Source organism: Phocoena phocoena, chromosome 13 (genome assembly GCF_963924675.1).
Source record: "Phocoena phocoena chromosome 13, mPhoPho1.1, whole genome shotgun sequence".
Lineage (NCBI taxonomy): Eukaryota > Metazoa > Chordata > Mammalia > Artiodactyla > Phocoenidae > Phocoena > Phocoena phocoena.
In genome coordinates, this window is record NC_089231.1 from 43,451,226 (window position 1) to 43,595,404 (window position 144,179).

Below are 144,179 nucleotides of genomic sequence, written 5' to 3' on the forward strand. Positions count from 1 at the left end.
AACAGAGGCAAAAGAATAGGGACGGGACCTACACCAGTGGGAGGGAGCTGTGAAGGAGGAAAGGTTTCCACACACTAGGAAGCCCCTTCATGGGTGGAGACTGCGGGTGGCGGAGGGGGGGAGCTTCGGGGCCACAGAGGAGAGCACAGCAACAGGGGTGCGGATGGCAAAGCGGAGAGATTCCCGCACAGAGGATTGGTGCCGACTGGCACTCACCAGCCCGAGAGGCTTGTCTGCTCACCCACCGGGGCGGGAGTGGGCTGGGAGATGAGGCTCAGGCTTCTGTCGGATCCCAGAGAGAGGTCTGCGGTTGGCTTCATGAACACAGCCTGAAGGGGGCTACTGCGCCACAGCTAGCTGGGAGGGAGTCCGGGAAAAAGTCTGGACCTGCCAAAGAGGCAAGAGACTTTTTCTTGCCTCTTTGTTGCCTGGCGCACGAGGAGAGGGGATTAAGAGCACTGCTTAAAGGAGCTCCAGAGACGAGCGTGAGCCACGGCTAACAGTGCAGACCCCAGAGACGGGCATGGGATGCTAAGTTTGCTGCTGCCGCCACCAAGAACCCTGTGTGTCAGCACAGTTCACTATCCACACCTGCCCTCCCGGGAGCCTGTGCAGCCCGCCACTGCCAGGGTCCCGTGATCCAGGGACAACTTTCCTGGGAGAACACACAGCATGCCTCAGGCTGTTGCAACGTCACACTGGCTTCTGCCACCGCAGGCTCGTCCCGCACTCCGAATCCCTCGTTCCCCCCCGGCCTGAGTGAGCCACAGCCCCCGAATCAGTGGCTCCTTTAACCCCGTCCTGTCTGAGCAAAGAACAGATGCCCTCAGGTGAAATACACGCAGAGGCGAGGCCAAATCCAAAGTGGAACCCCAGTAGCCATGCGAACAAACGAAAGGGAAATCTCTCCCAGCAGCCTCAGGAGCAGCGGATTAAATCTCCACAATCAACTTGATGTATACTGCATCTGTGGAACACCTGAATAAACAACGAATCATCCCAAATTGAGGAGGTGGACTTTGGGAGAAACGATATATATTTTTTCCCTTGTTCTCTTTTTGTGAGTGTGTATGTGTACGCTTCTGTGTGATTCTATCTGTATAGCTTTGCTTTTACCATTTGTCCTAGAGTTCTGTCCATTTTTTGTTTTGTTTTCTATAGTTTTTAGTGCTTGTTATCATAGGTGGATTTGGTTTTTGGTTTAGATGCTCTCTTCTTTCCATTTTTTATTATTAAAAAAATTTTTTTAATAATTATTTTTTATTTTAATAATTTTACTTTATCATCTTCTTTTTTTTCCTCCCTTTTATTCTGATCTGTGTGGATGTCAGGGTCTTGGTGCTCCAGCCAGGTGTCAGGGCTGCGTCTCTGAGGTGGGAGAGCCAAGTTCAGGACATTGGTCCACAAGAGACCTCCCAGCTCCACGTAATATCAAAAGGCAAAGCTCCCAGAGATCTCCACCTGAACGCCAAGACCCAGCTCCACTCAACGACCAGCAGGCTACAGTGCTGGACACCCTATGCCAAACAACTAGCAAGACAGGAACACAACCCCACTCATTAGCAGAAAGGCTGCCTAAAATCATCGTAAGGCCACAGACACCCCAAAACACACCACCGGACGTGGACCTGCCCACCAGGAAAACAAGATCCAGTATCATCCACAAGAACACAGGCACTAGTTACCTCCACCAGTAAGCCCACACAACCCACTGAACAAAACTTAGCCACTGGGGGCAGACACCAAAAACAACAGGAACTATGAAACTGCAGCCTGCAAAAAGGAGACCACAAACACAATAAGATAAGCAAAGTGAGAAGACAGAGCCAATGAAGGAGCAAGGTAAAAACCCACCAGACTTAACAAATGAAGAGGAAATAGGCAGTCTACCTGAAAAAGAATTCAGAATAATGAGGGTAAAGGTGATCCAAAATCTTGTAAATAGAATGGAGAAAATACAAGAAACGTTTAACAAGGACATAGAAGAACTAAAGAGCAAACAAACAGTGATGAACAACACAATAAATGAAATAAAAAATTCTCTAGAAGGGATCAATAGCAAAATAACTGAGGCAGAAGAACGGATAAGTGAACTGGAAGATAGAATAGTGGAAATAACTACTGCAGAGCAGAATAAAGAAAAAAGAATGAAAAGAACTGAGGACAGTCTCAGAGACCTCTGGGACAACATTAAATGCACCAACATTCGAATAACAGGGGTCCCAGAAGAAGAAGAGAAAAAGAAAGGGACTAGAAAATATTTGAAGAGATTATAGTTGAAACTTCCCTAATATGGGAAAGGAAATAGTTAATCAAGTCCAGGAATCACAGAGAGTACCATACAGGATAAATCCAAGGAAAAACACGCCAAGACACATATTAAACAAACTATCAAAAATTAAAGACAAAGAAAAAATATTAAACGCAGCAAGGGAAAAACAACAAATAATACACAAGGGAATCCCCATAAGGTTAAGAGCTGATCTTCCAGCAGAAACCCTACAAGCCAGAAGGGAGTGGCAGGACATACTGAAAGTGATGAAGGAGAAAAACCTGCAACCAAGACTACTCTACCCAGCAAGGATCTCATTCAGATTCGATGGAGAAATTAAAAGCTTTACAGACAAGCAAAAGCTAAGAGAATTCAGCACCACCAAACCAGCTTTACAACAAATGCAAAAGGAACTTCTCTAGGCCGGAAACACAAGAGAAGGAAAGGACCTACAATAACAAACCCAAAACAATTAAGAAAATGGTAATAGGAACATACATATTGATAATTACCTTAAATGAAAATGGATTAAATGCTGCAACCAAAAGACACAGATTGGCTGAATGGATACAAAAACAAGACCCATATATATGCTGTCTACAAGAGGCCCACTTCAGACCTAGGGACACATACAGACTGAAAGTGAGGGAATGGAAAAAGATATTCCATGCAAATGGAAATGAAAAGAAAGCTGGAGTAGCAATTCTATCAGACAAAATAGACTTTAAAATAAAGACTATTACAAGAAACAAAGGACACTACATAATGATCAAGGGATCGATCAAAGAAGAAGATATAACAATTGTAAATATTTACGTACCCAACATAGAAGCACCTCAATACATAAGGCAAATGCTAACAGCCATAAAAGGGGAAATCGACAGTAACACAATCATAGTAGCAGATTTTAACGCCCCAGTTTCACCAATGGACAGATCATCAAAAATGAAAATAAATAAGGAAACACAAGCTTTAAATGATACATTAAACAAGATGGACTTAATTGATATTTATAGAACATTCCATCCAAAAACTACAGAATACATTTTCTTCTCAAGTGCTCATGGAACATTCCCCAGGATAGATCATATCATGGGTCACAAATCAAGCCTTGGTAAATTTAAGAAAACTGAAATCATATCAAGTATCTTTTCCTACCACAACGCTATAAGACTAGATATCAATTACAGGAAAAAAATCTGTAAAAAATACAAACACATGGAGGCTAAACAATACAGTACTTAATAACCAAGAGATCACTGAAGAAATCAAAGAGGAAATCAAAAAGTACCTAGAAACAAATGGCAATGAAAACACGACGACCCAAAACCTATGGGATGCAGCAAAAGCAGTTCTAAGAGGGAAGTTTATAGCAATACAATCCTACCTCAAGAAACAAGAAACATCTCAAATAAACAACCTAACCTTACACCTAAAGCAATTAGAGAAAGAAGAACAAAAAAACCCCAAAGTTAGCAGAAGGAAAGAAATCATTAAGATCAGATCAGAAATAAATGAAAAAGAAATGAAGGAAACAGTAGCAATGATCAATAAAACTGAAAGCTGGTTTTTTGAGAAGATAAAGAAAATTGATAAACCATTAGCCAGACTCATCAAGAAAAAAAGGGAGAAGACTCAAATCAATAGAATTAGAAATGAAAAAAGAAGAGTAACAACTGACACTGGAGAAATACCAAGGATCATGAGAGATTACTACAAGCAACTATATGCCAATAAAATAGACAACCTGGAAGAAACGGACAAATTCTTAGCAATGCACAACCTTCTGTGACTGAACCAGGAAGAAATAGAAAATATGAACAGACCAATCACAAGCACTGAAATTGAAACTGTGATTAGAAATCATCCAACAAACAAAAGCCCAGGACCAGATGGCTTCACAGGCAAATTCTATCAAACATTTAGAGGAGAGCTAACACCTATCCCTCTCAAACTCTTCCAAAATATAGCAGAGGGAGGAACACTCCCAAAACTCATTTCACGAGGCCACCATCACCCTGATACCAAAACCAGACAAAGATGTCACAAAAAAAGAAAACTACAAGCCAGTATCACTGATGAAAATAGATGCAAAGATGCTGAAGAGAATACTAGCAAACAGAATCCAACAGCACATTAAAAGGATCACACAGCATGATCATGTGGGGTTTATCCCAGAAATGCAAGGATTCAATATACACAAATCAATCAATGTGATACACCATATTAACAAACTGAAGGAGAAAAACCATATGATCATCTCAATAGATGCAGAGAAAGCTTTCGACAAAATTCAACACCCAGAAAGTAGGCATGGACGGAACTTACCTCAACATAATAAAGACCATATATAACAAACCAACAGCCAACATAGTCCTCAATGGTGAAAAACTGAAACCATTTCCACTAAGATCAGGAACAAGACATGGTTGCCCACTCTCACCACTCTTATTCAACATAGTTTTGGAAGTTATAGCCACAGCAATCAGTGAAGAAAAAGAAATAAAAGGAATCCAAATCGGAAAAGAAGAAATAAAGCTGTCACTGTTTGCAAATGACATGATACTATACATAGAGAATCCTAAAGATGCTACCAGAAAACTACTAGAGCTAACCAATGAATTTGGGAAAGTAGCAGGATACAAAATTAATGCACAGAAATCTCTTGCACTCCTATACAGTAATGATGAAAAATCTGAAAGTGAAATTAAGAAAACACTCTCATTTACCATTGCAACAAAAAGAATAAAATATCTAGGAATAAACCTACCTAAGGAGACAAAGGACCTGTATGCAGAAAATTATAAGACAGTGATGAAAGAAATTAAAGATGATACAAACAGATGGAGAGATATGCTATGTTCTTGGATGGGAAGAATCAACATTGTGAAAATGACTATACTACCCAATGCAATCTAAAGATGCAATGCAATCCCTATCAAACTACCACTGGCATTCTTCACAGAACTAGAACAAAAAATTCCACAATTTATATGGAAACACAAAACACCCTGAATAGCCAAAGCAGCCCTGAGAAAGAAAAACAGATCTGGAGGAATCAGGCTCCCTGACTTCAGACTGTACTACAAAGCTACAGTAATCAAGATAGTATGAGGGCTTCCCTGGTGGCGCAGTGGCAGAGAGTCCGCCTGCCGATGCAGGGGACGCGGGTTTGTGCCCCGGTCCGGGAGGATCCCACGTGCCGCGGAGCGGCTGGGCCTGTGAGCCATGGCCGCTGGGCCTGCGCGTCTGGAGCCTGTGCTCTGCAACGGGAGAGGCCACGGCGGTGAGAGGCCCGCGTACCGCAAAAAAAAAAAAAAAAAAAGATAGTATGGTACTGGCACAAAAACAGAAATATAGATCAATGGAACAGGAAGAAAGTGCAGAGATAAATGCACGCACATATGGCCACCTTATCTTTCATAAAGGAGGGAAGAATATACAATGGAGAAAAGACACCTTCTTCAATAAGTGGTGCTGGGAAAACTGCACAGCTACATGTAAAAGAATGAAATTAGAAAACTTCCTAACACCATACACAAAAATAAACTCAAAATGGATTAAAGACCTAAATGTAAGGCCAGACACTATAAAAGTCTTAGAGGGAAACACAGGCAGAACAATCTATGACATAATTCACAGCAAGAGCCTTTTTGACCCACCTCCTAGAGAAATGGAAATAAAAACAAAAATAAACAAATGGGACCTAATGAAACTTCAAAGCTTTTGCACAGCAAAGGAAACCATAAACAAGACCAAAAGACAACCCTCAGAATGGGAGAAAATATTTGCAAATTAAGCAATTGACAAAGGATTAATCTCCAAAATTTACAAGGAGCTCATGCAGCTCAATATCAAAAAAAACAAACAACCCAATCCAAAAATGGGCACAAGACCTAAATAAACATTTCTCCAAAGAAGATATACAGATTGCCAACAAACACATGAAAGAATGCTCAACATCATTAATCATTAGAGAAATGCAAATCAAAACTACAATGAGATATCATCTCACACCGGTCAGAATGGACATCATCAAAAATTCAACAAACAATAAATGCTGGAGAGGGTGTGGAGAAAAGGGAACCCTCTTGCACTGTTGGTGGGAATGTAAATTGATACAGCCACTATGGAGAACAGTATGGAGGCTCCTTAAAAAGCTAAAAATAGAACTACCATATGACCCAGCAATCCCACTACTGGGCATATACCCTGAGAAAACCATAATTCAAAAACAGTCATGTACCACAATGTTCACTGCAGCTGTATTTACAATAGCCAGGACATGGAAGCAACCTAAGTGTCCATCGACAGATGAATGGATAAAGAAGATGTGGCACATATATACAATGGAATATTACTCAGTCATAAAAAGAAACGAAATTGAGTTATTTGTAATGAGGTGGATGGACCTAGAGTGTGTCATAAAGTGAAGTCAGAAAGAGAAAAACAAATACTATATGCTAACACATACATGTGGAATCTGAAAAACAACAACAAAAAATGGTCATGAAGAACCTAGGGGCAAGATGGGAATAAAGATGACACCTACTAGAGAATGGACTTGAGGATACGGGGAGGGGGAAGGGTAAGCTGGCACAAAGTGCAAGCGTGGCATGGACATATGTACACTACCAAATGTAAAACAGATAGCTAGTGGGAAGCAGCCACATAGCACAGGGAGATCAGCTCGGTGCTTTGTGACCACCTAGAGGGGTGGGATAGGGAGGGTGGGAGGGAGGGAGAAGCAAGAAGGGAGAGATATGGGAACATATGTATATGTATAGCTGATTCACTTTGTTATACAGCAGAAACTAACACACCGTTGTAAAGCAATTATACTCCAATGAAGATGTTTAAAAAAACAACAGACAGAGGATCTGAATATATATTTTTTCAAAGAAGGCATCCAGACGGCCAAGGGACACATTAAAAGATGCTCAACATCACTATCAGGGAAATGAAAATAAAAAGACATATGAATTATCACCTCAAAACTGTTAGAATGGCTATGATCAAAAAGACAAGAAACAACAAGTGTTGGAGAGGATGTGGAGAAAAGGAAATACTTGTTCATTGTTGGTGGGAATTTTAAATTGGTGCAGCCAATCTGGAAGACAGTATGGAGGTTCCTCAAAAAAGTAAGTATAACACTGCCAGACTTCCCTGGTGGCACAATGGTTAAGAATCCACCTGCCAATGCAGGGGACATGGGTTCGAGCCCTGGTCCGGGAAGATTCCACATATCGTGGAGCAACTAAGCCCGTGCGCCACAACTTCTGAGCCTGTGCTTCTAGAGCCCGTGAGCCACAACTACTGAAGGCCACGTGTCTTGAGCCCATGCTCAGCAACAAGTGAAACCACCGCAATGAGAAGCCCATGCACCGCAATGAAGAGTAGCCCCCACTCGCTGCAACTGGAGAAAGCCCACACGCAGTAACGAAGACCCAATGCAGCCAAAAAGAAAGAGAGAGAGAGAGAGAGAGGGAGAGGGAGTGAGGGAGGGACGGAGGGAGGGGGAGAGAGAGAAAGAGAGGAAAGAAAGAAAGAAGGAAAGAAAAAAGAAAGGAAGGAAGGAAGGAAGGAAGGAAGGAAGGAAGGAAGAAAGAAAGACACTGTCATATGATCCAGCTATTCAACTTCTGGGTATTTATCTGAAGAATATGAAAACAAATTAAAAAGATACATGCAACCCTAGCTGCAAATTCTCTTTCTCACAATTATATTAGCAGTTTGTTTCACCATCATAATATTCATTTGTGTTATAGCTATTTAAATACATATTTTATTTTCCATAAGAGGTTGTAGTTCCTTGAATAAAGTGACATGACTTATTCAAAAAAAAAAAGATATATGCACCTCTATGTTCATTTCCGTAAATAATATTCAGCATTATTTACTATAGCCAAGATATCAAAACAACCCAAGTGTCCATCAATAAGTGAACAGATGAAGAAAATGTGTTACATACATGCAATGGAATACTGGCCATAAAAGACATGGCATCTAAGACATGGATGGACCTTGAGGGTATTTTGTTAAGTGAAAGTCAAATACCATGTGTTTTCACTTATATGTGGAATCTAAAAAACAAAACAAGCAAAACAAAAACTCATAGATACAGAGAACAGATTGGTGCTTAACAGAAGACAACGGGATTGGGGGGGAGGGCAAAATGGGTTAAAGGGGATCAACTGTATGGTGATGAATGGTAATTAGACTTATGGTGGTGATTACTTTTGTAGCGTATACAAATATCAATTTACAACGTTGTACACCTGAGATTTATATGGCGTTATATACCAATCTTACCTCAATAAATAAAAAAGTACCATACTTTTTGCAGAAGCTGATGAATAAATCCTAAAATCTACATGGAAATGCAAAAGACCTGTAACAACCAAAACAGTTTTGACAAAGAACAAAGTTGAAGGACTTTCTTATGGATTCCAATACTCACCATAAAGTTACAATTATCAAGACAAGTGTAGTATTGGCACAAGGACAGATATAGATGAATAGAACAGAATTCAGAGTCCTAAAATAAATCCTTTTACTATGGTCAACAGATTGTTATCAAAGGTGCCAATGCAATTCTTTGGGGAAAGGCAAGCCAGGTGCTGGATATCTACATGCAAGCACTGCACTTCATACCATACACAAATTAACCTTAAACAGATCATAGACTTAAATGGAAGAGAAAAAACGATAAAACGTAAAATGTAGAAAATACAACACCTTAGGTTAGGCAAAGATTTCTTAGATAAGACACCAAAAGCACAGTCCCATGAAAGGAAAAAAAAAAAAGATAAAATGGACCTCATCAAAATTCAAAACTTTTGTACTTTACACGACACCATTAAGAAAATGCAAAGAATGTGCTAAAACAAAACATATTCTGTACCAAAAGGATGGTATATGATCCCTGGGGAAGGGGAAATGGTTTCTGAATGTGAACACCTCCAACGGTCTGTGAGGTCAAAAATATTTTCATAAAAATACTAAGACATTTTTACTTACCCTTACCATGTTATTTGCAGTGTTGGTGTCTTCGCATGAATCAAGGCAGTGAGTGGCACCAAACATACCAGTATTTATATCATGCACTCCACTGCCAGGGGGGAGAAAACAGCTTTACCCGTTGATCAGTGAAATCTTTAATTGTATTAAAATTTAATCCTTAAGTACAAGTCTTTTTGATATTCTGTATAATGATATGGGAAATAACACACAAAGCACTTATAAGGTGCAACGGTTGTCTCAAGGAAATATACTTGTGCAACTCTAAGTTTTGAGCTCAATCAGCTGTTTGCTTTTTATTGCACTGCCATTTTTGCTTGAAAGAACAACTGATGAACCATGTTTATTCAGACTTACTTCAAGGAAACAACCAACTATTTGTTGCAATAATAAAATCTGAGGTCTTAAGCAAAAATTAGAATTTTGAGAAAGCTGTGATCTTCTCAATCAATGGTCATATTAACAAATATGATTGATATATTTTTTAAATGTGTCAACATTTGGAACATCTACATAACTCATGCTACCATTTTCCAAATGACCATTAAACAATGTTACAAAATCGTGCATGGGTAAAAGATCCATTCAAAGTGGAAGACAGACAAATGGGATTTTATTGTTACAGTGCACGAAAAGTCTGACATGGTTTCAGACTGCAGATTACCATTTGCCGAGTTTGGTGTATTATCAAAGAATATCCACAAATATCTTTTTTTTTTTTGAGGTTACTAATATTCCCTTTTCCAACGACACTATGTGAAACTAGATTGCCTTCATATCCTTTAACCAAAACAACCTATCACAACAGATTGAAGGCAGATGCAGTTCTAAGAACCCAGCTGTCAACCATTAAGCCAGATATTAAAGAGATCTGTAAGGATGCCAAACAGTGCCACTAACCTCGCTGAAACATTTATTTTCCACTAAAATTATTATTAATGTAATGAGTTTAATATTCTATCTGGAAACATAAAAAGTTGGTATAGAGTAATACTAAACAAACATTCATCAACTTTTCAAAAAGGTCAGAAAAACGATTTAAAACCTTAAAGGTCTGAAAGACTACCCAATAACCTAGGTAATCATATACAAGTTACTCAAGTGATTTACGAATATTACAAATATTGTAAGTTCTCTTCTAAACAGAAGGATGATCATCAGCTGATTATTCTTTGTAAGCATTATTTTAAAAGGTACTCTTTATTTAGAATTTCTCATTGTCTGTAGTATTTGTACTTCTTGGAGACAATGTCTCAGATGTTCCTACAAAACTTGAGGCTAGCGAAGACATAATAACCCTTTAGGTTCTAAATTCTAAAAGGAGGAGAAAAAAATTATTCCAGATTTTCCCAACAAAATTTTATACAGACTGAAGAGACCTGCCAGATGTAAACATAATTGGTACGTTTGTACTGAATACACAGTAATAGTAAAGGTAACAGGCTCTGTCCCCAGAACTTTGTGTATTAATGCTTAATCTTCACAATCCATAGATGAGAGGCTACATAATTTGTCCAAAACCATGTAAGTATTAAATGGCAGAATCATCAAAACCAGGCTACCTAGCCAAAGAAACTAGGCTTGGTTGTTTTAAATGCTTTTAGTATCCTAGGGAAGATGCATTTACCCCCTTCTTCTGTATCCACTGCAGGAGCCCTTTAAGCTTCCACTGGTAGCATTACACAATACTGCCAGAAAATATAGTCCTTACATACTTATTAAAATCTTGTTCCTAAGTACATGTAAGAGTATGAGATTAGATCACTCCCTAACACCATACACAAAAATAAGCTCAAAATGTATTAAAGACCCAAATATAAGGCCAGAAACTATCAAACTCTTAGATGAAAACATAGGCAGGACACTCTATGACATAAATCACAGCAAGATCCTTTTTGACCCACCTCCTAGAGAAATGGAAATAAAAACAAAAATAAACAAATGGGACCTAATGAAACTTCAAAGCTTTTGCACAGCAAAGGAAACCATAAACAAAACCAAAAGACAACCCTCAGAATGGGAGAAAATATTTGCAAATGAAGCAACTGACAAAGGATTAATCTCCAAAATTTATAAGCAGCTCATGCAGCTTAATAACAAAAAAACAAACAACCCAATCCAAAAATGGGCATTAGACCTAAACAGACATTTCTCCAAAGAAGATATACAGACTGTCAACAAACACATGAAAGAATGCTCAGGGGCTTCCCTGGTGGCGCAGTGGTTGGCAGTCCGCCTGCCGATGCAGGGGACACGGGTTCGTGCCCCGGTCCGGGAAGATCCCACATGCCGCGGAGCGGCTGGACCCGTGAGCCGTGGCCGCTGAGCCTGCACTCCGCGGCGGGAGGGGCCGCGACAGTGAGAGGCCCGCGTACTGCAAAAAAAAAAAAAAAAAAAAAAAAAAAAACAATGCTCAACATCATTAATCATTAGAGAAATGCAAATCAAAACTACAATGAGATATCATCTCACACCGGTCAGAATGGCCATCATCAAAAAATCTAGAAACAATAAATGCTGGAGAGGGTGTGGAGAAAAGGGAACCCTCTTGCACTGTTGATGGGAATGTAAATTGATACAGCCACTGTGGAGAACAGTATGGAGGTTCCTTAAAAAACTACAAATAGAACTACCATATGACCCAGCAATCCCACTACTGGGCATATACCCTGAGAAAACCATAATTCAAAGAGTCATGTACCAAAATGTTCATTGCAGATCTATTTACAATAGCCTGGAGATGGAAACAACCTAAGTGTCCATCATCGGATGAATGGATAAAGAAGATGTGGCACATATATACAATGGAATATTACTCAGCCATAAAAAGAAATGAAATTGAGCTATTTGTAATGAGGTGGATAGACCTAGAGTCTGTCATACAGAGTGAAGTAAGTCAGAAAGAGAAAGACAAATACCCTATGCTAACACATATATATGGAATTTAAGGAAAAAAATGTCATGAAGAACCTAGGGGTAAGACAGGAATAAAGACACAGACCTACTAGAGAATGGACTTGAGGATATGGGGAGGGGGAAGGGTAAGCTGTGACAAAGCGAGAGAGGCATGGACATATATACACTACCAAACGTAAAATAGATAGCTAGTGGGAAGCAGCCGCATAGCACAGGGAGATCAGCTTGGTGCTTTGTGACCGCCTGGAGGAGAGGGATAGGGAGGGTGGGAGGGAGGGAGACGCAAGAGGGAAGAGATATGGGAACATATGTATATATATAACTGATTCATTTTGTTGTAAAGCAGAAACTAACACACCATTGTAAAGCAATTATACTCCAATAAAGATGTTAAAAAATAAAATAAAATCTTGTTCCTACAAAATGCCCTGAAAACAGAACATCCTATATCTAGTTTATTAGAAAGGTCAGATTCTTACCTGGTTTCAGTGGAAAACCATTTGGTTACACTCTTCACCTGTTTTTCCTCAGTTATTACGAGGGGAAGACCAGTCAGTTTTCAGGTTTTATCTAGACATGGAACCACTAGGTGTCAACACGCATGGAGAAAGAACCATTTGCAATACACTTAACTTCCACATACAGATATTTAAAAGTAGCTTTAGAAGCTACTTTTTAGCTTTTCTGTTCTGGACAGAAAAGACAATTTACAAAACTGACCTAGATATTTCAAAACAATACTGAGCAAAAGTAGCCAGATATAATTTTTACTGAGTGCTTCCATTTGTAAGAGTATAAAAACAGACAATACAATCTGTGGTATTAGAAGTTGGTGGTGGGACTTCCCTGGTGGTCAGTGGTTAAGATTTTATGCTTCCAATGCAGGGGGCACAGGTTCAATCCCTGGTGGGGGAACTAAGATCCCACATGCTGTGCAGCATGGCCAGAAAAAAAAAAAAAAAAAAGTTGGTAGTAGTGGCAAGTAGGAACAAGGGGACTTACGGGATTCTAGCAACTTTTCTTGATCTGTGCTCTGATTATTGTTCACAATTTCAGTGTCATGTACCGTTATTTTGCCCATTTAGACAGACATGCCATTTCCTCCCTCACATCTTGTGTATTTTCTTCCTCTCCATAACCTCCTTAGAATGGCTATAATTCATTAATGTCTCTCCTCCGTATTCACTCCCCTGCCTGTTCATCTTACATTCTGCAATGGTATATCCTTCACCAATCTATTAAGAATTCTTATTACACAGGAAATTGCATGGTATAGTGTAATGCAAGTTTGTCAGTCAAGTACCTAATAAAATACACACATTTATCTTCCTCATTTCGGGGTGAGAGTGCAGTCACTCCCATTTCTCAGCCTCAGGATTGGACAATCGCTGTTGGGGTGATGCAGGCTGTAACACACATTTTCAGGTCTCTGTATCTTCTTTTAATCTCTTGATATAATTCATTTCCATTCCCCATCTTTTTTCAGAACTGTACTGCCTAATTAGAAAATTATATTCCATATTAAGTGGTAATGTGGAATGAGTACTTTATTCATATTTCTATTAGTTTTACAGTACATGTATTCTGGGCCACACCTTTTCTACAAACATCACAACCTCCATAGAGGGTTTATTCTTTGAGTAGCAGCCCTAAAGGGTTCCTATAAAGTTATGATTCACTGAAGATTGTAATTAATACTTGCTAAACATGCAACAAGTATGTGACATGGTATTTGGCAATATATTCTTAGAACCCTGATACCTTATTTAAGGGTAACTTTTCCATTTAAAAATGTCTGTTAACCAGTTAACTAGCTTTCTGTCTGGTTGCTAGCATGGTCTGAAAATCCTGCTGTGTGAACACTTGATAAAATAGCTTTATAAGTTGATTAACATTTGAAAATAAAGATAAAATAGGTTTGTAAAGTTAAACCCAAAATATAGTATCAGCATGTGGTATCTTTCTCCTATCCACTTTTTTAAGTGCAGAATAATGGGTCATCTCCTACATGTCTTCCAGGGTGAGTTATGAGAGTTAAATGTTATCATGTTTGCCTCTAGACAAAAATTTAATTAGACACACAAGTAGGAGAAAACCACGTTTAATTGAAAAATAAAGCAATACATCTCAAATAAGACTGTTTAACAACATAAACTGTAATTTGTTGAGGCCTGTAAGTGGTATTCTGAAATTTAGGTAGAGTATCAATACAGTTTCCTCCCTTATTCTGACTCAGCTATATGCACATTAAAAACAAGGACTGTCTCATGAATTTAAACTGTGTATCTGTAAAGCCAATCCCTATTCCTAATCCACTGACAAAAGGATGGGAGGTTTTAAACAAACATTTCCATACTGAGGAGCTCCCAGATAAAAGCAAATAAAGTCAATATTTTCCTTACGAAAAAAACTTATGTGAAAGACACACCAGACTATAAATGATATTTAACTAACCCACAAACTTCAAAACACAATTTCATCAAGATGATCTCTACAATTTTCCTTTACAGAAGTTCTCAAATCTCAGAATGGTTTAACTTGACATACTGGAAGTACTAAATTTTGAAAGAAAGTACTAAAGTTATTGCTTAAACTGGAAAAACCCATGGTCAAAAGTCTTTTTAAAAAAGAGTTTGTTAAACAGCTATTCTTACAATTACACTCATGTAACCGGAGAGAAATGTTCAAGCACATAGTAAACATCACTCTTTAGAATGACACAACCAAGGCATATGTTAACATGTATGGCTTTTTTGGTGATTGTTATTATTACCCATAAATTACTGTTTGACTGAAAAAGGTTTTTACAAAACTCCACTTCCAAAATTAACATTTTTATTAAATCAAGTTAAAAAAATGTTCACTGTAGAAAAGTCAACAAGGATTTTAACAAAATCAAAATATACCTTTTTATACAATATATGTATATATTAGCAGCAAACTACTTCTGAGACTTTCTTTTATGTTCTTTTGAGTTATTTATTTTAAAGAAAGCATCAACAATGTATTAGTATGGAATGTCAGCTAATCCACTCTTCATCTTTTATTCTGTGATTTGGGCCCTCTAGTACAAGTTATTTTATGATTCTCATTAATGAATACTAAGAACAAACCCAGTTTTTGACTAAAATGTAGGGAAACAGAGTGGCTGGTAGAATCCACCTCACTACTATAGTCCCACATTACCTTAAGATAACAAATGAGCACCATATAAACAGGTAATTGTGTAGGTGTGTAAACTCATTTTTAAGGTGTAATAGTAGCCAAGTAGATAACTTACCATTTGACTGTTACTTTAAAAATTTGGTGACATATAAAATTTTAATCAAATCAGATAAATACTTTGATCCCATATTGCTTGTGCATTTTAAAAATCTTAATAGAAATTCTGTATATAACCTGACAAACTGTATGCATATATGTGTATATACACATACAAAAGTATATGTATATATGCATATACATCTTTAGATTTGAACAAATTTCTAAACTGAGATGAAGTCAAACCTCTCATTTAAATATATATATAGAATGTAATATCACCAACTGAAAGTTTCTAATAAAAGTTTCATCTTAGCTAATCAGCAATTCTGCTATTGAAAATTCTGAGGCCAAAGAGCTGTAATTCAGCTTACTGTACTTTAGGCTTACAAATTAGTCAACCAAACAAACAAGATATGAAATTACCAACTGCCCACCAAAGAAATAAATTTTTCTCTTGATATTTCCTTCTAACAGCAAAAAGGAAATATCTATACAATGAGCTTTCACTTGTTAGAGTCAAAATTAGTAAAGAAATCTCACTAGTCTTCAAAAATACTAAACGTTATATAAATACAATTTTCTTATAATAGTTGAATTCCTCTGCTAGAATCTGTATTTAAAAAAGTTTCCTTTGGATTGTTTCATTTAGCACTTCAAGTCTCCATTCTGCAACTCAAATAACTGGCTCAGATTTGTTAGGTTTATATCAATCTCATCTTTCACAATATGGTACTCTGTTACCTGTGTACAATAATGTCAATGGGAGGAACTGCACCAAATTTCAAAAGCAAGGAAAAATTAAATATGTAATATAAAAAGATAAGTACAACAGGGATTCCCTTTTCACCATTACATTAATGAAATATAATCCTTTTAATGCTTTTAAAGATAATGTCCTAACTTTTAACTTATCAAGAGAATGAAGTTTTTAGATGGCCCACCTTTATTTTTCAATTAAAAACTAAATCAATAGACTGAATTACTTTTATTAATATGCACATCAAGTTATTGAAACGGTGACTTCGTGTAGTTTTCTCCTTAAAGATGGCACTTGCAGGTACAAAGATGCAGAGATGTCTACAGCCTTCAGATGTTTACCTGAAAAGATTCTTCAACAGCAGTTTGATATTGGGTTTCCTCATCTAGCTGAAGATTCTAAAAACAGTAACATTAACATGTCAATAGGAAAAACATACTCAATACTTAGTCCAATACATTACACATCTTGATACACATACATACTTGAAACAGTTTATGTTACACCATATACTTCTTTAAAATATAAGCACTAAATACCTAAACTTTTAATTTAAAAAATTCAGTTATAATTATTTAGGAATAATTGATAAATAACAGATGATCAGCAGACAATGAAATTTGTGAATTACAGTGTTTTATGATAAGTTATTAATTGAAAGTAGTATAGTTAAGGGTAACCCACAATCATAAATTTTCTGTCATCTCTAGAAGAGAATGCCAATGTTGGAAGGTATATTCATTTTAAAGAAAATAAGCACTTATTACATTAAGATAGTTGAATTAACATCATCTTAATCATAACATAAAGGTAAAAACTACAGTTCACTCAAACTGATTATACTACTACTCCTTAACTTGAAAAATTCTATTTCCTTTCAATTATGGTCCATGGATTTGCTTTAAAATAGGCCTCCATTCGACAATCTCAAATCATTAAAATTACATGTTCTTCTGTGGCAAGGGAAAACAGTCTGACAATTAGATCAAAAGCAGTTCACAAAATAAATTTTTGTTTTTCCAAACACATAGCTCTCCAGATGCAGTAACCTTTCTTACAGAGAATTTAAGAATAACCCATAATTACTTCATAAAACTACTAAAATTATCAGAGTACACTTGAATTTTACATATATTTGAAATATTATTACATACATATTTTTATACAGTATGACTAAAAAATGCAAATTACACAAAATAAAAAATATATATATCAAGAATGACATAATTTCAACACTGGAAGGCAGAAGAAATGGAAATTCTGTTCATGCCATTCTCAGAATTGCACGTCTGTGCTTATTACATAAACTGGAAAACAAGTATGAACCATTCTTTGTCAGGCTGAATCTTGAATGAGATAAGGTTTTAATTCATTGAAGATGAATACAATGCAATTTCACAATTAATAAAATGAAAGTCATCTAATTTTTTTTTGTAACTATCAAGACACATTTGGGAAGTAGAAATTAACCTCATGCTTTGCTCTGGGGATCCATTTTTATATAATATAACTTCCCTCATGCACTCTGTTAAAGCAGTGAACTAAGGCCAGAATCTGCCATTCAACCTGGCTTTACATAAATAAGCTCCCTCATTTTTAAAAAGAATGTGTCTCACGTGCAGATAAAAGAAATCTATTATGAGTTTAACAAGCTACTTACACTACATGAGAAATACATCCTCCATCTGTCATACCAATTTTACTTTTCTAGCAAGTATAATTTTCCTTAAATCTAGACAGTTTTCATATATATCATCATTTTGTTAATCTGGGGGTTTGCTCTTCCTCTATTAATTATCTCTCTAATATAGAAGGTGGACAGTAAATTCAACTTTCACCACTTCTACAAACCAAAATTCACCTATATTATCATAAAAACAACAGAACTTGCTCTATAACCATCCAGTATGATACATCTTGCCTCAAAACTCAAGTCTAGATTGAAGAAGTTAATTTAACTTCAATATTTAAATGGTATTTTCTTAATCTTGAAAAACTCACTTACCACAAATTCTCCATAATCAAACTGATGTCTTTGATTTAGATGACTAACGAAATTTCTAGTAATCTGGCTAGGATCTCCCCAAGGAAGAGACACACAAATAGGACATGTCTATAAGAAACACAGTATTTCAAATTAAAAAAAATGAAAATAACCAAACATCATTATTGAAAGTATTAAAACATGTTACAAAAAATTCTACATGAAAAGCATTTCTAAGGGCCAAATTTCATAACTAGATTATTTCTAGACCAAATTACCTTAGATAAATTACACTAATCCAACACAACACAATAAAAAGAGAGATCTAACCTATTCTATTACTTAAATCTGATTATTCTGTTTTAACAGAAACACCATATCCAGCCTTAACCAATTGTAATAATAATTACCAGTAACCAGTATGTAATCTCATTAGAGCCACACAATAACTGTGACATAATTATTATTATTAGTTTAATTTCATTTATAAGATGAAAGCAAAGGAAGCCTTAAATTGTATCCTTAAGGTTTCAAATGAAGTAAGTACATCTTAAAAAGTGAATGGATTACAGACTGAAATGAAACAAAACAGAACTTTAGTAACTGGACTATAGCCAAAGTTTGTGCTATGTTGAATATAAGCAGAAACAAAAATTCACTAATGCAATATAAAACAAATGAAATCTCTTATATTATGAGATTTTCCCCAAGAGATGTCTTTGGCACTCTATCTGTTTACTTAACAGTAACAGACCCTCTCCTAATGAGCAAAGTAGGGGGGGTATCTCCCTTAGAACTACCCGAGACTTTAAGGGCATACTGGGGCATACTCTTCCACAACTTTTTGTAAAACTGCTAAGATGTATCCACAATCCTTATTTTACCTTTTGATACATTTTCCTTCTAATTTCTGAAGAAAATATTTACATATCAAAATGGGAAGTAGCTCTTCCAGCTCAGTTTCTCCTGTTTGACATACAGTTGAAATTGAAACTCATGCTCCAAATGTGGCGTTGTAGAACCACTAACACAATGTTGGAATCCTGCACTCTGCTCTATTCTCCTTCACTCATCAAAAAAGGTCTCACCACTCTCATACACACCCTCAAAATGGCATTGGCATCAAAAAGACATGTATGCATCACATGGAGGCTAAACAATACACTACTTAATAACAAAGTGATCACTGAAGAAATCAAAGAGGAAATAAAAAAATACCTAGAAACAAATGACAATGGAGACATGACGACCCAAAACATATGGAAGGCAGCAAAAGCAGTTCTAAGAGGGAAGTTTATAGAAGACAAACATGAAACATCTCGAATAAACAACCTAACCTTGTACCTAAAGCAATTAGAGAAAGGAGAACAAAAAAACCCCCAAAGCTAGCAGAAGGAAAGAAATCATAAAAATCAGATCAGAAATAAATGAAAAAGAAATGAAGGAAACGATAGCAAAGATCAATAAAACTAAAAGCTGGTTCTTTGAGAAGATAAACAAAATTGATAAACCATTAGCCAGACTCATCAAGAAAAAAAGGGAGAAGACTCAAATCAACAGAATTAGAAATGAAAAAGGAGAAGTAACAACTGACACTGCAAAAATACAAAAGATCATGAGAGATTACTATGAGCAACTCTATGCCAATAAAATGGACAACCTGGAAGAAATGGACAAATTCTTAGAAATGCACAACCTGCCAAGACTGAATCAGGAAGAAATAGAAAATATGAACAGACCAATCACAAGCACTGAAATTGAAACTGTGATTAAAAATCTTCCAACAAACAAAAGCCCAGGACCAGATGGTTTCACAGGCGAATTCTATCAAACATTTAGAGAAGAGCTAACACCTATCCTACTCAAACTCTTCCAAAATATAGCAGAGGGAGGAACACTCTCAAACTCATTCTACGAGGCCACCATCACCTTGATACCAAAACCAGACAAGGATGTCACAAAGAAAGAAAACTACAGGCCAGTATCACTGATAAACATAGATGCAAAAATCCTCAACAAAATACAAGCAAACAGAATCCAACAGCACATTAAAAGGATCATATACCATGATCAAGTGGGGTTACCCCAGGAATGCAAGGATTCTTCAATATACGCAAATCAATCAACGTGATACACCATATTAACAAATTGAAGGAGAAAAACCATATGATCATCTCAGTCAATGCAGAGAAAGCTTTTGACAAAATTCAACACCCATTTATGATAAAAACCCTGCAGAAAGTAGGCATAGAGGGAACTTTCCTCAACATAATAAAGGCCATATATGACAAACCCACAGCCAACATCGTCCTCAATGGTGAAAAACTGAAACCATTTCCACTAAGATCAGGAACAAGACAAGGTTGCCCACTCTCACCACTCTTATTCAACATAGTTTTGGAAGTTTTAGCCACAGCAATCAGAGAAGAAAAGGAAATAAAAGGAATCCAAATCGGAAAAGAAGAAATAAAGCTGTCACTGTTTGCAGATGACATGATACTATACATAGAGAATCCTAAAGATGCTACCAGAAAACTACTAGAGCTAATCAATGAATTTGGTAAAGTAGCAGGATACAAAATTAATGCACAGAAATCTCTTGCATTCCTATACACTAATGATGAAAAATCTGAAAGTGAAATCAAGAAAACACTCCCATTTACCAGTGCAACAAAAAGAATAAAATATCTAGGAATAAATCTACCTAAGGAGACAAAAGATCTGTATGCAGAAAATTATAAGACAGTGATGAAAGAAATTAAAGATGATACAAATAGATGGAGAGATATACCATGTTCCTGGACTGGAAGAATCAACATTGTGAAAATGATTCTACTACCCAAAGCAATCTACAGATTCAATGCAATCCCTATCAAACTACCACTGGCATATTTCACAGAACTAGAACAAAAAATTCCACAATTTGTATGGAAACACAAAAGACCCCGAATAGCCAAAGCAATCTTGAGAACGAAAAACAGAGGTGGAGGAATCAGGCTCCCTGATTTCAGACTATACTACAAAGCTACAGTAATCAAGACAGTATGGTACTGGCACAAAAACAGAAAGATAGATCAATGGAACAGGACAGAAAGCCCAGAGATAAACCCACACACACATGGTCACCTTATCTTTGATAAAGGAGGCAGGAATGTACAGTGGAGAAAAGACAGCCTCTTCAATAAGTGGTGCTGGGAAAACTGGACAGGTACATGTAAAAGTATGAGATGAGATCACTCCCTAACACCATACTCAAAAATAAACTCAAAATGGATTAAAGACTTAAATTTAAGGCCAGAAACTATCAAACTCTTAGAGGAAAACATAGGCAGGACACTCTATGACATAAATCACAGCAAGATCCTTTTTGACCCACCTCCTAGAGAAATGGAAATAAAAACAAAAATAAACAAATGGGACCTAATGAAGCTTTTGCACAGCAAACAAAACCATAAACAAGACCAAAAGACAACCCTCAGAATGGGAGAAAATATTTGCAAATGAAGCAACTGACAAAGGATTAATCTCCAAAAATTATAAGCAGCTCATGCAGCTCAATAACAAAAAAACAACCCAATCCAAAAATGGGCAGAAGACCTAAATAGACATTTCTCCAAAGAAGATTTACAGACTGCCAACAAACACATGAAAGAATGCTCAACATCATTAATCATTAGAGAAATGCAAATCAAAACTACAATGAGATATCATCTCACACCGGTCAGAATGGCCATCATCAAAAAATCTAGAAACAATAAATGCTGGAAAGGGTGTGGAGAAAAGGGAACCCTCTTGCACTGCTGCTGGGAATGTGAATTGGTACAATCACTGTGGAGAAAAGTATGGAGGTTCCTTAAAAAACTACAAATAGAACTACCATATGACCCAGCAATCCCACTACTGGGCATATACCCTGAGAAAACCATAATTCAAAAAGAGTCATGTACCAAAATGTTCATTGCAGCTCTATTTACAATAGCCCGGAGATGGAAACAACCTAAGTGTCCATCATCGGATGAATGGATAAAGAAGATGTGGCACATATATACAATGGAATACTACTCAGCCATAAAAAGAAACGAAATTGAGCTATTTGTAATGAGGTGGATAGACCTAGAGTCTGTCATACAGAGTGAAGTAAGTCAGAAAGAGAAAGACAAATACCCTATGCTAACACATATATATGGAATTTAAGAAAAAAAAATGTCATGAAGAACCTAGGGGTAAAACAGGAATAAAGACACAGACCTACTAGAGAATGGACTTGAGGATATGGGGAGGGGGAAGGGTAAGCTGTGACAAAGCGAGAGAGAGGCATGGACATATATACACTACCAATCGTAAAATAGATAGCTAGTGGGAAGCAGCCACATAGCACAGGGAGATCAGCTCGGTGCTTTGTGACCGCCTGGAGGGGAGGGATAGGGAGGGTGGGAGGGAGGGAGACACAAGAGGAAAGAGATATGGGAAAATATGTATATGTATAACTGATTCAGTTTGTTATAAAGCAGAAGTTAACACACCACTGTAAAGCAATTATACTCCAATAAAGATGTAAAAAAAAAAAAGATATGTATGCATCAGAAAGAAAGTATGATTCTTTTCCTTTCTTGCTTTATGCACTCATATACTACATTCTGCAAGGATACAATTTACAATGCTACTGCTTGGTAATGAGTCCTCAGTTCACCTTTCCTTATTTCACTCTTTTCCAGGCTATTTTTGTACTTTACCCTCACAATTAAGCATACATCTTTTTATAAGTTAGTTACCGGGATTTTAAATATCTCATTTTGCTTCACAGTCATCAATCCTTTGTTGACAAAATATACCTTACTGACAATGCCCCGCAAAATTTAAAGTAACCACTTTCCCTTGTACAAATGAAGTGAAATAAATGGGACAGCATACCTTAAACAGAAGACTGTCTTAAACATACATACTTACCACAGGAACTATCTGAAATAGGTGATTACTATTACAGTGATCCAGTAAACGCTGTCTGGTAAAATTTGATTCTTGACACAAGGGACACTTAAAGGTGGGATGCCCAGAAGAACTATAAAACAATTTTAAATGCAGCATACTGAATTTGAAATCGTAACGTAAAAATGATGAGCTCCTATTTTTTGACCAATTATTATTTCTTTAAAAGTTATAATTATAGACTAATCAAAGATTGTCTCACTTTTAAAAAACTATGTTTTCAATAAATAATCTACAATAGATATTCCTAAACAATCTCAGTTTACAGTACACTTAGTGTCTAGGAAATTTTTTCATGGTGCCTCTACAAGAGGCCAAAACAAAACTAATAACAAACCTAGCTGTCTCATTTATTAAAGTAGTTAGATTCAAACAACTTAATTTAGTCATTCCTGTAACTAATAGATGTCACTGTATGTCCCCTGAAAATTCTAAATATCCCATGGTGTCCCAGTATGGAAACACCATATCTAGGAAATTAAAACTTTTAAAAGACTTACATCCATATGGTGTATCTTTAATTTATCCTAGTTCTAAGACTCTAACATACAAAATTCATAGGAAAAGAGAAAAACAAAAACATCAGCCATGAGAATGATCAACATTTCAAAATATTTTGAGGATCAGGTATCACTGGGTTTTAATATCTCAATTTCAGCAAGGGACAGTTCAGTATTGACAACTCTGCCTAAATTATGCATGGAAGAAATCTGACCACAGTGAAAGAGGAGAGCTACACGCTTCTAATTTAATGTGACCTGTAAAAGCAACTGCATCATTTATTTCTAAACTGCTAACTTATGCATTATGTCTGATGATTTAACTGAATTTAAATTTTTTTAATTTAAAAATCCATTATTACAAAGTGATAGGTATTATTTACTAAAATAATAGAAATTCAAAAGCTTACCTTGTATTCTCTTGATACGTTTCTGTGTTATCAGATGTGGATGTTTCACTCCTATTACTTAAGAGGCATGGGGAGGAGGGGGAGAAGTTAATACTTCGAGTAATAAAGCACAACACAGATTCATTAACTGCTAATGAAGACAATCAGTCTGAATTTGTTTGAAAAGCCTGAACTTCAAATAGTTCTGAACTATGACATAATTATGGCATTAATTACTTTTCAAATAAATTCTGATAAGAAGACTGCTTATGAGGTCCTTTAAAAATTAATTTAGGCATAGTTACAAAAGTATAGAGAATATAGTATTTTGCAGAATTGTCTTAAATCCATAGCATGAACATTTCCCCAGGTCCTTTAGACTTTCAAATTAAGAGACACCCCTACCTCTACCTGGACTAGTTAGTTTTTGAATGCTGGGGTAGAATCAAGAATTTGTGAACTTCTTGACTTGTAACTAGGATATAGTTTAAGGCTGTAGCATCCAAAATGATGCTACAACTCCTAAATGGAGTAGGTTAAGAAAAAATAGTTGAATGTTCATTATGTTTATATTTTCCAAAAAGGAACTAGGCTTTCCAACATTTAATATACAGAATAACTTGATGTCCTCACTGGGACCCCATGCCAGAGTCATGTGTCTTATGCAGTATCAGAGAAATCCTGAGAGAAAAGTGGGCATTCCATATGAGGATTGTCAGTCATGCATTACAGAATTTCATCAATGTAGTCAATTTTATAAAAACAAGGCCTTTCAATAGCAGAAACATTAAAATAAAAATGAGATAGGTAGTGGACAAAAAAACTGTTGTGAAACTTAGAAAACTGACTTTTCATTTTTCTTTTACAAAAGGACAAGCAATACTGTATCATCTACCTAACAGATGTTCTCCAATGACAGTCATTTCCCTTCTGTGAAAATACTGTTGTGTCTCCACACACATTCTCTGCAAGAAAGCTTCCCTGCCCAAATAGGAGACTATTAAACCACTATTTTGCATCTTTTTAGCAGTTATTAATCTGTCTCTGCAGATTCTAACAATGTGGAGACTAAAAACTGCTTTTCAAAATAAATTCAAACTAAGGAGAGTGCATGTGTTAAAGGGATGTTATGACTTTACCAAAAACAGTATGTCACCTATTTTTTTAAAATCTCATAACTATACATTTAAACTTGGTAACAGATTTTTCTGAACTGTTTTTAAATCTTCCAAATAAAGATAATCATTGGGTTTTGAACATGCCCTAATAAAATATAAAAACTTCCGATTCGTTTGTAAGAACAACTATAACATAATCAGAGACTATGGAAAATTTCAACAAAAGCCCTTTTAATATTTACCAAATGGGACTGAAAAATATAGGAGTCTCAACCTATGACATACTCTTCCATTTGGATCTGTATTGTGTGTTGTAGGTATCTTTTCAGCCATGATAGTCATCAAGACCAAGTATCAAAGTAAAGTGAATTTAATCGAAATCTTTAAATTACTGTCACTGTATTAAACCAAGATTACAAGAAATTTTAGAAATCATAGTCAACCATATTGTTTTCAATAAAAACAGTAATAAAACTTTAAGAATGAAAATATTTTATACCATTAAATAAAGCAAACTTATTTTTAAAGTAACTTTTTCATCTTTATCTCACTTAAATTTTGCATGTGTTATGCATAAAGTATCAGTACTATAAAACACATGCATAGTTTTAAAATAAACACACACATACTCAGAGTACATGCTCAATTTTTTTCACTGGTGGGGTATGCAATCACAAAACTCCTGATTTAAAGCATTTTAATATCAAAGTTAATGCCCTTTTTAAATGTTTTCTCCTTTCCACCTACTTTTACAATTCTCTATTTTCCATTATTATTGTTATCATCATTCTAGTCCTTCCTGATCATCCTGTATCATGCCCAGGGCTATTACTGGGAGCCTACTCATTTATTCTAGAAATGTATGAATGAGTTCAACAATAGAAAATCTATTACTGACAACCATACTATCAATTTAAAAAACATACGATCATTTATTTCATCTGATGTAGAAATCATTCACTAAAATTCAACCTCCAGAATGGAAACAAAAACAAAAAAACCTCTGATCACCCACAATGCTTGTAAAAGTACAAATCCCTAAACTCTAGATAGCAGAGTATCTGGGAATGAAGTCAGATGTATACATTTTTTTAACTGCATACAAGATTCTGATTTGAGTAAGAACCATTCAACGGAGAAATCTTAAATTCAGGATGATAGCATCATAGAACAGATAAAGAATATGTTAAAAAACTGTAGTGAACACCATCCATAATAATAAAATTTTAGATGCATTCCCACTAAAATCAAGGAAAAACAGGTGCCTTCTATTTAATACTGGATAGAGGCCCTAGTTGATGCAATAAATCAAGTACAAAATGAAGCAGTAAGAGACAAAATTGCATTGACAAACCAAATAATTTTCTACGTAATAAATCCAAAAGAATCTACAGGTAAATTATTTAGAACTATTAGAACTAATAAATCAGCAAAGCTGCTAAATCAAAGATTAACATAAAAATCCTTAATATTCCTACTCACTAGTAATAACCACTTAGATTATAAAACAGGAAAAAAGATCCATTTGTACAGCAACAAAAACTGTAAGGTTTTAGGGGCTTCCCTGGTGGCACAGTAGTTGAGAGTCTGCCTGCCGATGCTGGGGACACGGGTTCGTGCCCCGGTCCGGGAAGATCCCACATGCTGCGGAGCAGCTGGGCCCGTGAGCCATGGCCGCTGGGCCTGCACGTCCGGAGCCTGTGCTCCGCAACGGGAGAGGCCACAACAGTGTGAGGCCCACGTACCGAAAAAAAAAAAAACTGTAAGGTTTTACTAGGAAAAGATATACTAGAACATATTTATGTGTGCTCTAAATGGACTTCTTTTACTGCATTTTTTTTTTAAATGGAAGAGATAAACAGGTGGGAAACTGGGTGGGAAAAATGAGTATCATATGATGTCAATTCTCTCCAAATTAATCTATGATTTCAATAAATTCAACCTTTATAATGCTTCCGATCAAAATCTCTACAGGAATTTTTAGAAAACTCAAGTCTAATCCTAAAATTCATATGGAATAGCAAAGGACCAAGAATAACAGAAACAATTTTCTAGGTAAAACAAAAGGGAGAACTTTCCCTACATGATCTTAAGACCTATTGTTAAAGCCACAGTAATTAAGATAGCATGGTATTAGAGGAATAAACAAAGCAACAGAACAGAATAGAGATGTGTAGGACCAAAATGGCATTATAAATCAGTGGGGAAAGAATGGACTCCTCAATGAATGGTACTGGGACAAATGGTTATCACTTGGGGAAAATTTTTCCTACCTCATGTTATACATCCAAAATAAATGTGAAAAGCACAGCTTTAAAATGTTAAAGAAGAAAATATCTTCTATAACTTTATGATGTGGGAAAGGATTTCTCAAGCATGACACAAAAAGCAAAAAACATAAAGAAAATAAATATAATATATATAAAAGTATAAATATAATACTTATGTATGTCAAAAGACACAATAAGACTAGCCAAAGACTGATCAAAAATATTTGCAAGCCATAACAGACAAGTGCGACTGCATTAAACTAAAAAGCTTCTGCACAGCAAAGGAAACAACAGAGTGAAAGGCAACATATGTAATGGGAGAAAGTATCTCGAAACCACGTATCTGACAGAGGGTTAATCTCCAAAATACATAAGGAACTCCTACAACTCAACAGCAAAGAAACTAATGACCCAATTACAGAATGGGCTAAAAATACGAATAGATATTTCTCCAAAGATGACATACAAATGGCCAACACGTATATGAAAAGATTCTCAATGCCACTAATCATAAGGGAAATACAAATCAAAACCACAATGAAATATCACCTCATAGCTGTTATGATAGCTATTATCAAAAAGACAACAAGTGTTGGTGAGGATGTGGAGAAACTGGAACCTTTGTACACTGTTGGTGAGAATGCAAAATGGTGCAGCTGCTATGGAAAACAGTTACAGTGAAGTTCCTCAAAAAAATAAAAAGTAGAACTACCATATGATCCAGCAATCCCACTTCAGGGTATTTATCAAAAAGAACTGGAATCAGAATCTTGAAGAAACAGCACTCCCAAGTTCACTGCAGTGCTATTCACAATAGCCAAGATATAGAAACAATCTTGTGAATGGATAAAGAAAAAAAGATATGAATGGATAAAGAAAATGCGGCATATACATGCAACGGAATATTATTCAATTTTAAAAGAAAAGAAAGTCCTGCAACTGTGACAACATAAATAAACCTTGAGACCATTATGCTAAGTTAAACAAGCCAATCACAGGACAAATACTGCATGATTCCACTTATATGAGGTATCTAAAATACTCAAACTCAAAGAAGCCAAGAATAGAATGGTGGCTAACAGGAGCTACAGGACGGGGATATGAGAGTTTCTAATCAACATGTACAAATTTCAGTTATGCAAGGTAAGTTCTAGAGATCTGCTGTACAACACTGTGCCTATACTGTATATAACAATACTATACTGTACACTTAAAAATCTGTTAAGAGAGTAGACCTCATGTAAAATATTCTTATCATAATAAAAAAAGGGGTGAGAAAAAAAACCCAAAAAAACCTATGCACGACTATGCCATTTTATGCTAAATTAAATTGTGGTATTACCTAAGGCAGTTTTCAAAATACTAGAGTACCTCATTTCCAGTCTTTAAAATGTGAAGAAAAATCTCCAGTTCTATGCTTACACGTTTCAGAAAACAGCAAAAAAAAAATTTTTAATTCTTTGGAAAAAATGTAAATATATTTGTACTGCATGTAATAAAGAATTATTATCCAGAATATATCATGAATGCCTATAAATAAGGAAAAGGAAATTTTATCTCATACTTGTACCAGATTCCTTAATAGTTACTTAGCTACTGAAAATGTTCAACACCTTGGAGAGAAATCTGTTATAAACATAAAATTGTTTGCAAATTTCATTCTTTCAGTCTTTGTGAAGTGTGGTATTTGGACTAAACTGTTATAGGTTTACTGACATCCAGTTATTAATGTTTACAAAGAGTTAAGATTAGTTGGAAAAACCTGCAAACAGACCAAATAAATCCAAGGAAGGTAAAATAGAAATGTGTGCTGGCATCTAATGATTACATGCATCCTCCCTCTCTCCTTTCTAGTAGCTAAAGAAAACAGAAAGATACAGTCCTACATGTTAAAAACAGAATTTTATGTTATGAACTAGAAATGGCGTTAGTAAAATAACTAGCACTGCTACATAATTATAAGAAACTACCCCATACGAATGCAATAATTTTGTTAAACATTCACCAACATTTATTACTTTATGGTAAATAGTTTTACCCTGACTGATCTGGCTGAAACGTGTGTTGGTTTATTTTGGATGACTCGACTGGAAGTTATACTGCTTACACAGATGGAAAGGCAGATTATGTCTGTTTTATCCATCCCTGCATATTCAATAACATGTAGTGTGCCCAGTAGTTCAGAAGGTACAATAAATGTATGCTGAATTGATTAAATGATCTAAGGGTTTATTTTGAATATTTTTTAAACTATGTTAGTTTCTTCTTTTGAGGACCTATGGGCAAAGCACTTCAGTATAATCTCTTTTATTATCAGGAAAAGCTGTCTTTCTCATTAAGAACTATTTGGTTTACAATATCATAGACTTATTTTTTTATGAAACCTTTATTTTTTTATTTATTTTTTATACAGCAGTTCTTATTAGTCATCCATTTTATACACATCAGTGTACACGTGTCAATCCCAATCGCCCAATTCATCACACCCCCACCCCCACCCCCCTGCCGCTTTCAGCCCTTGGTGTCGATACATTTGTTCTCTATATCTGTGTCTCAATTTCTGTGATATCAGTGATGTCGGTCTGTAATTTTCTTTGTAGTATCTTTGTCTGGTTTTGGTATCAGGGTGATGGTGGTCTCATACAATGAGTTTGGGAGTGTTCCTTCCTCTGTAATTTTTTGGAAGAGCTTGAGAAGGATGCGTGTTAGCTCTTCTCTAAATGTTTGATAGAATTCACCTGTGAAGCCATCTGGTCCTGGCCTTTTGTTTGTTGGAAGATTTTTAATCACAGTTTCAATTTCGTTACTTGTGATTGGTCTGTTCATATTTTCTATTTCATCCTGGTTCAGTCTTGGAAGGTTATACCTCTCAAAGAATTTGTCCATTTCTTCCAGGTTGTCCATTTTATTGGCATAGAGTTGCTTGTAGTAGTCTCTTAGGATGCATTGCATTTCTGTCGTGTCTGTTGTAACTTCTCCTTTTTCATTTCTAATTTTATTGAGTCCTCTCCCTCTTTTTCTTGATGAGTCTGGCTAATGCTTATCAATTTTGTTTATCTTCTCAAAGAACCAGCTTTTAGCTTTATTGATCTTTGCTACTGTTTTGTTTCTATTTCATTCATTTCTGATCTGATCTTTATGGTTTCTTTCCTTCTGCTAACTTTGGGTTTTGGTTGTTCTTCTTTCTCTAGTTCCTTTAGGTGTAAGGTTAGATTATTTATTTGAGATTTTTCTTGTTTCTTGAGGTAGGCTTGTATAGCTATAAACTTCCCTCTTAGAACTGCATTTGCTGCATCCCATAGGTTTTGGATCGTCGTCTTTTCACTGTCATTTGTCTCTAGGTATTTTTTGATTTCCTCTTTCATTTCTTTAGTGATCTCTTGGTTATTTAGTAACGTATCGTTTAGCCTCCATGTGTTTGTGTTTTTTACGTTTTTTTCCCTGTAATTGATTTCTAATCTCATGGCGTTGTTGTCGGAAAAGATGTTTGATATGATTTCAATCTTCTTAAATTTACTGAGGCTTAAATTTACTGACCCAAGATGTGATCTATCCTGCAGAATGTTCCGTGAGCACTTGAGAAGTGTAATCTGCTATTTTTGGATGGAATGTCCTATAAATATCAATTAAATCTATCTGGTCGATTCCTTTAAAGCTTGTGTTTCCTTATTAATTTTCTCTTTGGATGATCTGTCCATTGGTGTAAGTGAGGTGTTAAAGTCCCCCACTATTATTGTCTTACTGTCGATTTCCTCTTTTAGAGCTGTTAGCAGTTCCCTTACGTATCGAGGTGCTCCTATGTTGGGTGCATATATAATTGTTATACCTTCTTCTTGGATTGATCCCTTGATCATTATGTAGTGTCCTTCCTTGTCTCTTGTAACATTCTTTATTTTAGTCTATTTTAGCTTATATGAGTATTGCTACTCCAGCTTTCTTTTGATTTCCCTTTGCATGGAATATCTTTTTCCATCCCCTCACTCTCAGTCTGTATGTGTCCCTAGGTCTGAAGTGGGTCTCTTGAAGACAGCATATACATGGGTCTTGTTTTTGTATCCATTCAGCAAGCCTGTGTCTTTTGGTTGGAGCATTTAATCCATTCACGTTTAAGGTAATTATTGATATGTATGTTCCTATTACCATTTTTCTTAATTGCTTTGGGTTCGTTTTTGTAGGTCCTTTTCTTCTCTTGTGTTTCCCACTTAGAGAAGTTCCTTTAGCATTTGTTGTAGAGCTGGTTTGGTTGTGCTGAATTCTCTTAGCTTTTGCTTGTCTGTAGAGCTTCTGATTTCTCCATCGAATCTGAATGAGATCCTTGCTGGGTAGAGTAATCTTGGTTGTAGGTTCTTCCCTTTCATTACTTTAAGTATATCATGCCACTCCCTTCTGGCTTGTACAGTTTTTGCTGAGAAATCAGCTGTCAACCTTATGGGAGTTCCCTTGTATGTTATTTGTCATTTTTCCCTTACTGCTTTCAATAATTTTTCTTTGCCTTTAATTTTTGCCAATTTGATTACTATGTGTCTTGGCGTGTTTCTCCTTGGGTTTATCCTGTATGGGACTCTCTGCGCGTCCTGGTCTTGGGTGGCTATTTCCTTTCCCATGTTAGGGAAGTTTTTGACTATAATCTCTTCAAATATTTTCTCAGGTCCTTTCTCTCTCTCTTCTCCTTCTGGGACCCCTATAATGTGAATGTTGTTGCGTATAATGTTGTCCCAGAGGTCTCAGGATGTCTTCATTTCTTTTCATTCTTTTTTCTTTATTCTGTTCTGCAGCAGTGAATTCCACCATTCTGTCCTCCAGGTCACTTATCTGTTCTTCTGCCTCAGTTATTCTGCTGTTGATTCCTTCTAGTGTATTTTTCATTTCAGTTATTGTACTGTTCATCTCTGTTTGTTCTTTAGTTCTTCTAGATCTTTGTTAAACATTTCTTTCATCTTCTCGATCTTTGCCTCCATTGTTTATCCGAGGTCCTGGATCATCTTCACTATCATTATTCTGAATTCTTTTTCTGGAAGGTTGCCTATCTCCACTTCATTTAGTTGTTTTTCTGGGGCTTTACCTTGTTCCTTCATCTGGTACATAGCCCTCTGCCTTTGCATCTTGTCTATCTTTCTGTGAATGTCTCCAATATCATAGACACTATTAATAACATAGTGGATGTTTTCCTCTTTGTACTACTTGGAAGCTATGAAGCACAGTGTACAGAGTATTACAATATGTTCGGCTAATAACTGAAATCCTATGTGCTGGGTATATTTTTTGCCCCTCTAGATCTTCTCTCCTCCATTTTTCACCATGCTCTTTGTGCTGAGAAACTAACCTGCATTAACAGGTTCCCTTCTCTGCTTCCCAAATGGGTTCAGCCCAGCAGGAGATTTGGAGGAAGAACAAGAGGAAGGTTAGGATACCTATTTTCCAGACTCCTTCCCAGCAAAACTGCCTTGACTGGTTGCATCTCTCTCCAACTGCCCTCTCCACATAGCTTTCTTTCTCCAATTCTGGTGTCTACTTTCTCCCCTCCCCTGCTTTCAGGAGACCCAGAGTACATGACTATTCCTTGTGACTTCCTATACCCTGCTTACATAGTGCACCCAATACTCTACTCCTTACAAATAGTCCCTTCACACACAAAAATAAAAAATTAAAGAATAGTCCTTCACTAAATTCCCCTCAAATTATCTAATTTGAGTATAATTATCTGTTTCCTCCCAGGACCCTGACTATACATTCTGGCTTCTTATATTTCCTACCATTTTTTAAAAAATCTTTTCCTTCCTTCAACAATTTCCTTACTAGAAATTCATATACAAACTGAATTTTTCCATTGCAACTAGAATTTTGCATAGGATATAAACATGAATAAGACTAGGAAGCCCATCTACTAGATAAAAAAAAAACAGACAAGTAAACAGGAAAAACTTCAGAGTATCTAACACTCGGTCTAAGTCTTCAAAGAGAAGAAAAAGTCCACTGGCTGGCAAAGTGTGGGTTAGAATGGTGGGGAAAGTATGGAGGTGAGGGAGTGATGGTGATGATGATGATAATTAAAAACTAACATTTAGGAAATTCCCTGGCGGTCCAGCGGTTAGGACTCTGTGCTTTCACTGCCGAGGGCATGGGTTCAGTCCCTGGTCAGGAAACTAAGATTCCGCAAGATGCGCTGCACAGCCGGAAAAAAAAAAAAAAAAAAAAACCAACAAAGCAAACAAAAAATCCCCAAACATTCACCAAGTAAGGTGCTATTCGATATGTTTTACTTCTATTAACCTACTTATTGACTCCCACCAATGAGGTGTTGAATAGTATCACCATTACCTTTTTAAACAGATGAGAAAACTGAGGTACAGTTTCTTGCCAAAGTCATACAATTAGTAAATGACAGAGCCTCTTACGCAGCAGTCTGGTTCCAAGCCTTCATGTTTAATGACTAAGTTATATTGCTTCTCAAGGATGGCCAGGATACAGTGGGAATAATTCAACATGGCTAAGGCATATTATGCAATATGGGTAGCCAAGAAAGACAAAGGCTAAACGGAAAGTTAAGTGCCAGATCAGAAAGGGCTTTAGAATAGGGATTTTGTCTTATTAAGCTAGTTGTTGAATTAGATCATGGAACCCCTTGAGAATCTTGACATTCTCTCTCCAGAAAAATGCACACATAGTACACACAAAAAATTGGCAGTTTAAGCAGTTCACAGAGCCCTGACTGGCCCATGGAACCCAGGAGAAGAAACACAGCTATGGGACCACAGGAAGTCACTGACAAGGTACAGAAGTGTAGGTACAAGGACAAGGAGAAAGAGGTCAGAGTTGCACTTCTGAAATATCACTTTGGCAATCGTATACAGGACAGATTAAAGGAGGACCACCAACTAAAAGAATACTACAACAGTTCAAGTGAGAGATGATGGGGACTTGAGCTATGGAAGTGACAACAGGGGCAGAAGAAAAGCACAGATGAGGAATACTGCTATTAGAAATCAATAGTACCTATGACCAATTAGATCTGGGGGGTAAGAGGGAAGAAGGCATGTCTCATGAGAAGAAAACTGAGTCATTTAACAAGCAGTGACTGTGCAAATCATATATACTAGGAACTTTGCTAAGAACTAGAGACACATTGTTGAACAAGACAAACACCATCCCTGCACTTAAGAATAATCTACTGGGTTAATAACAAATTGTTGAGTAATTTCAATACAGCAGAAGTACAGAAATAAAAAAACCAAAAAGGATGAACCGAAGGGGATTTTTTAAAAAATCACAAAATAAGAGTGACCAATTTCATCCAATGACACTGAGTCAAATAAAACGAGAACCTAAAAGAGCAGGAAATAGGAAAATTACTAAAGACCTTTACCTGAACAGTTTCAACTAAGGAGTTGAGAAGAAGCCTTACTACAGTATAAGTGCTTCTAAGAGTGGTTAAATTACTGAAAATTAGCAACATGTGAAATGAAATGCTACTAAAATAAAATCTTAAAGACTCTGCTTAACATATCGCCTCCTGGGAGCCTTTCTATAATGCTGCCAATACTGCCTTTCTTTACAGAATGGTGTGTGCTTGCTACTGAGCTTTTAAAAATTAAGCACTTCATTGTTTAGAGATACATGCGTGGGTGGTAATACTATAAAGAAAAGCAAAAGAATGAACAACCCAAAAAAGAGGATAGTGGTTACCTCTGGGAGTATGGGGTTCAAATTGGCATGGGCTCACAAGGAGATTCTAAGGTCTAGAGCTTCCCTAGTGGCACAGTGGTTGAGAATCCGCCTGACAATGCAGGGGACATGGGTTCGATCCCTGGTCTGGGAAGATTCCATAGGCCACAGAGCAACCAAGTCCATGCACCACAACTACTGAGCCTGTGCTCTAGAGCCTGTGAGCCACAACTACTGAGCCTGCGTGCCGCAACTACTGAAGCCCACGCGCCTAGAGCCCGTGCTCCACAACGAAAGAAGCCACCACAATGAGAAGCCTACGCACTGCAACAAACAGCAGCCCCCACTCACAGCAACTAGAGAAAGCCCGCGTGCAGCAATGAACACAGCCAAAAATAAATAAATTAAATAAACTTATTTAAAAAAAAATAAGGTCCTGAAAAATGTTATAATTTTTGACCCGGCTTAGGTATTTGTTTTGTCACTATTTTTTAAACCACACATGTGCATTCTGGCCATTCTTATTCATAAAATACATTTCATAAAAATGTTTAATGTATATAAACCTGAGACAATAAGATATAAATCAAGCCAAAACCTAGCTTTAAAAGAATTGAGACTAAAATAGAACTACAAATTTAATCGTACCAAATCTCACTTTTACATGACATTTTATCAAAATAAAAAATTCAAACAATTCTATTCTTAGAGAGTAAAAGGATTCTAGTTTGCAAATACATTACTGAAAGGGATTTTCTCTAGCTTTCAAGTAATTTCAGTTGCAAAAGAAAACATTCAATTCACAGATCTACTTTTTATTCAGACATGTAAAGTTTCTTAGAATGATTTTTACATAACATAAGCTTAAGTCTAGCATAAAGTCAATCTCCCAGATGTCATTTTACATGCATCAAACAAACTTATGAGGACAAAGGCAATTTACTTTAAAAACACAAACACCCACACATACACAAAAACACTTTATACAGTCTCTGCAAATTTTCCATTTTAACTATAAAAATAAAAACTTTAAGAATAAATATTGCTTACCTGTTCCCTACTGAATCTTGAGAGATCTGAAAGTTTGGAATGACAGAAGAAACACCATATTCATCTTGGTACTTCTTACAAGATTTGTAATGATGTCTCATGCGATAGAATTTAATCTGTAAATTATTGATTAAATGTAATGTGACTTTCAAAAGAACAAATATAACGTGATTCCATTTATATGAGGTAGAACAGAATTCAGAGATAAAGTAGAATACAGGTTAGTAGAGGGGTCGGGGTGGGGGTGGGGGAACGGCAAGTTACAATTTAACAGGTACAGAGCTTCTGTTTGGGATGATGAAAAAATTCTGGAAATAGATAGTGGTGATTGCTATACAATGTTATGAATGTACTTAATACCACTGTATTGTACACTTAAAAATGGTACGTTTTCTACCTTACCATTCTTGATACTGCACTCTAATTGTTCATTTGATGCCTCATACAGATTGTGTGTATGTATATACATATCATGTTTTCTTACCAAATGGACATTTATTGTATAAAAAAAGTTTACCACAATCTTTCACTTATAAAAAAAAATAAAATAAAACTAAAAAAACGGTACGGGGCTTCCCTGGTGGCGCAGTGGTTGAGAGTCCGCCTGCTGATGCAGAGGACACGGGTTCGTGCCCCGGTCCGGGAAGATCCCACATGCTGCGGAGCGGCTGGGCCCGTGAGCCATGGCCGCTGAGCCTGCGTGTCCGGAGCCTGTGCTCCGCAACGGGAGAGGCCACAACAGTGAGAGGCCCGTGTACCGCAAAAAAAAAAAAAAAAAAAGGGTACATTTTACATTATATATTTTACCATAATAAAACATTTAAAAAATGTTTAATGTAATGTGACTTTTAATATAAAAAGGAACTCATAAGACTTGAGATATTGCCAACAAGAAGGAAAAAAACAAGGCAGAAATAGATAACAAAATATTCCATTTAAACAAGAGGTCTTTGTTTTTTTTTTAAGTAAATGATTTAATTCTTAAGTAGGAGCTGAAAATAAGCAGTAAGTTTCTCTCCATTAGATTCAGAGACAATGGAGATGAGTCCAACTGTCTGTAAACTCACCATAAAAATTAACAAATAATTTTACACCTGAAAAAAAATACCACTAATAGACAAAAAATAATATTAAAAGTATTAAGAGGTTGCCTCATAGCACTGGACATCTTTTTATTTCTTTAACTACTGCAACCTGGCAGAGTTAGAAAGTGCTTTAAAAAACTAAGTTCCCAAGTTAACACTTGGAACATTTTTCAGTTTCTCTCTGAGTAGAGCCAGAAATCTCTCAAGTGTATTTTCCAGCTTCACTTCATTGCCCTGTCAGTTAACACCTCCCTCAAAGACATGGAAAAGCAGATTTGTCTTGTGTGAATGCATGAAACAGCAACTGGTTTTTTTGCTCACTGACTTTATTAGCTGTTTGAAAAAGTGGTTGTGATAAATCCATAATAAACGAATATACTAAAAGCCTAACCACCTCTCACCATTTCAATCCCTCTCCAAACGGTAGAAAAAAATCCAGACTGGAGAATTAATGCCAGTTATTCGCCAATACCTGATGTTTTACACCTGTTCCTTAAAAGGCAAAGTCTTCTGCCAAGTATTTTGTGATTTCTTAGATAAACACATAAACATCCAAGTACAGTGGGCAGCTAGAGAGTTCCCCCTTGACTACATAAATCCATTTGGCCCATTTCTACCTGCAAAATTGCAATAATGATACTACCACCAGAAAAACTATTCAAGGGCTGAATCTGTACCAGAATGAGGCTTCAATGAGTTAAATGCCAGTCTGTTCATTCAGTTCATTTAGCAGGTAATCAACGAGTGTTTATTTTGAAAAAATAAAATTACTAAAAATTACGGCTAAAAATTACGGCAAATTCAGAGACCGTATCTATCTTTCGGTCTCCGTTCTCAGTAAGTTTATAATCTAGTAAGATCTACACCCACAGCTTTTCTGGCCTTTTCTACCCAATTCTCAACCTAAATAATTTCTCTTCAAAACAGTACCCACCAAGACAAGTCAAACAGAAATTTCAGAGTAGAAACTTGACTTTCAAAGAACTATGTCACATTTACTCTACCTGTTTTGCACAGCATCTGCAGCTACCAGAAAACCTCCTCATGATATTTTCAAGGTCTAAGGCCCGTTCAGGACATGCTCTTTCTCTTCTAGTCACATTTCCACGACACAGGGGACAATGTATTCCGCTTTCTCTCATTGCAGTCAGGAAACATTTTCTACAGAAACTAAACCAAACATTTGTGACAGGTTAACTACAGAAAAAAGTACTCTTTCCATTTCGATAATTAAACACAGCAGTTATGGGTATGTAATCATGCTAGGCTATTTGTATGTACATAAATCTAGAATTTTTTAAAACTGTATATGAATTTCTCAGTGTAAGACTAATGTCTGGACTAGATGGGAATACTAAAGAAACTACTTTTAACATAATACAGGAAAAATAAATATTATATAACATTATCAGGGGAAGCATGGTACAAAGGAAAACTGCATCTTATCCTGTGTTGTTTAGCAGCTGTGTGATTTTCAGGCAACACACTTAACCACAATGGATCTCCATTTCCTCCCCTTACAAAATGAGAGAATGGGCCACACATCAGCTTTGTCTCAAACTGATGTACTTCAAGATGTTGTTCTACAAGATATGAATAGGTCTCCTACAGAAACCGATTTCGGAAATTCAAGGATTATTCAAAGTTATTAAGGTTTCTCTGCTAAGGAAACCAAGTGTTGCCCAAACTTCTGTGGTCAGGATATATGAAAATTCCCACAACAGTGTGCAATGGAACATAATTTGAGAAATACTTAAGAATCCTGGGCTTCCCTGGTGGCGCAGTGGTTGAGAGTCCGCCTGCCGATGCAGGGGACACGGGTTCGTGCCCCGGTCCGGGAAGATGCCGCGGAGCAGCTGGGCCCATAAGCCATGGCTGCTGAGCCTGAGCATCCGGAGCCTGTGCTCCGCAACGGGAGAGGCCACAACAGTGAGAGGCCCGCGTACCGCAAAAAAAAAAAAAAAAAAAAAAAAAATCACAGCCATCTGTACCTGGGCTCTAGAATAATTATACATTTAATTCAACCCCCTATAAATACAAATATACTAATCTTCCACATCTATACTAACAAAAAAGTTGCAAGGTTATAGTGTGATAACAGATCACACTGAGTTTACTAACCATGCGCTGAGCAAGTCACTCTTCTTTAAAATCAGTTTCCTCACACATACAGTAAGCATCTACATTTGATAGGGTTGTTCACAGGATTAAGATAGGTAATGTAATAAAATGCTCAAGACAGTTATTGAGTCAGCAAAGTGCTTGATAAATAGTAGCTAATATCACTAAGGTAGCATTAGAAGTGATCACCAATACCTTAAAACATGGAAAATATTCATCATAACCAGGAGTCAAAGAAATGCAAAGTAAACAAGACAAAAATACATTTTTCAGTTGTCAAAACACTAGTTTAAAAAAAATAATAATATCCAGTGTTAAAGGAGACATAAAGAAATGAGTGCTCCACATTTCTTTTTTTTTTTTTAATTAATTTATTTATTTTGGGCAATGCTGGGTCTTCATTTCTGTGCGAGGGCCTTCTCCAGTTGTGGCAAGCGGGGGCCACTCTTCATTGCGGTGCGTGGGCCTCTCACTATAGCAGCCTCTCTTGTTGTGGAGCACAGGCTCCAGATGTGCAGGCTCAGTAGTTGTGGTCCACAGGCCCCGCCACTCTGTGGCATGTGGGCTCCTCCCAGACCAGGGCTCGAACCCGCGTTCCCTGCATTAGCAGGCAGACTCTCAACCACTGCACCACCAGGGAAGCCCCGTGCTCTACATTTCTGAATAGCAATTTGTCAATACTTAACAAAATCCTTAGTGAGGGTGTCCCAAAACTCTGAATGCCATTTTGAGCTTTAATAACTTCACAAGTATAAATACCACAAAGTTACAAAGACCATCATTTTTAAGTTTAATTGTTTAAATTAAAAACTGAAATTCTGTTTATATGTTTTGTAAATTTTGTGTAATACATTTTTAATTTAAATTCTTTGTTTCACTCAGTGTTTGCATTCTTTAATCAGGGGGACTGTAAAAAGGAAAAAAAGAAGAAAGGAGAGTCAGACAACAAAACCCACAAGACTAACTGGAACAATAGTCTAGATCATGATACGGTCTACATTCAGGCAGGAGTAGGAAGGAGGGACAGAGGGTCTCTATTTTAGAGACATAGTTCTCAATGTCTATGACTGTGTATGAAGGGGGCATCCTAGGTTAAAAAATAAAATATAATTTTTTGACAATTACTTGTGAGAGAATGAGAAAGAAAAGCATTGCTAATTTAGAAGACTGAGTAAAAGGTGACTGTATTAACCAAACTGAAAAATACTAGAAGAGTTGGTTTGACAGAAAAACGCAAGTTTAAAGTACCTACAGGGCTTCCCTTCTGGCGCAGTGGTTAAGAATCTGCCTGCCAATGCAGGGGACACAGGTTCAAGCCCTGGTCTGGGAGGATCCCACATGCCGAGGAGCAGCTAGGCACATGTGCCACAACTACTGAAGCCTGTGCGCCTGGAGCCTGTGCTCCGCAACGGGAGAAGCCTGCGCACCACAACAAGGACTGGCCCCCGCTCGCCACAACTAGGGAAAGCCCAAGCGCAGCAACAATGACCCAACACAGCCATCAATCAATCAATCAATCAATCAATAAATGTATTTAAAAAATAAAGTACCTACAAAAAGCTCAATGCGTGTTATCCAGCAAACAAGTGGAAAAATGGATCTGAAAATTGGGGGGAAGAATATGGAGAGCAGATAAGGTAAGAAGAACACTAAAGAAACAATCTAGAGAGATATAAACATTAAAGGAAGGTTCAAAGAAACAGAAGAACCAAGAGTAAATAATGTTATAGAAGCCAAATCTAATAAACTACCAAAGAGAAAACAGTAATTAAAGAGATAAAGGTAAAACTATCACCAAACTATTAAGCTAAACCTTCCTCTTTAAATAAAAATTGAAACTGTCAACAAAGTTCACACCAACAAAATTCATTACACAGAGATAACCATGCATAAAATTGATGGAGCTTGAGTGAACGAAATGAAGCAGGTTAGTAACTATTAGCAGGTAAATTAGTCAATATGCTGGCTAATTTAACAATTACAAGTAAAATATAAACACAGAATATTAAAAGATTTTTTGAAACCTGGGTGTACAAACATAAGCTGTATTTACGGGGAGTGGATAAAATAAACCAAAATTTCAAAGCCCACTTATTCAATACCTAAAATAGTATATGATAACACTACATACCCACCAGAATGACCAAAATGAAAAAGGTGGAAAATACCAAGTGTTGAGGAGGATGTGAAACCAACCTAAACTTGCATTCAATGCTATAAAAGTGTAAACTGATACAACCATTTTGAAAATTAATACAACCATCTGGCAGTAGCTAATATAGCCCAGTAATTCCACTCCAAAGTATATACCCAACTGACTTGCATATCTCATCAGAAGAAATTTCCTAGAAAGTTCATTGCCACACTATTTGTAATAGCTGAAAGCTGAAAACCATACAAATGTCCATCAACAGAAAAATGCATAAACAATGACAGCATATCCACAAAATTAAAACTATAGTATACCGTAATAAGAATGAATTTGGATATATAATGTTAAGCTTTGGAAGCCAAACGCAAAAGACTACAAGCTGCATGATTCTTTTTTTTTTTTACATCTTTATTGGAGTATAATTGCCCTACAATGGTGTATGATTCTATTTTTATAAAGATCAAAGAGCAGGTAAAACTATATTGTTAAAAGTCAAAATAGTGGTGTCCTGGAAGAAGTAGGATACACTCCTTGGAGAATTGAGGGGTTTCTGAAATGCTGGTAATGGAGTTCTGGAGTTCTATTGCTTGGTATGGGTGTTGAACACATAGGTGTGCTCAGTTTGAAAAAAATTCACTGAGCTGACTTTTATGATGGGGCACTTTTCTGTTAGGAATACTACACTTAATTTTTTTCAATTAGGAGTAAAAACAAGGGTAAATATGTTTAAACTGTTATAAAAATAGCTAAATTAATCTTCTAACTGGGCTTAAAAACAAACCAGAAAAAAAAAACCGCTAGGAAATTTCCAGAGCTAAAAAAATACGTCTGCAAAATAAGAGACAACCAAATGACCAGTACAATGAACTTCTGAAAGATTTTCATCCGGATCACTAGAAAATTTTAAATAATTATTTTTTCAACTTCTAATAGAGAGAGGGAATAAAAAACAGATCATGTACTAAGGAAAGAGAATCAGATTAGCTTCAAACTCATCAGCAATAACAAACAGATGACAAAACAATAGAATGATGTGTTCAAAGTTCTGAGGGAAAGTGACTTATAACCTAGAATTTCATCTTCTGGCTACTAAACTATTTGCTTTTTGAACCCTAGGCATTTCTGATAATGCAATAAATACAATACTGAGAAACGACACATTCTGCAAAACTGCACACTAAAACTTACAGGGCTTGTAGGGGAAAAATGGTTGGGGTAGACTAACTACCCGTAGAACACTGTCACCAGAGAACTAACAAAAACCCAAACAGGGCTTCCCTGGTGGCGCAGTGGTTGAGAGTACGCCTGCTGATGCAGGGGACACGGGTTCGTGCCCCGGTCCGGGAAGATCCCACATGCCACAGAGCAGCTAGACCCGTGATGGCCGCTGAGCCTGCGCGTCCTGAGCCTGTGGTCCGCAGCGGGAGAGGCCACGACAGTGAGAGGCCCGCTTACCACAAAAAACAAAAAACAAAAAACCAAACAATCCTAATAAAAATACTAACACATTTTAAAAGACATTTAAGTTCTTAATAAACATTTTACTCTAAAGCTTAAAAAAAAGAGGTGAGGGGTTAGAAAGGAGTGATTAAAGCTGATAAATTCCAGAGAGATCTCATGGCCAAACCGAACCAAGAAAAAAATGTAGGTTGTGCGTTTCGTACAGTAGTGTACAATTCTGTGGCTTGTTATATTCAACTGAGTTTTAGTGTACTTCTCTTCAGCTAATGTAACCATTTGCTAATGGCTCAAAACATCAATGTGCAGGGGAAAAAAATACATATAAACCAATCCGTTCTGAAATAATCTTGTATAACAACAGAATGTTATCACTGTTGAGTCTGTTATCACTTGTTTCTAACCTTGTTTGTGGTCTTTTGATATGGAAAATTTTTAATTTTTAATATAGTCTAAATTCATCACCTTTTCCTAAAATTACGGTTTGTGCTCATAGTCTTAAGCCTTCCCCTTCTCAAGATCAGGTATATTTCCCTACATTGCCTTCTAAGAAGTTTAAGTTTTGCTTATCACATTTAAGTTTTTAATTCACCTAAAAATACCTCTATGTACAGTAAACAATAGAGATTTCATATGCAAAGCCATTATCCAAATACCATTCTACTGAATAAGCCATCTTTTCCCCATTGATTTGCCATGTCACATCTATCAGAGTTCTAATACATGTATGGAACTATTTCTGGGCTCTCTAGTATATGTCCTACTGATCATTTATCTACTGCTGAATTAATACCATACCATTTTAATTACTATAACTTCATAATACTACGTCACGGTATCTAGCAGGGTTGGTTCTATCTCTACGTTCTACTTTTTCCAAATTTTCTCAGTTATTCATGGTCATTAACACATCATTATGACTTTTTAATCAGTTTTTCAAGTTCTACCAAAACAATGATGTTGAGACTTTATTGGAATTGCATTAGCTTTTTTAGAATCATCTGAGGGAGAACTGGCATCTTAATTTTATTGAATGGTTCTACCCATAAACATGTCATGTCTCTCCACCTATTCAGATTTCTTATGCTTTTCAGTAGTTTTTCAACTTTCCCTACAGAAGTCTTGACATTTTTACTAGATTATAATAAATAGTCTAATTATTTATAAACTATTTATAGTTTTTGTTGCATTATAAATAGGATTCTTTCTATTACTTTTTTATCTGATTACTGTTGGTATAAAAAAATGTTACTGACTTTTGTCTGTTGTTCTTATATCCAGAAACCTCTCTGTGCATTCTTATTAGTTCTAATCATTTGTTAGTTGTTTCTCTTAGGTTTTAGATGTAGTTTTATCATCTACAAATTATGACAATTTTATCTCTTTTTCCATCTTTGTATACCTTATTTCTTCTTTTCTCACTGAATTGCCTAAAGCCTGAAATACAATGTTAAATGGTAGGGAGGATATAAATACCCTTGTCTAGTTCTTGACTAGAAAAGCACATAGGGTCTACTATTCAGTACATTTACTATAGATTTTAGAGAAGCTACCCTTAATTAGAATAAAAGTAAGTTCCATCCTATTCCTAATTTGCTATGACATTTTATAATGAAAGGCTGAACTCTATTAAATGCTTTTAGCATCTATTGAAATGATCATGTGCTTTCAACATCCAAATTCTCTTCCTATTTTAAAGGTGTTCTTCATTATGTGATTTTCAGTGAAAATCAGTTCCTCCTGAAAGGACAAAAAACTGTGGGTCTGTCAATTCCTCCCAACAATTCTGTCAGTTTTCATCTAAAGTTATGTTGGTAGCTGCAAAAAAGTTCATGATTATTCCTTTTATCCACATGAAATGACTTTCTTTTTTGTAATGCTATCTGAATTAAATGGTCTGATATTAATATTTCTATACCAGCTTTCTTTTAGCTGACATAGAAATATAAGGACTCAGAAAAGCTCTCTGAAAGACTCAGTTCTGCTGTAAAGTGTCACACACATTCCTAGAAGTCACTGCACTATGCAAAATCATCCAATAAAAACCACAGAGCTCATGGGAAAAACAGGGTTGGGGCACAACACTCAAATGTACACATCCCAAAGAATACTCTATATAGATTACAGACGCATTCACGTTTAAAAGTTTTAACTTAGCCTGAAAAAAATACACACTACTCATTACAATAATTGTTAAAAATATTTTAGCTTTATTTATGTTTTATATTCCCTAAGGGAAATACTTTAAGCAAATATGAATACAATTTATATATATACTATGCTACCATCTCTGTTAAAAAAAAAAAAAGGCAGAGGGGGCTTCCCTGGTGGCGCAGTGGATGAGAGTCCGCCTGCCAATGCAGGGGACACAGGTTCGTGCCCCGGTCCAGGAAGATCCCACATGCCACAGAGCAGCTAGGCCCGTGAGCCATGGCCGCTGAGCCTGCGCGTCCGGAGCCTGTGCTCCGCAACAGGAGAGGCCACAGCAGTGAGAGGCCCACGTACCGTTAAAAAAAAAAAAAAAAAAATTAACTCAAAACAGATCAGACTATAGTAAACTGGGTAATGGCCATCCAAAGACACATTCACTTCCTAATTCCCAGAACAAGTTAATATCACCTCATATTGTAACAGATCTGATTATTGTTAAAGATTTGGGGATGAGGAAATTAGCTGGAATTATCCAGGTGGGTCCTAAATGTCACCACAAGTGTCTTTATAAGAGAGGCAAAGGGAGATCTGACAAAAACACACAGGAGAAGCCATATTGAGATGGAGGCAAAGACTGGAGTGATGTGCCCCCAGCTCCTCGAGGCCCTGCCAATACCTTGATTTTGGTCCACTGAAATTGATTTCAAACTTCTAGCCTCTAGAACTGTGAAAAGATTAATTTATGTTGTTTTAAGCCACCAAGTTTGTGGTAATTTGTTACAGTGGCCCTAGGAAACCAATATGCAGAGTTAAATGTGAAACATTAAACTATAAGCTTTGAGAAAAAAATAGAAAATATTCACAATACAGAGCTACACAGAGTTCTTAGACTTAATGTTAAAAACACATTCCATAAAAGGAAAAACTGACAAAGTGGACCTCATAAAAATTTTTAAATGTTTGCTGGGCAAAAAAGATTGTTAAGTAGATAAAAAGACAATCCAAAGACTGGAAAAAAGAGCTTCCTTGGTGGCGAAGTGGTTGGGAGTCCGCCTGCCGATGCAGGGCACACGGGTTCGTGCCCCGGTCCGGGAAGATCCCACATGCCGCAGAGCGGCTGGGCCTGCACGTCCAGAGCCTGTGCTCCGCAACGGGAGAGGCCAGAACAGTGAGAGGCCCGCATACCGCAAAAAATCAAAACAAAACAAAACAAAGACCCGAAAAAAATATTTGTAAATCATATACCTAACAAAGGAGTAGTATCTAGAATGCATAAAGAAGTCTCAAAGCTCAAAAGTTAGAAAGCAAATGATCCAATTAAAACATAGGCAAAAGACACTGAAGAGACATGATTTTAACCTAAGATATACAGGTAGTAGACATGCACATGAAAAGATGTTCAACATCATTAGCCATTAGTAAAATACAAATTAAAATCATGAGGTATCACTACACAGATTGAAATGGCTTAAAATTTAAAACAATGACAGGGACTTCCCTGGTGGCACAGTGGTTAAGAATGTGCCTGCCAGTGCAGGGGACATGGGTTCGAGCCCTGGTCTGGGAAGATCCCACATGCTGTGGATCAACTAGTGCCACAGCTACTGAGCCTGTGCTCTAGAGCCCGTGGGCCACAACTACTGAGCCCACACATCACAATTACTGAAGCACATGAGCCTAGAGCCCATGCTCCGCAACAAGAGAAGCCACCGCAATGAGAACCCCATGTGCCCCAACGAACAGTAGCCCCCGCTCGCCGCAACTAGAGAAAGCCCACGCACAGCAATGAAAACCCAACGCAGCCAAAAATAAATAAATAAATTTATTTAAAAAATAATAAAAAATAAAACAATGACAACATGAAACACTGGCGAGGATGCAAAGAAAACGGATCACTCATACACTGCTGGTGGGAATATAAAATGGTATAGATACTGTGGAAAATAGCTTGGCATTTTCTTAAAAGACAAAACATGCAACCACCATATGACCCAATAATTGCATTCATTGCATTCTTGGGCATTTATCCTAGAGGAATGAAGGCTTATGTTCACACAAAAACCTGTACATGAGTATTTATAGCAGCTCTATCTGTAATAGTCAAAAACTGGCTATTCCAGATTTCCTTCAGTGAATGAATGTTTAACCAAAATGTGGTACATCCATACCACGTATGGATGCATATTCACCAATAAAAGGAACTAATGAAAACACACAACAACCTGAATCTCCAGAGAATTATGCTGAGTGAAAAAAGAAATTCCAAAAAGTTACATATTGTTTGATGCCATTTATATAACATTACTTAACATTCTTTTTTTGCTAACAGCTCTATTGAGATTTAAGTCACATACCATACCCCATACCCCATTCACCCATTTAAAGTGGGTTTTTTACTGTTATTTACAGAATTGTGCAATATTTAAGATTCTTGAAATGTCAAAATTATGGAAATAGGTAACATGGGACTTCCTCGGCGGTCCAGTGGTAACAAATTTGCCTTCCAATGCAGGGGACACAGGTTTGATCCCTGGTCGGGGAACTAAGATCCCACTTGTTGTGGGGCAACTAAGCCCATGCAACACAACTACTGAGCCCACGCACCTCAACCAGAGAGCCCTCATGCCGCAAACTACAAAGCCCACACCCCACAAGTAGAGAGAGAAAACCCACACGCCTCAATGGGCGATCCTGCATGCCGCAACGAAGATCCTATGTGTTGCAGCAAAGACCCAACGCAACCAAAAATAAAAAATAAAAAGTAAATAAAATTAAAATTAAAAAAAAAACGAATATAGAACATGTGAACATTAGTGCTTGCCAAGGGTTAAGGAGGCACAGGGTGGGATCAAGAGGAAAGTGGGTGTGGCTATAAATGAGCTATGTGAAGGATCTTTGTGGTGATGGACACTTTTTTTACCTTTACTCTATTAAGAAGGAAGATATCCTGGTTTTATTTACAAAACATTACCATTAGGAGAAATTGGGCCAGGGTACACAATTTCTGTATTATTTTACAACTACATGTGAATCTACAGTGGTCTCAAAATAAACAGTTTAACTTATCCGTATATTATAATGCATATTCACTTAATAAATACGTATTAAATACTTACTACATAACAGAACTAGGGACATATCAGGGGACAAAAGTGATGAAAATCCCTACCCTGATGGGACTTACAGCATTGTGTGCATGCAGGTACTTGTGGCAAGTTTGTGTATATATACTACTATATCCAAAAACATTTTAACAAGTCATATTATACTGTGCTAAAAATAGTAAAAGTAATTAATGAAAGTGAAGAATCCCAAAGAATCACATTATTTTAAGAATTCAAATATACTAAAAAGATTTTTAAAAGAATGGAAAAGGAATGCCCTCTAAGAAATACTGATGTCAACTAAATAAGACAGGCAAATTAATAAAGATTCAAAAGCACACATCATGTATCTTAGTAGATTCCAGGTAAGTCCAAAAATGGACAATTTTTTAAAAAGATTCAAGAAACAGAAAAAATGGAATAGCATTATAACTTTAGATAAAGAGAATCAAGTATCTCAAATCTGAATGTATAAGAAAATGTAATAATATACCAAAAACAAAGCAACTGACAGGAAAATAATGTAAAATAAGTAATAAATTACAATAGATTATTATTAAATCATAGTCACAGAAATGATCACAAATGTACCTACACACTCTGAACAGTAAAATTATAAATTAGTATATAAAAATTTAATATGGAAAAATGCACATAGCCATATGTTGCTAGCAACTAAAGAAACAAATTTTAAAACGACTTCTAGACACCATTATGAACTGCATCAAACTAACAAAATATTGCTTAAAAAAAAAAATGCTCAGGGGCTTCCCTGGTGGCGCTAGTGGTTGAGAACCTGCCTGCCAATGCAGGGAACACGGGTTCGAGCCCTGGTCTGGGAGGATCCCACATGCCGCGGAGCAACTGGGCCCGTGAGCCACAACTACTGAGCCTGCGCGTCTGGAGCCTGTGCTCCGCAACAAGAGAGGCCGAGACAGTGAAAGGCCCGCGCACCACGATGAAGAGTGGACCCCGCTCGCCGCAACTAGAGAAAGCCCTCGCACAGAAACGACGACCCAACACTGCCAAAAATAAATAAATTAATTAAAAAAAAAAAAAAAAAAAAAATGCTCAACGTAGCGAATATCCTGCTCGGGCTGCGCTCTGGGCCACGGCGCAAGCACCGGAAGATGGGGCCGCCCGCCCATCCGCCCAGTGCCCCGGGTCCCCGCCCGCCGGCCACCCTGGCGTCCCCCGCGAGGCCCCAGAGTTGAGGGCCAAGCGGCCGCGGACGGCAGCGTAGAAGGCGAGAGGTAGAGATGATCTTCAAAATGAAGTCTCTTGAAAATGTTCAGTTCTCTGCAGGAACTACAAAAATGGAAGGAAAGAACATTTTCAAAACGAAATTGTTGCCACCGCAATGAAGAGTAGCCCCCTCTCGCCGCAACTAGAGAAAGCCCGGGCACAGCAGCGAGCCCGTGCCCAGCAACGAAGACCCAACGCAGCCAAAATAAATAAAATAAATTTTTTTAAAAAGAATTTCTTTCTAAAAAAAAAAACGGAATTGTTGTGAAAGTGTGTTTACAACGAACTGATACTATTGACAGGTTTTTTTTTTTCTTTTTAGCTAATAAAACACTTTAACAAGATTGTATTTATGGTCAAAGGAAACTGGACTAACCATGCGGCCGAAGACTTTTCCTGCCATGACCTACTCTGGGAACAGCCCGCAGCGGCTGCAGGAGATCTGTGAGGGGCTTGAAGCAGCCGCCCAAGACCCCCGCCCCAGGGCCGCCAGCAGGGCCGAGCAGTGACGCCCCGCTGGACGCCAAGGCCCTGGGGGGCCAGGCAGCAGCAGCAGCAGCAGACGAGGACAGACACGAAGTTCGCCTTACCAGAAAGCCCTGAGAGAAATCAGACACTCCTTGCTGCCCTTTGCTAATGAATTGGGCCCTTCAGCCGCCGCAGAAGTAAACCAACAAATGCTGCAGTAACTGGTGGACGTGGGCTGTGACCAGATGGGTGGACGCTCCCAGGAGGCTGCCCATCTGGGGTGCAAAGGAGACCAGCAGAGGTCCCTGCAGAGGGGTTTCTAGGCTACAAACCCAAGGCCCTTTCTGTGTCCCATTGCACTGTTTTCCACCTCCTCTCCAAAACCATCTTGTTAGCTGCTTTCCTTTTCAGGCAAGATCCAGAGATTTCTCAGCTCTCCTGAAATTGTGTCACATGCACTTTCTGTCCTGTCCCTGTGATGATGGGAAGGCTTTCCCACGTAGCGTTTTCCTTGGGGTTTATTTGGCTTATTCTGAGCTGTCATGGGGAAGAGACTGGCTTCCTTTGACCTGTGTTTGGTTTGTGCATTTTTTAACTCAGCTAAGGGTAAGGTTGGTTAACATGAGTTGGCTCTTTGCCTCTTTTTTCTCCTGTTTTAAAAGATAGCCATCTATGCTGTTAGAGGAGACGTAACTACATTAAGGGAATGAGAAAGACTAGAAAATAAAAAGCTTGAGAAATTAAAAAAAAAATGCTGGCAAAGATGATGGAATACAGATATACTTTAATAGTCTTAATGGCACTGCGTAAATTAGCCCAATTTTGTGGAAAGCAACATGACACCTATACAAACAGCAGTAACTATTTATTGAGCACTTAGGCAGGGCTCCAGAAACTTTACATAATCTTGAATTCTTAAGAATAAATAAATGTTTTAAAAGTTCCTTTATTTTACAAACAAGGAAACTAAGACTTTCAAAATAAATAAACCTATATGAGACTGAAGGCAAGATGCTACTTCATTGAAAACAAGGCCCTGCACGTTCCTTCTACCTCAGGGTCTTTGCCCAGAATGTTCCCTCACCCCAAAATACTCTATACACAAACACAGCCCTCCACAAATTAACACCTACACATCACAAATCTCAGCAACAATTTCACTTCCTCAAGAAAGGTCTTTATTACGTACCCATCCACCCACCAACCCACCTAGATCTGGTCCCCTTCTTATACTCTCTAAACCTATGAGTTTGTAACCGCACATGTATCTGAGTGTTTATTTCAATTAAAATGTGTCTCACCAATGCCAGTTCTGAAGGCAGGGATCATATCTAACCGTATACCACCGTAGGTATAACACAGAGCTGGGCACCTAGTAGGAATTCATTAATATTTGTTAAAGCAATGAATGCTAATTTACCTTAATTTAATCCAAAATTTTACTTAACCCAAGATATAATCCACAGTCCTCAAATCAAAACCATAAGCACTTTCCATGTACAAAACACTTCAACAGAACTATAATCATCCTTGTGTGACACAGCTGACAAATTCCCTTGTATTTACCCTCTGACCCAGCAATTCCACTTGAGAAAATTTATCTTACAGGAAAAACTCTCATATGTGAAATGGTATTCATACAAGTTTAATCAATGTGCCATTATTTGTAACAGCAAAAGATTGCAAACAACCTAAGTGTCCATAGATAAGAGATTGGATAAATAAATAAATAATTTAATAATTAAAAAAATAATCAAACATGGGGCTTCCCTGGTGGCGCAGTGGTTGAGAGTCCGCCTGCCGATGCAGGGGACAAAGGTTCGTGCCCCGGGTCCGGGAGGATCCCACATGCCGTGGAGCGGCTGGGCCCGTGAGCCATGGCCGCTGAGCCTGCGCGTCCGGAGCCTGTGCTCCACAACGGGAGAGGCCACAACAGTGAGAGACCCGCGTACCGCAAAAAAAAAAAAAAGTCAAACAATGGAACACTAGAACACTAAATATGTTCCATGGGGTCAGGAATTTTTGTCTGGCTTGTTGAACCCTAGAATCTACATTAGTATTGTTGGCACATAATGGACACTCAGTGTTGGCTTACTGAATGAATGAAAACTCTACAATCTCCCCCCCCCCACCAAAAAAAAAGAGTAAGAAGGCCCTTTACGTACTGATATAGAATGACCTCCAATGCAGTGACATGAAAATAGCAAGGTACAAAAGAATGCATACAGTATGCTGTTCTCTGGAAGAATAGATAAGGTAACAGTGATTGTGAGAGACAATCATATTATTTCCTTTTGTACCTTTAAAGCTGTGAATTACAATATTCTCCATTCACAATAATACCTTCGATATTAAATATCTGGACCAAAAAACTTGAAACAGCCTCCTTTCTGTTTACAATAATAATCTAGCTTTTTGTGTTAGATGCTATAGTTATTAAACTAAACATAATTTTATATTTTTATGGGTTTTGAAAACTATAAAACACACATATTATCATTCACAAACATTATCTCATTTGGCCCTTGCAACAACCCTGTGAAACAGGTTGTTTCTACCCCTGTTTTATGGAGAAGAAAACAGGCTGAAAGGAGTTAAATGACTTGACCAAGTGATACAGCTAGTAAGCTGTGGTCTCCCAACACAAACCCACCATTCATACATTTATTCAATACCAAATACATACAGTAGGCTCAGATAAGTACAAGTAGACCTGGGTTGCTGCCTTTTAAGAGCTTACAGTCTAGAAGGAGTGTGCTTTCCAATGCAGGGGATGTGGGTTCGATCTCCCTGATCGGGGAACTAAGATCCCACATGCCACAGGGCAACTAAGCCTGTGCGCTGCAACTACTAAGCCCATGCCACAACTAGAGAGAAGCCCGCGTGTCGCAATGTAGAGCCCGTGTGCTGCAACGAAAGATCCCATGTGCCGCAGCTAAGACCCGATGCAGCCAAAAATAAATAGATAAATATTTTTAAAACTTGTTAAAAAGAGCTTCCAGTCTAACTGGCATCAGTTAGACTGGCATCAGTTAGAATGGCATCAGTCAAATCGTCTGATCCCAAAAATATTATGATTATGAACTGTGATAAGAAATAAAAAGAGGGATTTCCCTAGTGGCGCAGAGGTTAAGAATCCGCCTGCCAATGCAGGGGACATGGGTTCGAGCCCTGGTCCAGGAAGATCCCACATGCCTCAGAGCAACTAAGCCCGTGAGCCACAACTACTGAGCCTGCACTCTAGAGCCCACGAGCCACAACTACTGAGCCTGTGTGCCACAACGACTGAAGCCCACATGCCTAGAGTCTGTGCTTCACAACAAGAAAAGCCACCGCAATGAGAAGCCCGCGCACCGCAAGGAAGAGTAGCCCCCACTCACCACAACTCCCACGCGCAGCAACGAAGACCCAACACAGCCAAAAATAAATAAATAAATTTATTTTTAAAAAAAGATGGCCTAGAGCAGCAATTATTATATCAGCAAGAAACCATATAAGCCTGGCTTTCAGATTTATAACAAGTACGTAGGAAAGAAGATATTTTGAAAATATGTATTTAGAGCATGACTGTCCAAACAGGATACCAATAAAGGTGTTCAAATTGTAAGAATATTAAGTGAAAATTCAGGGACTGGATAATCCAAAGCAGGTCAATAAAGAATCATACAAATCTGTGCTTAATGAGAAGTGGAGGCTGATTTATATTAGCTCATTTTAAAAGATGCTTCCTGGGACTTCCCTGGTGGTCCAGTGGATAAGACCCTGGGCTCCCAATGCAGGGAGCACAGGTTCCATCCCTGGTTGGGGAACTAAGATCCCGAACACTACCTGGAGTGGCCAAAAAACAAAATAAAAATAAAATAGGCCCCGAAGCAAACAGATTAGATTTCCATTTTTAAGAATCTGGCAAGGCATCAACTTGTTATTATATGTAATTTTCATTGTGATAGAGCTTACTTCTAACTGTACAGAGTTATTTCTTTAACCATTCAAAACAGAGAAGGGAGGTTTGGTTCAAAGAGTCTTTGAAGATTACAAAGGGAAAAAAAAACAAGAGATAAATACCTTACCACTATGCCAGTCTGTACCTTCTGAAACATACCTGCTCAACTTTCATATTCTTAATTCATCTTTACATGTTTTTCAAAACATCTGACCACTCTAAGGCATCTGACACTGCTGACTACCTTTCCTTAAAATTCTTCTCGGTTTCCTGTCACACTCTATCTTGGTTTTCTTCCTATTCTTGTCCATTCCTTCTCAGGCTGTTCTTTTCTCCACTCTACATTTAAATATATATTCTCCAGCACTTTGTTCTATCTAGATCTCTGTTATCTTTCAATTTATACTCCTCCTCCAGGGGCTACATCCATACTCACAGCTTTAGTTCCATGTATTCCAGATCTACGTACATACACTTAACTACTGGACATACAATCATCAAATCTTACACAATCTCCTTAAAATGTCAGGAATCTCTTCTCTCCATTCCCTCTATCATTACCTTGGTTCAGGTTCTAATTGTTTCTCTCTGACAGCAATGAATGACCTCTTCACTAGTCTCACCAGTACCAAGCTAGACAAGGCTAGTAATTAGTAAGCATTCTAAAATTTAAATGTGATCATGCTGCTCCCCTGCCAGAATTATTCAGCAGGTCCCTATGGCTTTCAGGAAGAAGTTCAAATTGGCTTTCACAGTAAATTCCTGCCAATGTCACTAAGCTCTATCTCTACCACACTCAATCTTTTGGCCAAACTTTGTAATCGGGATACAGTTTGTATCTGTAACCCCTCCTCACCTCTGCATATGCTGTAAACCTAATCAGGGTATTCCCCAACAATCGCTGAATACCAATTCTGACCTAAAGTATAACTTCATCCAGGAAATCTCTCCTAAACTCATAGGCTAATTTAGATACCTGCTCTCAAGGCTCACATAAATTCTCCTCCTCAGTTTCTTCCATACCAATCACATTCATGTATAGGTCTTCTCCATTAGACTATTACCATTCTCCAGAGAAAGAGCACTTTGTTTTGTTTTGGCCTCACGACCTGTGCGACCTTAGTTCCCCGACCAGGGATCGGACCAGGGATCAGACCAGGGATCGAACCAGTGCGGAGTCTTAACCACTGGACAGCCAGGGAAGTCCCACAGAAAGAGCACTTTGTATTCCCTGTACCTGACACACAGAAGGCATCTGACAATTGCTGTTTGAAGGAATGAATGAGGATTAAATGAGAATTTCTATTTTGGTAAAGTTATTCTAGTGATAATGAACTTGCTCCTTTTACTAGAATGGGCAAATCCTTCACTGCAGTTGAAATGGCACAGGGGCTGAAAGCTCTTATCACCTCATCTCTCACTATTCATGAACAAAAAATTAATTTTGTAGCTAAATATAAATTTGTTTAAAGGCACAGGTTTGTCCTCTGTGAAAAGGGAAAAGCAAATGACATTCTAAACTAGGTTATTTAAAACAGAATTCTATTTCCCCACCAAACTCCTCCCAATCAATACCCTGTTCCACCATTACCACCCTTTCCAAAGAAAACTTTTTCTTCCTCCACCTTAATTAACTGTTTAGCCAGAACCTTAGAGCAACTGTGTGTTCATTTGAGAGGGGACAATGCTGGTAAAGGAGGGGATGAAGGAGGGTGAGTAGTAAGTGTCCAGTTCTCTTAAGAAAACTTACTCCATGTTTTCTTTTCACATCCCAGCCCAGGGAGGTGATTTAAGAAAAGCCCTCAATAATCATCTTCACTCTCTTTTCCACAGCCTTGAGGTCAAGCCAAAACTACAGTTTGATTTAATAAAATGTCTCACAAGGGAAGTGAACTAGAGCGAACTGCATGGAATTTTGAGGGGGACTAGAGATTACAATGAGTTCTATGAGGTCAATCACCCAACAGGTAATTGAAATGATTCTGTCCAGAAAAGACCTACTGCCTCACTGTGCCCTCCCTTCCCTCCCTTTCTTCCACCCACTGCCAGCCCAAGCACAGAAAAGGCATCAAGTCATAATAAACACTAACAGATTAAAGACTAAAAGTATACACTGCTCCCTAAACATCTCAAGATATTTTTCTAACAATCTGCATTTGTTGCACCAAATGATAAAGGAATAAGATTGTCATTCATCTCCCGCAAGCGGCAAAAATATAACTGGCGTAACTGCTAGGTGAAAAGTCACATACTCTTGGGCTCACACAACCACTACCATTAGGAATAAGGTAGACAACAGTGCAGGGAAGACTGGGGATCGGAGTGAAAAGAGTGGGTCTCAAGAAACTGTAAGGAAGTTTGTGATTAAGAGCCCCAAATCCGAGCTTCCCTGATGGCGCAGTGGATTAGAGTCCGCCTACTGATGCAGGGGACACGGGTTCGTGCCCCGGTCCAGGAGGATCCCACATGCCGCGGAGCGTCTGGGCCCATGAGCCATGGCCGCTGAGCCTGCGCATCCGGAGCCTGTGCTCCGCAACGGGAGAGGCCACGGCAGTGAGAGGCGTACCGCAAAAAAAAAAAAAAGAACCCCAAATTCAACAATCCATTCTTTACAAAATTATAGAACACCCCCCCAAAAAAAAGGTCGAAGGAGAAATCGATTTAGAAACTTGTTCGACTCTTTTCAGCTATTTGTAAGCACACAGAACTTTCAAGCCTGGGTGTACTTTTTCAAATAGAGATTTCCAAGACTCACCTGCCAGAAATTCTTTATAAGTTTGTAATGGAGCCTGGGAATTGGCATGTTTACTTAAAAAGCTCCCCAGGGACTCTGATCAACAGCTAGGTGTGTCAGAAATGCTATACACCTTTACCAGAAGGGCTCCTTCTAACCCTTACGGACACCCTACGAGTCTATATTAATTATCGAAGTTCTTCCTAACAGCTCCAGGCCACCTCACCGAATCCCTCTGTGTTCTCCATCACCCCTAGGATTACTGCCTTAATTTCAGTTCATTCCTCACAACAGCGGTCTATCTTTCTCATCTCCACCCTTGTAGTAATCAAGTAATAAGCAGAAGAGTAAAACAAAGGGAAACTATCACTTCAATACCCGGAAATCCTGTCAGTTCTAACATATGAGGGAAGCAAACCCATTCTAGGCATTCCAACCTGCACTCAATTTTGAACGCATCGAAACACTTTCAAAGGTGGTCTGTGAAGCGGGTCTGAAAGGTTAAGTTAGAAGAGAGCTCCTCGATCTGTAAAGGATGGGCCAAGATTCTGAAAGGAAAAGGGAGACCTGAAAGCGGGGCGGGTCGGGGAGCCGGGCGAGCGGGCCGTGTGGGCACCTCCGGCCGGTTCTGACACTCGACACCCCAGCCTTCACTCAGGTTGCTAGGAAACAAAAAGGCTCCACGTTCCCGGCAATTCCTCCCGGGCCTGCAGGAGAAGACAGGGCCCTCGGGGCCCGAGGACGCCACGGGGACAGGCCTTGGCACTGCCCCGGGCACTGCCCCGGGGGCGCGGCAACGAGGCAGCTCCGGGGCCCGGGAGCTCCGGCTGAGGGGCCAGGCGCAGGGAGCGGGCCGGGAGTTAGGGGGGAGGGCGGGCTGGCCTCCGACCGGCCGCGAACGGGCCCTCGGCGCCGAGCGGCGCCCGGGGAGGCCGTGGCGGGCTCGGCTCCCGTCAGGCCGCAGCCCAGGGTCCGGGGCGGGGTGAGGGGCCTAAACGACCACCCGGCTCCGCGCGGGGGAGGGGGCGTCTACTCACACGTGCTGACAAGCCGCGGTCCGTACGGGCGTTTTGAGCACCTCCTGACAGACGGGGCAGTAGAAATCATCTTCGGTGTAGGACGTGGCCGCGGAGAGCTCCTCGGCCATGGCGGGAGATGGGGGATCGAGGATATGGCGGCGGCAGCGGCCCAGGTGGCGGCGTCTGCCCGGGTCCCGACTCCCTGCGTGAACCAGGAGGGGGCGGGGAATCGCGTCAGGAAGCGGCTCGCGCCAGGAAGGAGGCGGGGCCCTGGAGGGGCGGGGCCCGGCGGAGCCTGGCAGGGCCGGGCCGGGCCGGGCCGGGCCGGGCCGGGCGGGGCGGGGCGGGGCGGGACGGGACGGGGCGGGGCGGGGCGGGACAGAACGCCGAGACGTTACGGCCGTACGCGCCGGGCGAGGGTAAATCCCTGGGCTGCTGCTCTTGCCGGGGCAGGATGGGGAGGCGGCGCTGGGCGGGAGGCAGCGGCCGAAAGAGCGACCCCGCCCGAGGCCACTCCCTTACCTGGCTTCGCAAGGCAGACGCGACTCAGCCCTCTTCTGCGCCGCCGGCGTCATTTTCCCCGGCCTTTCGGCTCCTTTTCCCCACCCCCTCCTCGAGCCCCCCGCCCGCGCAGCCGGCTTTCGGCCGCAACCTACGGTTTCCCGCGGCTCCCCGCCCCGCCCCTACACTCCGCTTGCGTAGACGCTCACTTAGGTGAGCCAGCTTCACGGGCTAGCGTTGGTAGAGAAGCCGGGAGCCGTCCTCGGGCTTCTTGTCCAGCCGCTGCCGTCTTCGCCGCCGAGGCCGGGAGCGGAGTGGCCGGCGGAGTGTGCTGGGCTCACCGACCTTGAACAGGGCCGGGACCGAGGCTCATGGTGCACGTGGATCCCACAGCCCCCTCCAACTGCTGTCTCGTGGCATCGCGCTGCCTGCAGCCTGCCCCGCAGGTCACCGAACATAAGGCGGCGAGCGCGGGGCCGATGAGGGGGTGGAGGGCGGCCTCCATGGCAAACGGCCTGTGATGTATGCAGCAGCTTGTCACGTCAACAGCTGGGTGTTCACTGTACCCCCGGCTTCCCTACAGCAGGGCTCCCCTTTCGAGCCACTCCTATCAGATACATTGGGGTTTTCAGGAATTTTTCCTCAAAAAATAGCATTACATGATATTAAGTATTTGATCCTTATTGTTGCCCTTGTCAGAATGTTTGATTCATGTCAAGGTGTGTTATGTAATAATCCGTTATGGGATTTTAATCTTTCGGAGAGGAAAAATTAAAGCCCCCTTGAAAGGGTTTCAGCTTTAGACCTTCACACAGTGTGAGTGACAAGTTACAGTCGCAGATGCGGTTTTTCACCAACACCTTTGTTTTGTTGACAGCTCTGAAGAAGAATGAGGTGGAAGCGTGAACCTAGGCATTTCACCGTTATTCAATAATTTAAATGCTTTTTTGTTTGTTTGTTTTGGTTTGGTTTTGGCCATGGTGCATGTGGGAATCTTAGTTCCGGACCAGGGATTGAACCTGTGCCCCCTGCAGTGGAAGTGTGGAGTCTTAATCACTGGACTGCCAGGGAAGTCCCAAATGTTTCTTTTTTTTTTTTTTAATGGGCCCTTAATTCCGAGATATATCCACACAACTGATAGATCTATAAGGTGAGTTCACAACCACATGAATGGAGCTAAAGAAATCTAGAACATTATAAAGCATCCTCAATTTGCTTCAGAAAAGAAAAAGGTTTCATTACCATGCTTTGTTAAAGCTTTCCGCTATGAACAAAATGAATCATAAATAGAAGCCATTGAAAGGCCTAGTTAATTCAATTCTGTCGTTTATTTTCTACGGTGTCCTTGGCACTGTGTTAGATGTTATGCAGGTGTCATGAGCTTTGCTCTCAATTCATTTATACTCTTGGATATCTATCAAAATGAAAAGACAAAAAATGGTATTTGCCAAAGTATTAAATTTTTCATTAACAGTGACTATAATGAGGCTAGGAAGAAGAACGATTGGATTTGTATGGACTTAGAGAAAACCTCATGGAGGAAATGGGTCTTAATGTTCATCTTTAAATGACAGTTCCTAGAGTAATACTCACTGAATTATTTGTCCAATGAACAGCGGATTCCCTCCACCACCAAAGTACCTTTTGTATTTTTTTTTTCTTCCTTTCCTCCATAACAAGGTAGAGCAAGAAGGCTAATTTTAACTTCAGATTTCTTGGGAGGAGGAGGAGTACTTGATGTGGGGGCGGGTACTTAATCGCAGTAGTCCAGGTGCTTTTCAAATTCTCTTATAAAATGATTCTTGGATTCCAAATTTCACATTTTCAATAATATATTCCCAATCATATTTTACTTATTTTGACCACCTTAGGAAGTGGTATTTTCTGCTTACTAGAATGTTTCCCTTTACTCATTAAGAATCCTTAACCAGAACATTAATTTTGTGACTTATAATTTTACTTGCTTCATTCTTTCTCTGATGGCAGCCTTACTCATGCCCTAATCCAAACATGTTTGTATTACTTCTCATATACTCTGAGACTCAAATAAGCAGTTGACATACATGTAAGCATATAGTTGGCCATATGTGGAAATACATCAAAAATGTGGGTATAAGGAAAATGTAGTAACCCACTGAGAGTTAAGCTTAGAAAAATAAACCATAAATGCCAAAAGACACAATCTTCTGTCTTGGCAGCATTTCATACAAAAAACTACTTGATATTTTTATGGCAGCATCACAGATTTACTCCAATTACGTTCAGCTGTGTAAATAAAACCTCCTCAGTTTGGGGGCATAGGGGGAAAACCCTAAATGTTAGACCAGCTTTATAAACTTTGTTGAAATAATTTAAACATTTCCTTTAAGTTTAGGTTAAAACACTCAATCTGTTAATAGTCCATTTCCCTCGGTTGGCTCCCCTCAAAATGGCATCTGGAATAAGAGGAAGGACAAAGGGTAGCTGACATGAGTTTGAGACACAACTGGGGAATCTTGGTCCTGCAGGTCTCCTTTGAATTCTTGCTGGACTTTTCTGCAGAGAAGATAATTTTGGCTGCTCTCTAAAATGCAATGAGTCCTGGGCATTGTGCTGCTGGTACCTGCTGGTCAGGGCTACTCTGGCCTGTCTCGCCCGGTTCAAGGCCTTGTCCCCAGCGCTCATCTCTCCTCTCAACCTAACACACCTTTCTTCAACTTTTTGTTCCAACCATAATCCTGTTGATGAAAATTAATCAGTCGATCTAAGAAAGAAATGGAAAATTTTATTCGAGCCAAATTTGAGCATTATGACCTGGGAAGAGTATCTCAAAAAGCTTTGAGAACTGTTCTGCCTATTAGAAGTCAAGGCACAGTTTTATAAGTTTTTTGAGACAGAGGACAGTACATCAAATGACATTATTGACAGTTTACATAATCCAGATCTAAGTGTCATGTCATCATGGTGGGTCACGTGACCCCTTACAAGCTCAAGGAGTAACGTTATCTTTTAAAGAGTTGTCTTGTTGATGCTAAGGAGAACATCACTCTTTATGGTTCAACAGGTATTCCTGCTGATGGGGGAGGTTTGGTCGATGCATAATGCAGATACATGATGCACAGTGGTAGGAGAGAGGAAGCCAAAGGTCAGAGAAGAATTTTTTATGCTTACATTTTTGTCTTGCCATAAAATATGAATTTTATTTCACAATCCCTTGGACTGGAAAGAATGGACCTTTCCCCTTGCTGTTTATGGCTGATTGGGTTGATTGGGTGCTGCTCCCATATGTAAAACTCTTCAGTCAAGTCTACTAAGCCAGGTAATTAACATACTAAAGGGGGAGATAAGTGAATTTAGAAAATTAATTACTTTCTTTACAAAGCCTGGATTTGTCTTGTTATAAAACCTTCAAAGTTTTGCTGGTAAAAGTGACTGCCTTTGAAGAAGTGAACGGGGAAGCTGGGAGATGGAATAGAAGAGAGGCTTATCTTTCACTGTCTACCCTTCTGTATCTTTTTAAATTAGTACCATGTGCGGTGCTGACCTTCAGCTGCTTGGCAGCCGTGCAGGTGCAGCTCTTCTAGTCCTTTTCAGCCTGGCCCCTGATTGGTCAATAGTCTGTTCTGAATGGCCAGTGCCCATCTGGTTCCAGTTGTTAAATATTTTCTTTTTCTTTTAATTTTTTTTTTAAATTTTATTTATTTATTTATTTATGGCTGTCTTTACTTTGATTTTGGCTGTCTTTGTTGCTGTGCGCGGGCTTTCTCTAGTTGCGGCGAACGGGGCCTTCTCACTGCAGTGGCTTCTCTTGTGGAGCACGGGCTCTAGACGCACAGGATTTAGTAGTTGTGGTACACGGACTACAGTAGTTGTGGCTTGCAGGCCCTAGAGTGCAGACTCAATAGTTGTGGCTAGTGGGCTCAGTAGTTGTGGCGCACAGGCTTAGTTGCTCTGCGGCATGTGGGATCTTCCTGGACCAGGGCTCAAACCTGTGTCCCCTGCACTGGCAGGCAGATTCTTAACCCCTGTGCCACCAGGGAAGTCCAAATATTTTCAATATTACTCCTGATCATGTACATAAATAACCTATTCACTGAAGGCATATAATTTAATTGTTTAAGCTTGTTTTGGAAATGTTCTTATTTTCCAAAAAAAAAAAGCAAAGTTCTTTACATTCCTGTTAAATTAATACTAATTTCTTCTTTTCCCCTCTTCACCCCAGCACGTGCGCACACACACACACACACAGGCAGATGGATGCCTCAGGCTAAGTAAGAAGGAGTTCAAGTGAATAAAAATGTGAAAGGGAAACCATAATAGGCACCATGTTCCTATCAACAAGCATTTTTTTTTTTGGCCTCACTGCACAGCTTGCAGGATCTTAGTTCCCCAACCAGGGATTGAACCCACACCCTCAGCAGTGAAAGCACAGAGTCCCAACCACTGGACCACCAGGGAATTCCCAACAAGCATTCATAAATCCTACTTCCATCCCCCACTCTAACAAATCATGATTTTTGTTTAGGTAGCTTCTATTTTTCTCCCAGCTCTATCTTTTAGGAGGTAACCCTTATTCTCAGCTCAAGGGGGAAACCCATGATTGAGATGAGCCAATCTGGATGGGTTATTTCTTCTTACACATTTAGGCCTGGGCCTGTGACTCAATTATGATCAAGGAGGTGTGACAGGAATTCTTCTGAGGGGCTTCAGCAAGTGCTTTCCTTTGCTGATCAAAAAACAAATAGGAATAAACAATTCCATGCTACTTCTGGATGTTTTTCTGTCTATCTACGCTGCCTGAAACTCTGCAACCATCATGAAACCATGAAAAGAACAAGCCAGAGGATAAGCCAAAGGACTGAAGATGTCAGAGCTGAAAGATTGAAGAACGGAGGTCCTTGATGTAATTGACCATTAATCTCATCAGCCCTGAAACCGCCCTACAGTGAAGTCTTCACCACTGGACTGCCGGGGAATTCCCTACCCTACCTCCTGTTAAACCTTTCTAATAGTTTAAGCCATTCTCAGTTGGCTCTTTTGTTATTTGTAGCTCAGAGTATCTGACCTAGGTATTTGCTTAATGACTACCAGATCTGTTCCCCCTGCACTGCCCCCCTCAGTCCTCTATTCTGCTCTGTATTGCTGGAGTTAACCCTTGCAAACTGTATCCCATTTTCCCTTACCAACTGACTTCTTGCTATATTCAGCCAGTGGGAGGCATTGAAGAGAAACTGGAAGGGAGAAGTCAAGGTATTTCTCCCTCTGTGATATTGTGATTTATAATAAGAAATATATATTTGGTCTTTGTTCCTGTTTTGGGCACAGAGCTCTCCTAAAAACCTTTTGAATTTCCTAATTGATAAGAACAGTAAAGGTATCTTTTTTAATTTTTTTTTTTTTTTTTTTTTTTTTTGCTGTACGCGGGCGGGCCTCTCACTGTTGTGGCCTCTCCCGTTGCGGGGCACAGGCTCCGGATGCGCAGGCTCAGCAGCCATGGCTCACGGACCCAGCCACTCTGCGGCATGTGGAATCTTCCCGGACCGGGGCACGAACCAGTGTCCCCCGCATCGGCAGGCGGACTCTCAATCACTGCGCCACCAGGGAAGCCCAAGGTATCTTTTTTTATGTTACTAAGGTGACTTTGGGAAAGCCCCAGAGGTTGGAGGTTGGTCTCCAGAGGAACCAACCAAGTGCTTAAAGGGTTGGAACTTTTAGTACCATACCCAGACCTCCAGGGAGAGAGGGGCTGGAGTTTGAGTTCCCTCACCAATGGTTAATGATTTACTCAATGATGCCTCTGTAATGAAGCCTACGTAACAACCCCAAAGGACAGGGTTTAGAGAGCTTCTGACTTGGTGAACACATGGAAACTGAGGAAAGTGGCCTGGTTAGAGAGCATGGAAGCTCTGCATCCTTTCCCCCATCCTTAGCCCTACACATCGCTTCATCTGGTTGTTCCTGAGTTGTACATATCCTTTTATAATAAACCAGTAATCTAGTGAGTAAACTGCTTTCCTGAGTTCTGTAAGCCACTCTAGCAAATTAATCAAACCCAAGTAAGGAGTAGTGGGAACCTCTGATTTATAGCTAATGGGTCAGAAGCACAGGTGACAACCTGGACTTTTGATTTGGTGTCTGAAGTGGGCAGGGGGATGGGCAGTCTTGTAGGACTGAGCCCTTAACCTGTGGGATCTGGCACTATATTCAGGTAGGTATCAGAATTGAGTTGAATTGTAGGACTCTCAGCTGATATCTGAGACTTGTTTAGCATATGGGAAACACCCCCCTACACACACGCATTGCAATTGGGTGACAGAATTTAACACTCTCTTTGCTTCTGGCAGTGGCCTCATTTCTTCCATGTTTCTGAAACTGTGGACCTCAGATTGGGACTTGAACCCACCATCTTTTCATCGAGATCACACACGTGGTCTCAGGTCTTAATGAAGCTCAGGTTCTTTTTTGTTTAAATTTATTTATTTATTTAGGCTGCTCTGGGTCTTAGTTGCAGCATGGGGACTTCTTAGTCATGGCATGCAGGCTTCTTGGTTGCGGCATGCATACAGGATCTAGTTCCCCGACCAGGGATGAATCTGGACCCCCGGCATCGGGAGTGAGGAGTCTTAACCACTGGACGGCTAGGGAAGTCCGAAGCTCAGGTTCTTGATGTCTCATCACAGAAAGAATCCAGTGACAGACAAAGTGATAGGTAAGAAGAGGATGTATTTAGAGAGAAACACGCTCCACAGACAGAGTGTAGGCCATCTCAGAAGGCGAGAGGCACAGAAATATGGCATGGTTAGTTTTTATGGGCTGGATAATTTCATAGGCTAATGAGGGGGAGGATTATTCCAACTATTTTGGGGAAGGGGTGGAGATTTCCAGGAATTGGGCCACCCCCCACTTTTTGATCTTTGATGGTTGGCCTCAGAACTGTCATGGTGCTGGTCTCTCTCTCTCTCTCTCTCTCTCTCTCTCTCTCTCTCTTAGCTTATGCTAATGTATTACAATGAGCATATAATGAGGCTCAAAGTCCAATGGAATTCAAATCTTCTGCCATCTTGGATCTAGTTAGTTCTAACCAGTTTTTGTCATGTCCTATGGCTATATCCTTCTTTTAAAGGTTGTCCCCTGCCTCCTTCCCTCCTGTTTCAGTTCCAGCTTCTGGGAGACCACCCTTCCTTCTATGATCCTGGTTCCTGCTGGACAGTCCCTGCCTTTTCTCAGTGGCTTCTGTGTTTGCCTTGCTATCACACTTGGTCTTTCAGCAATTCTGACATCTTTGTAATTAATTTTCTGTATTAAACATTTTCTTTTGAACTACTTATTGAGAGCTTTGTTTCCTGACTGGACCCTGACCCATTTCCTAACTGAATCAACACTTTAGAAGGACAAGGGGAAGGTAAAGGAGAAAAAAACACTGCAAAAGTGGTTCTACTTCCCAGAACAGAAGGGACTGAGTTACTTTCCATTGCAAGTTTAAATTCCCTCCTCACAGCTCTGCAAATTAGCACAAATGGAAACTCAAAAGTGAGATCTAATTAAACATAGAAAATAAAGGAATTCACCTTTTTAGTCTACCCTGGTTTGGGACAGTTAAATTTCAACTCCTTCATAAATGTCATTATAAATATGCATTTTCATGCTATTTACCTTACATTTAATTCCATATCAGCAGCATTTTTATGTACTATTATACAGCTGTCGTTTTAAATAATATTCCTATTAGTAACCCCATTGGGCCTATGTATCCTGTGAAGTAAAACCTCCATGTTACAAATCGATTAACATAGAGGTGTGTATAGTCCCAACTTGAGACTGTCACAGTTTCAAGAATATGGAATTGAGATCCCTATATTCTAGTCAGTCTCCATTAAGTGCATTAATGTTGCCTGAAAACTGGGTTCGCCTCTTGGTGGATATCTAGCCAATAGACACAACCAAGCCAAAGGTTGGGAGAAGGAAGGACTTATTACTTGCAACAAGTAAGGAGAACACCAGGGATCTCTCCTAAAGCACTGTCTACCTGAACAGCAAAATTGGGGAAGTTTTAAGCTAAGGGTACATGCATATTCGTGAAGGGGCTTGAGCAGAGGAGAATTCAGCATAGAATTGGGGCAAAGGTTGACAGAGTCCAAGATTTAGTTGATTGAAGTCAAGAGGGTCAACATCACATTTCTTCCATCCTGCACCTGGTCAGGGCGGGGCAGGGTGGGGGTGCTTAGTTCCTGCAGCACTGAAAGATATATTATTATGTATATCCCTTGAGGAGGAACTAGGACTCTGTTTTATCACTGTGCTTTTCTCTCTTCCTGAATTCCTTTGTTCCCTTATGATCATTAATACTGAGACCTGTTCAAGGGCAAGCTTTGTGGCCAGGCTCAGATCACAAAATGTCTGAGACCAAAATGGCTTCTCTTATGTCAAGAAAGCAGTTCCTGGTTCTCTTTCTCCGGAGACGCCCTTATTTATCTGCTTACATTAACTTGGAAGGTATGTTAACAGGAGCTGTGGGGCAGCCACCTCCTTCCTTCCCCAGGCGTAGAAAGCCAATCTGTAGAGAGCAAACCAGCAGTGAAAAACATATTCTGAATGCAGCTAAAGTTGTTTCACTGGATAGACTATGTTGTCCTCAGAGGCAGAGCTATAGATTAGACCAGAAATGGCAAGAGATTTCAACAAATCAACTCACATTCCAAATTTTCTTTGACGATGTTTGGGAGAAAGTTATAGAAGAAAAAGATTCCTCTCCCCGTCCTTTGTCCTCCTACCCACCTCCTCCCTTCCTCCTCTTCCCTTTTTCTTTTTCCTTTTTTGCTTTCATTTACTTCACACATTTATTGACATCTTCTGTGCATTGTTCGGTTCTGGGCTCACAGCCAGGACAAAGGCAACTATTACAAGATTAGTTCTAGTATAACAGTGGAGGCAAAAGCTTCACACCAGTTTTTAAAAGCAAACAAAGCCTAATTTTTAGGGAACTAGAAGAACAGTTCAGAACATAACCACTCTTCTTTCTGTTCTTAAAGTTAATTATTCCAGCCATTTCCCCCTCAATACATATGCATTTGTACTTCCTCAAAAGGAGACAATGTAAAGCCCCTTCCAGCTGTGCTTCTAGAGGCAATGTCACAAGACTACTATATTTTCCAGTGCAATATCTCTTACTTCTTCCTTTAGTTGAGTCTTAATCTGGTCCAGTTTTGTTTGTTTGCTTTTGTTTGTTTGTTTTGGCCGTGCCCCACGGCTTGTGGGATTTTAGTTCCTCCACCAGGGATTGAACTCGTGCGCTTGGCAGTGAAAGCTCAGAGTCCCAACCACTGGATGGCCACGGAATTCCCCTGGTCCAGTTTTAATATCTCATCATCCTGCAGTGTTGTTTTTTTTAAAATTAATATTTTGCCACATTTGCTTTCTCACTCTCTGCATACGGTAATGAATTTTTAAAAATATTTATTTATTTAGGTTGTGCCAAGTTTTAGTTGAGGCATGCACGTGGGATCTAGTTCCCCAACCAGGGATCGAACCTGGGTCCCCTGCATTGGGAGTTTGGAGTCTTACCCACTGGACCACCAGGGAAGTCCCATCCTGCAGTCTTAGGCTAAATCATAAATGTAATCCCTATCAACCACCTCTCATGTGCCACAATGCAAAACAAATACAACTACAATAAGAATTTCCATTTAGAACGTGGAGAAAGGAGAAGGAACCATAGAATATGTACCGTCTGCTGTTGGACAGAGTTAATGAAGCAAAGCAGAGAACAACTGAGTCTCATGGTTGACTTGAGAGTGGTGAGAATCCCGTTGTCAATGAATCTGGCTCTCTGATATTACCTGCTGGGATAATTACTGTTGCCAGGGGAACACCTAAAAGGACATTAGCATAGACTAGCCTGTCTAAGGAGAAGGAAGGCGTCTATCTCATTTGCAATTCATTTTTTTGTTAAAGGTATTGGGGTACCAAAATGAGACTCTTCTTGAGACTCTAAGGAATTAGGACATTCTGCCTTATTGATTTTATTTTTATTTATTTTTAAAAATCAGCTTTATTGAAGTATTATTTATGTATGATAAAATGTACCTACTTTGATGAATTTTGGTAAATGCTGCCCTGTTGATTTTAATGAATCACAGGCCTGTCACAGGTTGGGTTTCTGCTGGTGCTACATTTCTGATAAAACTGCAGTCATCTGTTTATCAGTTTCATTTTAGGGGAACTTCCTCACAGTAAACACCAAAAAATATGTCAGGTCATGGGGCTGCTAAATTGAAGACAAGACTGGGCGACCCTCAGATTTTCTATTTGTTAGCAGCAACTTTGGGGATAACACATATCCAGGGCACTCTGTTTGACAAACTTTGTCTTAGGACAGTGTAGATGGAGAAACTGGCTGGGCTGGCAGAGAACTCTTGCTCTCTGTCTTCTAGAATATCACTCTACCCCCCAGACTGAATTCCAGTCCAATATGCTTTGCCATGGCATTGCCATCCTGTTTGCCAGGAGGGGAGCCAGTGTGTGGCACTGTGGTACAGCTCAGCAAGGCAGGGTACCCCAAATCCTCCATTCATTCCTCCCCCGTGGCCAGGATCTCACCCTTTCTCAGTCAACGCTGTAATCTTATGCACAGAAAGGGAAGTGAATCAGGGAACTCGAGCTCTTCACTTTGGTCCAGCAGATGATTACTTTCTTGAGTTGGACCTCAGCATTCTCACTTTCCAATTCTTCTTTTTCTCTACCTGCATCCAGGAAAGTCTCAATGAGAGCATGCAAATTTCTTGTTGTACTTTATTGAAGGTACTCAGGAAAATGTAACAGTATCTGATTTTCAGTCTGGGTCCAATCAGGAAAGAGATTTGAACCAACAATTATTTGAACAGAGAAAGTTTAATATGAAGAATTTTTAACTCTACTAGGGGATTAACATGAGAAGTAAAGGGGGAGGGGATAAATTGGGAGATCGGGATTGACATATACACACTACTATAGGTAAAATAGAAAACTAATAAGGACCTACTGTATAGCACAGGGAACTCTACTCAATACTCTGTAATGGTCTATATGGGAAAAGAAGCTAAAAAAGAGTGAACATATGTATATGTATAACTGATTCTCTTTACTGTACCCCTGAAACTAACACCACATGCTAAATCAAATATACTCCAACAAAAATTAAAGTAAAAACAGAGAACTCTAAAGAATATACAGTTGAGTGCTCGCTTCAGCAGCACATGTACTAAAATCAGAACAATACAGAGAAGATTAGCATGGCCCCTGTGCAAGGATGACACTCGAATTCATGATGCATTCCGCATTTAAAAGAAAAAAATAATAATACAGGGTTGAGATAGAGTACCCAAAGAAGGACTCTACCTCCACCCCCAGACCTTTTTCCAGACCTTGCTGGAGAAGGGCCCAGCTGTGGCTCGCAGGATGGCAGAGAAGTCACTGTGGTGCCATGCTGTTGGAACTTGCTGGAAGTCTGTCCTCTAGTTTGCTTCAGGCAAACTCTTCCCTCCTGGCGGTCCCCAAAGGCGAAATTATTTAAGCTCAGGATATTTAGTGTGAAAAACAACAACAGTGTTGTCAAACCCAAATTCCTGTGCCTGGTGCACAGTGAGACCAAACAAGCAAAAACATCAGAGTTTGGAGCAGAGAAAGGTTTGTTGCAGAGCCAAGCAAGGAGACGGACAGCTCGAGCTCAAAAAGCCCAAACTCCCTTATGGTTTTCAGGGAAGAGTTTTTATTGGCAAAATTTGGGGGGAGGGCTGCAGGGTGTATGACTTTCTTCTGATTGGTTGGTGGTAAGGTAACAGGGTGGCGTTCCAGGAATCCCAATTATCAACCTTCTGGCTCCAGTCATTCTGGTGTCCACATGCTTGTGCCCAGCCTGAAGTTACCATCCTCCACACTGAATGGGGGCCTTAGTTTCTGTAGAAGAGCTCAGAGATATATACCAGACTGCTATGCATATCCCCCCCTAGGAGGAACCAGAACTCTGCCCCATCGCTGCACTATTCTTTCTGACTGCTTTTCCTTTGTTTCTGCATTCCCTCATTTCCCTGATTAGTAACAGTTTGAATCTGCCCTTTGGAACTCAAAGCAGGTCTAAGAGGCTGAAGTCTTTTTCCTACAAACAAGAAATGGGGAGACACAGAAAGGCTATTGTACCTGGGAGGGTCCCACAGGATCCTGCTCGGTTTCAACAGTACCCATAACAAAAACAAGAACTGCCGTCTCATCTTAAGAGTTCCATCAATATTCCTATAAAGAAGTGATGCTAACTCAGACTGGCAACTCAAATCAGTAAATATCTAAGAGAATGTACAACTGCAAATGGGGGAAAAAACAAACAAAGCTGTGTGCTCTAAGATTCATCAGAAGTCTGGAGAGAGACCTGGGGGTGGGGAAACAAAAGCAACAGGGAGAAGCATTGTTCAGTCTCTATACTTACATACTTTATTTTTGAAACCTCAAGGGCTTCACCAGTGACATGATACTTCTTTCCTAAATTTCACCAACAATTGTAATTTCCCAAACTGGGAGACATGGAACTATATATTTGGCATATAAATTGGTATTTGGTTTACCCACATACCAATTTTGTTTGTTTGTTTGTTTACTGTGGTTAAAGAAAAGAAGCATAAAATTTTCCATTTTGGGCTTCCCTGGTGGCGCAGTGGGTAAGAATCCGCCTGCCAATGCAGGAGACATGGGTTTGAGACCTGCTCCAGGAAGATCCCACGTGCCATGGAGCAACTAAGCCCGTGCACCACAGCTACCGAGCCCGTGTGCTACAACTACTGAAACCCACGTGCCTAGAGCCCATGCTCCACAACAAGAGAAGCCACCACAATGAGAAGACTGCAGTGCAACGAAGAGTAGCCCCCACTTGCCGCAACTAGAGAAAGCCCGCGTGCAGCAACGAAGACCCTATGCAGCCAAAAATAAATAAATAAAATAATTTTTAAAAAAATTTTCCATTTTAACCATTTTTTAACTGTACGATTCAGTAGTGTTAACTATATGTACCTTGTTATGCTGTGCAACAGGTCTCTAGAACTTTTTCATCTTGCAAAACTGAAACTCTATATCCATTGAATAATTCCTCTTTTCACCCTCCCTCTGCCCCCTGGCAACAACCATTCTATTTTCTTTAGGAAAAAAAATTTCGTTACAAATTTTTGGCCGTGCCACGTGGCTTGCAGTTTCTTAATTCCCCAACCAGGGATTGAACCCGTGCCCCCTGCAACGGAAGTGCAGAGTCTTAACCACTGAACCGCTAGGGAATCCCCCTAAGGTAGTTTTAAAATCAAAAAGCCTTGAGACTGAAAGTTCTGGAGAGCACGCTCTTGAAATACTGTCAAAGCATAGTATGGTTTTATATATAAGACTTTGACCTTCTTGCATGTATTAAGGATGTGTCAAGGGGACAAGGTGAAATACATTTAGAGGCATATCAAAATATAGTAGATATAAGAACTAAACATTTCCTTCATTTTATCTGATTACCTGGGTTTTATTTAGTTGTCTACAGTAACTCTGCAGCAAATTACTACACTGTATAATCTGGAGCAAGTTAAACTCAGCAACTGTAAAATATAATGTACAGTTGTCCTTCAGAATTAGTGCAATACCTCTAATATCACCGAATGAACGTGAAATAATACTGCTTGTCCTGTAGGAGCTATGTTACTGGACTGCTCACTGCTTTAAAACTCTGTCTAGGAGAGAAGCTGCCTAGTAGTTTGGCTCACTTGACAAGTCTATCTCTAAAAAGAAGAGCTGCATCTGGCTTGAAGACTTTATTTGTTAAGAACATCTTGCCTATGTTTCTCAAACTACAATTTATTCACTAATTTATTCATATTTATTGAGTGCCCATAGATGCACTGTGCTAAGTTCTGGGGAAATAGTAACGAGCAAATTCAGACATAAAGTTGCTCTTTTTACTATAATTTTGCTCCCCATATAGACTTTATTAGTGAGGAAAGGATATACTGAGGAGCTAACATGAGTGTTCTGATCCACTTGTCAACCACTCATTTTTCCGTTCAACAAACATATTGTTATGGTCTGATTTTCTGTCCCGCTCAAATGCATATGTTGAAACCCTAATCCCCAATGTAATGGTATTTGTAGACAGGACATTTTGGAGGTAATGAGGGTTAGATGAGGTCATGAAGGTGGTGCTCTCATGACGGGATTGGTGCCTTTATAAGAAGAGACACTAGAATGCTTGATCTCTTGCTCACTCTCTCTGCCATGTGAGGACACAGTGAGAATGTGACTGTCTGTAAGCCAGGAAGAGAGCTGTCACCAGAAACTGAACCCTGAAGGTCCTTGATGGCAGACTTTCCAGCCTCCAGAACTGTGAGAAAATAAATTTCTGTCTAAGCCACCCAGTGTATGGTGTTATGTTATGACAGCCCTAGCAAACTAAGACACATGTACTGAGTTTCTAGTAAGGTCCTGTAAATGTAACCCTCGCCCTTAAGGAATGCCCAATCTCATGAGTATCAGTCATATAAACAAAGAAATATAATGTGGTATCTATAGCAATGGAGGTGTGGTCCAGAGATAGTGTGGTCTAGTGATATAAAGGATGGTGTGATTGACTCTGCTTGGATAGCTCAAAGAAGTCTTCTCAGAGAAATTATGAAATTTATTATAAGGAGCGGTAAGATGCCACTACCAAATTGCTTTGTAATGTGTAAATTCTACCACTAACACCATCCCAGTGTGCCAGTTCCTCCACATCTTCTTTGCATGGGGGACCATCAGTTGAGAAATTTGCTAATAGACTGATTCAAAAAATATTTACTGAGAGCTTACACTATGTCAGACATTGTGTTAAGATAGAAAAATAATACATCACTATAGAGTTCAAATTAATAGCTTTAATTACTGTATTTGCATGTTTTATATGTGTGTTTTACTAGCTATTTCTCTCTATTCTTATTTATATTTATATTATTGAATACTTATTGTTATGGGCTGAATGTTTGTGTCCCCAGAAATTCATGCTGAAGCCCTGACCCCTTATGTGATGGTATTTGGAGGTGGATCTTTGAGGGTAATTAGGTTTAGATGGGGTCCTGAGCAGATTAGTACTGTTATAAGAAGAGGAAGAGACCAGAGCTCACCGTCTCTGCCATGAGGATTCAGCAAGAAGGTGGCCATCAACAAGTCAGAAAGAGGGCCCTCACCCATAACAAAATCTGCTGACACCTAGATTTTGGACTTCCCAGCCTCCAGAACTGTGAGAAATAAATGTCTATTGTTTAAGCCACCCAGTCTATGGTATTTTTTTTGTTTCTTTTCTTTTTTGGCCACATCCTGCGGCTTGTGGGATCTTAGTTCCCTGAGCAGGGATTGAACCACACTCTCAGCAGTGAAAGCTTGGGAGTCCTAGCCACTGGACCACCAGGGAACTCCCATATGGTATTTTTTTTTTAATTGAAGTATAGTTGATTTACAATGTTGTTAGTTTCTGGTGTACAGCAAACTGATTCAGCTATATATATATATATATATATATATATACTTTTCCATTATGGCTTATAGGATATTGAATGTATTTCCCTGTGCTATACAGTAGGACCTTGTTGTTTCTCTATTTTATATATAATAGTTTGTATCTGCTAATCCCGAACTCCAAATTTATCCCTCCTCCACCCGCTTTCCCCTTTGGCAACTTTAAGTTTGTTTTCTATGTCTGTGAATCTATTTCTGTTTTGTAAATAAGTTCATTTGTGTCATATTTTAGATTCCACATATAAGTGATATCATATGGTACTTGTCTTTCTCTGTCTGACTTCACTTAGCATGATAATCTCTAGGTCCATCCATGTTGCTGCAAATGGCATTATTTCAATCTTTTTTTATCAGCCTATGGTATTTTTTTATAGTCTGCTAAGCTGACTATAAAAAAATATTGAGGTATTCTTACTAACGAATTAATTTACACTTCTTGGTTTCATGAAGACTTTGAGCTAGATTACCAGGGTTTTAATATATTTTATCACTCTTGTGAACTCCATGTGATAAAAACATTATGTTTTTATATCATCATAACTATAATAATAGATTAGCAGAAATATTTACTAAGTACTTACCATGTGCCACTGTTTTTGATTTTGTCTTAAGATGCACATTAAGATGTTGGGTAGATTAGTGGTGTATACCTGCACTCAAAGAATTTACATTCTAGAGAGGGGAGACACTCAATAAAAATGAAAATAAACATGTAAGCTAATTTCAAATTCTAATAGCAGTTAAGAAGAAACTATAATAGGATAATAGACAAAAGGGGGAAATGACTTTGGCTAGAATTATGAGAAAAATCCTTTATGAGAAGATGACATTTGATCTGGGAGTTAAAGATTAGAAGGCAGCCATGTCAAACTCTGGGAAAGGGCTTTTCAAACAGAAGGAATAGAAAGTGCCAAGGTGCAGGAACCACTAATTTTGGTGTGCTTAACCTAAAGACGAGTGTGGCTGAAATGTAGGGATTAAAGAAGAGAGTAGAGATGAAATTGGAGAGATAGGCAGAGGCCAGATCATGAGGAACTTTGGAAGGGAATGGAAAGGCATTTAGATTTTATTCAAGTAACAATGGGAAGCCCTTGGTGCATTTTAAGCAGTGGGAAGGGGGTGGGAGCATGATCAGATTTATGCTTTTGAAGATCTCTCTGACTGCTCTATGGATAATGGTCCATACTGCCATAAGTGGAGGGAGGCCAACCGGACGTTTACTACAGGGATCCAGGAAACAGATGATGATGGTTTAGATTAAAATGTAATCGTGGAGATAGTGAGAAATTAATAGATCTGAATGTATTTTGATGACTTGCTGATGAATCCATCAGAATTTCAGACATTCTAATTCTGTACATCTGGGGAGGGCTGAGAAAAATGCAGTTATACCAAGTAACCCAAGTGATTCTGATGAAGGTACACAAGTATACTGAGAAAATACAGTGGTAAAGACTGAGAATGCACTTGGTGTTTCTTTTAATAAATAAGAAAAATGATTCAAAAAAGAAATTATTGTCTTATGTTTGAGAAATGGACAGGTTTTTCATTTGGTAAACAGATCCCCAATTGTGAATAAAATTGATGAAAAAATTACCATGGCAAAAAAGAATATTATTTCCTGTTTTTAAAAACCCAGTCTCATTTTGACTTTCACCCCTCCTTTTCAAAGCTGTTTTTAAGATTTTCCCCCTATGGACCTCTGCTTCTCTGTCAGCTCTTCATATCCCAATATCCAGTTCTCTTCTACCTGAAATTGCACTTCTCCAATGCCTTGAAATTACATGTGGCCATTACTTTCCTTGGCCAATGAAATGTGAGTGGAAATGACCTCTGTAACCTATTCTCCAGTCCGTTGTGGTGAGGGGTGGCTGGAGTGGCACATGGTCATATACAAATGCTATGAGATCAAAGTAAGGCAGAATTCTGAGGTTGGAGAACAGCTGCCTGGAGAAGAGCCAAGATCCACAGTAGACGTTGGGTGAGTGCTGAGATTTGGGCGTTGTTTGTAATCGAAGCATGACCTAATCTATCTTGACGAATCTCTGTTTCACCTTCACTGGGCCCTTTTTTTTTTTTTTTTTTTTGGCGGTACCACATGGCATACAGGATCTTAGTTCCCTGACCAGGGATCGAACCCATGCCCCCTGCAATGGAAGCATGGAGTCTTAACCACTGGACAACCAGGGAAGTCCCCACTGGGCCTTTTATTTTTATTTATTTATTTAAACATTTAATTAATTTATTTTATTTTTTGGCTGTGCTGTGTTAGTTGCAGCAGCACATGGGATCTTCATAGAGGCATGCAGGATCTTTCATTGTGGCGTGCGGTCTCTTCATTGCCTCACGCGGGCTTCTCTCTAATTGTGGCATGCGGGTTTTCTCTCTCTAGTTGTGGCATGCGCGTCTTCTCTCTCTAGTTGCAGCGCTGGGCTCCAGAGTGCATGGGCTCTATAGTTGCAGCACGTGTGCTCTCTCGCTGAGGCTTACGAGCTCAGTAGTTTTGGGCTAAGCACGGGCTTAGATGCCCCACAGCATGGGGGATCTTGGTTTCCTGAAGAGGGAAGGAACGGATGTCCCCTGCATTGGAAGGCAGATTCTTCACCACTGGACCACCAGGTAAGTTCCATGGGCCTTTTAAATGGCTGCTTTGGGGCAATGATTAGCCCTAATCAAGACCCGTGTACGGTCTTCTCTGAAGCCTGAAGGATTAAAATACTAGATGAGGGCTTCCCTGTTGGCGCAGTGGTTGAGAGTCTGCCTGCCGATGCAGGGGACACGGGTTCGTGCCCCGGTCCGGGAAGATCCCACATGCCGCGGAGCAGCTAGGCCCGTGAGCCATGGCCGCTGAGCCTGCGCGCCCGGAGCCTGTGCTCCGCAACGGGAGAGGCCACGGCAGTGAGAGGCCCGCGTACCGCAAAAAAAAAAAGTTAAAATAAAATGCCAGATGATTTTTCTAGACATAAGATAAAAGCTTAAATATTTCTTAGCCCCAAGGATTTCAGACATAGGTGTCCCTCTGTTATATATTTACCTTATTTATTTTTATTTATTTGTTTGCGCAAGGTCCTAGTTGTGGCTCGCCATCTCCTTAGTTGCAGCACTAGGGCTCCTTAATTGTGGCATGCGTGTGAGATCTAGTTCCCTGACCAGGGATCAAACTTGGGTCCCCTGCATTGGGCGTATGGAGTCGTAGCCACTGTGCCACCGGGGAAGTCCCATTTTACCGTATTTACTTCAATAACTCTAACCTAAGTGATGAAAGTAAGTCTTCCCAAACCATTCTGGGTTCCCGGTATCTTTTAGGATGTCACTCAGCAACCAGTCATCAGAGGTCATGCTATTAAGACCTGTGTTCTGGCCTGTTCCTCTTGTGAAAAAATCCAAAAAAACTTTCCTATGTTTTAGTATATTCTGAACTGGGGTACAGATGACAGCTATAGCCACCCCAAACTTAGTATGTATTTAGCAGGGATAAGAGATACAAAATTCATCTTCATCTTGCCTTTAAATTTCAATGCAGTCCCTTGGAAGCAGAGCCAATAATAACTCCATGATGCTCAGCTTTACCTTGACTCAAACCGGGGTTTCTAAACCTCATCACTATTGACAGGAAGAGTAATTCTTTGCTGTGAGGGGCTGTCCTGTGCATTGTAGAATGTTGAGTAGCATTCCTGGCTTTGATCCACATCCTGGGCAATAGCACATCACAGTTATGACAACCCCAAATGTCTTGACATTGTCAAGTGTCCCCTAGGAGGCAAAATTGCTCCCTTTTGAGAACTACTGGCCTAAGTGAAAGTATATTTTCATGATAGATATTGCTGAATGATGACAATTTAAACAACATATGAGGTTTAAAAGCATAAAAGGGTATTAGATGTAAAAAATTATCAAGAACCATGTTTAAGAACAGACACAGTAGATATTTTAATGAAAGCAATGGTCCTGCCATTCTTTATTTCTCACAATAACACCTATTTACAGAAGAAAAGGAATTGTACATTTTAATTTCTGATCATTATACAGATTTATTTTTTGCAGTTGAATAATAAAAGGATGAATCTCTTAGTGACTTTTTAAAATAATTTCAATGTTACTTGAAGGTACTAATTACATGTTAAACGTGTTCAGTAACTGTTGTAAGCTCGCTTGAAAACAAAGGACACTTAGCACCCAGTAAAAGTAATAAAGTAACATCATTAGAGCCAGGATCTTTTAGATCTGACCTGGAACTATCTTCACTGTAGATTCCCAATCCAATTTCTAAATATACGTTTTAGAAACTTGGGTGAAAAAAATATGTAAAAGGAGGGCTTCCCTGGTGGTGCAGTGGTTGAGGGGTTCGTGCCCCGGTTCGGGAAGATCCCACATGCTGTGGAGCGGCTGGGCCCGTGAGCCATGGCCGCTGAGCCTGCGCATCCAGAGCCTGTGCTCTGCAACAGGAGAGGCCACAACAGTGAGAGGCCCGCGTACCGCAAAAAAAAAAAAAAAGGAAAAGGAAAATCTCCATAGGTTTTTGTAGGATTAGAAGAATTTAGCTTTTAAAGAATAATATGTGAATCAGTTTTTCCCTCATAAGGCCTTAAAAAATTGGCACCTTGAGGTGCTATTAAAAAAAGGAGTGAAATTTTTTGCTTAGTCAACAGCTTCAAATATTGGTTTTTGTTTTTTAAGACAATGAATTATAAATTCCTTTTAATAAAAGGTTAAAGGCACAGTGAAACAATGAATAATAGTTGCACTTCACTATTTTAGAACTCAAAATAATTCAAAAGGCAAAATAATTCAGGTGGCCAGCACCTGGTTTGTCCCGTAGGGGGCAAAATTATTATCATAAGAGATATCCAGGGACAGGATGTAGAATTGCTGCACTGAGGTTTAACAGTGGCAGGTGACTTAAAGCTTTACTCAAAATACAGTTTTGAAGTTTTTTTCAAGTTTTACAGATTTAAAGATGCCTTTTGTATTGCTTGGAATTAACAAAAATTTATTTTCTGGATAGTGAGTACTAATACTCAGAAATATATTCTTTTATTCTTCTGGGACTATATTTTCAATCTAATGATTACCTCTTAAAAGTTCCTCTCCTTTTGCCCTTGTTGTCCAATAGGTTTTGCTTTACTGGTTCAGCCATCCAAACTATAGGAAGAGAGGTGGTGAAACTAAAAATCTGTTGTTACTTGTTAGCAGCTGTGAAAAGCAAGCTTGAAACTAGTATCTAAAAGGGAGGAAATATGGCCTTCTAGGTTTCACCCAGCTTTACGTTTTTCTAATTACCTTGCGGTGGATGGCAGAATGGTAAGCAAGGCTTTCAAGAAGTAATGGATAATTTACTATAGAAAATTTTGGGGAACATGACTATGACTACATTTACGTGTAAGGAACAAAGATGTTTATAGACGATTACAGTTAAGAAGCTAAACACAACCAAGTAACACTTTATCCTCAGGAGTTGAAATCACGCATCTTCATAGCTTCTTTGCTTGCCTTCAAGATGGAAATATTACTCTATGTCCTGGATTTGTCATTAGAGAACCAAATATGAAAAATAGAGCCATCAAATAAGGAGTGGTAGCAAGCACTAAACATACAGGTACTTGAAGAACTAAGCTAAATGGGGGATAGAAGAGAGTATTGTATGTTACCAATAGGTTCTCAAAAAACGTTTTTTTGGTCTTCCCTGGTGGTGCAGTGGTTGAGAGTCCGCCTGCCAATGCAGGGGATGCGGGTTCATTCCCCGGTCTGGGAAGATCCCACGTGCCACGGAGCGGCTGGGCCCATGAGCCATGGCCGCTGAGCCTGCACATCCGGAACCTGTGCTCTGCAATGGGAGAGGCCACAACAGTGAGAGGCCCGCGTACCGCAAAAAAAAAAAACCCCAAAAAACCCCGTTTTTTTTTGGTTCTGGCCACGCCGTGCGGCTTGCAGGATCTTAGTTCTCCCCGTTCAGGGGTCAGACCTGGGCCTTGGGCAGTGAGAACACAGAGTCCTAACCACTGGACCGCCAGGGAATTCCTTGAAAATGTTGATATAGTACAACTTTAAAAAATAGGAGATTAGGGAGAACAAATGAAAAACATTTTTAATTGCACCAGCTATCATGCGGGTGATGGTTTATTAGTATTATTATTCTGAGACTGTTGCATGCATAAAGTAGATGAAGGAAACGAATAATTGTGGGATATTCCTGTGTCCTTGAAGACCAGGATTCTCAGTAGAGAAAAACAAAAGACACAAATGTAATAGAAAAGATTAGGCAAAAACCCTGTAGTACTTAATTTGATTTGCAAGTATCAAGATAAAAACTCATGAATAAGCGTTTTATCTTTAAAAAAAGGATATTTCCTAGCTCTCTCCTAGAAACAAAGACCAATAGAGCCGCAATGAACTTAACAGTCACAATTACAGTTCTGAAGCACTATTTCTCACTGAAAGTAACCAGGCTCATTAAGAGAAATGGCTGATACCAGGTCTGGGGCAGGAAACATCCAAGTTGAGCCTGGAATAGCCTGTCATACGAGACTACAAGGAAGCCAGTAAAGACTGCTAGAGTAGTGTCAAAAGGACTCAGAGTCAACTTGATAAGGCTCCCAATGACCAAAGATAGGACAATTGGGGCTTTAATAAGGCAATATGCGAAATGGATTAAAGCCTATCAAATGTGTTTGACTCCAAGAGTTCACAACACTTAAAAAAAGTGATCTACAGAGGATGATAGAAAACAAGTTTGTTATCTTGAAATTTGGTAAATAAAGGGGAAAATTCAAGTTTATTTTCCCTTTCCTATATGAACTTGACCACTGGTTAACCAAATAGTAGATATGGGGAAACACCTATTTATAAAAATGTTCCAACTAATAAATGAAAAAGAAATGATAGAATATTCTCCAACCCACAACAAATCAATGGATCTAGGCATTGAGTATCAATTTCAGCTGACATCACAAAAGAGGGAACCAGACATTCTGTGCCCTCTGTTGAAAGAATACACCATGATCTACGGTCTGGCCAAAAGGTTGAACCTGAGTCTGCTCAGATCTCTGGATCCATGTGTCAATATCCAGAGGATAGAAGAACATGCTGAATTGTGCCATGAGTATGCAATTAACAAAATATAGACAGTGGGAAATTTATAAAACCAGGTTCTTCTGTAGGTAAATTTTAAGGAAAAGAAAGAAGGAGGAACCCAGAAAGATTAAAAGCTAGTGTGTAGAGACACACTTGGGGGATAAACTAAGAAAGAAATGCAAGGAAGTGAGTACTATTAAAATCAATGTAGTGTCTACTTTTGTGGGGTTGAGGAAGAGGTTTGTTAACTGTGACAGGACACACAGAAGACATCGATCGAAGGTGACTGGCAGAGTTCTAAATGAATGTTTCCTTATGAGAATGTAATAAGCTATATATTTTCTGTTTGGTTTTCAGTATTTCTGTTTATTTTATAATTTTCCTAAAAGATAAAATTAAAAAAAAATCAAAGCCCTTAGGATTTTCCACTAAAAATTATGGACGTGAATACTTCTACTGTAAATATCAGCTGATGGTTCTTAAGAAGTTGCCTGTATTATAGAAATACTTCTAAATAATAAGCTACAAATATTTGAAAAATATAAAATTAAATTCTTATGTGTGCATAGTTATAAAAAGTCAAAGCATTAAGTATACATTCCTAACATGAAATTTATTTTATTACAGTATTATGTTATACAATTTGGTTAAATGGATGTTGTCAACTGCCAAAATTTTCCTTTCCTACTCCATACAAGGTTATTCCTTTTATTCTAGTAGCGGTTAGAACGTGAACTCTAGAAGAGATTTCACACTTCCTTGAATGACCACCCTTTGTTTCACTCTCCATAGAACAAAGATTAGTTATTTGACCAGCCATGAGGGAAGTTATCAATATGTAGCATTACACACAACGTCATCCGATTTGCAAATATAGATCCTTCACCCACATACTCAGCCTTATGTTCTCTTCCATATATTAATGGCTGATGGAGACTTTTTTTGCTGTTAAGTGTCTGAGAAACTCAAGAATGTAAAACAGACCTAAACCACCAAAATGAAAGCAGTTTTAAAATGCAGTATAACAATAAACATGGACAAACATATAACTGTGTTGTATACTTTTTTGCCCATCAAACATTGACAGTTTCCCTCCAATTCTTCAAGCAGCATCTTGAAAAAAATGGTACAATTGTACGATCTCCTTCCCTTTTCTTTTAATACAATTATGTGGTGTTCGAGTGACTCACATATTCCAGAAGTGACCGGTCTAAAACCCTTTGAATAAGAGCTTCCTCAATTATATTAAAATCCTACAATAAAGACAAATAATTAGAAAAATAATTAGAAACATTACAGTCAGAGATGACAGTTTTCAGAAATTGGAGGATGAGAGTTAAGACAATGCCTCATTTTGCAAAGTGAAGCCCTGAATTTAGTCCAAGTTTCCACAAAAACTCATAGAACCCAGGACTTTTGCTTTGGGGCTTGTGCATTTTCTATTTCATTTTTACTGCCTATCAATTAACTAGCTACAGTCATAGTAAAATAGTTTTGATCTGGAATTTAAAGCTTTTATCTGATCTAACTAGTAGTTTTTAGTCAACAGTACGAATCCTGTCAGAGTGCTATGCTCCACATAAACATGTAATAGTTAAGACATTCCCATAGATAAGACATGTAATAGTTAAGACACGTAAAGTTAAGACATTCCCATAGGACTCATCAATCCCAGCAGTACTACTGAATATCTTAGTTTTGAAAAAAAAAAGGTTGAAAACAAAACGCTCTTTCTCCTTGCTTCCCTATGGTCAAAATGGAATTCAAAACTTTAGGTCAGCACATTCTATAAATAGAGCAAAAAGTATTAAGAGCCCCATCCTCTACAATCCATCTCCTCTTCGCCAATAAACTAAAAAAATAAAATAAAATCTTTATTGGAAGTCCACTCTAAAACATAAAAGCAAATAAATGAAATCCAAAGGAAAGCTATAAAGCACAGCAGAGCACAAGATTTGGACTCAATGCCAGGTTGTTCTGAGGCAATTTATTAACCTTTGAGCATCAGATATTTCATAGCTAAGTAAGGATAATGATATAGTACTCACTTCACAGAAGTTGCTGCAAAGAACAAAATGAGATAATTTGCATAAAATGCCTAGCATAGTACTTGGTAGTTTAGGAAACAAAAAATCAAAACAAAGAACACTGTTTCAACCTCACTTCCACATCCAAGAATATGGTTTTGAGTGGGTGTAAAGTATTCTCATCAAAGTGGCTTCTTCCTGACCAGCCCTGGGTCATACTTTGAATGATCTTGAGAAGAATGGACTGAACATGAACAGCCAAGACAGGCATGGAATCAACCTGGCTTTTAGAACGTCTTATGGAGCTAAGATAAAGAGGAACCCCTACGTGTTATGAAAAATGAGAACACATGGCTCTGTTGAGGGCTTGTGTTACTTGGTGGCCAGAAAAGACATTATTTGAGAGATGGAGGAAAGAATATGAAGCCTCTGTAGTGTGGTTTGTTTGATTCTTCAAGTGGTCCTGATATTCCCATTTACCCTCTCCCCATCTCCAGTTTGCCTGACATCCGTGCCCTAACTGCAATCACTCTACACGCATTATCTCATTTAATTCCCACAACAGCTTCTGGAAGCAGTATGTACTTTGCTCTCCTCACTTAACAAATGAACAAACAGAGGCTCCAATGTTAAATGCCTTGCCTAAGGTCACACAGCTGTGACAGGGCTGTTACTGAAACCCAGGTTAGAACCCAGGTTCCCTGGATAATCTGGATAATCATAGTGGGCAGATCAGAATGCATGGAGAAAAATTTCCAATGACAATCTTCAACAATTATTAAATTCCATCTTGAAACTGCATGAAAATAGTCAAAATCATGTGAAAATTATATGCAAATTCAAATTTAACCCTTAACATTTCATGTATTTAGATAACGTAACAATAAAATGTACTATTTCAGAACATGGCTATGAGTGATTTTCCCGCTCATGATAGGCAATACCCCTTTGCTGAAAGGGACTCAGGGGACAAAGCATTACTCTCACATGACAATGCATAGAAAAAAGGCTATGTTAACCTTTTGCTTGTTATTACCATTTCTGATAACAGAAACTACGGTCGTAAGTATTAGAACTATTCATACTATACCACATTTTTCTTTCATCTTAAAAAAATCCTTAATATAATGAGATTGGCCATGAGTTGTTAGTTATTGATGGGTAGCTGATGGGTATACAGGGGTTCATTATATTATCCTACTTCTGTATATGTTTAAAATTTTTTCATAATAAATTTTTTTAACGTTTAAAAAAGTTCAATAAACACGAGAGTTGTGGTTTTTTGTTTTTTTTTTTCTTCGGTACGCGGGCCTCTCACTGTTGTGGCCTCTCCCGTTGCGGAGCACAGGCTCCGGACGCGCAGGCTCAGAGGCCATGGCTCACGGGCCCAGCCGCTACGCGGCATGTGGGATCTTCCCGGACCGGGGCACGAACCCATGTCCCCTGCATCGGCAGGCGGACTCTCAACCACTGCGCCACCAGGGAAGCCCGAGAGTTGTGTTTTATAGAATTTAAATTAAAAATAGAGCCCGTGTGTCTCGCTACACTGATAATGTCATGTCTGTTACTAGCCATTCAGTATTTTATAAAATGAACGCAAATTCTCTGAGCCATTTCCTTACCGATATGATTTCCTCTCAGCTATATAAGTTTTTAACTTCATAAAAATTATAACTATTAACATATATTGGGAGGCACTAGAGTAGAAATTAAAATAATGTGAAAGTGAAATCTAGGTCTTTACACAATGGCTAATTACTTACATCACAAAGAAAATGATTTTGTCTAAGGCAGGTAACTACTATTAACAGTTTATAAAACAGCATGTTTTTATGATTTCCTACTTAATGCTAATACTTAACATTTTAGCTACACATACATTTTCTCCTCTACAATCTTACTCACTTGGATTAAGAAAGGTAAGCTAAACACAGCATAAAAACATAATGTAAAAGTAAGAAAATATACTTACTATGAAATCATCATAAAACAAAGTGTGACTGACTTGCAAATGTCTTATTAAGCTGCCATTGAAGCTGCCTGGATTCTCATTAGGTACTAAACGGCAAAGTGGACAGAACTGGAAATAAACAAGATCAAGAGTTCAAGAAAGAATTTTAAATAATCATTATTGTCAGAATTAAAAAATTAAATAACCATTCAACAAAATGAATTTTAATTTTATGAATCTATTGGCCATACCTTGGTATTGTTTTAGAACTGTATAAGTATTAAAGCAACATAAAGAAATAAAATTGCACTTATTTCTTCATATGCATTTCTTGTACATAAAAGTATATGTTTATCACTTTAAAAAAATTAATTAATTTATTTTTGGCTGCATTGGGTCTTTGTTGCTGTGCGCGGGGCTTTCTCTAGTTATGGCGAGCGGGGGCTACTCTTTGTTGCAATGCGTGGGCTTCTCATTGCTGCAATGCGTGGGCTTCTCATTGCGGTGGCTTCTCTTGTTGCAGAGCATGGGCTCTAGGCACATGGGCTTCAGTAGTTGTGGCTCGCGGGCTCTAGAGCGTAGGCTCAGTAGTTGTGGCGCACGGGCTTAGTTGCTATGCAGCATGTGGGATCTTCCCGGACCAGGGCTCGAACACGTGTCCCCTGCATTGGCAGTCAGATTCTTAACCACTGTACCACCAGGGAAGTCCCTATCACTTTATCATTTAAACAATATTACAGTCAGTAGGTGTGCCATAATTTAATTAGTTACCTGCCTCTTGGAATACTGACGTTTTCTTGGTATGTGGATATTCTATTATTAAAAATTATAGTATCTATATTGTTTACTTTTGGGGGGATTATTTTCTTAGGATACATGACAATAAATGGAGATTAGAAGGTCAAAGTTATGAACTTCACAGTTCATAATATATATTACTCTATAGTTTTATACTGCCACCAGCAATATAGATTATAATACACCAGCATCAAATACTAATACCAGCATCAGGTGTTAGTATTTATATATATTTTCCTAATTTAATAGCCATTAATGGCTCTCTAATAAAACTTTTTCATTTTGAAATATTTATAAGCTCACAAGAAATTGCAAAAATAACACAGAGAGGTATCATGCCACAATCACCCAGCTTCCCCTAATGGTAACTTCTTATATAACTGTGGTACATTACCAAAACCAGGAAATTGGCAATTAACTAGACAACATCTGACTTAGATTTCACCATTTTTTGCATGAACTCATTTTTTTGGGTGTGTATGTACAGTTCTATGAAATTTTATCACACATATAGAAATGCATGTAACTACTGACACCATCAAGATACAGAACTGCTCTCTCACTACAAAGAACTCCCTTGTGCTGCTCCTTAACTTCCTCTTCTCTCCCAAACCCTGGCAACCACCGATCTCTTCTCCAGAACTTTTGAGACTGGCTTTTTTTCACTAAGCATAATGGCCTTGGGATTCATCCAAATTGTTGAGTGCATCAATATAGTTCCTTCCTTTTTACTGCTGAGTAGTATTCCATGGTATGGATGTACTACAGTTACCCATTTACCTTTGAAGGACATTTGTTGTTTTGGGCTGCTACAAATAGAGCTGCAATGAACATGTGCGCATAGATGTTTTGCGTAAACATATTTTCATTTTTCTAGGATTAATTTCTAGGAGTGTGAGTGCTAGGTTAGTGTTACAGTTAACTTTGTAAAAAACTGCCAAACTATTTTGTTTGTAAATGGCTGGACCATTTTACATTCCCACAAGCAATGAGTGAATTATCTAGTTTTTCCTCATTCTCATCAGCATTAGTTACTGTCAACATTTTTCTATTTTAGTTGTTTTCATAGGCATGTAGTGGTATCTCATCATGGTTTTAATTTGTAATTCTCAAATGGCTAATATAAATGACTCTTTCTTTTAATATATGCCACTTTATTACGTCTTAACATAGGTTTTTTTTTAAAATTGTATTTCTTCGTGTATTCATTTTGAAAAATGAGATGCAGAATCATTACTGAGTTCCAAGTATATGTTAGGCAATAAATGAGGTGGTATTCTCATTTGATTCTCACAGAAACCCAGTGAATTATCATCTTTATTTTGTTGATGAACCCAATTTCAGAGAGGAAAAAAATTAGCTTAAATCTACACCACTTCAAGTATCAGAGCTGGAATCTAGGCCTCTACTAGACAATCCAATCTACTAGACAATCTTTTCATATTATAACAGTGTCTAATTTATCAGCTTGGATGATGTTTTTCTCTAAATTTAAATGAGATCTTTACATAATTCTTTTCTGTCTTATAATTTTATTGCAGGGGTGGGGGGAGTCCCAGTTTCAATATGCTCAACTTCTATAAATAAGGCCATTTAAAAATTATGCTCTACTCAATTAATCTTAATGTCTTATTTTAAATAAAATTACATCATCTAAATTATTATTGCTTTATAATAATTAATGATTTCCTTACGTTCTAGCTATATCTTGGTTAATTGACAACATGGCTATCCCAAAATAGCACTCAATCTACCCTGAGACCCCTACATAGTGAGAACAGAGCTGAGACCAAGAAATATTTTAATAGAAACAACCTAAGTGTCCATCAACAGATGAATGGATAAAGAAGATATGGTACACACACACACACACACACACACACACACACACACACACACACAGTGGAATACTATTCAGCCATAAAAAGGAAATCTTGTCATTTGCAGCAACATGGATGGACTTGGAGGGTATTATGCTAAGGGAAATAAGTCAGTCAGAGAAAGGCAAATTCTGTGTGATACCACTTATATGTGGAATCTAAAAAAATTACAACAAACTAGTGAATACAACAAAAAGAAGCAGACTCACAGATATAGAGAACAAACTAGTGATGACCAGTAGGGGAAGGGGAGGAGTAACATAGAGGTAGAGGATTAAGAGGTAGGGGATTAAGGGGTACAAACTATTATATATAAAATAAGCTACAAGGATATATTTTACAACATATATCCCACATATTGGGATTATGGCCAATATTTTATAATAATTATAAATGGAGTATAACCTTTAAAAATTGTGAATCACTATATTGTATACCTACACCTGTAACTTATATAATATTGTACATCATCTGTACTTCAATTGAAAAAAAAAAGGATGTTGGCCTCACCTCGGCATGGACTTTATATGACAGTGAATGCAATGGGTAAATACAGCCACCATATTAGAAGCTACCACTCACCTCAATTCTTTGAAGCATCTATTACAATGGACACCCAGCTCTATCTGTGGTTTCGATTAACTCCTACAGCAACTCAGCCAATTACAGGACACTTTCTATACAATGGTAAATACCATTTGGGGAAGAAATTAAAGATAACGGAATCCAATGCCAAAAGAGACATGCACTGAAAATAATTATAGACAAATATGCAACCAAACTTAAGGTACCAGATGGCACATCTAATTTAATACGAGTTTGGAAGCCTATCTAATGAAGATTTTCTCCTTTTAACACGTTTATGCATATACGCTCCCACTGCCCAGTCCAGCCACAGATATTCTGAATACCCACGGAAATAAACTGCTGTGGGAGTGAGGGCTCAGGCTCTTGTCACTACAGCTTTTAATTCCAAACCAACTGAAGTCCTGTCCCTTCCCATAAGGAATGAACCTCAGGATCAAGGCAGAAAGTAAGGCTACCTTTGAACCTGTGTGAATGGAAATATGATTTTTAAAATATCCTATTTTTCATATCACTACATCCTACTATGTTCTAGGTTCTCTGCCAAGAGCTGGGCATGCAGTGCTGAACAAAGAAATTAAGTTCTATGGCTTCATGAACCTAATAATTTGGAGGGAGAGACAGACACAAATACACAATTAACGAATTGTGATAAGTGAGAAAAAAGAGGGGAGAAAAGCAAGAGCTGAAATTAATTTGGGTGTCAGACAAGTGAAATTTAAGTTGAGTTCTAAAGGATAAATAAGAACCAACCAGTGGGGACTTCCTTAGCAGTCCAGTGGTAAAGACTCCACGCTTCCACTGCAGGGGGTGCAGGTTCAATCCCTGGTTGGGGAGCTAAGATCCCACATGCCGGGCAGAGCGGGGGTGGGGGCGGGGGTGGGGGCAGGAAGCACACACAAAAAAGAACCAACCAGTGAAAGAAAACACTGGGAAGAGAGAAGAGCCAGAAAGTGTGGTTATTGCTGAAACGTCTTCCCTTTATAAGATAAAATATTAAATTTCTCTCGAGTGGTCTCATAATTCAATCTGAAGCATGCTGTGTGTGTCATTTGCCTTTTTTGAGTCCAATATTCCATAGATATAATTTTTCAAAAAGAAAAAAACATGGCAGAATACAATTACTGTGTGACAAAAAGGAGCTGTTCTGAAGGTTGCACTTGAGAACAGTCAAAATTCCTTGAGGTTCATAACTTACTTACCCCTGTTTGCTTCAGCAACTCAGAAAGAAAAGATTAGTTGCTTGTGGTTTGATCTCTGAATTATCTAATTCTACCTGGAAGGCAGAATCATTTGCCCAAATCTCTAACTGCCCTGAGACTTCTTACATCTGGTAAGACAGATGATGTCACTGATCTTATCTGAAGGCAAACCCAGCAATTCAGTCCTTAAGAACAATAATTCCTTGTTAACTTCCACACCAATCCAGAAGCAGCCTTGGACTCAGCCCTCCTCATCCAAGGGTTCCACCAGGTGTTTTCACCTACGTGCCCCCAGAGGATCCCTAAGCACATGACCCCAGCCCTGCCACAGTATCTGCATCCAGCCTTTTTCTAACCACAGGGTTTTTCCAGACTTCTAGTGGCACTAGATGCTTCAGAGTGCATGTGTCTTAAGCTTCTACACTTAAGCACAAAACACTAACACAGGAAACCTGAAGGTTTTCTGTTCCAGAGACCACTTTTACACAGCCCTGGTGTATTACAGAACCATGGCTTTTCTGAGCAATCTGTTCCTTCCTTGATAGCATCCTGGTCTTGTGGTAAAATTTACTTCACCTCCTCCACCTCTCCCAGGTTGGGTTCCCCAACTGTGAGAGTACATGGCTTCCTCTGAGAAATCTGCTCTAGCCTTGATTTGATATAGCTGCAAAAATGGTAGTAACCCGGCATCACCACCTGACTCATTTGCTACTACCCTGTGAAAAAGGCATCATCATTATCATCATCTCCATTTTACAAATGATGAAACAGAGGCAAAGAGGTTAATGGGATTTTCTGCGATTTGCACCAAAGCTTATCTCCTCCAAAGCCCAGGCTTTCCTCCCCCCGCTCCAGGGCACTGCTGTTCAATAGAAATGTAACAGAAGCCACACACATAATTTTGTTGTTTGAGTAGCCACATTACAAAAACTAAAAGGAAACAGGTGGGATTAATTTTAATAATATGTTGTATATAACTCCAGATATACAAATTATTATTATTATTTTTAATAGAACTTTATTGAAGTATAATCGCTTCACAATACCGTGTTAGTTTCTGTTGCACAACAAAGTGAATCAGCCATATGCATACACGTGTCCCCATATCCCCTCCCTCTTGAGCCTCCCTCCACCCCCGCATCCCACCCCTCTAGGTCATGGCAAAGCACCAAGCCGATCTCCTTGTGCTATGCTGCTGCTTCCCACCAGCCAACTATTTTACATTCAGTAGTGTATATACGTCCATGCTACTCTCACTTTGCCCCAGCGAAGCCTAGGCATTTTAACTACTAAATTCCACGATTCCTGGTTTATCTCTGTCCTATGTCGGCTTTCTTCAGTGACCTCTATGACCTCTAAATCACAGAAGACCCAGTTTCCATGGGCCACCTTCAATCTGATGGCCAAACTGAGCGGCATGTGGACTGGACTTCTGCGGAGCAGGTACACAGTACCAATGGATGGACAAATATGGGGCCCGCCCTGGAGGGATGCTGTAATGCGGCCCATGGTCCAGTGTGCCTAGTGTTCCTCCAGCCAGAGCAGCACCCCGGGCACTACTGGTCAGGGCTCAGACTGTGTCGATAGTATCTCCTTCATAGGGTTGCTAGGAGAAGGCAAAAAGGCACCCAGAACTCAGTAAATGGTAGTCACTATTATGCCATCCTAATGCTTTCTTCAAGCTTCCTCTAGGACGGTTCCCCAGGGACCTATCATAAAACACCTCCTTAGCCCAGTTCCTCCCACAGAGCAACTTGAGCAGGAAAAGCCCATGACAACCTCCTCTGCTGCCCCAACACATATCAAGCTCTTAGCTAGCCATTCCAAGAACCAAACCTCTGGGCGGTTAGGATAAATAACAAATTCCTTTGACTGTGCTGGGGGAGGACTTTTGTCTTGAACTTGCTAGTAGAGGACAGTGTCTGTGCCCTGGAGCTAGACTACTGGGTTCAAACTGTAGCTCTGCTTATTTACCAGCTATGAGACTTAGCTCGTAAGACTTAACCTCTCTGAGCCTCAGTTTATCATTTGTAAAATGGGGATAAGAATCATATCTGTCTCATAGGATTGTCATAAGGGCTATCTAGCTATCTCTCCATCAATCACCTATCTAATATACTTACATTTCAACTTCATCCACTTTCCGAAAGGATTTTATGGAAAAAAAACAAACAAACCTTAAAACAAATTAAAAAAACCCCAAACTCATATATATGAAAAACACACATACACATATATACACATGTACACATATACAACATAAAACTAAAATAAAATTCAAAAAACTCTTTAAGGTATCATTTTACATCTCTTAAGCCTGGATAAGTTAAAAATAAGTGTACGCATAATTTATCCCTTATAAGTACAACACTCAAAAGTCCATACATTTGTGTTCATACCATCATTTTATAATTTCTTTCCATATAAGAATAGTCTCTACTCTGATTTTGTTTATCATATTTTGTCCTTTTTCTCTGAGTTAGAAATATGCTACAGGATATTACTGTGTAAAAAACTCTCTTATTGGGTAATTCAAGACACTCTCCTAAATCAAAAAAAATTTTTTTAAATAAATAAATAAATGTACACAATCTTGGCCAGGTTAAGGTGAAAGCGGTTTACTCATAAATTGCTGACACAAGTATAAATTGACTCAAACTATTTAGAACACATTGCAAGAGTTAATAAAAACTTGCACTCTTGGTCCTAGAAATATCAATCTAAGGAATTTCCTCTTAGGAAAAAAGTACTTTAGAAGGAAAAGTTTAAATGTACAAGAATGTGAATTCAAATCATAAAAATTGTCACCAATCCAAATGTTCTAAAATAGTAAAATGGCTAAGTAAATGATGACGTATCCATCATCACCCTGCCTTACCTCTCAACTATACAAAAATGAAAATTCTAAGGGGAACTCCCTGGCGGTTCAGTGGTTAGGACTCCACGTTTTCTAATGTGTATCAAATTTAGACACCGCAGAAATGTATAGTAACACAAATCCTCACCACAGGTCTCCTTTCTGATCTGTGATGAGTAATGCAATGATCCAGCAAGCTGTCTTCATCCAATTCCTTCTGACAAAATGGACATACACACCTGGAAATTACATAGAATACAAACATTACTGAAATTGTTGATAATTAGACAGTAGTCACTTAACTAGAGGTAAAAAAATAGAATGTAAGTGGATCTAGTTTCTAGTCCTCATTCTTTCTGAGTTGATGTTCTTTTTCCAATCCTGATAATAATCTTGGTGCCTAAATTTTTTCTCATGAGAAATGTAAATGTGTAACCTCACGGGGCAGGACAGAGAATCAGTTATAGTGCACTTGAAGCACTTTATTCTCTTTGGAAGAGAAGTACAATCTGAGCACCCCATTAACTGAGAAACAGAGGAACAAACCACCCAGCTGTGCCTAGGTTACTTCTTCTGTCCCTTTTACTTCCTCCCTTTCCTAAATCAGGTAACATCTGAATGGGGTGTTACTTTGTTCTCCTACTAGCATATCTAACACTGGCATATATAACTAAAGGTGTCAACTCACAGTATTAGCATCCAGTGAAAAATGGAAAACGGCCTGCAACTACCTTGTTACATCCTTATGCACACCTAGGAGTATCTGTCCCTCACATCTGTGCTGTCCAACGGACTAGTCATTCGGTATGTGTCTACTGGGTTAGTCCAAACTGAGATATGCTGGAAGTATAAAACACACACTCAATTTTGAGGGCTTTATATATACATTAAAAAATTTAAATATCTCAATAATTTATACATTGATTACATGTTCAAAGGATAAGACTTTGGCTATATTCAGTTAAATAAAATATATTACAAATTAATTTCACTTGTTTCTCTTTACTTTTCTGAGTATGGCTATTACAGAATTTAAAATTACATATGTGCTCTGCATTATGTTTCCATTGTACAGTGCTGCCTTAAATTCTTAGGGACAATAGGGAGGCTTGGAATTTTTTGCTCACTTTCCATTGTAGATATGTTCCCCAAGAGTTGTATTCTGGACAAGCTCCCTGCATAAGAATTTTTAAAATTTGAATTATGTAGTAAGTTCTTCCATAAAGCAAAGATTTCTATCTTAAATGCAAATATTAATCTATCCTGTAATACTGATTAATCAACAACCCTTCTCATTTTCTGTTATTTCAATTCTTTATTATTTCATTCTAACTAGCGAGAGAAATTAGTATTTAAATTAGGTTTTGTATATTTTTAAATTTTCATAAAGCCTATCAACCTTACAATCAAACCATACAGAATTCATACTCTGCCTAGAGCTAAAATACTCACAATTTAACAGAATGGTATAATCCTATAATAAAAAGTACATTTGCAAAGTAATCTCTAGTAAAACGACAGGAATGGGGTGATCATTTAGACTTTTGGGTTAGGAAATTTAAGTTACATTTTGAGTAGTATATTTTCTTTTTTAAAACATTTTTATCTAAGTACAGTTGATTTACAATGTTGTGTTAGTTTCAGGTGCACAGCACCGTGATTCGGTTATATATATCTCATACATATATATTCTTTTTCAGATTCTTTTCCCTTATAGGTTATTACAAAATATTGGGTATCTATCCCTAGGCTATACATGCATTTTCTTAAAATAAGCAGAACTAACATTTATCTTCAGGAGAAAAGAAGAAATTTTCCTGAATACCTCTTTGATTGGCTGCGTTCATAAGAAGATTTAATGGTTTCAAAACCATCATCCCTATGCAGGAGAACACAAATCATTTCTTTATTTCTTTAGCAGAGGCAGATGCCAAACTTTTTAATTCTTCTGCCCATCAGGAGAGTAATAACCCAGATTTCTTTCTTTCTTTTTTTTTTTAAGAAAAATAATTAATGATCAATATCCTCCATTACACCTACTAGCCACCTCCATCCTTCCTCCAGCCCCATATAAGATTACCCAGAAAACAGGTATAGGATTCAGAATGCCTGCCCCACGCCTGTTCTTTCTTGTTAGAATACATACTGAGATGTCACTTTGTCCCTTCTAAAGAGAAACCAGCAAAATGAGAGAGAATGAGCTGGGGGAACTGAGAGGAGGTGATGGAAAAGTAAAGACAACAACCTCTAAACCATCATCTACTTCAGGACTCTATTAGTCACAAAATAAAGCCTAGCAGAAACTGAACAGTTCTGTTTTCTATTTTTGTATCTTCCTCCATAAAAACTTGTCTGAGGAAGTTTCCACAATCTCTCCAGTGTTCAGTTGGTTCTCCCCATACAAAGTTTTTAAAGCAGAGAGAACAAAATTCTTTTGTAATTATTCCCATTAACAAATGATTACCAATAACAGGTATTATGGTTAGAAGCCAAAACATAACTACATACATATTTTCAGGACAAAAATGTTACGCTTTCTGGCTCATTAAGTTCTTTATAAGCATATCAAATTTAGCATTAAACTAAATTGTACTGAAACAAACCTTGTTGCTGTCTCTCCAAGTTCTTGTAGTGGTCCATACTTATCTATGTACTTCTGACATGTTCTTATGTGTGCCCTCATTTCACTGAGGCAAACCTATATAGAAGCAGATTAAAATAAGCTCACTGTTGAAAAGGGGCTCATTTCAGTCAATGAAGTCTTTTGTGACCCAGCTGTATTGCTTTCCTTATTTCAAATAAAGTCATAGAGTGGGGTCAGTTGATTAAAAGGATGCAGTTATGATAATAGTACAACCAATTTAAGGCATTATCAAGAATAACACTATTTTAAATAGTTATTTTTTTGGCCGTGTCACATGGCACGTGGGATCTTTGTTCCCCGACCAGGGATTGAACCCCCAGTCCCTGCATTGGGAGCGCGGAGTCTTAACCACTGGACTGGCAGGGAAGTCCCAAGGAAAACACTATTTTAAAATTTTCTTACAACTAGAAGACCCAAAAGCTGAGTTCTTGAATTTGGTCATTCTACAAAGTATAAGTTTTTAAAATGCAAAGATGTATATTAAATCAAATTTACTGTTTTTGGATACTATTACCTAAATCGGTGATGGAAAGAGGGAAGTAAGGAAGAAAAAGGGGAGGGGAAAAAGAGCAAAAGGAAGGAAAGTAAAAAGAGAGAAAGAAAGAAAAACAAAGAGAGGTAAAAAGAATAAATAGATGGATTTTAGAGATGTCCAGAGTAAGTAAAAAGAAACCCTGTGCTTCAGGGAAAGATAAAAATACCATGGCTTTATAATACATCCAGTAGTATTACATGAATTCACAATATACAGTATACTTAATGGCCCCATTAAGAGCAAAGATAAAGGACAGCTACTGCAGTCCATTTTTATCAAGGCAGAATAAAGAGCCCTTGTCCTTCCAGATATACATTCAGATTTCCTAACCATGAGGGATGTGTTGCTAAATAACACATACTCTATTAAATGTGTCATTAGAAACTCTGATAAGATCTTGTGCTAAAGGAAGCTCTGTACAGCTGTAAGGTGGCCGACCCACCCTGCTTCATTTTGCCCAAGCTACGGAAGTTAAACCTCAGACATGAAATCTACCATGTCAAGAAAACAGTTATAACTGTCACAAAAGACAAAAATAAAAGCAAATGGGGGGCTTCCCTGGTGGCACAGTGGTTAAGAATCCACCTGCCAATTCAGGGGACACGGTTTCAATCCCGGGTCCGGGAAGATCCCACATGCCGCGGAGCAACCAAGCCCATATGCCACAACTACTGAGCCTGCACTCTACAGCCCGCGAGCCACAACAAAGAGTAGCCTCCGCTTGCCGCAACTAGAGAAAGCCCGCACACAGCAATGAAGACCCAATGCAGCCACAAATAAATAAATTAAAAAAAAAAAAAAAGCAAATGGAAAAGTAAGAACAAATCCTTGCTTTATAACTATCCATCTAAAAAGATGTAAAAGCTAGGACCGATCTAGGCATCTGTCTTAAAACAGACTGTTTGGGACTTCCCTGGTGGTGCAGTGGTTAAGAATCCACCTGTCAATGCAGGGGACACGGGTCTGGGAAGATCCCGCGTGCCATGGAGCATCTAAGCCCATGCACCACAACTGCTGAGCTTGCACCCTAGAGCCCATGTGCCACAACTACTGAAGCCCGCGTGCCTACAGCCCTTGTCCCACAACAAGAGAAACCACCGCAATGAGAAGCCCATGCACCGCAACGAAGAGTAGACCTCGTTCGCTGCAACTAGAGAAAGCCCGCGCGCAGCAATGAAGACCCAACACAGCCAAAAATAAATAAATAAAATAATTTTTTAAAAAAACAACAGACTGTTTTACAACTTTTAACATCCAACTTTGCACATCAGTGCTCTCTCATTTCCTTATGACTTTTGTTAAAAGTTTCTTTCTTGGGCTTCCCTGGTGGTGCAGTGGTTGAGAGTCCGCCTGCCGATGCAGGGGACACGGGTTCGTGCCCCGATCCGGGAAGGTCCCACATGCCGCGGAGCGGCTGGGCCCATGAGCCATGGCCCCTGAGCCATGGCCGCTGAGCCTGTGTGTCCGGAGCCTGTGCTCCGCGATGGGAGAGGCCCCAATAGTGAGAGGCCCGTGTACGCAAAAAAAAAAAAAAAAAGTTTCTTTCTTCTTCTTTATATTCCTTGATCAACAAAGAGACACATTCCTCATATAAATTAGCAATCTGGGGACTATGTCCTTGACAGATGAATTGATAAATGCATAGAGCGTCTTACCCCAGACACAAAACTGTGAAAGCCACTGTCAGAGGTGGCAGAAGGAGCAGAAGCCACTGAGCTTGCGCTAAAGGTACTTATCATCTAATGGAGGAAAAACAAACAAACAAAAGATGTGAAGACAAGCAGAGAGGAAACCGTTTGATACTGGGGACTAGAATACTAAAGCCAGGCTCATGGGAGGGAGGTAAGGAGGACTGTGAACAGTAAGAAGAGTTGAAAATGGCTATAGAAGGAATGGCAGTATTCCTGACAAGAGGAAGAGACAGATACAAGAAATACCTCAAAGGAAAGATCAAAATACTTGTGAATAATCAGAAATGCAGGGGGGTGAAAAAGGAAGGGGATCTCCACCCAGGATAACTGAGAGAATACTCTTGTTTCTGACAGGTACCAAAGATGGGATAAAGAACTGGAAGACAAAATAATATGCTGAGTTTGATTTTGTGCATGTTGAATTTTAAATGATGGCAAAATATCAAAGTAAAAGTAATCAGGAAAATAGAATAGAAAAGCTATTGATTTTGAGCATTCACTATGTTCCACAGTGCTAAAAGCCACTTACATTTTGTTGTTTACCTTTACAACCACTCTGTGACACGAGCATTACCTTTTCCCTCAATTTAAAAGAGTCAAACAAAAACTTAGATTAATAACTTGCCCCAAATCACAAAGAGTAAGGGAGAGAATTAGTGTTTAATCCCAGGATGTCTGACTCCAAAGACCATGCATGGATTCCAGAATCAGGCAGCCACGAATAGATTTTTGAGTCTTACAAAAATATTCAAAAATGCATTGAGCATTTATTATGTGCCGGTCACTCTTCAAAGTGCTGGGTTTACAGCTGTCAATAAAACAGTCATGGTCCTTACCCTCATGGAATCTTGTGGAGATAATGGATAATGGACATTAAATTTCAAAATTCACAAAAGCATAATTACAAATGTTGATAAGTGCTATGAAGAGAAAGCACAGACTGCTAAGAGAAAGTGTAACAGGCTATAGTTTAGATGAACAATCAAGGAAGGTTCTCTAGAGAAGTTTAGATCTTCAGTACACGATTTCTCTTTTGATCTCTAGACTGGTAATACCTAAATATCCTTCTGTTAGCAGTTCAAATTTAATGTATCTAAGACTTAACTTTGTGGATTCTTCTCTAAATCTGCTCACCATATTAGCACCTTCACCTACTCGTCTCAGAAACTTGGGGAGCATTTTGATACCTCACTGTCACTCACCTCCACATCCAGTTAATTATCAATTTCCTTCAATCCCTCTCCAGAATACACCTTGAAACAACTTCTTATTCCATACCTAATGCTATTATCCTAACCCAGCTTCCTTAACACCTATCCTAAAATCCACTGAATTGGCTTCACCAGTCCTGCTTTTGCCCCCTCCAAACCATTTTCCACTCACATGCTAGAGTGACATCTTAAAAATATAAACCTGATCAAAAGCTTATACTTTTTCTATGACTCACTATTGCGTTTAAGATAAAATCTAGAATCTTTGTCATAGCTTCTAAGACCTCACATGATCTAACCAGGCTAGCATAATAACAACGGAGGAGAACTGCAACAAGGAGGAAGTGGTCAACAGAGATAAATACTGCAAAGCCCAGAACAGTAGAGGTGGAATTATGCCACCGGAATTGAAAATAAAGCTATTCATTGGGTGGGCTGCAACAGCATAGCAGGAATGGAGGCCACATAATAGGGGGTCATGGGAGTAATGGGAAGAGAGGAAATGGAGGTGGTCAATGAAAGCCTTGGTTTGAAAAATCAGGTGATGGTGGGCATCAGGTGACTGCTGTCCAGCAGCCCATACATAGGGAACCAGAGGAAAGGAAGAGGAGAGGCTGAGACAATAAACTTTGGAAAGTCGGGGCAGGATGAGGTCAAAGGCGTAGGTGAAATGACTGGCTGCACAACAATTTTCTGAGTTCTACGCCGGTAACTATGAGCAAAGGCAGGGTCACATACCAGGGTGTCACACTCAGTGCACTTCTGGAACTCGGATTTCATTTTCTTGGCTACATCAGTTGCTGGAACTCCTTCAGAAGGAAGATATGCCCGGCAGTAAGGACAGGTCCACTTATTGTTCTTGAGACTGGTAGCAATGCAAGAACGGCAGAATCTACAGGACACAAACCAAGAACACATCACTTTCCTTAACAGTATAAAGGAGCCACCACTAGGTGTTCATTTATGGAAACCGTATTTTAATGACACCTTGTACACAAAGAGCTGTTCTGCCAGACGAAAGCTCCGTCTGCATCCTACAGTTGCTGGGGAGTCTCTTACCTTCCCTGCAAGACCTCCCTGGGGCCACACGTTCTCACCACGTGTGCCACACGCATTTAAACAGAAGGTGACAGACAAAGTGGTGAAACAGCCTTCTTACAAACAGAATGAAAACTATAACTCAAATATTGCTAGCCATAAAAAAGAATGAAATAATGCCATTTCAGCAACATGGATGGACCTAGAGATTGTCATACCAAGTGAAGTAAGTCAGAGAAAGACAACTATCACATGGTATCCCTTATATGTAGAATCTAAAAAAATGATACAATTATTTACAAAACAGAAACAGACTCACAGACAGAGAAAATAAACTTAACGATTACCAAAGGGGAAAGGGGGAGGGAGGGACAAATTAGGAGTCTGGGATTAGCAGATACATACTACTATATGTAAAATACATAAACAACCAGGGCCAACTGTATAACACAGGGAAATATTCAAAATCTTAATAACCTATAATGGAAAAGAATCTGAAAAAGAATATATCTATATCTATGTGTGTGTATAAATGAATCACTTTCCTGGACACCTGAAACTAACAAAACACTGTATATCAACTATACTTCAAAAAACCCCCCTATAATTCAAAGGATATCTAACGTGTTCTTTCTTTTCTTTAATCCTTTCTTTTCTTTAATCCTATTTTACCTTAAAATCTGTGGGGCTGGGGGGAATAGGTCTTTGCTCTGTGAGATTCTGTGTGTTAGACAAGAAAATAGCAGCAAGTTGAGGAGGTAAAACTACGAAACACGTTAAAGTCTTCATAAAATAATTTTAAACTCAGCCTCAGATGCAGGAAATTATCTAATCAAAACTACCACTTTAGGAATGTCCTCCACGTCAAGAAATATATTCTCTGTTTACTTAAAGATGATCATGATAAAATCTTAACACAGTCAACAGAATTCACAGAAAATCTTGACCTATTTATGGGAGCTGCTGAAGGCTACATGTGCACAGAAGTAAAAGTGAGCATTTCAATAGGTTATACACATCAGCATGAGCTGACAGCTCTTAACTCAGCATGTAATATATATTTGTGAATATTTATACATGGCAAAAGTTAGGCTGTTTAAGTAAACTATACATACTGAAAAGTTCATATATCAAAGGTATACATACAGCTGAATGAAGTTTCACAAACAAAATTCCTAGTATATTAGCCATTACTGATTCTTTTTTTTTTTAAATTTATTTACTTTCATTTTTAGCGGCATTGGGTCTTCGTTGCTGCGCACGGACTTTTCTCTAGCTGCGGCGAGCAGGGGCTACTCTTCGTTGGGGTGCGCGAGCTTCTCATTGGGTGGCTTCTCTTGTTGCAGAGCACGGGCTCTAAGCACGCGGGCTTCAGTAGTTGTGGCACGCGGGCTCAGTAGTTGTGGCACACGGGCTTAGTTGCTCCACGGCATGAGGGATCTTCCCGGATCAGGGCTTGAACCCGTGTCCCCTGCATTGGCAGGTGGATTCTTAGCCACTGCGTCACCAGGGAAGCCCAGACATTACTGATTCTTAAAAGTATTCTCTTCTGCCTCTGTTATAAAATTCTTATATGCACACAGAGGATGCTTACGTCTGCACTGTTCTTGAGGCATCTGCTTGCTGTTGATGCCTGCCCAGCACCCATTTCCCCTTTTTCTTGCCATAGCATCCTGATTTTGCTCTGCAGAACTACACCTCTTATATGAGATACAATTTGGTGGGACCTCAATCCAGGTGAAGGCAGAGCGCCTAATGTCGGCCACACTAAGTAAACCCTCTCTCTGGGAGATGAATACTAAACAGAGTGACATAAAGACTGATTCAGCAACAACTTGATAGGACTATCCTGCTCTTTATTTAGAACCCTAGACCTGCCTAGGTTCCTACCTTTTTCCTCCTGAGTGTTTTTGTTATTAATGTCGCTTGGTAACTTTATATTTTGATATAATTTCAAATTTGATACACTGCTTTTTTTAATTTACAAAATTTTAAAACACTTCCACATACCTTAATTCATTTAACCTTAATAAACCCCTAAGAAAGATCATTATTTCCTTTATAGATGAGGAAACTGAGGTACGGAGAGGTTAAGTTACATCAGCAAGGTCACAGCTACAGAAAGTGCCTGGACTTTGTTGACCTTAAGCTGAGGTTTCCTGACTCAGAATTCAGTGACCTATCTTTCTACAACCGCAGCTACCCCAGTTGGAAAGAGCAATACTTTCAGAATCAAAAGACCTAAGTCCCCTGCTGTATTTTTTTTTTTACATCTTTATTGGAGTATAATTGCTTTACAATGGTGTGTTAGTTTCTGCTTTATAACAAAGTGAATCAGTTATACATATACATATGTTCCCATATCTCTTCCCTCTTGCGTCTCCCTCCCTCCCACCCTCCCTATCCCACCCCTCCAGGCGATCCCAAAGCACCGAGCTGATCTCCCTGTGCTGTGCTGCTTCCCACTAGCTATCTACCTTAAGTTTGGTAGTGTATATATGTCCATGCCACTCTCTCACTTTGTCACAGCTCACCCTTCCCCCTCCCCATATCCTCAAGTCCATTCTCTAGTCGGTCTGTGTCTTTATTCCTGTCTTATCCCTAGGTTCTTCCCCTGCTGTATTTTACTTCTATCTGCCTCAGGTGATTAATTGTAAGTTCTAAGGCACATTTGTCCTTGCATTTCTTTTAGTTCCTAAGAATTGGTTCTCAAAGTGTAAGCTTTGAAGGGTATTTATTACAAATGGTCCAAATGCTCAACTCATAATTAACATTTCTAATACAACACCTGTGGTTCTGACAGGCATTCTTTGTTTACATAATTTAGGAGCAAGCAGATAACACTGTGTTTCTTGTCAACTAAAAGTCTTCCCCCCTTTCTCACAGTTTGAGTTTTATGCTAATACAAACTGAAGATGAATATTGGTGCAAAGGGACTTCCCTGGTGGCACAGTGGTTAAGAATCTGCCTGCCAGTGCAGGGGACATGCAAGACACACAAACAAAACATACCGGTGCCAAGCCCCGTGGTAGGCACTAACACACATCAGCTCATTTTACCTCATTTTGCTCTCACAGGAATCCTAAATGCTGCTCTTTCTCCTCACCCTGACTGATAGCAAACTGAAGTTCAGAGGGGTGTAAAAACTTGCCCAAGTCACAGAGACAGAAGATAGTAGTATTTTTATCATCCAACTGTTTTGGGAGAGGCTCAAAATTTGTAGTCTTTTTTTAAAAAAAAAAAACCATTTATTTATTTATTTTGGGGCTGTGTTGGGTCTTTGTTGCGGTGCTCGGGCTTCTCATTGTGGTGGCTTCTTTTGCTCTGGAGCATGGGCTCTAGGAACGCGGGCTTCAGTAGTTGTGACTTGCGGGCTCAGTAGTTGTGGCTCGCGGGCTCTAGAGCACAGGCTCAGTAGTTGTGGCACACAGGCTTAGTTGCTCTGCGTCATGTGGGATCCTCCCAGATCAGGGCTCGAACCTGTGTCCCCTGCATTGGCAGGCGGATTCTTAACCACTGCATCACCAGTGAAGTCCCTGTAGTCTTCTTAAAGACACTTTAATTCCTCCCAGTGACAAGCAGAGGCAGCAAAGTTTTGAGATCACTGATGGAGCTGTATAAGCCAGTGGGCTTTACCTAGGGTATATTTCTGTTGTTATTGATTGATTGTTTGATTGCGGTACGCGGGTCTCTCACTGTTGTGGCCTCTCCCGTTGCGGAGCACAGGCTCCGGACGCGCAGGCTCAGAGGCCATGGCTCACGGGCCCAGCCGCTCCGCGGCATGTGGGATCTTCCCGGACCGGGGCACGAACCCGTGTCCCCTGCATCGGCAGGCGGACTCTCAACCACTGCGCCACCAGGGAAGCCCCTCTGCTGTTATTTTATGTATGCTTCATACATGCTTTTGTAACTGTGATTGATAACCACAACAATGGAAATTCCTAGTAGATATTCATGAAAAGTAGCACACTTGAGGCATTAAATAATTTTTTTATTGGCGTACAGTTGCATTACACTGTTGTGTTAGTTTCTGCTGTGCAGTAAAGTGCATCAGTCACACGTATACACATATCCCCTCTTCCTTGGACTCCTTCCCATTGAGGTCACCACCGAGCATTGAGTAGAGTTCCCTGTGCTATACAGTCTGTTCTCATTAGTTACCTATTTTATATGTAGTAGTGAATATATGTCAGTCCCAATCTCCCAATCCATCCCACCCCACCCTTCCCCCCTTGGTATCCATACGTTTGTTCTCTACGTCTGTGTCTCTATTTCGGCTTTGCAAACAAGTTCATCTATAACGTTTTTCTAGATTCCACGTATACGGCTTAATATACGATATTTGTTTTTCTCTTTCTGACTTACTTCACTCTGTATGACAGTCTCTAGGTCCATCCAAGTCTCTGCAAATGGCACAATCTTGTTCTTTTTTATGGCTGAGTAATAATCCATTGTATATATGTACCACATCTTCTTTATCCATTCCTCTGTTGATGGACATTTCGGTTGCTTCCATGTCGTGGCTATTGTAAACAGTGCTACAATGAACACTGGGGTACATGTATCTTTTTGAATTATGGTTTTCTCTGGGTATATGCCCAGTAGTGGGATTGCTGGGTCATATGGTAGTTCTATTTTTAGTTTTTTAAGGAACCTCCATACTGTTCCCCATAGTGGCTATATCAATTTATTGAGGCATTTTAAAAATCAAGTCCCTCCCTATAACCCCCCCCCAAACTAAGTCTGTACAGTGGTGTTATCTGTGGCATGAAACTCTCAAATAAGCATTATATAGATGTCATTGCATTATGTGAGAATATTAGTTGCAAATCCGGTAGATTAGTCAATTAACTGTACTTTTAATAGAAGTGATTATGAACTGGAGAAAACACATCAAGATCAAGGTGTTTTGGAACAGATTGAACTTACTGATTATGAGTATATAAAAACCACAGCTTTTAGAAGTGTTACCATGGAAAGGTACTGGATGCTGCTGCACCTCAAGTCTCACTTTCTGGGGTGCAGAAGCAAGACTGCAGAACTGCTTAGTTCAAAATATCGGAGGGGAACATTCTCTCCTTAAAAGTACAGTTATCAAATTCAAGTCATGAGAGCTGAAGCATCTACCATCCTTACCCTAGCACCTTGGGTAGACAAGGTAGACACAGAGACAAGATAACTCTAAACTAAAACCTCTTAGAAAGCAAAGTGTAGAAGTGTATATAGAGTGTGAGCTTCTTACAGGTTTGTAGATGTGTAAAAACATCTAGGGTAAAGAAAATAAGAACATTTACCTACCTGCTGGAGAAATGGGAACGGGAAAGAAAGGGGTATATGGTAGAAGAAGGGTATTTTCACTGTCGAATTTTAAGTGTGAATCATATAACCTTATTACCTACACAATAAACAATTCTTTTAAAAAGTTAATTACCTACAACCACTTCTGGTAGTGTCTGATAAAACAAAATTACAGGCACCCCTTGACCCTGCAGTACCAAGCCCATGTTTTACTTGAGAAGTTAAAGAATATGTCCATTTGTATTCAGAAGGAATGTTTTCACAGTAGACCCAACCTGGAAATAACCCAGATATTTATCAACAAGAAGATGAATAAACAACCCATGGCACATTCCTACAATGGAATACTACACAGCAATAAAAAAGAACAAATTACTGATACACGCCATAACATGGATGACTCTCAGAGACATACTAAGAAGCCAGACACATGAACTTATCTACAAAACAGAAACAGACTCACAGACATAGAGAACAGACTTGTGGTTGCCAAGGGGGATGGGATGTGGGGAAGGGATGGATTGGGAGTTTGGGATTAGCAGATGCAAACTATTATATACAGAACGGATAAGCAACAAGGTCCTACTGTATAGCACATGGAACTGTATTCAATATCCTGTAATAAACTATAATGGAAAAGAATATGAAAAAGAATATATATAAATATATGTAACTGAATCACTTTGCTGTACACCAGAAACTAACACAACATTGTAAATCAACTATACTTCAATAAGATCAATTTTAAAAAAAGAAGCCAGACACAAGAAAGTACATCTTGTGTAATTCCACTTATTTGAAATTTTTGAATAGGCAAAACTGATCTATGATAGGGCAAAAAATAACACAACAGTGATTGCCTATGGGGGTACACGGACAGGGATGGCTGGGAAGGGGCATAAGGGAACCATATGGGGGGTAATGAGACTATTCTATATCTTGTTAGGGGTTTGGGCTAAACATTGGTCAAAGCTCTGCAAATGCTATACCTAGGATGTATGCATTTCACTCTATGTGTAATTTACCTTTAGCAAATCCCATAAACAAATTGTGAACTCTGGTTAATATTATGCATGCTGATATGAGAAGGGGTAGAGTGTGCTGATGTTTGTAACCTACTCTAAAATGCATCAAAAAAATAAGATGGATTGATGGATGGATAGGTATGTGATAAAGTGTGAGGTAAAAGCAAATATGGTAAAATTAACAATTGTAGAAATAGGTATGGAAATATGGTTGTTCACTGTACAATTCTTTCAACTTAGCTGTATATTTGACATTTTTCATAATAAAATGTTAGGGAAAATTAACCACCTTACTATGACTTAAATTTTCTCTACTTTTCAGAAAAATTTAGTTGGAAAACCGGGAAGGGAAATGCTTGGAGGATGAGAGACCTGAAATATTTAATAGAATGTGATTTGAAGAGAAAAACATTTTTAAAAATGATATTTTTCAGGGGCTTCCCTGGTGGCGCAGTGGTTGAGAGTCCGCCTGCCGATGCAGGGGACACGGGTTCGTGCCCCGGTCCGGGAGGATCCCACATGCCGCGGAGCGGCTGGGCCCGTGAGCCATGGCCGCTGAGCCTGCGCGTCCGGAGCCTGTGCTCCGCAACGGGAGAGGCCACAACAGTGAGAGGCCCGGGTACCGTAAAAAAAAAAAAAAAAAAAAAAAAATGATATTTTTCAGAGCATCCAAATTCAGTGTGAGGAAAAGATTACTTTGCATTTATGACTTTTAAAATAAATTTAAAGAGCACAGAACAATTTGAAAGATGATATAAGGCTGAAGGGAGAGAAAACAAAACTGTAAAAAAATGAATTCATGTGGCTTTTAGCAAGAACAGTTATTGCATGGTTATAATGAAGATTTATAAAACATGCACAAGTCTCCCCACACCCAACCATACAAGCATGCATTCACTAAGGAAATTTTCACTAATAGCTTATGATTGCCAATGTTTGATATGCCAAAGATGAAACCATGGCAGTGCCCAAGGTCCCTGCTCTCAAGAGTTTTAGAAGGAGGAGAGAGGAAATGAGAAGGTAAACGAAAAGACTGGCAAATGACAAATGCTCTGAGAAGAATAAAACAGTTGACAACAAAAATTGAGTGGGTGGGGCAGAGGGAGCAGTGGTCCCTCTGGGTGGTCCCTCAGATGACATTTGAAGGCATCAGTCTTGGGAAGATCTGGGAATGGTTTTCCCAGCTGAAAACAGGGACCATTTTGCTGAGGTACCAGCGTGGTTGAAATGCAGGGGGCCCAGGGGAGCGTAATTGGCAATATGTGGGACAGTAAGGTAGGTAGGAGACCAACCACAAAGCCAGAGCTAAGCGTGATGGGAAGGCACTGAAGGGTCTTAAGTGGGAGAGTGATACGACTTGATTTACATTATATAGATCACTGGCTCCTGGGTGAAGAATGGATTACAGAGTTATGAGAGTCACGGCTCAGAGTCCAGTGTTAATTCCATTGTAAGCGTTGGTTCAAGAGAGGATGGTGGCTTAGCCCAGCAAAGGAGCAGTAGACAGTGTAAGTGGACAGACAGATTTAGGATTGATTTGGGAAGCAGAGGCAAAAGGGCTTACAATATACCAAATGACAACAAATATATGCCCCATTATGCCAAGTGAAAGAAGTCAAATACAAGACTATTTACTGTATGACTCCAAAGCTCAGTGACAGAAAGCTGATGGGGTTGCCTGGGGCCCAGGAGTTTGAGGAGTGGATTGATTGTAAAGGATTCGAGGGAACTTCTTAGGGTAATGGAACTAACTGTTCTAGATCTTGTTTGTGGTGGTGGTTATATGATTGTATACAATTATGTACTGTATCACCTCAATAAAGCTGAAAAACGCAACCCAACTTAACAAAAAATGCCCCAGTGACGACAGGTCAGTAACAACAACACTGCATGAGAATCACAGAAATACACACAGCACAGAACCATTCAGAATCCTGTAGGGGTCCCTCCCACACAGCCCCAGGTACAGAGTAGCTACTCAGTAAATGGTCAGTAGATTTAAATAACTAAATCAGTTATGAGGAATGGGCCAAAGGGGAATTTTCTGGGCAGGGCCCAATGTTCCCATTAATAAATAAGTGTTGTGTCCTTCTGGAAGAACCCAAGGGGTAAAAATGAACACAAACCCCAGAGATAAGGAATTCCTATTTGTCTGTCCCCCTCTCCCCCTCCATAAGGTGGCTGAGAATGACGAATCACAACAGACATGATCAGAATTAGGAGAATGTAGGGAAAAGATAGAAGTCAACTGCATGTTTTTTAAAGACCGATTTAATGTTTTCAAAAATTCTGAATGAGTTGTCATTGCCTTTTTTTTTGGGCCGTGCCTTGTGGCATGAGGGATCTTAGTTCCCTGACCAGGGATAGAACCCGTGCCCCCTGCAGTGGAAGCACAAGTGGTCCTAGCTTTAAAATCAGATTTCACACACAAATTCAAATTTCTGGCTTCTTTTGAAAAGCTAAGTCTCCTGCAACTCTGCACTCATTTCCCACGTGGCCACATGGGTCGGTGCCCCTTCCTGTAGATACCCATCCTCCTTGCTCACTCACACCCCTTGCCTCCCCCCTGCTGAGTTTGCAGCTCCTGATGACATCAATCAGGAACCAGATAATGACTCTAAGAACTTTAAAACCAGCTGGGAACTTAATTATCCCACCCCCATTGTTTATTTTATTAACCCCTTTCTGTTTCTCTAATTAAGTGGTTAGCAATAAAACTCATATAAGGAAAGGGCGGCAAGGTATTGGAGGAAAATGGGGAAAGGGTTGCTGAGGACACTGGGTAAAGTTATGCACTCAATCTTAAGGGGGAAAACTGCACCCTAAGTATAGGAGAATTAAAGAGGAAAGGGCTGTATTAGGGACTCCATGGGGCCTACGGCTAGACAGGCAAAATAAGTAGCCAGAGGTGGTCCCTAAATGTGGTTCTGGAAGAAGCCCTTGGCAATGTCAGTGGTTGGTCTGACATTTTCGTTATGTTCTCAACACTGGGCTGCCTCACTGCGGGCAGGCCAATATGAAGCTGAATGAAAATCTTGGGCTCCCTTGGGGAGCTGGAACATATAAATAGAACAAGGGGAATTGCAATTGTTATTCAAAGGGAGGATGAGAGTATCGGGCTAAAATACTCCAATATAGGACAATACACACATACACACACAACCAGTCTCCCTCTTCGGTGATCCAATGATGGATTGATCAGCCTGGACAGTCCCAAGCGCAGCTATTCTTAGAGCACAGGCCTTTAGCCACTGTCCCTCAAGATTTCCTTGGAGGTGTTCATGTATTCAATTAGGTCATGCTCAAAGTCCATCCTGGGAATCATTCGGCCTCCAAAAATTGACTCTGCATATCTCTACACTCCTTTACATGTTGATTTTTATATTTAGCCCCCTAAGGAAAATTTTATTTCCTTTAATCTACAGCCTTAGAGGGGTGCCTCAAACACTGTCCTCAACTTGCAGTATCTTACTGTCAATCAAATAGGGTTATCTGAGGCTGTACTTCTCAAATCTTAAAATGCATATAAATCACACGGGCATCTTGTGAAAATGCGGATTGCGATTCAGCAGATTTGAGTTGGGGGCTGAGACTCTGCAATGCTGCTGGTCCTAGGACCAGTAGTCAGGTGCTAAAGAGAATCCTGGTGTAAAACTCAGCCTGCTACATTATTTAAGTTCTGTTTGTTGGAGAATATGTAATTTAATAGATCACTAATATTTGATGTGCCTACGAAAACACTAATGTTGCTAAGTAACACAGAGCAGTCCAACCACCAGATGAGGCAAATTTCAGGCCAGCTTATTACATCTTTCTAAAATTCTCGGTAATACAGGCACAGATGAGTAACCCTATAAAAGGGAGTTCAAAAACTATCATGGGACTCCTAGCTATGACTCAAACTCCATAGCACCAGCTGGCTGGCACTATGAAATGGTTGTCCAAAAGTTGTGCTCACCAAAGTATCCAAATTTTGTCTTTTTTAAATAAATCTATTTTTTATTTATTTTTGGCTGCGTTGGGTCTTCGTTGCTGCACGTGGGCTTTCTCTAGTTGTGGCGAGCAGGGGCTGCTCTTTGTTTTGGTGCGCGGGTTTCTCACTGCAGTGGCTTCTCTTGTTGTGGAGCATGGGCTCCAGGCACGCGGGCTTCAGTAGTTGTGGCTTGTGGGCTCTAGAGCGCAGGCTCAGTAGTTGTGGTGCACGGGCTTAGTTGCTGCACGGCATGTGGGATCTTCCCAGACCAGGGCTTGAACCCGTCCGTGTCCCCTGCATTGGCAGGCAGATTCTTAACCACTGCGCCACCAGGGAAGCCCCAAATTTTGTCTTCTTCTTATTATTTTTAAATTAATTAATTAATTTAGTTTTGGCTGCATCGGGTCTTAGTTGAGGCACGAATCTTTCATTGCAGTGCACAGGATCTTGGTTGCAGCACTTGGGCTTCCCTCCAGTAGTGGCACCTGGGCTCCAGAGCACGTGGCTTCTGTAGTTGCGGTGTGCAGGCTCAGTAGTTGCGGCACGCATGTGGGATCTTAGTTCCCTGACCAGGGATCAAACCCGTGTCCCGTGCATTGGAAGGTGGATTCTTAACCACTGGACCACCAGAGGAGTCCCGCAAATTTTGTCTTAGAGTCATTCATTAATTCAAAATAACACCTACTAAGCACCGGACCTTAAAGGAGTGGCAATGTGGAAAGTAGTATTCCTTTATTAGAGCAACGGCTCTCAAGAGTTTTGGGTCTTGATGGTACAAAAGACTCCAATCATCCTATTTTAAGTGATGCTTATCCAAGTACATTAGAAGGAGGAAGCATTCTATATACATTTGTTTTAGCATCAGGGGCCTGGATGATTTCATCTTAAAATCAAATCACAGGTCAACAGGCACAGGAAAGGATGCTCAAGATTGCTAATCATGAGGGAAATGCAAATCAAAATCACAAGATATCACCTCACACCTGTCAGAATGGCTATCATCAAAAAGAACACAAATAAATGTTGGAGAGGATGTGGAGAAAAGGGAACCCTCGTACACTGTTGGTGAGAATGTAGATTGGTGCAGCCACCGTAAGAAAATGGTATGAAAGTTTCTCAAAAAACTAAAAATAGAACTACCCTATGACTCAGCAATTCCACTCCTGGGTATATATCTGAAAAAGAATGAAAACACTAATTTGAAAAGATACACACACCCCAACATTCATAACAGCATTATTTACAATAGCTAAGATATGGAAGCAACCTAAGTGTCCAGCAACAGATGAATGGATGAAAAAAAGGAATGGACTACTACTGAGCCATAGAAAAGGAACGAAATTTTGCCGTTTGCAGCAACATGGATGGACCTGGAGAGCATTATGCTAAGTGAAATAAGTCAGACAGAAAAAGACAGATACTGTATGATATCACATGTGGAATCTAAAAAATACAACAAACTAGAGAATATAACAAAAAAGAAACAGACTCACAGAGAACAAACTAGTGGTTGTCAGTGGGGAGAGGGAAGGGGGAGGGGCACTTTAGAGGTAGGGGATTAAGAGGTACAAACTATTAGGTATAAAATAAGCTACAAGGATATATTGTACAAAATGGGGAATATAGCCAATATTTTATAACTAAATGGAGTATAACCTTTAATAATTATGAATTACTATATTATACACCTGTAACATATAATATTGTACAGCAACTATATTTCAAAAAAAAATCAAATCACAGTTCAAATATTATGTCAACGTAAGTTGCAATCGGATGGGAACCTTCCATGAACTCCCACTACTTCAATTCAACTAATTGCATCTGTGCCCATTTAATATTCTACATCCTCTTAAATGGATGAACTGTCCATTCTCCTGCCTAAGGCCAAGCCCCCCACTGTAAATCCTAGCCCCGCAATTCTCTCTTCTCTCCTGTGCATCAAAATTTCCCTCACTATTGGTTCATTTCCATCAGCATACAAAAGATTCCATTCTTCTTTTAAAAAATTCTCTTGATCCCACTTCTTTTTCCAGCTATTGCCCAATTTCTCTCTTCCCTTTGCCTCTAAACTTCATGAAAGGGCTTTCTCTACTCTCCATCTCTATCACATACTCGACCTTTAAAGCAGCACTGGATTCAGTGGGTCGCTCTTCCCTGGAAAATACTTCTTGCACTCAGTCAGCCTCCAGGACACCTGGGGGTTTCCTTCCTCTCCTTTGGCTGCTGCTTTTCTGGCTTCCATGTCCCAGCTTCTTCTTCTTCTTTTTAAAATAATTAATTTATTTATTTGGTTGCAGGTCTTAGTTGTGGCAGGCGGGCTCCTTAGTTGCGGCCAGCAAACTCTTAGTTGCAGCCTGCGAACTCTTAGTTGCGGCATGCATGTGGGATCTAGTTCCCTGACCAGGGATCGAACCCGGGCCCCCTGCACTGGGAGTGCGGAGTCAACCACTGCGCCACCGGGGAAGTCCCCATGTCCCAGCTTCTAAATATCGGTGGGCACCGCTGCTCAGTCCTTGCACCTCTATTCTTTTCTAACTATACTTAACTCCTTGATGAGCTCATCCAGTCCCATGGATTTATATTGAGTATATGTTTATGATTCCCAAGTTTATTACCTACAGCCCAGCTCCTCCTCTGAACTCCAAGCTCACATATCCAATTGTCCACTCAACAGCTCCACTCGGTTGTCTGAAACTTGGCTTGTCAGTAACTGAACTCTTGACTTAAACGTGATCTTCATCCCGTCCTCTTAGTCTCTCCCATCTCAGAGCGGTTCCAGCCTTCGCTAAGGCCAAGCACTTTGCAGCCACCCTTGATTCTTCACTTTCTTCCACACTCCGCATCAAATCCATTGTGCTACCGGCACCTTCAAAGATATCTCTATAGTCCTACTATTCTCACCACCTCCACGGTCCCCATGCTGGTCCCATCCTTTCCCACCTGGATCACTACGGTGGCCTCTGAACTCAATCTCCTCAGCTTGCTCCTCCCTCTACAGACTATTCTCAGCAGCCCGACAGATGCTTTAAAATCAGCTCAAGCCATGAATCTGCTCAAAATCCTCACTCAGAGGAAAAGGCAAACTTCTTAATGTCCCCACACCAGTCAAACTAGCTTCCTCACCTCTGGACCAACACTGTACAAAATCAGGCCCTGTTTATTAAGAGTCCATGCTTAATTAAGAATAGAAATTGAGAGAAGTAATATTTAGAAAATTGTATAGGAATCTGACAGAGTAATATTATGCTGTTGAATCTAATAACAGTTTTTCAAATGACGGCTTGTATTTTATATATCTTTTTTTTTTTCTTTTTTTAATTGGCCACACTTCATGGCTTGTGGGATCTTAGTTCCCCAGCCAGGGACGGAACCCAGGCCGCGGCACTAAAAGCACCGAGTCCTAACCACTGGACTGCCAGTGAACTCCCTATCTTTGGTATTTTTAAATTTCATTTTTCCACAACACATTTTTTATTTTATAAAATTATTGGTCTGTGATGGGCTGGAAATTAAAACAAAACACTTCAGAGGTTCTTTACAACAGATAATTTAAGATGCACTTCTCTAAATATCCTAATATTGCAACTCCCATATACTTCCTATCTCACTTCTTTTTTTTTTTTTTTTTTTTTGCGGTACGCGGGCCTCTCACTGTTGTGGCCTCTCCCGTTGCGGAGCACAGGCTCCGGACGCGCAGGCTCAGCGGCCATGGCTCACGGGCCCAGCCGCTCTACAGCACGTGGGATCTTCCCGGACTGGGGCACGAACCCATGTCCCCTGCATCGGCAGGCAGACTCTCAACCACTGCGCCACCAGGGAAGCCCCCCTATCTCACTTCTTTGTCTTATTTTTTAAATCCTTAACACTATATAACTAACTACATACTTAACACCTGTATCTTGTTTATTGTCCATCTTCCTCATAAGAATGCAAACTCCAAAAGGATAAGCCTTTGTGTCTGTATGCTCAGCACAGAGCAGGCCATGTTGGCTGGATCAAAAAACGAATGCACTCCATGCAATAGTAGGTCTAACCAAACAACCCACAGCAAACTAAAATGATAATGATGAAGCTAAATGAACAATGATTTTAATTTTAAGAAAACCGTGGATTCCTGCTGTCTGCTTGAGCAACATGTAGGTGTGTGCATGGCTGCCTCATAGTCAGGCTTCTTAAGAGAATTCTGAAGTGTCTTCTAGTAAAGCCTGATAATGATCTAATTTTTGGTTTTGATAACCAGATTTTAATAACCCTTAAAAGCCTGTTGAAAAGATGTGATGGTTAGTCCTATGTATCAACTTAGCCAGCCTACAGTACTCAGTTTAATTCAACACTTAAGCAAATGTTGCTGTGAAGGTATTTTGTAGATGTGGTTAACATCTATAATCAGTTGACTTCAAGTAGAGCAATTATCCTCAATAATGTAAATCAATTCCTTAATATCAATCTCTCTTTCTCTCTCTCTCCATATATTTATATATAATCTATTGGTTGTTTCGCTGGAGAATCCTCACTGATAGAAAATATGTATAAATATCTATAATAAATAATAGGATAAGTAGCTTTAATCTTAGGTTAAAAAGAAGTCTTTGGGATTGCATACCTCCTGTAAGAATGAAAGTACTGTGGGCTTTGGAAGTGAAAAGGGTAAAGGGAGTCAAAAGGTACAAACTTTGAGTTATAAAATAAGTAAGTCATGGGATGTAATATACAGCATGGTGACTATAGTTAATAATAATGTATTGCTTATTTGAAAGATGCTAAGAGAGCAGATCTTGGGACTTCCCTGGTGGCACAGTGGTTAAGAATCCGCCTGTCATTGCAGGGGACACAGGTTCCATCCCTGGTCTGGGAAGATCCCACATGCCGCGGAGCAACTAAGCCCATGCACCACAACTACTGAGCCCGTGTGCCACAACTACTGAAGCCCGCGTGCCTAGAGCCCATGCTCTGCAACGAGAGAAGCCACTGCAATGAGAAGCCTGCGCACTGCAACGAGGAGTAGCCCCCGCTCACCCCAACTACAAAAATCCCGCGTGCAGCAACGAAGACCCAACGCAGCCAAAAGTAAATAAATAAATAAACTAATGAATTAGGAAATAAAGAGTAGATCTTAAAAGTTATCATCACAAGAAAGAAAAATTTTATAACCATGTATTCTGACAGATGTTAACTAGACTTTTGGTGGTGATCATTTTGCAATATTTACAAAAATTGAATCATTACACCATACACCTGAAACTAATATAACATTATATGTCAATTTTACCTCAGTAAAAATTATAATATAAAATAAAATATACTAAAATTAAAAAAAAAGAATGAAAGCACTGATGTCTATTTCTGGGTCAGTTTAAAACACATCAGGGAACCCCTCAGACTCTACTTAAAGAACCATAAATTTCATGCTCATACTTGACCACAAATGTAACGTTTTAATCCATTTACCAGAAAGCACTTCAGAATTATCTTCAACAATTTCATTTAAAAAAATTAGGCAAATTCTGTGACTTGGAGCAACTCAACCCAACTCAGGTCTATGGCGATGTGGCTCTTTGTACTGTATGGTCTGCTCTGGTTTGTATTTAGCTCTCTTAGGCCCAAGCTCAACCTCTTGACCCTTTCTGGTAACTCCCTTAGCTCCAGCCTTGAGCTCTGTCCCTAAACCCACTTTCCCAGTGCCTTTGGGACATTTCCATTTAGATGTCTCCCTATCAGACTACTGTACATTCAACAGGCTTAATTGTGAGTTCATTAACTTCCTCCTGAGCTAAACTCTGTCCCCCTATATCTCTGTCTTCGACTTTTGTCTCCCTCGGTATATACCATACCAAATTTCTTGAATATTTCTTTTAAATGTAAATCAGATTCCGTTTTAGCTTCTCTTATGCAGTTTTAACTCACCTACTCCCTGTTTTCCCAGCTCACTGGTAATAGAAAAAAGGCAGAGGTAGGAAGTCTTTTTCCCCAAATCTACTTTTACAACTGATACTGAGATATGAATAACATCAGTTTGAAATAACAGACATTAAAATGGAACTTTTTTTTTTTTTTTTTCTTTTTTGCGGTACGTGGGCCTCCCACTGTTGTGGCCTCTCCCGCTGCGGAGCACAGGTTCTGGACGCGCAGGCTCAGTGGCCATGGCTCACGGGCCCAGCCGCTCCGCGGCATGTGGGATTTTCCCAGACCGGGGCGCAAACCCATGTCCCCTGCATCGGCAGGCGGACTCCCAACCACTGCGCCACCAGGGAAGCCCTAAAATGGAACTTCTTAAATTAAAGTCCACAAAATGAAAAAAGAACTAAGCTAAAAGTAAGGCTATCTGGGACATCTTGGAAATGTCACAGACTTATCCTTTGTGGCCCAGTTTTATTCCAAAAGAAACATAGAGATAAGAAATAAAACCTGGGGGCTTCCCTGGTGGCACAGTGGTTAAGAATCCATCTGCCAACTCAAGGGACACGGGTTCGAGCCCTGGTCCAGAAGATCCCACATGCCGCAGAGCAGCTAAGCCCGTGCGCCACAACTACTGAGCCTGCGCTCTAGAGCCCGAGAGCCACAACTCCCTAACTCTGAGCACCTAGAGCCTGTGCTCCGCAATGAAAACAGAATGAGAAGCCCGCGCACCACAACAAAGAGTAGCCCCCGCTCGCCGCAACTAGGAAAAGCCCGCGCACAGCAACGAAGACCCAGCACAGCCAAAAGTAAATTAATTAATTAATTATTTAAAAAAAGAAATAAAACCTGTTCATGGGTTTTTGCTTGCTTTACAGAATGACTTCGATGGAAATAGAAACTATGTTTTGACACCTGAAACTAACACAACATTGTAAATCAACTATACTCCAATAAAAGTTAAACAACAACAACAAAAGAAACGTTGTGAGCCTATATTATGGGCTGCTTTTACACTTTAAATACTCATAAAAATTCCATTACTCACCTTATTTTACAAATGAAGAAGCTGAGATTCAAAAAGATTAACCAAAGTGGTGATTACACAGCTGGTTAGTGGCTATGAAGCTCTCACAGTTTTACTGCATCACAATACATATATACATATTCATTCAAGGTATGTTGCCATATTATACTTGCTTGACTTGAAACTAGTTTATAAACAGAAATTAGCATAAACAACCTAGTTCAGCAAGTTTGGAAATTAGCTTAAGTATGGGATAATATAGAGGTTTCATTTGCATTTCCTCATTTTCCAATTTAAGTTCAATGGAAGAGAGTAATTCATTTAGGAAGTACAAACGGTGTTAGGAAGGCTCACCATCCCCAAAAGCAGAAGGGACTCCAGATAACATTTACAAAGTGGAAGAGGCCCAAGTAAATTTGCCAAAAGTAGGAATATGGAAATTCTGCCCCCAGCCAGAACAATGGACATAGATTTGTCAAAACGAAGAACAGCAAAGTGAGGGAAGGCAATCTGTCCAGCCCTTATTGTGCTACTTCACGACTATTTTTCCAGTTGCTGGTTTCCTATTCAGTCTAACAAAGAAAAAGATTAAACAAAGGATTCAACATTTTGCAAATTTATATTTCTCTTTAGCAGAAGCAAAACACTGCACAAAGTTATAGCACTCAAAATCCAAACCAGGGAAAACAATCAGATAACAATTTCCAATAGCAAAGCTGCCCAGTTCAGTTCTACAAAAGAAAATCTTCCAAGACTTGAGGCCCACTGGGTGTCTTTGGTGCAACCTAAAGTTTTAATGCTAATACAGACTAAATTTAAATGTAGGCTAGGTATCCTGAAGTTATTACTGCTCTGAACTAATCAATGTATTTCATATAACGCAATAACATCTTAGCTTCCATCTTGGCCTTGGGGAATTACGTCTATGAAGTACATCTGGACAGCTGGGAAACAACGTCAGTAATCAGACAGGAGCTAAATTAGCCTCGAGTTTAAAGTACAGAGCTGAAACAACAGGTCCTGAAAATATGGCCACAAAAGAATGCCCAGGGACACTTTTTCTTTAAACATTGTGTGGGCTGCAGATTTTTCTCCCTGGCTCTCTGGGGGGCTTTTCAGTATTGAAAACTGCTTCTCAGATACTAGGCTATAGGTGTCAAGGACCACCTAAGTCCTTTTAAAGACGGTTTGTGCACTTGCATTCACGATTTATGATACTTCTTTTTTCCTGGTAAGCCAGAAAGCACTTACTGCCCCGGGGCTTCATCAAACTAGTTAGTCGGCGGTCCAGAGAAGACATTAAGTGGGTTTCCACTCATGCTCTATGCAATCCCCTCCCCCGCCCGCCCCCCACCAATCTCACCCACACAGTCACACACCCACGTATCCACGGCAAGAAAGCTTTTAAGCAAATAGAACACAAACTCACAGACCCAACCCCTACTACTACTCAGGCACACGTTAAGGACGTGCCAATTTTATAAAGGGATTTTGTTTTTAAACTCTTCCTAGAAACTACCACGGATGTGCGCTAACAGCGAGTTTTAGTTGGTGTGTACGTGGTTTCTAAGACAGTTATTTTTATCTCCACTTCCTACCGCTGTGGGGAGGCTGTGCGTAAGGCAGGTAGTCTGCAACCTCCTTCACTCGGTTGGCTGTGTTTTTAACTGCTGCATTTACGGGCTTGGGGGTAACGTTCAAGCCGCAGACCCAGCCCTGGCGACTTGTTCAACTCTAAAGACTACAGCAAGTCACTTGGACGTTCCCGTTTTATTGATCTTTGAGGGGTTTGGGCGTCTGTGTTGGGAAAGGGAGGTGGGGATGGAAGGACAGTTTGCACAGATCCTTGTTTGCTCAAGAGCCCAGCCTCGCGGGCGTTCTAGAACACGTGCACAGAGCCAGCAAAACAAAACCGACCCCGGTTCCGGGCGGAGAAGGAAGCACCGCCCGATTAACCGAGTGGAGCGGGAACTGCGCTCGGCGGGAGCCCCTGCCTTGGGCCGAGGCGGGTGCTGCTTCTCCAGCCAAGCGCACTCTCCTCAGCCGGCAAGCCCTTGCTCCCCGCGGCTCTCGCGCCCGGAATTCCCGTCCCAGGGACTCCGCACTTGCGCTGCGGGAGGAGGCGGCTCTACGGCAGCTGCAGGGCCCGCTTGTTGCTGTTTTCGCCTCCTGAAATCCTGTGTCACCTTCCGACAGGGCACTTTCCCCGTGGTCCGCACTCGAAGGGTCCAGGTCTCTCCCTGCAGCAGTTTCCTTCAAGCGCCGGCTTCTGAACCCCCCCATCCCCAACGGCTCCGCTAACATCGCCCTCCCCAGGGGGTGGGCGCGCAAACCCAGCTCCCCTGGCACTTACACGTGGCCACAGCGGGTCCGGACGGGGTGGTGCAACACCTCGAGGCAGACGGAGCAGTCGAAGGACGTAACGGGCAGCTCGGGGTCCCCCCTGCGCTCCAGGGCCCGTGGAGTGGCCGAGGCGGGCGCGGATTTTCCGCTATCGCTGCTCAGCACGGAGCCCATCGCTGCGCCTACGGCCCAGACCGTTGCCAAGAGCCCGGTGCCTGCAGCCGGCTTGTTTTGTTGTCCTGCGGTAGAGGAAGTAAGTCCCGGCCCAGCCGCGATCGCCGCCGCCCAGAGCGCGCAGCCAGCGCAGCCCCGAAGCAGCCTCCGCCGCGGGGCCCAGCCTCGGTCTGCGGCAGGCCGAGTGCGCGGCCGCGCGTCTGAAGTGAGCCTTCGCTCGCTGCCTAAGTCTAGGCTTGGAGGCGGAGGCGGCCGCCGCACCGGGCACGCCGCGACGTCCAGTGGCCCTGGGAGGATTGAAACCTGACACCTCAACTGCAGAGCTGAGGACCCGGGCGGGCAGTGAGTCTTCCAAGCAATCGCCCGCCTCCTCCTTGTGAACCACTGTAGCAAGTGAATGAAAGTGCGGGCGTGGTCCCGTTTGAAGGCAGTCAGAGAACACCCATTTGTAAGGTGGTTGTCCTATGGGTCCTGCACTGTTGTGATCATAATAGGCCACCAAGATGATCTACGAGCGTCTCCTAAGAAAGTGCTCATCACCACTTCCGTCATGTAATCAACACTGCATAAATGGAGAGGCAGCATGCAGTAGTGTAAAGAGTTCTGGGACCTGGATTCGAATCCTAACGCTAGGACAGTGATTCTAGTGCTAAAATCCTAGGACCCTACCGACCCCCACCCCGTCCAGTTTCGTCGCCTTAGAATCTCCTGCTGTTGTTTGTATTCCCCTCTCCATCCTCTTTTGAATATTTATGACCAAATATAGCATTTATTAATTCACGCATTTAATAAGGCTTTAATGCCCACTGCATGCCAGACTCCTTTCTGGTGATGGGGACAACAGTTCCCAACAAGCAAACAAAATCCCAGTTCTCACAGAACTTACTTTAAAAACATTTTTTTTTTGAGATATAAATTTATGCTCTTTTATTTTTATTTATTTATTTTTTTTTTGCGGTACGCGGGCCTCTCACTGTTGTGGCCTCTCCCGTTGCGGAGCACAGGCTCTGGACGCGCAGGCTCAGCGGCCATGGCTCACGGGCCCAGCCGCTCCGCGGCACGTGGGATCTTCCCGGACCGGGGCACGAAGCCGTGTCCCCTGCATCGGCAGGCGGACTCTCAACCACTGCGCCACCAGGGAAGCCCCACGCTCTTTTTATTTAAAAAAATCCATGGTAATACATAATATGCATATGCAATACACACAAACAATAATACATAATAATCCTATAAACTTCACCCAGTTTTCCCCAGACTTTACTTTTAATGAGAAGATATAAGTAATCAACAATAAATAAATAAATGAACAAGTTCATTTCAGCTGATAAGAGCCAAAAAGAAGATAAAACCAGGAGTGAGGATGGGGGCGGGGAGGGTAAGAAGGTCAGGGAAGACTTCTTGGATGCGGTGACATTTGAGCAGAGTCATGAATAATGAAAGGGAGTCAGCCACTCAGAGATTTAGGAAGAAGCTTGCTAAGCTCTGGGAACAGTGAGCAAGGCAAGAACAACAACAACAAAAACCAGGGTGTGGGGCTGGAGCATGAGGGACCAGGGGTGTAAATGGCATGAGATGAGGTAGGAGACGGTCCTGATCATACCCAGTCTTACAGGGCAAGACCAAGAGCTTGGGTTTTATTCCAGGTGCCATGTTTGATTTAATTCCACTGCTGTGTGGTTTGGAAAAGACAGGAACAAAATAAGAATGGAAGCAGAGAAACCAGTTAGGAGGCTACTGAATGAATCCAAGTGAGGATAATAATGGCCCGAACCAGGGAGTCATCTGGGTAGTAGGTGAGAGATGGACAGGTTTGTGATATATTTTAGACAAAGACCTAAATGGGCTTGCTAATGAATTGGGTATAGGAGTGAAGGAAAGATAGCTATTGCTACCTGTAAAAGATAAACAGAAACCTTCCCTTGGTCCCACATTTCCCTCAGCTCCTACACTATGTCTTCTTTAAGGCCAAATTTCTTGACCTGATTCTCTACTTTTTAGGTCTTCATTTCTTAATTACTCCATCCTTATGCCATCTAACCTGGGTTCTGAGCTGACCACTTTATCTGTCCAAAAACTGCTTCGTCATCAGTGTCAGTGGTGGGTGGCTTTTATGTGGATAAATCGAATAGACTCCTTTCAGTCCTTTTCTTGCTTCACCTCTCAACTGCATTTGTCAGTGCTGACTGCTCCCTCCTTGTAGAAACATGCTTTGGCTTTCCTTCTTTCTTTCTGGCTCTTCTTTCTCAGTCTCCTTCACTGGAATCCCCTGCTCCATGGAAAAGCTAAGTGCTAGGGATCGTAGGATTCTGTCTTGGGACCTTTTCCCTTCTGATCACTCATTCCCTGCCTAAGAATCTCAAAAATCACATAGATTCTGTTACCATCTAGATTCCAAACTCTTTATCTTTCCTCTAGGCACTCAAATGCCCACCTGCTTGCTTGATATAATCACCTGGTTGCTTCAGGCACCTTCAACTCAACACCGCCAACAATGAACTCATTATTGTGACTTCCCACCTGTTCTACCTCCAGTTGTTTATTCCTCTCTTAGTAAATGGCATCATAATCTACCTAGTAGCTCAGTCCAGACACCTGGGAGCCATCTTTGATTTCGTCCTCGTCTTCACTCACGTTGAATCAATCCCAATCACAGTTCTGCCTCCAATATATCTCTCAACAGTTCTTGAATTGTTTCATTTTTCTCTATTCCCATGGCCAGCCACCACTTACTTTAAACCACTGTGTTCTCTTGTGTGACCTGTTGCAATAGTTCCTATCTGCTCCACCTGCATCCACAATTGCCACTGTCCAATCTATTATCCACATCGCAACTAAAGTGACCTTTTGAAAAGATATCCTATTTTGTGTCACTCCATGCTCAAAAGACTTAAATAGTTCTCCATAACCCTTAGGATTACATTTCAAATACTTAGCATGATCTACGAAGCTCTCCACGATCTTACTCATTCCATAACTATAATCAGTAGAATACCTTCAGCAGCAGGGAATAGAAATTCAACTGAATGCGCCTTAATCAATAAGGGTATTTATTATCTAATATGTAAATTAGTCCAGAGCGAAGCAGTTCCAGAGCTGGCTCAGCAGTTAAAGATGTCCTTAAGGTCTCAGCCCTTTGCCATCCCCAGTATCAGTAGTGTCTTCCTCATGGCAGAAGGATGGCAGGAAGTGCTCCAATAATCACATCTACACACAACCATCTCCAAAAACAGAAAGGAAAGATAGAGTTTCCTTCTATTAGCTCCTTCTCCTTTTAAAGTGGGAGGAAAACACTTCCTAGGGGCCTTCTTCTGCAGACTTCCCCTTATATCCTATTTGTCTAAACTGGGCCCCATGATGGTTCTTAAACCAGTCACCAGCAGAGGATAATGAGGGTACTCTAACTGGCTTAAACTCATAATATACTCCACCGGGCTTGGCACTTCAGTTGTCTGACCAATACAATTAGGGGTTCTTTACTGGGAAAGAAGAAGATAAGGAAATTGGATAGGCCAACAATAGGGCCTCCCAAAATACCATTGTGGGCCCCATCTGCTATCATTCTCTCCCTTATTCTGTATGGTCCTAAATTTCTCTACTTCTTATAATTTCTTGACTGTACCAAGCTCCTTCTGACCTCAGCGCCTTTATACATGCTTTTCTGCTCTGTTTGAACACTTCCTACCAACACCCACAACTCTCAGCTCCTCTAATTCAAATCTCAGGTCTTAGTTTGGTGACTTTCTACACCACATCCATCTCATACTATCATCTCCTTGATTTTCTCATAGTCTGCGGTATTGGCCTTCCTATTTCTCCTGTGGCGGCTACTCTAAGAGTAGACATAATGAATGTGAAGTGTAGGAGGAGCCTTGCGTGTAGGAGCTGATACATGTATTTATCTTTATATATGTGATTCAATACTAATTTCACAAGATAGATATTATATGTTCCCATTTTATAGGCTCAGAGAATGTAACTTAGCAAAGGTCACATAGCAAATATGTGGCAGATCCATACTTTAATACCAGATCTTTTGTTTTAAAATCCATGTGTTTTTCACTAAGGCACTTGTGTAGAGATGAGAAGTACTAAGAATCTTAGAAAAGAATAAGACAAAAATTAGATAAATTAAGGCAGGAAACTGGGACCCGGGAGGATAGATGAAAATTAAACATCTGATATTATTTATAAGGCTCTTAATAGACTTATAAAATTGACAGTAATAATGATGATGATGATGATGATGATGGAGGAATCAGCCAGAGAATGAATTTACAATCCAGACTCTAGGCCCTGAAAGGCATCAGAAGTATAGGTTAGTACAAAAGAAATTTGAAAGCCCTATAATCAGCATCTCTGGTATCAAGAAGGCTGATGAATCTCTCACTAAATTAAAAGGAGAATAAAATTGCCAGAAAAAATACATACTTTCCTTACTTAGTTCCTCCCAGGAGTAATGAAAAGAAATGAATTTACAATTTTAAGTAGTGCTGAAGATATGAGAAAGACGTCTCTATATTCTTTGAAGTTTATTGTTCATACCGGAAACTTAGAGGAAATCTAAATGTCCATAATAGGAAAATGTTTTTGTAAAGTATGGTAAATTTACTTAACAAACAGATAAAGCACCATTTAAAAATATGCAGCTTGGACTTCCCTGGTGGTGCAGTGGTTAAGAATCCACCTGCCAGTGCAGGGGACGGGGGCTCGAACCCTGGTCCTGGAAGATCCCACATGCCACGGAGCAACTAGCCTGCGCTCTAGAGCCCTCGAGCCACAACTACTGAAGCCCGCACATGCCTGGGGCCCGTGCTCCGCAACAAGAGAAGCCACCGCAATGAGAAGCTCGCACACCTCAAGGAAGAGTAGTCCCCTGCTCGCTGCAACTGGAGAAAGCCCGCGCACAGCAACAAAGACCCAACGCAGCCATCTCCCCACCCCCAAAAAACGTGCAGCTTGCCATTTTTAGGCCCGTTTGTAGTGTTTCATTTTAAAAATGCACGTGGTGAAAAGACAGGGGTGTTTATTATAGTACTGTTTGTAATAGCAAAATATTAGAAATACTTTGAATGTCTACCAATACAAGAGTGATTAAGTACATTACGGTACATCTTTACAATGGAATACTATGCAGTCTTTAAAAAAGAAGAGCAACTCTGTAACTCTCCTCAAAGGAAGCTCTCCAACATATATTGTTGTGAAAAAGGCTTTAGGAGCACAACTGTATGTATTGAATACTATCATTTATATTTTTTAAAGCCCATATGCATGCATCCACACATACATCCACACACACATATTTGTACTGGCATATGCATATTAATATCCTTAAAACTATACACAAGGAATGAATAAGTGTGATTGCCTTAAGGGAGGGGAACTAATTGGTGGCTGGGGAGCAAGAATGGGAAGAAGTAATTTTATTGCATGATCTTTTGCATATTTTGATATTTGTGCTGTATATGCATTGTAATAGATAAAAATCCATTTTAACATACATACACCCTTTAACTCAATAATTCTAATCATTGAACTAATGCGTAGACAAACGTATAACAAGGAGATACAAACAGAAGTGTTCTTTGAAGCATTGTCTATAATATCAAAAATATGCAGCTAACAAAATTTCCATGGGGAATGATTAAATATATTATGGTACACACATTCTGTGGAAGGCAATGCAGTAATAAAAAGAACAAGCAAAATTTTATAGCACTTAACTATATATCAGGTATTAAGCTAAATGCTTTATATATAGTAACTAATTTGATCCTTGAGGTAACCCTATGACATAGGTAACTAATTTTGTCCTCCTGATTTTCCAGAGAAACAGAGGTGCAGATAGGTTAAAAACTTGCCTCAGATCACATTCATGGTAAAAAGCAGAGCTGGGAGTCCAATCCAGGAAATCTCTCTCAGTACCTACGAATTTAACCACTATGCAATACTGGCCTTCCCTGGGATAACATGGGAGGTATCTCTAAGACACTGTTAACTAAACAGGGATATTGTTGAAAAAAGAAATGTTATACTTCTTACGAAGAAAAAGCATTATATATTTCTCACTGGGGGAAGGCAGTGCAGTACATGTTCAAGGTCCTAGCTCTTTCTCTTGCTGAGTGATCTTGGCAAGTTACTTCTTTGATTTCGTTTCCTCATTTTCAAAACACAGATAATGTTTACTTGTAGAACTGTTGTGAGAGGTCAAATGCAATAATGTTGAAACCCTTGCTCATTGCCTGGCAGGTAGTATTAAATAAATGTTAGTTATCTCTGGCTTTGTTTATTCAGCAAACATCCAAGGAGAGCCTACCGGGTGTCACGCTCCTCACTAGACTCTGGGGACACAAGCAGGAGCAAGACTCAATGGAAGGACTTTCCAGGTGGTGCAGTGGTTAAGAATCTGCCTGCCAATGCAGGGGACATGGGTTCAATCCCTGGTCCAGGAAGATCCCACATACCGTGGAGCAACTAAGCCCGTGCGTCACAACTACTAAGCCTGTGCTCTAGAGCCCACGAGCCACAACTACTGAGCCCGTGTGCCACAACTACTGAAGCCCACGCGCCTAGAGCCTGTGCTCTGCAACAAGAGAAGCCACCGCAATGAGAAGCCTGCGCACCGCAACGAAGAGTAGCCCCCGCTCGCCTCAACTAGAGAAAGCCCACACGCAGCAACAAAGATCCAACACAGCCATAAATAAATAAATAAATAGATTTATGTATTAAAAAAAAAAAGACTCAATGGAGTGGAAGCTGTTGCTTTTGTCTGCCCAGTATCTCCTAAACTTTTTCAGTAACAGCACCACATCCTCTTCCTTTGGAGGAATTGACTTTTCATCTCACATGACCTCAGTGGGGCCACCAATCATGTGTCTGCTTTGTAGCCCTCATTGCCCTCCCCTGTCCTGAGTAGGAGTTCCTGTTGCTGGGATCTGCAGCTTCCCTGGTGTCTGTCCTTCCTAAGTACAGTTGACACACTTCCTATTTATCTCCTAGCTATGCAGTATCTTACCAGTGCTTCCTCTTTTTTCTTGATTAATTTATTGAGTTGAGTTCTGTTGCTTGCCACCAAACTCACTTACATATTTATTCTGCGTTCTCAAGGCCTTTCGTGGCCAAGTAGGTAAGATGGACCGAAAAATAGCATTACTTTTGTTATTCAAGATGGTAAGACCAATCTATACAGAGAAAGATCATTATTGGTGCTGACTTAGCCCAGGTGGAATGTAATGAAGGGGAGGAGAAAGAAAGAGCATTCCAAATAGAGGGAATCTGGAATGAAAGACAGAAGGGCAGAGCATTCCAGAGAGAGGACCTGGTGAGCACAGATAAGGAGGCAAGCAGCAGCATGCTCTGTTCGAGTCTACAAGCAGTTCTGTTGCTGCAATTTTAAGCACACAGCAGGCGGTAAGGAGAGAAAAAAACCAGAGACCTAGGCAGAGGTTATATCGTGAAAGCTGTATTTGACAGGTGAAAAAATTTCAACTTGCTTCTGTGGCTTAGCGGAGCCAGTTAGGAGGTTAGGTAGAAGAGTGAAATGGCCATACTGCGATTTTGACGAGTCACTCTGTTCATGTCAAGGGTTCTCGAACATTATGTAGCATCAGAATCACCTGAGGAGTTTATTAAAATGGCCTCACTCCAAGATATTTCAATTCAGGGAGCCAGGAGTGAGCTAGGGAAGCTGCATTTTTAACAGTCCCCCAGCTGGTTCTGATGCAGGGGGTCAATGGACCATTCCTTGAGAAATGTGGTTCTACATCATGGGCAAGCAGCAGATCCTTTGGGTTACTTTGACAAAGCAGAGATGTCAGTTTCCAGGAGAGAGTTACTTACACGCATTGCTAATGTAATCTGTCCACCACCTTGACCCTGCCTCCTCAATACTGGATGAGATTACACTGGTAAATACCATGGCACCGAAACATACATATCTCTGTATTTACAAAGACAATTTAAAAATTCCTACCTATAAACCTATCGAGAGTAATAAAGATTCATAGTGTTCATCAGAAATACGGGCATCCGACATGTGAATCTGAATGGTGTTAGCACACCTCCACAATCTGAAGTGTCATTTGATGGTACAACGAGGCACGATTCTCTTCTTAAAGGGAGAAGAACACCATCACAAATGAAGTTTTGCTGAATGAAAGACCTATGAGTTCCCCCCCAGGTAAGGTCCTAAATCTTCGTCTCTGGTTTCAGCATAATTGGTTTTTCATACTTGAATATTGTCCTCAGTTTTCCTGCTAAGCAATCTCACTGCTGTTTGTTGCTAGGTTTCCCAGGTAGCGTGTTAGGGGCAGCTGTCCCCGTGCCTTTCTGACCATTGCCATTCTCTGCAACCATGGACAGTCACATTACAGCATATTCTCAAAACATGCTGTCTGACTCCAGGAATAACTCGGTGAAATATTTCTGTAACTTTCAGTGGACAGCACAACTGAGTAATGTTTGAACCAAATCCACGTTTGGGGTGTTCTACTTCAATGAACATGAAATCGTGGCATGCCTAGAATGGGAAAGGACCATAGAGGGTTTCTGACCCAGTTCCCTCATTTTGCAGATAAGTAAACTGATTTCCAGTGAAGTGAAAGCAGTTACACTGCATCCTTCAACATTTCAAATGGACACATTTGAAAGAAAAATTAAGGCATTAAGTACTCGGAAGGCATTGGCACATTTATAAGCGACGTAGTCTATTTGGGGAGGCAAGGTCACAGATGATGAAAAGATAAGTAACAATAAATGATTTAAATAGTAGTTTAAAACAAAATTAGAAGCAATAGTAACAAAGCAGTCCATGATTAATTGCTTACAAATATAAGATCTCTGTGATTTTGCAGAACAGCAACAATTTGCCATTGAATATTCTTCTATTACGAACACAACTATCCATCTTTTTTTTTTTTTTTTTGTGGTACGCGGGCCTCTCACTGTTGTGGTCTCTCCCTTTGCGGAGCACAGGCTCCGGACGCGCAGGCTCAGCGGCCATGGCTCACGGGCCCAGCCGCTCCGCAGCATGTGGGATCTTCCTGGACCAGGGCACGAACCCGTGTCCCCTGCATCGGCAGGCGGACTCTCAACCACTGCGCCACCAGGGAAGCCCAACAATCCATCTTTTATCACAGAATAATGGCAATGCTTCAGGCTTTAATTCCAAAAAAATGTGATTGCTTTCTGTGATAAAAGCAGAAAGGTGTCTTTTCACCTGGGGAAGGCAAAAATATACTTTATTGGTACACATGAGTGTATATAAATATGCTCCCATTATGGAAGTCTTCTTTAAGCTAGAAGATAGGAAAGATACCAACAGATACTATTTTGATTGATTACTACAAATCATGCACAATGTTTAATGCCAAGTACATATATGGATGTATGTATATGTCAGTATTATAACAATTAAGCCATGTATACATTCATATACATACATGTGCGTTTATACACACATGTGTGTGTATAGTTGAATGTTTCAATGACACGTTTCTTTCTGATCCCCTTTTCAAAATTTAGGCTAAGAGAGTAACTTGTCCAAAGTCGAACAATTGCCATGTGGCAGAGCCAGAGTTTGGCACCACATAGCTCAGCCTCCTAAGTCTATGTTTGTGGTTACTACACAAGGTTACAGGTGTCAGGTTTTTCCCATTATAGCGTCAGATATATAGGTAGGACTGAGTCTGTTTTATTTATGCTGTTTGTTTCCTTAGGTTGACACTCTGAGTTCCCAAATCCAGAAAATAATATAGGATATGGTGAAAACAGACTTGATTTTTTTAAGGCATAACATAGGTAACTGAAAATATCTTACAGTATTAAAGATGCCCCTAGAATAAAGCAGGTATAAACTTTGTTATTCCCACTTTACAAATGGACAACTCAAGCATACAAACAGGCCTAACATACCATTTATTTCTAGCCTGTGCCCTCACAATTTGAAAGGTACGTCAGTTGAAAAAGAGACACAGAAATTATGGTAGAGGTTAAACTCCAATGATCTGGAGTGGCAACAACAGCTACTGTATGAATTTTATGAAGAAATTTCTGGGAAAATTAATGGTAAGAGCTCTTTTTCTATGCCTCAAACCGAAGAACAACTTCTCCTCTTAAAAAATAGCATAGCAGTAAAGGTTGTGGGTGTCATTTTTTTGACATTATATCCAAATCCATATCAGTTGCACCATGTGAAAGACCAGTGGTGTCCTCAGATGTTGAAGTAAACAACTACTGTCTATAAGAAAGTGCTAGAATAAATACGTTTTATGCAGTGCTTGTGTTCCTCTTTTCCCTCCTCTGTTTGTATTTGGTCTTCTGATCTTTTGCACAAGCAATAGGAAAAGTGGGACAGGGTGGAGAGACACGGTCCACCTGGGAATTAGGTGCATACCCCTGGGGCAGGATAAGGACATGCTGTGAAGCAACCCTCCAGGTGCCGTACTAGATTCACAGAGCCTTTTTCCAGATGGTGCCCGGACAGGTTAGGTGAGGTGCTGGCTGGGTGGGGTCACTTTGTGTCCCTTTACAGTTAGCAGCACATGTTGAAAGAAGAGGTGTTGTGGACCAATGGACACTGGAGTAAGTTTATTAATTTTAAGACTTCAACTGGGGTTATTAAAAGTGTAGCAGTTCTCCAACTTCAGTTGGACTACACCAAAATAACATATCATCACTGTAAATGGAAATTTATTAAAAGCACAATATCCAAGATTTATATAAAAGATCATACAAAGAGAATTAACTTAAATCCATATGTCCTTCTTAAGAGCACCAGGCAATTCAATCCAGCATGTTAAGAATGTACCACCAATGGGCTTCCCTGGTGGCGCAGTGGTTGAGAGTCCGCCTGCCGAGGCAGGGGACACGGGTTCATGCCCCAGTCTGGGAAGATCCCACATGCCGCGGAGCGGCTGGGCCCGTGAGCCATGGCTGCTGAGCCTGCGCGTCCAGAGCCTGTGCTCCGCTAACGGGAGAGGCCACAACAGTGAGGGGCCCGCATACCGCAAAAAAAAAAAAAAAAAAAAAAAAAAAGAATGTACCACCAAAAAAAAAGAATGTGCCACAATTGTTTTGTAGTGTATGTATGTATATACCTCCAATGAATCGTATTGGCCTATTTTCTTCTTTTATTGGTCCCAGTATAAAACTGGCTTCCCTTCCAATATGTAAAACCAGTCACTATTAAAATGCCAATGAGGGTCTAGTGAGCATTTTCTTTTTTTGTTTTAGTGATCAGAAACATATCAATCATATGATATCGCTTATATGTGGAATCTTAAAAAACGGTACAAGTGAACCTATTTACAGAACAGAAATAGAGTCACAGATGTAGAAAACAAACTTATGGAGGGTAATGGGGAAGGAGAGATAAATTGGGGGACTGGGATTGACACGTACACACTACTATATATAAAATAGATAATAATGGGCTTCCTTGGTGGTGCAGTGGTTGAGAGTCCACCTGCCGATGCAGGGGACACGGGTTCGTGCCCCGGTCCGGGAAGATGCCACAAGCCGTGGAGCGGCTGGGCCCGTGAGCCATGGCCGCTGAGCCTGCGCAGCCTGTGCTCCGCAAAAGGAGAGGCCACAACAGTGAGAGGCCCGCGTACCGGGAAAAAAAAAAAAAATAATAATAATAAGGACCTACTGTATAGCACAGGGAACTCTACTCAATACTCTGTAATGACCTATATGGGAATAGAATCTAAAAAAGAGTGGATATATGTATATGTATCACTGATTCACTTTGCTGTACAGCAGAAACTAACACAACATTGTAAATCAACTATACTCCAATAAAAATTAATTAAAAAAAGAAACACACCAATAGTTTGTCAATTTTTTAAATAAAATTTAAAATTTACATATGAGTCTAATCAAATATGATTCCACTCAAAAAAAGAGAAATAAGCAGCTCTATATTCGCCTTATATTTAACCTTTGTATTTACAACTGGTAACTGCAATACATAAACTAACACACTCAAAAGATTTAATGGAAATACTGCTTTATTAGATTTGCTTCAGAGAATCATCTGGAACTCCATTGCCAGATAAGAATGAGTAGGGGCTTCCCTGGTGGCGCAGTGGTTGGGGGTCCGCCTGCGGAAGCAGGGGACACAGGTTCGTGCCCCGGTCCGGGAAGATCCCACATGCCGCAGAGCGGCTGGGCCCGTGAGCCATGGCCGCTGAGCCTGCGCGTCCGGAGCCTGTGCTCCGCAACGGGAGAAGCCACAACAGTGAGAGGCCCGCGTACCGCAAAAAAAAAAAAAAAAAAAAAAAAGAATGAGTAGCCAAAAGGTTGGTCAAAAACTGAAGTTATCAATAGTGATGGTAGAGTAGCAGTAATGCAAAGGACAAGCAAAATTTAAATGGAAAATTTTTATGTTAGAATAATATAAAATTAACATTAATTATGAGTTAATCCTATCCTAAACGTAAAACTTACAAGCATAAAAACTAAACACGAATTGTAAACTGAACCACTGTGCCCCTGGCCTAACTCAGAAATAATGGCCTTTTCTATGGCATAGCGGTGGCCTCCTAGCTTGTCTCTGTGTCAAAGAGAATACAGAAAAATCAGGGGATTCTAGGTCGGCAGTTGCAGAGGTAAGAGAAGGATCAGTGTTTCCTTCATTTTCAGGCTCTGGAGAGTACTCCTTCAGGCAACAGTGGAAAAATCAACGCCAGATGGCTTTCAAGGAGATTTTGCTAATGGTTCTGTTATTGTCAAATCCCCTGTGGAAAAATTCCGATACAGCAGGGCGGGGCTGCAGACTTCATATCTCGTGAACCGCTGACCTCCAAGGTAGAGGAAGCCGCCGTCGCGGTCTCACCCACAGGCCCTAGCAAAGACTGTTTTTCCCAGTATCAATGAGTTATGACTTGATTTTCAGACAAAACAGCAGAAATTTCCTCCCTTTTCCACTTCTGATTTGTGTAAAGTGGTATTTTAATCAGTTAAAGAAAATTCATCCCTGGTGGCGCAGTGGTTGAGAGTCGGCCTGCCGATGCCAGGGACATGGGTTCGTGCCCCGGTCCGGGAAGATCCCACATGCCGCGGAGCGGCTGGGCCCGTGAGCCATGGCCGCTGAGCCTGCGCGTCCGGAGCCTGTGCTCCGCAATGGGAGAGGCCACAACAGTGAGAGGCCCGCGTACCGCCCCCCCCAAAAAAAAGAAAATTCATAAATAACGTTAGCTACTACTTATGAGGCACTTACCATGTGCCGTTAAAGTGCGAAGTACATTACATAGTTTAGCTCATTTCGTCCTTCACTCTTAAACCGGTATTACTACCTCCATGTGAACTTAAATAACTGGCATAAGACCATGCAGCTTGTTAAGTTGTGGAGCTGGAAGGTAGACACGGGTCTGTATGACAATGAAGTTTCAGTTTAATTGCTGTTCTATGTTTTCTGTTCTAAAGTACAGAATTTAAGAGAATAACTTCATAAATAATCCCATAGCCCTGGTAAAACTGCTTTCATTTTCTTGCATTCCCTTTCGTTACTCATAGGAATATCGCTGGCAACTTCTTTTCCGTTTATTGTTCTCTCCACCTACTATATTCTTTCGGTTTAGCAAGAGTAACCACCTTCCTAGAAATGACCTTGCACCCAACACCCCGCCCCCAGCCACCCTCCACTGTTTTTGTTTTGTTTTTTACTTTATTTGTATTTTTTTATTTATTTGGCTGCGTTGAGTCTTCGTTGCTGTGTGCGGGCTTTCTCTAATTGTGGCAAGCAGGGGCTACCCTTTGTTGTGATGCACAGGCTTCTCATTACGGTGCCTTCTCTTGTTGCAGAGCACCGGCTCTAGGTGCAAGGGCTTCAGTAGTTGTGGCACGTGGGCTCGGTAGTTGTGGCTCATGGGCTCTAGAGAGCAGGCTCAGTAGCTGTGGCGCACGGACTTAGTTGCTCCACAGCATGTGGGATCTTCCCGGACCAGGGCTCGAACCCGTGTCCCCAGCATTGGCAGGTGGATTCTTAACCACTGCGCCACCAGGGAAGCCCCCTGCCACTGTTTATTAGTTCAGGGATGGCTACCTGACCGAAGCTTGGCTGAGAATTCTGTTCCATAGGCATTTCAAAATTCGGGCAGAGAGATTTCAAAATATAGAGAAGGGAGGGAGGGAGGGAGGGTGGAAGGGAGAGAAAATGAATCAGTTCCTCTCTGCATTGGCTGTAACTTGGACAATTCTGAAGTTTTGTGTCATTATGTTCTTCATCGTGGACTGCAGAATAGAGAAAGCCTTTGGCAGTAAGAAAAATGCAGAAGCACTGGAGAGACATGGAGAATGAGGAAGACCTTGGATTCTCTACAGTGCTTCAGGCTTTAGTTTATTCCTGATGCCCAGTGGGGGCTCAGTCCTTGGATTCTGTGATGTGTCCTGATTTTCCAGAAAGTTCTTTCTTTTGTGTAAGATAGCTAAAATTAACTCTTGTCACTTGCAACCAAAAGAGTTCTGAACTAATACTCTATAAAAAAACATAAATGCATTAAGCAGTTTCCCAATTGTCTGTCTCATAAGAACATCGAAAGGTCTGGAGGAGCGGTGGTGTGAGTGAAGTCTGGAGATGCCCCTTCTATCATATCACCTGCAGGCAAAGACAGTCCAACTCACACCGACTTAACCAGCAAGGAAGACTTACTGGCTTCTGCAGCTACAAGTGCGGAGGAAACGCAAGCTTCTGGGCTGACTTAACCCGGGGACATCAGCACCACTTCTGTTTATCTTGTCACCTCCATGCCCACATCCTTCTCAGGCAAGTGGTGAGATAACCAACTATGAGTTCAAGGAAACTTTCCTAATGTCCCTAACACATTTCACATTAATTCTTGCTACAATCCTTGTGGCCAGGGCAATGTCATGTGCTAAGGTGAGGCCCAAGTTCTTGAACTAACATCTGGAAAGCAGGATGGAGATTTAACAAGGTTATCTTCCTGAAGAACATGGTTGCATATGATCCTGCAATCCCACTCCTGGGCATATAACCAGAGAAAACCATGGTTCGAAAAGATACATGCACCTCCATGTTCATTGCAGTGTTGTTTACAATAGCCAGGACATGGAAGCAACCTAAATGTCCATCAACAGATGAATGGATACAGAAGATGTGGTACATATATACAGTGGAATATTACCCAGCCATGAAAAAGAATGAAATAATGCCAGTTGCAGCAATGTGGATGGACCTGGAGATTATCACACTAAGTGAAGTAAGTCAGACAGAGAAAGACAAATATCATATGATATGGCTTATATGTGGAATCTAAAAAATGATACAAATGAACTTATTTTCAAAACAGAAACACAGACTCAGAGAATGAACTTATGGTTACCAGGGGGAAAGGGTGGGGTGGGGAGGGATAGACTGGGAGTTTGGGATTGACATGTACCCACTACTATATTTAAAATAGATAACCAACAAGGACCTACAGTATAGCAGTGAGAACTAGGCCCAATATTCTGTAATAACCTAAATGGGAGAAGAATTTGAAAAAGAATGGATACTTGTATGGGTATAACTCAATCACTTTGCTGTACACCTGTAACTAACACATCATTGTTAATCAACTATACTCCAATATAAAATAAAAATTAAAAAAAAAGAATATGGTTGCTACTGTAGGGCGGGGGTAGAACAGATATTGGAGTCCATTCTAGCCCCCCTTTGGGCTCGCTAGCATCCTTACAGGTGCCCCTTCTTCCTCCTTGCTGAGAAACAATGGGTATAGTATGAACAGCACTCGCTGTGGATACAGACTGCCTGAGATTTTTCAGAATCTTGGCTTCCCTCTGAGTCTTCTCCTTGTCCTCAGCGGCCACTGGCCCTGTCATATTCTTTGCCTAAAGAAGGCACTAGAGTCTTTAATCTGCACTGAGGAGCCTTTGCTCTCTGGTGCCCTCAGTAAGGCTGATGACTGCTCCTTCTGAGACAGCCTGGGAGGCCAGGGATGGTCCAGGGATCTCTGAGAGTGGGTAAGCTCACCACCAAACTTTATCTGGACTGTGGCTGCTTCTTGTGGCAATGTGATATTTTTCTTGGCCCTGAATGTCTCAGCAGTGGTACTGGATGTGGAAGTGGTCAGCACATAGTTAAATACTATCCCAATTGTTTAAGAGGCAGCACAGTTAAGAGCACAGAAATCTCACAACAGAGTGCCTAGGCTGGGACCTCCCTAGTGGCGCAGTGGTCCTACTGCTAACACAGGGGACGTGGTTTCGATCCCTGGTTTGTGAAGATCCCACATGCCGCAGAGCAACTAAGCCCGTGTGTCACAAGTTCTGAGCCTACGTGCCACAACTACTGAAGTCTGCGCACCTAGAGCCCATGCTCTGCGACAAGAGAAGCCACCGCAATGAGAAGCCCACACACCGCAACGAAGAGTAGCCCCTGCTTGCCGCAACTAGAGAAAGCCCACGCAACCCAGGCTTCATTAATAGAGAAAGCAACGAAGACCTAACGCAGCCAAAAATAAATACATAAATAAATAAAATTTAAAAATACATATGTATTAAAAAAAAAAAAAGAATGCCTAGGCTTAGATCCCAGCTTTGGCACTTAACAGCTGGCCATGTGACCTTGGAGAGCTTGCTTAACCTCTCTGTGCTCCATTTTGCTTCATCGATAAAACAAGGTTAGTAATAGCACCTATGACACGGGCTTGTGAGAATTTAGTGAGTTGATACATGTGAAACACTTTGAAGAGTGGCTGGTACATGATAAGTCCTCGTTAAGTATTCCCCAAAGTTATTATCATTATCATTTATTATCTTAGTTTGAATTTCCAGGAAATAGACTCTGAGATAGGAATTTTGGTGTAGGAAGGTTATTGGATAGTACTCTTGAGATCAACCACTGTGAGTGAGGTTAGGATTGGGCAGAGGGAGAACTTGACTTGGGATGCTGTTGTAACAGAGCCTGTGGGGCGAGGTGGGCAGGGAGTTGTCCTTCATTGAGGCCTTTGTTCCACTCCTCATTCCACACCCCTGCCCCGCTGTGAGTAACATTGGATGCAGGCTTCCCCTGAGGACAGGTCTAATTCAGAGATAGGACAATTTCTAGGGTGGGACTTGGTGGTGAGGCATTAGCAGACATCACTCACGGAAGCTGGTTGGGGAAGAGTGGCTTGGTCATGGAGGCGAGGTCTGGGTGGTGCACTGTGACATCCAGTACCTACACCTTCCTGCACCCACTTCCATGAGATGCATTCACTCAGGAGTCAACCAAAGACATTCAACTGTGGTCTTAGCACCTCAGCAATCTGGGTGTTATGTCATCATCTTTACCAATTCTAGCCATAGCTCCTCAGGGGGCCTATATCTGAATAACAAATAACCTCCAATACCCCAGTAAACAAAGAACAAGATAACTGATTAAAGAGTTGGAAAATGGGAGGCTGGGCAACAACATACAGTTCCAAACACATATCATATCCTGTAAGACAGGAATAGTGAGCCCTCTATGCCATGCAGAGCCATGAGGTCTTTGGTTAACCACACTGGTACTCAGAGTTGTGTCCCTGAAAGGATCACCCTTTCTCTTGCCCTTACTGAGCCCTAGTTCTGTCCTCTGGGATGATATCTTTTATTCAATGTCCTCTTTGGCCATATCTGGGGTGAGCATCAGCACAGAATCCTCTCCTAAGGGCTACGTCTATTACGCAACCTATTTCCTTTTATTTTTAATTAATTAGTTAATTATTTTTGGCTGTGTTGGGTCTTCGTTGCTGCAAACAGGCTTTCTCTAGTTGCTTCGAGCGGGGGCTACTCTTCGTTGCAGTGTGCGGGCTTCTCATTGCAGTGGCTTCTCTTGTTGCAGGGCACGGGCTCTAGGTGCGTGGGCTTCAGGAGTTGTGGTGCACGGGCTTAGCTGCTCCGCAGTTTGTGGGATCTCCTGGACCAGGACTCAGATCCGTGTCCCCTGCATTGGCAGGCGGATTCTTAACCACTGTACCACCAGGGAAGTCCTACGCAACCTATTTCCTGATGGTAGGCTTTCCAGCTCATGGGGATTATGTAGGGATTGAATGGTCATCAGATGTTCAAAGTGAGGGCATTTCCAGAAAGTCCTTAAGAAACTTCCCTTATTGGCCTGAATTAAGTCATAATCATTCTCAAAATAAGAATGGTTTCAATAACTTAGGCCTGGGATCCTACAGTAATAATTGGGGAAGGGGGTGATTTTATCAGGTTGGGGAATACCCCTATAGCTGTCATCAGTTTCTCAACCATTTGGAGGCTACACAATGGGAAGTGAAGTAATTGATGATGGGAAGTGATCCATATATTGCCCTGTCAGTCAGTAATTCAACTGGATCGACTGGTTGAGTAGGCAGGATACATAAAGCACTAATGAAAATTGATAATTTTGCAAGCTAATCTTCTCCAATCACACTCAAGAATCCCAAACTATACTTTCAGCCTAATGAATTGCCTAAGAAAGATGATCTATTCTAGAATACAATTGAGGTAAAAACTTAACAGAGGGCCTCTCACCTTCTGAGATGGCCCACACTCTGTGGAGTGTGTTTCTCTGAATAAATCCACTTCTTAACTATCACTTTGTCTCTCACTGAATTCTTTCTGCTGTGAGACATCAAGAACCTGAGCTTCATTAAATCCTGAGGCCAGGTTTGTGGTCTCAGTTAAAAGACCACGGGTTCAAGTCCCAATCTGGGTTTTGGCTGGGTTTGAGTCCCGGCACCTGGGTTCAAGTTCACCAGAGGTGCACAGTTTCAGCTGGCGAGCGAACTAAGGGACAGTGATAAGCTAGACCAACTCCCGCTCATCGTCAACACCGTGTGGGACACCTTCTGTACCATTCCTTGGCGACAACTTTTCAGGCAGTAACACCTGGTTGGGAGACTACCTTGGAAGGGATAACATTTAAAATCGTTTACTGAAGTTCAAGTTTATGTTATTCCCGTTACAGAGTTTGTCAGCAGGAAGAGAAGTACTAAATTAACTAGGATTATTTGGCTCTAATGGGACGCCTGTCCAGATGTGAGTCCCTTGGGATATACATGTTTCGTGCTCACAGTTTTGCACTACATCCTTAGAAGGCTTGGGGGATGGTGAGGAGAGAACGGCTGGCTCCGTGGAGTGTGTGAAGGTGTCCACACCTTGTCCGCAGGTCATTTCAGTCACATCTTCTTAATCAGAATATATAATCTTACTACTTTACTCAATTTCATAGAGAAATCAAAAGAAGCATACAATATTATGAGCTTTTTTGCATGGTCTGTTCAAGATAATTCAGCAGCCACTATTTTTGACTGAGTATTGGTGTCTTTGGGGAAACAAAAAAACGTTGGATGGATTTAGAAGTACTTGCCTGTCTCATCCCAGATGTTTGTGATCCAGTCTCCAGGTGTACTTTTTGTGTCCTCGTCTCCACCATGACCAAACTCTTTTTGGCATGTCGTGCAGTATGCTCTGCTTTGGTTATTTATTCCCTGATCCGGCGGTATGCATCCTTCTGTCTTTCATTAAAATAACATGGCTGTCAAAAACAAAACAAAACAAAACTCAACAGGGGATTATGTCAGCAACAGAGAAGAACAATGAGCAACTTAATTTATTTGACCTTACTTGTATCGCTATTATGATGGTGACTCATTCTTCATTTCACATTAGATGTTCTGGTTTTGAAATTATTAATGTCAAGGGTTATCTAAAAATGCAGTAATCAGTTGTTTTGTCTGCCTCCCCAGATAGGGATCTCATTCAACCTTATGGACCTAATATCTAGCATAAGGTCTTAAACACGGTAGGAACTTGATGAAAGTTTGTTAAATGCCAAGTGAAATTCCTTGTAACTAGCCACTCACAGTCACTCCACATTTACTGATAATTTTAAAATGAGCTCTTCCTGGAATGAAACATTTACTTCTATCATCTATCTACATGCTTAGCATAAAATATAGGAATATAGGGAGTTCCTGAAAAATTGAATTGTTAATGTTAACAGGAACGTAACTTTATAAGCAAACCAAGTCTTCTAAATTATTTGAAAGTATTTGAAAACTATTTGCTTAAGGTGTATAAATATGTCATTTATGTATATGTAGTGAAAACTATTCTTTATGGGAAAAAAAATGAGCCAGTTTACCAAGGCTTTATCCGTTTGTAGAACACATGGAAGTATATTAACAATCATCATTTAAATGTCAGTGATTCTCAGCCCCACAATCACTGAAGCAGGACCTCTACTTTTTTTCAGTTTGACCACAAGTATTTCTGGGGCTTATCAAGAGATATCTCACATATGCTTGCAAAAGAGTCCTTTCCCATTGGGCGTTGTCACTGCTCTATGGTAACTCCTTCATCAGATTCCGTCACCCTTTGCTGGGTGCTGCTGCAGACCCTTGCAGGGCTGCCCTGATTCTCTGCCTAACACAGGGCTGTTTGCCTGCTCCCCCTACAATTTTGATAGGCACCACTGTCTCTGTTGGTTACTACCACTGATAGGAGTACCTTTCCATATTAATAAATATAATTATATGAAGTATTTTTGTTGACTCATATTGTTATTTATTTGTACACATCAGAATTTATATAATTTACCATATATTTTAATGGCATTTTATGCACTGTACCATAATTGATTTAACCAATCCCCAATTATTGGACATTTGGTTATTTTGTTTTTTACTATTATAAATAATGCTGCAATGAACATCCTTGTAGTCAAAACTTGCACATTTCCTTAATCTTTGCTTTAGGATCATAATAGCTAATTTGATGTTTTACATGCTTCTTAAAAGCAAGGAAATGATTTCATAAGTAGTTCAAGAACTGAAGAGTTTGCAGGATTTAGAAGAGCAACTGATAAAAATAGAAAACTCTAACAATTATACCACGTATACCAGCTTAATTATCAGCTACAACAATTCAAGGAAGAGCTGTTCACTGGCCTAGAGCAACTATCTTCCTGGCTACGTTGGTTTTGTTTAGAAACTGCTCACCATCAAGTAAACATGTGGTTTTGGAATAATTTTGCAGACATTTTTATTGTTTTTCTTTAAATATGTAATTAAGTTATTTGAATCCAAAGAAGAGTCCAGCAAAATGATAACTAAATGAGCTCGTTTAATTTTACGATTTTTTACCTGTTTAAGTAGTATAAGCATTTAAACAGCAGAAGTAGAGCTTATGTAAGAGCACATTCCAGAGAAGTTAATAATGGGAGCTCAAATGAGGGCAAGGAAAGGACTTAAGGAAGTCTCTAAAGCAGAGCTGGCTGGCTGATAAGCTAGGACCATAGGAAAATTCCTAGTTGAAAAATGGAAATTAGGAAGGAGACTGCAGTTCTCAACGTTTAGATCAGTTCTGTTTTATTTCTTCTGCTGGTTTCTTCACTGTCAACCAGAATATAAATCTGGTTTGCCAGGGGCAAATCCCAGGTCAATTCTGTACATCTTATTCGAGTCTTTCTTTCTCAGAGACTGGTTCTGCTCATCATAACCCTTACCCACTGACAGGAAATTTCTCTATATCCAGATAGATCACCCAGTCATGATCACTGTATTGAGTGACTTACAAATCAGTTGCCTGCCTGAAATAATAATAGCTATCATTTATATGTACCACAGACTGGAGTAAGGTCATTACTTCCGTTATTTGATTTTATCCTCCAACAACCCTAGGTTGCTGCAATCTGCAGGGAATAGAAACTGGACTCAAGACTGCTTAAACAGTAAGAACTTGTACTGGCTTACAGAACAGGAAAGGCAAACATAGTGTTGGCTTCAGGCAAGGTTTCTCCAGGATTCTGGCTCTATTTTCTTACAATTCTGTTCAATTCTATATGTCAGCTGTGTTCTGAAGCTGATTTCCCTGGTGGTGTGGAATGGGTGCTGGTAGCATTTGGGGCTACTTGTGTTCTTTTTGATGTATGGAATGAAAAAGAGATTTCCTGTCCTTCCACTAGCAGAGCAAGGAAAACCTTTCCCAGAAGCCTCCATTAATTACTTTGTATTAGTCAGAGTGGGCTGCCATAACTAAATATCATAGACTGAGTAGCTTAAAGAAAAGAAATTTATTTTCTCACAGTCTGGAGGCTGGAAGTCTAAGATCAGAGGGCCACCATAGTCAGGTTCTGGTGAGTACTTTCTTTCTGGCTTATAGACTGCTAGCTTCTCTCTGTGCCCTCCCATGGCACTGAAAGAGAGAGAAAATGACAAAGAGAGAGAGAGAGTGTGCAAGAGTGCTAGCTGTCTGGTGTTTCTTCTAATAAAAGCACTAATTCCATCTTGAGGTCTAACCTTCATGGACCTCATCTAACCCTAATTACCTTCCAAAGGCCCCACCTCCAAATACAAATACAAACACCATAGCATTGAGGGCCTCAACATATGAATTTTGTGGGAGCACAATTCAGTCCACAGTGTCCTTCTTCATATCTCCTTAGCCATCCTGGTGCAATCATTTGCATTGAGAATGAGATTCTCGTGATTAGCTTAGATGGATCAGCTGAGGTGAAAAGAATGGGGGAGTCAACCACAGAGCCTATGGTTAAGTAGGTACATTTCACAAATCAGAAGACTATCTGAAAGATGTTAAGTGAGCAGCCAAGGTCATGCACATAATGAGTGGGAGAGCCAAGATTCAAACAGCTATTTGTAGGTATAATTTACATACCATAGAATTCACCATTTTAAAGTATACAATTCAGGGACTTCCCTGGTGGTCCAGTGGTAAAGAATCCACCTTCCAATGCAGGGGATGAGGGTTCGATCCCTGGTTGGGGGACTAAGATACCACATGCCATGGGGCAACTAAGCCCTCGCCGCAACTACTAAGCTTGAGGGTCTCAAAGAGAGAGCCCTCGTGCTGCAAACTACAGAGCCCACGGGCTCTGGACCCTGTGCCACATGTGCCGCAAACTACAGAGCCCACATGCCCTGGAGCCCATGCGCCACAACTAGAGAGAAGCCCAAGCGCTACAACGAAGAGCCCGAGCTGCAACGAAAAGATCCCGCATGCCTCAACTAAGTCACGTGCCCCACGCGCCGCAACTAAGACCGGACGCAGCCTATATAAATAAATAAATTAATTAATTAATTAATTAATTAAATAAAAAAAGACATCTATTAAAAAAATAAAGTATACAGTTCAATGGGTTTTTTAGCAAATTTATACAGCTGTGCAACCGTTACCAGAATGTTTCCATCACTGCAAAAAGTTCCCTTGAGCTCACGTGCAGTCAATCCTCACTTCCACCTCCAGTCCTAGGCAACCACTGATTTGCTTTTGGTCTCTACAAGCTTACAATTTCTGAAAACTTCACATAAATGGAATCATGTATTATGTGGTCTTTTGCATCTGGAGAGCCGAGATTTAAACTCAGCTGATGCCAAAGCCCTCGTGCTTTACACTACATGATGTGTCACTTGTTTGCTTTTCTAGCTTGCAGCTTATCTGTCCCCTCTAGTTTTAGAGTGTTTTCTCTTTTGAGAGCAGATACCTTGCTCTGGCCCTTGCCAGATACCAGTGCAGATACCTTGCCCTGGCCCTTGCAGCCTGCGTGGACCCCGAGTGCCGTGCCCCATCTTGGCTTCCAGGCATGGAGGGCCAGGCCCAAAATTAAATAGTTCCCCACTGCTCTTTGGACTTCGACTTAAGGCCTTTTTACAAAGTCCTTACTTTTAAAAGGTCTTTTAAAAGCCTTACTTTACTCCTTACTTCTTTGGTAGAATGGCACCCTTCCACTTCCTGAAATCTCCACTCCTGTCAAATCCAGCTGCTTGCAGAACTCCAAACAGACCTTCCATTATTAGATCTCCCTGCACTTGTTCATGCTGTTCAAACTGACTGGAGGCCTCTGATTGGATTTCGTGACTCTCCTGGTGGAAAAAATAGAAACTTTGAAGTAAAACACTGTGATTTATAATAAGAAATATATATTTGGACTTTATCCCTGTTTCTGTTTCACAGAGCTCCAAAAACTCTCGGAATTTCCTAAGTGATAAGAACACTAGCAGCATCTTCTGTTATAGAATCTGGTCTTTTATCTTTGGTTCCTGAAATAGCTCCAGAGCCATAAAGGTGAAAGGAGTGTCTTATTATTCATAACTAGTCCCTTTCAACCACACCTGAATTTATTACTTTTGGAAAGCCTCTCAGGATGAGGGCTGGTTGCCAGGGGAACCGACCATGATTAGAGGGTTGGAACTTTCAGTCTCATTCCCCCAACCTTTAGGAAGGGGAGAGGGGCTGGAGGCTGGGTCAGTCACCAACTGGAAATGACTTAATCAACCGTGCCTACGTAATGAAGTCTCCACAAAACCCCAAGATGATGGGGTTCAGAGAGCTTCCGGGTTAGTCAACATGTGGAGTTGCTGGGAGAGTGACACACGCAAAATGGGCATGGAAACATGGAGCCCCTTCCCACATACCTTGCCTTATGCATCTCTTCCATCTGGCTGTTCCTGAGTTATATCCTTTTATGAAAAACTGGTAGTTTAATAGGTAAAGGGTTTTCCTGAGTTCTATGAGCCACTCTGGCAAATTAATCAAACCTGAGGAGAGGGTTGTGGGAACCTCCAATTTACGGCTGGTCAGTTAGCAACACAGATGACAACCTGGACTCCCCATTGGTGCATGCAGCGGTGGGGCAGTCGTGTGGGACTGAGCCCTGTTGAAATAAATTTCTAGGACCAAGATGGAGCCGCTCCTGCCCAAGGTACCACATCAGCAGAAGTTAGATAACTTTCATGTCCCTGTAAATGTTCCGCTTGATCAGGATTGCAGTATATCCAGCCAGCCAATCTCCAACTGCCAAGAATCCGTAATGATTTCATTGTTCTAAATAAAGTCAGATATGCAATCTCAGCCAATCAGTTTAAGCCAAATACTTTTTCCTTATTCCCTGATTGACCTGCTAGCCTTAAAAGGAAATCCCCAAGTTCTTAGCCAATCATGCCCTGTTTCCATGGTGCCTCTTCTAACATTCTATAAAGCTCGCTCTTGCCTATAAACCCCTCGGGAAGAGTGTTCCACTGCTTGTGAGGCAGTGTACTCTCATCCATGAATTGTTTTCCCTTGAATAAAGGACATCCTACTCGTTACTAAATTGTTTCATCATTTGACAGCACTTAACTTGTGGGATCTGGTGCTATCTCCAGGTACATAGTGTCAGAATTGGGTTAAACTGTAGGACACCCAGTGGGTGTCCCAGAATCCATTGGTGTGCAGAAAACTCGCCCATCTGGTGTCAGAAATGAGGTAGTATTGTCATAGAGTATTGAGAGGAGGGGA

At 40.1% G+C, this 144,179-nt stretch overlaps 2 protein-coding genes and 1 non-coding gene across 4 annotated transcripts; 1 reads left to right on the forward strand and 2 right to left on the reverse strand.

Moving 5' to 3' along the window:
* Positions 1–16,558: 16,558 nt before the first annotated feature.
* On the reverse strand, positions 16,559–57,796 carry RNF138 (ring finger protein 138). Of its 2 annotated transcripts, XM_065890205.1 has the most exons (7): positions 57,687–57,796; positions 38,278–38,443; positions 36,189–36,304; positions 24,110–24,166; positions 23,161–23,272; positions 18,235–18,342; positions 16,559–16,627 (listed from the first exon to the last, which is right to left on the reverse strand). In XM_065890205.1, the coding sequence occupies exons 1-7, from the start codon at positions 57,794–57,796 to the stop codon at positions 16,559–16,561; spliced, it is 738 nt and encodes a 245-aa protein (XP_065746277.1). The 2 variants fall into 2 exon arrangements, with proteins under 2 accessions (XP_065746277.1, XP_065746278.1); XM_065890206.1 differs by lacking the exons at positions 36,189–36,304; positions 38,278–38,443.
* An 11,564-nt stretch (positions 57,797–69,360) lies between these two features.
* LOC136133346 (U6 spliceosomal RNA) lies at positions 69,361–69,467 on the forward strand. The gene has a single exon (XR_010656496.1). It is a non-coding gene; the product is annotated as a U6 spliceosomal RNA (small nuclear RNA).
* Positions 69,468–81,568: 12,101 nt separating this feature from the next.
* RNF125 (ring finger protein 125) lies at positions 81,569–119,120 on the reverse strand. Its single transcript, XM_065890473.1, has 6 exons — positions 118,750–119,120; positions 98,876–99,029; positions 94,660–94,754; positions 92,205–92,295; positions 84,756–84,863; positions 81,569–82,009 (listed from the first exon to the last, which is right to left on the reverse strand). The coding sequence occupies exons 1-6, from the start codon at positions 118,911–118,913 to the stop codon at positions 81,923–81,925; spliced, it is 699 nt and encodes a 232-aa protein (XP_065746545.1). The 5' UTR covers positions 118,914–119,120; the 3' UTR covers positions 81,569–81,922.
* Positions 119,121–144,179: the final 25,059 nt, after the last annotated feature.

Excerpts from the sequence above, each read along its gene's own strand:
- RNF138 (XM_065890205.1), bottom strand. The coding sequence starts at position 57,796 with ATGGCCGAGGAGCTCTCCGCGGCCACGTCCTACACCGAAGATGATTTC. Across the intron at positions 36,305-38,277 it reads GCAGATGCTGTGCAAAACAG|ATTAAATTCTATCGCATGAG; the intron begins GTAGAGTAAATG and ends AATAATTTACAG. Across the intron at positions 23,273-24,109 it reads ACGTATCAAGAGAATACAAG|TTCTTCTGGGCATCCCACCT; the intron begins GTAAGCTTTTGA and ends ATTGTTTTATAG.
- RNF125 (XM_065890473.1), bottom strand. The coding sequence starts at position 118,913 with ATGGGCTCCGTGCTGAGCAGCGATAGCGGAAAATCCGCGCCCGCCTCG. Across the intron at positions 99,030-118,749 it reads CGGACCCGCTGTGGCCACGT|ATTCTGCCGTTCTTGCATTG; the intron begins GTAAGTGCCAGG and ends TGTGTCCTGTAG. Across the intron at positions 94,755-98,875 it reads GCACTGAGTGTGACACCCTG|GTTTGCCTCAGTGAAATGAG; the intron begins GTATGTGACCCT and ends GCTTCTATATAG.